The 144,179-nt window shown below is 41.3% G+C and overlaps 1 protein-coding gene across 1 annotated transcript; it reads left to right on the top strand.

Moving 5' to 3' along the window:
- Positions 1–25,189: 25,189 nt before the first annotated feature.
- COL12A1 (collagen type XII alpha 1 chain) lies at positions 25,190–143,369 on the top strand. The gene is made up of 66 exons (XM_068985253.1): positions 25,190–25,261; positions 28,191–28,298; positions 35,277–35,393; positions 37,173–37,316; positions 37,761–37,820; positions 40,064–40,327; positions 40,522–40,686; positions 41,989–42,162; positions 44,252–44,542; positions 44,990–45,592; positions 47,924–48,196; positions 50,953–51,225; positions 53,301–53,573; positions 63,241–63,513; positions 69,469–69,735; positions 70,187–70,379; positions 71,787–71,908; positions 73,607–73,756; positions 73,838–73,957; positions 74,055–74,219; positions 74,812–74,958; positions 77,632–77,771; positions 78,306–78,435; positions 80,300–80,442; positions 80,832–80,961; positions 82,812–82,948; positions 84,022–84,151; positions 86,656–86,795; positions 87,006–87,138; positions 87,246–87,272; positions 87,606–87,748; positions 90,280–90,409; positions 91,395–91,534; positions 91,934–92,063; positions 93,472–93,614; positions 94,908–95,037; positions 95,338–95,480; positions 97,417–97,546; positions 100,026–100,145; positions 101,215–101,361; positions 103,090–103,206; positions 103,338–103,484; positions 103,984–104,058; positions 105,876–106,015; positions 107,647–107,770; positions 107,935–108,078; positions 109,527–109,691; positions 110,989–111,027; positions 111,124–111,262; positions 113,805–113,947; positions 114,239–114,348; positions 119,566–119,715; positions 121,600–121,677; positions 123,018–123,104; positions 124,511–124,564; positions 125,639–125,734; positions 126,980–127,033; positions 127,376–127,429; positions 131,559–131,612; positions 133,184–133,255; positions 137,454–137,489; positions 137,586–137,652; positions 138,750–138,938; positions 139,885–139,953; positions 140,728–140,898; positions 143,082–143,369. The coding sequence occupies exons 2-66, from the start codon at positions 28,226–28,228 to the stop codon at positions 143,255–143,257; spliced, it is 9,363 nt and encodes a 3,120-aa protein (XP_068841354.1). The 5' UTR covers positions 25,190–25,261; positions 28,191–28,225; the 3' UTR covers positions 143,258–143,369.
- The last annotated feature ends 810 nt before the right edge of the window (positions 143,370–144,179 follow it).

Genomic DNA, 144,179 nt, shown 5'->3' with positions numbered 1-144,179 from the left:
TTGGGCTTCCCTGACATAGGAGACCCTCTCCCACTGCTAGCTGACTCTCTTTGCGTTGTCTCCTCCTTCGGAGACCACAGTGGGTGAGAGGAAGTAAGGTCTCCACGTTTCCTAGTTTGAAACTCTGGGGGTGAGTGGCTTTGTCTTAGTGGCATTGATTTTGGCTTTGTCAGGATAACTAGGAGCTGACTAGACAAGCTGGTCCCTTTTCAAAAGGTCTGCAATCTCTCACTTGAAATAGTCCGTCCTGTGAGAGGGGGTATGTGGCACTCGAGTGGGAACTACCCACAGGCAGCTGAGGCTGTCGACATGACTGCGAAAAGGAGGCTGTGTGGAATCGGGCCAGCTAAGGTGGTTTAGTGGGGTAGGTGGCAGAAGGGCCAGCCTTTTAGGTGGTCTTTAGTTATGTCTGGGCTTCCCAGGTGGCACTAGTGATAAAGAACCTGCCTGCCAGTGCATGAGACATCAGATGCTGCTGCTAAGTTGCTTCAGTCGTGTCCGACTCTGTGCGACCCCATAGATGGAAGCCCACCAGGCTCCCCTGTCCCTGGGATTCTGCAGGCAAGAACACTGAAGTGGGTTGCCATTTCCTGCTCCAATGCATGAAAGTGAAAAGTGACAGTGAAGTTGCTCAGTCGTGTCCAACTCTTAGCGACCCCTTGGACTGCAGCCTACCAGGCTCCTCCAGCCATGGGATTTTCCAGGCCAGAGTACTGGAGTGGGTTGCCATTGAGACATCAGATACATGGATTCAATCCCTGGGTTGGGAAGGTTCCCTGGAGAAGGGCGTGGCAACCAACTCCAATGTTCTTGCCTGGAGAATCCCATTGACAGAGGAGGCTGGCAGGCTACAGTGCATAGGGTTTCAGAGTTGGACTCAACAGGAGCAACTTAGCGCACTCCCTCTTCGTTACCCCACCAGAGCTGTGACAGTCTTCCTGTCACCGGGTGGAACCTCTGATCCCTTCCCTTGACTGGGAGCAGTCCTGCGGCTGCCTTGGGGAATACACAGCTGAAGTGATGCCGTGCAAGGGCTCAGGCTAGGGTGGGAAAGGCTGTGCCACTTGTGACAGCTTCTCTTGGGACACTCTCTTGTGGAGCCGCAGCTGCCCAGTTAACTGCCCACCTGAGGTCAGCATGTGTGTGTGTGCACGTGGTGGGGGGTGGTTCCCAGAGAGGACAAGAGAGACGTGTCCAGGGAGCCCCAGCCCAGGTAGAGAGGTGGGTGCAGAAGTTCAGGATGACCCCAGACGGGCCACTGCCCAGCTGCAGTCACAGAGGGACTCCAGTCAGTGAGCAAAGGAAACGATTACTATTGTTTCAAGACTTTGAGACGCGATTTGGCCTTTTTACATGGCCATGTAAAAAGTGTTTACACTGTTGAACACATTGAAAGAATGATGCCCCCAATCTCTAGTTCCCTCATGAAAATTCTGGTGAAATGGGCAGTGACTCGCCTCCTGCTAAAGTGGATGGTGCCCTTGCGAGGAAATGTATTTAAAAGCGCTCCAGTCTAGCACGTGTCCATCTCTGCTGTGTATCTGTGTACAAAAAAGTGGAACGAATTCTGTCGCCCCTTACCAGGACAGGCCTCAGGGAGGTTGGGACTGAAATGGGGCAAAGCAACTTTCCCTCCATCTTTCTGAGTTCTTGGCTGAGACTCCATAAGAAAAGACGGATTAACAGAGAAAAACAAGCAGAAGTTTATTAGCACATAACCCTCACGTGTGGATGGGAGACCTGTGGGGGAAAACGAGTGACTCCTTGTGGTTGTTTAGAATTAAGATTAAACACTATCTTACTGGGCTTCCCTAGTATTCGGATGGTAAAGAATCTGCCTGCAATGTAGTAGACCCAAGTTCAGTTCCTGGGTCAGGAAGAGTCCCTCGAGAAGGGAATGCGAACCCACTCCAGTACTCTTGCCTGGAGAATTCCATGGACAGAGGAGCCTGGCAGGCTACAGGCCATAGAGTCACAAAGAGTCGGACATGACTGAGTGACTAACACTTTGTTAAACGCCATCTTACTGGGGAAGGAGGAGGGGTGCAGACCGCTTAGAAGAGGGCAAGTGGTTTTTAGGGGAGACGTGAGGGCCTTAGAAGAGTAAGTGGGCGGTGTGATGCTTGGTGACCGAGTTTGTCTGGAGGTGGTGGGTCTTCCAGTCCTTTATCTGTGATAAGCGTCAGTCTTCCCAGGCTGAGGAAACTCCCAGAGTGGATTTCTGGCATTGGAGTTCCTTCTGGAGAATCTCTCTTTAGACACATTAGGAGAGTTCAGAGAAAGCCTCTCCCTGCATTTGTGGCTTTTCAAGCACCTCCAGTTCAAAGCAGTCACCATACAGGAGCAGCGTCTGTTGGGCTGACAGGTCTTGAGTTCCCAGCGTCATGTTTTGGGGTGACAGACTCTGCTCTTTTAGCACTATGAGGTGGAAGAGGTCAACTTCTGGGCACAGCTTTGCCCCTTGATACAAAGGTGCAGGAGGGCAAGGGTCTCCCTCTAACCCCCCGGGTGCGCTTGCGTGGTGAGGTAATGCCTGGAGCCCCGCCCGGGCAACCACGAGACGACAGGACCCAACTCCTGCCCGGCACAGGGCACAGGCGGGAAACCACTGGGCCTGTCTTCATTGTGCTGCTCAATTCACCAACCTGGAACTGCAGGCCGCTGAGCTTCTTGTTAGATAATCAGTGTCCTTAATGCTTAAACCTCTGTTTGCAAGAGTTCCTCTTATTTGGAGCCAAAACCGTAATTGATGCAGTTGACATTTGTGGCTTCTGAGGAATGAGTAATTTAAAAATTGTTTTCTAAATTTAAAATCCTTTAGTGTATCTCCCAAGAGGTTGCCTGCTTCCAAAAGTCACAAAAGAAAGCTGAAAGGAGAACTAGCGCTTAATAAAAGCAGGGCCTATTTTGCTGATCTTTTTCTCCCCTCCCTCAGGACACTGACTCTGCTTTCGCGAGTAGAAGCAAATAAGTCATAAATCTGTTTTTGTTCCTTCAGTTTCTGCAAATTTCCTTGTGTAGAAAATAATTTGAAATCCAAAAGTGAAGTATGGCATGCTAGGTCAGATTGTTACTTTTAGAGTTTTGTAGTCGAAAGCTGTCAGGGGTTGAAATAAATTCCGTCCCTGTCTGGTTTTAGCATTCTAGGATGGCCAGCTATTGTAGGCTGAACGGTGTCTCCCCCAATTCATATGTTACCACCCTAACCCCTGGCATTGCAGAATGTGACTCTATTTTGGAAACAGAGCCTTCAAGAGGTAATTAAGTTCGAGCGGGATGGTTAGGGTGGGCCCTGATCCAAAACGGCTGGTGTCCTAATAAGAAGAGGCGATTGGGGCCCAGACTCACGAAAAACCACCATGTGGACACACAGAGAGAAAGCAGCCTCTGGAAGCCAGGGAGAGATGGGCTTCCCGCCTCTAGAACCATGAGGAAATAACTTTCCATTGTTTCAATTGTCTAGGCTGTGGTATTTTGTTATGAAAGCCCCAGCAAACGAATACAACTGACACATGACATGTGATGCATGTTAATTTGAGTTATAGTTTTTTCATCCCTTCATTTCATCACTCATAAATTAAGCGGTGAAAACGCTGCAGTTTAAGAGATATTTCTAAGGAGGTTAAAGCACTGTGGTATACCTACTGCCACTTTTGTTGAAGGGCATACATTTTTAAAAGTTAATAGACCGTCAGGTTCATCCCATCTGCCCTGCATTTCAAATAGATGTTTACCCATTATGGTTTGAAAGTGGCATTAAATTATTAGGCTGCTAAGTTTGTCCATAGGTCTCAGTCTAACCTCAGAAACAATAAGAGACTTGGGAAAGCAGAAAGTGTGGTGAGAGAGGGGTTTTTCAAGGAAGATTTTCATGGAGCCACTTCTCTTATAGTGAGATCTCTGTGAAGGAGGAGAGACAGAATGGAATCTGAATCATTGATTTTAGACTGTGCATTGCTGTGAGACAAAGATGTTTGAAACATTGCTAATGCTTTCAGTTTATTAGTGAATAAAGAAGCCTTCAGTTCAGTTCAGTTCAGTCGCTCAGTCGTGTCCAACTCTTCATGACCCCATGAATCGCAGCACGCCAGGCCTCCCTGTCCATCACCAACTCCCGGAGTTCACTCAGACTCACGTCCATCGAGTCTGTGATGCCATCCAGCCATCCCATCCTCTGTCATCCCCTTCTCCTCCTGCCCCCAATCCCTCCCAACATCACACTCTTTTCCAATGAGTCAACTCTTCACATGAGGTGGCCAAAGTACTGGAGTTTCAGCTTTAGCATCATTCCTTCCAAAGAAATCCCAGGGCTGATCTCCTTCAGAATGGACCGGTTGGATCTCCTTGCAGTCCAAGGGACTCTGAAGAGTCTTCTCCAACACCACAGTTCAAAAGCATCAATTCTTCGGCGCTCAGCCTTCTTCACAGTCCAACTCTCACATCCATACATGACCACAGGAAAAACCATAGCCTTGACTAGACGGACCTTAGTTGGCAAAGTAATGTCTCTGCCGTTCCCGAAAGATAAATTAGTTTCTTAAAGAAGATGATCTGAGATCTGTTGGACTGACTCCTTTTTAAGGCCATTTGGAGGCAAAGTTGTTTCCTTCTTATAATAATTCATGTGATTAGTCTTTGGCCCAATTATAAATTCAGTCCTCAAAACAGTTTGTCTATAAGTAAATTGTGATGATGTTTTCTATTTAATTTCCTAAAGAAGGAAAGATAATGGAAATGTTCTTGCTAGTTTTTGTTATTACATTGCGATTAATGGAAACATGTAGTTATTCCTCCCTTCCAACCTCCCTCCTCCCAGGTTGCCAGTCATGTTGATGCTGTGGAAATTACCCAGGATGCTTTCTAATAAAATAAAAATAATAGAGCAGCAATCTTATCTAGGTTTTCTCAGGTCTATCTTGCAAAATTAGCCATCAGGAAAAATCTACCAAAATAGAACACTTGGGTGTACAACAAAATGGCACTTCTTGACCTGTGGTTCCCAGAAAGAGATATACAGAAATCTGAACATTTTTTAGTATTTTCTTGCCCAGTTTTCAGTGACATTCTAGCACTTACTCTGCCAAGCACTGTCCTTAGTGCTTTGTAATCTGTGAAGCTCCAGGTAATGCTAGGTGAAAAAGCAAATAGTGCCAATCAGGAGAAAATTTTGACAATTAAATTCTAGAGTCCATGTTTTAAAATGCATTATCTCTGTGAGCCCAGTATTCTGAGGGATAAGGGGAATCTCCTTTTTGATTCAGGGACCACTGGTTATCCTGCAATACCCTTCCTTTTCATTTCTAGCAGCTGGCTCACGACTTCTTGGAATAAAGACTACATTTCTCATCATCCCTTCCCACTAGGCATGGCCATGTGACTACATCCTGACCAGTGGAATAGATCTGGGAGTATTTGGGGGTAACAAGCAGTAACCTGCTTTATGAGACTATGTATATGCTTTACTTACATCATTCAGTTCAGTTCAATTGCTCAGTCATGTCTGACTCTTTGTGACCCCATGGACTGCAGCACACCAGGCCTCCCTGTCCATCACCAGCTCCCAGAGCTTGCTCAAACTCATGTCCATCGAGTCGGTGATGCCATCCAACCGTCTTACCCTCTGGCATCCCCTTCTCCTCCCACCTTCAATCTTTCCCAGCATCAGGGTCTTTTCCAAAGAGTCAGTTCTTCGCATCAGGTGGCCAAAGTATTGGAGTTTCAGCTTCAACATCAGTCCTTCCAATGAATATTCAAGACTGATTTCCTTTCAGATGGACTGGTTGGATCTCCTTGCAGCAGTCCAAGGGACTCTCAAGAGTCTTCTCCAGCACCACAGTTCAAAAGCATCAGTTGTTTGGTGCTCAGGTTTCTTTATGGTCCAACTCTCACATCCATACCTGACTACTGGAAAAACCATAGCTTTGACGAGACAGACCTTTGTTGGCCAAGTAATGTCTCTGCTTTTTACCTTATGTCATTAGATTCTACTGTTTTTGTTGCCTCTTAACACACAGTGCTAAACGAGTCCTGTGTGTCCCACAGCGATGCAGCATGGCAATCAACTAGGTTTTTGTGCAACTTAACTTTTTATTTAAATGAAAACAATAGGAAGATGAAAGTCAAAGTCAAGCTGTTAAAGCCACAAACTGGAGTAAACGGGACAGAAAGTGGTAAAGTAGTGGATATTAGAAATGGAACAATCAATCCTTGTGCTGATCCTTGAGTCAGTGAGGAATTGACAGGTCATGATGCTAAAGCTAAGGACCCTTATTCTTACTGTGGCACGGCCCTGTTTATTTATGAACTTGGTTTTCTGGATGCTCAAGATCATCTACCACTTCCTCGGAAAGAACAAGTCACATTTCAATATATCTCACTGCCATGGAATTTTTTTTCTGGCATGTTGTCTGAATTATCTCCTATTCATTCATTACATTATTCATTTTGGCAGTTTTCAAAAGTGGAGCTGATCCATGAAAACTTTCTGTCTCTCTCTATTTTTGTATTTTTACTTCCTTAGCTAAGGATGTCCTCTTCTGTCATCTGGCTGACTAACTCCTGCACTGTCTTGGTGCCATCATTTTCAGAAATCTGATTTAGACACCCTTCTGTGTCCTTCGGCTTGCCTGGTGGTTCAGAAGTAAGGAATCCGCCTGCAATGCAGGAGACTTGGGTTCCATCCCTGGATCAGGAAGATCTCCTGGAGAAGGAAATGGCAACCCACTCCAGTATTCTTGCCTGGAAAATCCCATGGACAGAGGAGCCTGGCAGGTTAGAGTCCATGGGGTCTCTAAGAGTCAGACAAGACTCAGAGGCTTAACAATACTGTCTGTGTGCTCCAGCCTGCTTTGCGAGTCTCCACCAAGGCACTTATTGCTCAGTGTCATGCTCTCCTCCACTGGACTATAAACTCCCTAAAGTCATTGACTAGGTCTTCTTATATTCCTAGGTCCCAGCAAGCACATAACTTAGAGCAAATATGCACTATATTCTTTTTTTAAACATATTTTTCTCAGATCTGAAATTCAAAAAAATCTCAACCACCACTTCCTGACTAGGATATATGACATTTCTATCACTCCCCCAAAGTTCTGTTTGTTTCTTTGTAGTCAATCCCCCACCCCTACCTGCTTGGAAATCTCTGTTCTGAGATCTGTCTCTATAGTTTTACTAGTACTATGCTGTCATACAAATGAAATCATATGTAGCTTGTATTCCTTTGTGTCTGACATTTTACATTGGGCTAATGAGTTTGAGATCCATCCATGCTGCCAACAGTAGTTTATTCGTTTTTGTATCTAAGTCATATCTCTTCCATGCATGGTCTAACTGTCTTTATCCACCAGATGATACTATAGTTGTTTTCAGTTTTTATTGTTGTGGATAATACACCTATTGACATTCACACACCAGTCTTTATGTAGACATATATTTCCATTTCTTTTGGGTAAGTACATAGGATAAGGATTTCTGGGCCATATGGTAACTGTGTGTTTAACTTTCTAGTAATAAATGCTGACTTTTCCCGAGGCACTTGTACCAATTTACATGTCTACCAGCAGTATATGCAGTGTTCATTTCTCTAGCACTTTGGAAATAACTCTTGTAAGTGTACTTGTACTAGATTTTTGGTTTTAGAGTTGTAAGATTTTACTGAGTTTTGAAAAAAAAAAAGTGTCAAAGTGGATGGATAGATGTGCTGAGGTCTAAATTTTTTGGTTGCCAGGGGAGAAAGATATTGAAGAAGACCAATCCCTCCCCCAATAATTCCTCCACTGTTTTGGTTAGCAATACTTGAAATTCCTTCTTTGCAGTGTCATTTTTCCTCCTCAATTTTTCATTAGAATTCGGCCTTCAGGAAGCTGATCTGACAGGATCACCCCATCAGGGTTTATCAGGATCACTTTCCAAAGGCTTAGCAAGAGTTGAGTGGTGAGAGCCATTCCCAGAATGGAGAGTCTGAGTCTGGACAAGAGACCAACGTGGGGAGTGCGATGATGGCATGAGGGAGACAGAGCAAACCACCAAGAGCCAGGCTGCAAGGAGGCCGGGCTGGAAGCCTGTTTCCCTCTCTCGCAGCTGTGGCAGATTCGGAGTCAAGAACTGGTTGTGCCACTTTCTAGTCAGGTGGCTTTCAGCAAATCATGTCATCTCCCTGGTAGCTCGGTTGGTAAAGAATCCGCCTGCAGTGCAGGAGACCCCGGTTTGACTCCTGGGTCAGGAAGATCCACTGGAGAAGGGATAGGCTACCCACTCCAGTATCCTTGGGCTTCTCTTGTGGCTCAGCTGGTAGAGAATCTGCCTGCAATGTGGGAGACCAGGGTTTGATCCCTGAGTTGAGAAGACCCCTTGGAGAAGGCAAAGGCTACCCACTCCAGTATTCTGGCCTGGAGAATCCCATGGACTATACAGTCCATGGGGTCGCAAAGAGTTGGACAGGACTGAGTGACTTTCACTTATTTAAACATTAGATTTATTATTATTATTTTTCCATGTGCATGGCATGACTGTTGTTGTGGGCACTGCACTGAGATGTAAGGGTGAGTGTGATGTCTGCTTCATGGGTGTCTTTTATTTGGTCAGTTTTGAACCTGCTTGCCCTCCTTTAATTCTCTTCTGTTGAATCTTCTTTTGACTTTTACCCCTTGCCTACCATATCCATGGTGCTTCATTTCAGATTCATTGACTCTCTTTTCCTGACCCCACTGAAATATCCTACACATTTAGGAAACAACCAGCAGCCCTTGCATAAATTTGCTTTGACTTGAGCCCATCTCAGACCCAGAGAACAAAACTGTGAGGTTTGAGATACGACTGGAGTGTGCCCTTCAGTTTCACGGTCCATGATCAAAGAATACTCCAGTTACGTTTCAGTCAACCTGTGGTGGGATTCAGATTGATTTGAAATGCTTGAAGGCAGCGTCTTAATTTCTGAGGGGATACAGGTATCCTTCTGTGACTTTTCTGTTGCTTCTAAGGCAAACACAAGTTTTTTTATTTTTTAAACAAAAGACGCTAAGTCATAGTCATTTATAAAATGCCTACATTTTCCTGGAAATTTTCCTATATTCCCTTTCTATTTATAACTGCATTTGTTTTGCCTTTTTGTGTGTTCCAGAATAATGTTTATAAAAGCAATGTCGTGTAATCCTTTCAATGCCCTCTATGATAGGAAAGATGAAATGAAGTTTTAATGGAGTAAATGACTCGCTGGGGAAAACACATGTCTGTGCAGTGATGTCACCAGTGATGATTCCACGGCCTCATTGTTCTCTGGGGACCTGCTGTTTCCATAGACCGTCTAGCTCACAGGATGCTTTTGCTCTCAAGTAAAGCCAATTCTCCAAATTATGCTAAGTGTGCGGGCCAAAACTTAGTAGGAGTTAAGGAATTTCTGAAGACAATAGTGCAAAGGAGATTCCTCTGTACTTGGCAGCTAGTTCTCCAGACTGAGTGGAACAAGTCCAAATTTTGAATATAGTCTTGTTAAATTTGATATCAGTAACCAGGACTATTTGATGCTTTGGATAGGGCTTGGCCTAGCTTACTTATTGGCTACCCAGTGGCCAGTGCTGATGACCACAGGTGGTAGATATTTACCACTGAATTGCTGTCTATCAGTGGTCAGCCCCCCATCCCATTATCTATTTTCTCTTTCTTCCATAATAATAGAACCTCAGAGGCGTGAAGTTGCTCAGTTGTGTATGACTCTCTGCGATCCCATTGACTATAGTCTACCAGGCTCCTCCGTCCATGGCATTTTCTAGGCAAGAGTACTGGAATGGGTTGCCATTTCCTTCTCCAGGGTATCTTCCTGACCTGAGGATTGAACCCAGGTCTCTCGCATTGCAGGCAGACACTTTACCCTCTGAGCCACCAGGGAAGCCCCTCAGAGTTTTATTCCTTTTTTTTTTTTTTTTTTTTGCCAAGCCAGGTGGCATGTGGGATCTTAGTTTCCCCACCAGGGATCAAACCCAAGCCATCTGCTGTTGAGTCTTAACCACTGGACCTTCAAACCTTTCCCAGTAGAACCTCAGAGTTTTAAATGGGTACCTGGATGACCAGAATAAACTACACCATCAAGCCTTGCTTGCAGCTTGATGTGACCGAGGGACTAAGTTCTGGCCAATGAGATAAAATCACAATCATCAAAGAGCAGCTTATGGGAATCTTCCTCAGAAGACTGCACAGACCACCTTGTGACTCCTTCTCCCACTTTTTATTGCCCTTTGTCTTTACCTCCTGGCTAAAATGTGTGTTTCATGTCTTGTATGTATTTATTTCGACACAGCGGACTCATCTGTGGTGTCATAAGATGAGAGGAACCCAGGTATCTGAAACTTCATAGAGCCAAATCCACATCTCAACCGTGGACTGCCGACCTCTTACTTTCATGAGTGTTTTAATCCCTGTTATTTCTGTTCTCTTTGCCAGCAGCAACCCCGCCCTCCCCCCATGCAATAGAGGGCCAGCTGTAAAGAGACTCACAGACATAGAAAACAAGTTATTGGTCACAAAAGGTGAAGGGGTTGGGGAAGGGACAAATTAGGAGGTTGCAACTAACAGTTTCATAAAATAAGGACCTACTGTAGAGCATTGGGAACTATACGTAATATTTTGTAATACCTTATAAAGAAGGAGAGTCTAAATAATACATATATGTCAGTTATACAAAATATATATGTATTATATATACATCAGTTCAGTTCAGTCACTCAGTCGTGTCCGACTCTTTGCGACCCCATGAATCGCAGCACCCCAGGCCTCCCTGTCCATCACCAACTCCTGGAGTTCACCCAAACTCATGTGCATCAAGTCGGTGATGCCATCCAGCCATCTCATCCTCTGTCGTCCCCTTCTCCTCCTGCGCCCAATCCCTCCCAGCATCAGGGTCTTTTCCAATGAGTCAACTCTTCCCATGAAGTGGCCAAAGTACTAGAGTTTCAGCCTCAGCATCAGTCCTTCCAATGAACACCCAGGACTGGTCTCCTTTCTAAAACCAGCTTGAACATCTGGAACTTCATGGTTAATGTATTGCTGAAGCCTGGCTTGGAGAATTTTGAGCATTACTTTACTAGCGTGCGAGATGTGTGCAATTGTGCGGTAGTTTGAGCATTCTTTTGCATTGCTTTTCTTTGGGATTGGAATGAAAACGGACCTTTTCCAGTCCTGTGGCCACTGCTGAGTTTTCCAAATTTGCTGGCATATTGAGTGCAGCACTTTCACAGCATCATCTTTCAGGATTTGAAATAGTTCAACTGGAATTCCATCAGCTCCACTAGCTTTGTTCGTAGTGATGCTTTCTAAGGCCCACTTGACTTCACATTCCAGGATGTCTGGCTCTAGGTTAGTGATCACACCATAGTTATTATCTGGGTTGTGAAGATCTTTTTGTACAGTTCTGTGTATTCTTGCCACCTCCTCTTAATATCTTCTGCTTCTGTTAGGTCCAGACCATTTCTGTCCTTTATCGAGCCCATCTTTGCATGAAATGTTCCCTTGGTATCTCTAATTTTCTTGAAGAGATCTCTAGTCTTTCCCATTCTGTTGTTTTCCTCCATTCCTTTGCATTGATCGCTGAGGAAGGCTTTCTTATCTCTCCTTGCTATTCTTTGGATCTTTGCATTCAAATGGGAATATCTTTCCTTTTCTCCTTTGCTTTTCGCTTCTCTTCTTTTCACAGCTATATGTAAGGCCTCCTCAGACAACCATTTTGCTTTTTTGCATTTCTTTTCCATGGGGATGGTTTTGATCCCTGTCTCCTGTACAATGTCACAAACTTCCGTCCATAGTTTATCAGGCACTGTGTCTATCAGATCTAGTTCCTTAAATCTATTTCTCACTTCCACTGTGTAATCATAAGGGATTTGATCTAGGGCATACCTGGGTGGTCTAGTGGCTTTCCCTACTTTCTTCAATTTAAGTCTGAATTTGGCAATAAGGAGACCAGTATATATAATAACATACGGGGCTTCCCTGATGGCTCAGATGGTAAAGAATCCACCTACAATGCAAGAGATCCAGGTTCCATTCCTGGGTCAGAAAGATCCCCAGGAGAAAGGAATGGCTACCCACTCTGGTATTCTTGCCTGGAGAATTCCATGGACAGAGGAGCCAGGCTGGCTACAGTCCATGGAGTCACAGAGAGTTGGGCACATGGACGGAGGAGCCTGGAAGGCTGCAGTCCAAGGGGTCGCTAAGAGTCGGACACGACTGAGCAACTTCACTGTCACTTTTCACTTTCATGCATTGGAGAAGGAAATGGCAACCCACTCCAGTGTTCTTGTCTGGAGAATCCCAGGGATGGGGGAGCCTGGTGGGCTGCCGTCTATGGGGTCACCCAGAGTCAGACACGACTGAAGCGACTTAGCAGCAGCAGAGTGACTCACACACACATAACAACACACACACACATATATATATAACTGAATTGCTGTGCTGTACACTTGAACCTAACATGATGTTATAAATCAGCCACACATCAATTAAAAAAAAATTTTTTTTAAGTGGGTGTGGCAATGTTCTCAAGGATTCCCAGAAGAGGATCCTCGCAGGAAGAAAGCAGACGTTGGCTGTCACGGGGCACGAGTCACCGCCCTGGGCCTGTCTGTTCACCTGCACTCAGAACACACACAGACTGCTCAGGCGCTGAGCAGCATGTCTGCAGCAAGGAGGGAGCTACCGCCCCTGTCGCTCCGGGAGCAGACTCGCGGCCCCAGGCGTCTGATCTCCTTCAGCTGGACCGCTGAGCACTGGGTGGGCCAGGCACATCTCATGGCAGATGTCACTGCCTATTTGTGGCAAGGTTTGTTTTGCTTTAACTTTAAAAGATTGCAGATGCAGATATGTTGTGATAGGTGGTGGGCAGCTTTCCACTGCTCTAGTCCAGCCTATTCTTGAGACAGTGAGGTGATGAGTCCCAACATGTTTTGCAAAATTAATGACATGCCCAAGAATAGGGTACCCAGAGGAATGGAAAGAAGACCAACCAGGCAGCTGACACCTGGATTCCAGTCCTGTCACCGCTGATCCTCTGGGATGAGCATAACCTTGAGTCAGCTGCTTAGCCTCTGTGGTTCCCAGGCTTTGCACGTGTGAAATGAGGGAGTGGGTTGCAGGATTTCTAAGATCCCTTTGCTCGCATCACTCTGTGATAATCCCACCGTCATCTGGGTCCACTGTACAGTTTCATGTGTGTGCGTGTGTGTGTGTGTGTTAGTCAGTTGTGTGCGACTCTTTGTGACCCCACGGACTGTAGCTGGCCAGGCTCCTTTGTCCATGGAATTCTCCAGGCGAGAATACTGGAGTGGCTTGCCATTCCCTTCTCCATACAGTTTTATGGGTTTCTCTGCTGCTGCTCTGCTGCTAAGTCGCTTCAGTTGTGTCCGACTCTGTGCGACCCCAGAGACGGCAGCCCACTAGGCTCCCCCGCCCCTGGGATTCTCCAGGCAAGACCACTGGAGTGGGCTGCCATTTCCTTCTCCAATGCATCAAAGGAAAAGTGAAAGTGAAGTCGCTCAGTCATGTCCGACTCTGTGTGACCCCATGGACTGCAGCCCACCAGGCTCCTCCGTCCATGGGATTTTCCAGGCGAGAGTGCTGGAGTGGGTTGCCATCGCCTTCTCCAAACTATTCAGTTAATCTGTTGAGTACATTATTTATCTTTTAAAACTGACGTATAGTGAATTTACAATGTTGTGTTAATTACCGATGGACAGCAAAGTGACTGAGTTGTACAGCTACATACAAAAACTTCTTTCTCATACTCCCTTCCATCATGGTTTAGCACAGGAAATGGCCTATAGTTCCCTATGCTCTACAGTAGGACCGTGTTGCTTCTGCGCTCCATACACACCCGCTCGCCGCTGGGGCTGCTCCCAAGCTTCCGATCCGTCCCTCTGCCGCCCCTCCCCCTTGGCAACCGCAAGTCTATTCTCTAGGCCCCATATTGTTTCTGTTTCCCAGCTAGTTTCATTTGTGTCGTATTTTAGACCATCCAGTATGAAAACAGGAACGAAAAAAATGTTACCAATAGTTCCATCGGAAGAAATAAAACGCAGATTCTCACCTTTGGACATTTACTTTAGCATCGGCATCAGCAAGAACAAGAGATCAATAACATCTTGAATATCCTTCAGCAAATGATGTTGGACGATGTTTTTGTCTGATTTAGACTTTGGAGCCACTGACAGATTCTCTGCAGCTGTGACGTGGAGCGGGGGCTTGTGGAGACTTGTGAAGCTGGTAGGCTGGGTCTGATTCGATGCCCCACTTTCCAGCTCTGGCCCATCAATGTTTCCTCCATTTGCTGGTTTCATCATGACACTTTTTCTAACTGCTACTTTCAACACTGAACCCAAATTTAAACATCCCCATGGGCCTTGGTGGCTCAGACGGTAAAGAATATGCCTGCAATGCAGGAGACCCAGGTTCGATCCCTGGGGCAGGAAGATCTCCTAGAGAAGGGAAAGACTACCCACTCCAGTTTTCTTGCCTGGAGAATTCCACGGACAGAGGAGCCTACCCTCTGTCAAACATGACTGAGCAGCTAATACTTTCACTTTCTTGTGAGTGGTTAGTCCTCCTTACCTGCCAGTTCTAGGTGATGACTCTCTATCTTCTGCTGCCCTTTGAGTGCCCAGTATTTCCTTAACACGAAGGGGGCGTGGCTTAGACAGTCATGTGTAAACTCTCATTGACCATCGGAATTACCCAGGTAGTTTCAAAAACATGCAGATGCCCAGACCCTAGTCTGGATCAGTTAACTGGCGTAAGGGTGGTGTTCAGACATCAGTACAGAGATGGACAGAAATTGGTCGGTCTCTAAGAGTGATTAATTCGTGCAGGCAGACTTGAGACCTATTGGGTGACCCCCCGGGGCCACCTCCAGCCACGTGGTGGCCATGCAGTGTGGCAGCAGTGGAAGGAGTATGGCTGAGCCAACCACTGAGTCCACGCCGTGACCACCTTGTGAAAGCCCATGATCCGTGTGCCAAGATCCTCACCTCAGCTTCCAACACTGAAACAGTATTGGACCCTGCTCGGAAATGCAAAACCAGACATGGAAACTTCATTTTCATAGCTCGTAATCAAAATGGTAAGAGTCCAAGACTTCATTTCAGAAACATGTTAATAAAAACACATGCATGCAATCCGAAATCCTCAGTGTTTTAATTACATCCCTGTTTCGGACACAAGTCTTCAGCGTTCTAACACCGGAATCTTTTATTTTGGGTGCAATTTGTGGTTTTGCTCCAAAGCTGCTACCAGAAAAGAAAACCCCAGAATTGCAAAAAAAAGAAGCCACTCAATAAATAAAACTATAGTTTCTTTTTTAAAGGCAAAGCTAGGCCATATGTGAGTTTGAAGTGATTATTTTCTCGATTTAAACAAGAAGTGAAAACTTCACTTTTGGCTTGATGAGTCCAATACTCAGGCAGCAGATAGACAGGGGGAGGATGGAGAAATTGTTCCAGCATTTTCCAGATGCTTTTGTGTCACAAGCAGTATTCTGCGTTTACCCACTCATGAACAAGCTTGCAGGAGGCCAAGGCCCAACAATGCTGTTCTTTTCCTTTTGAATGACTGCCTGTCTCAGAGTGCAAATGTGACTCCTAGTTTTTCACAGTTTGCAAAATCCTGAAAAAAAGAGAGAAGGATACACCTCTATCTTTAAAAAAAAAAAGGATTCATGTTTGTATCTGAGATACTGTGCTGTGCTGTGTAGAGTTGCTCAGTCATGCCCCACTCTTTATGACCCAATGGACTGTAGCCCACCAGGCTCCTCTGTCCATGGGGATTCTCCAGGCCAGAATACTGAAATGGGTTGCCATGTCCCCCTCCAGGGGATCTTCCCAACACAGGGATCAAACCCAGGTCTCCCACATTACAGGCTGATTCTTTACCATCTGAGCCACCAGGGAAGCTCAAAAATACTGGAATGGGTAGCCTATCCTTTCTCTAGGGGAACTTCCTGACCCAGGAATTGAACCAGGGTCTCCTTCACTTCAGGGAGATTCTTTACCAGCTGAGCTACCAGAGAAATCCTTTTAATCTTATTAATACAATAGAAAGTTACCTGCTGCTGCTGCTAAGTCACTCCAGTCGTGTCCAACTCTGTGCGACCCCATAGACGGCAGCCCACCAGGCTCCCCCGTCCCTGGGATTCTCCAGGCAAGACCACTGGAGTGGGTTGCCATTTCCTTCTCCAATACATGAAAGTGAAAAGTGAAAGTGAAGTCGCTCAGTCGTGTCTGACTCTTAGCGACCCCATGGACTGCAGCCCACCAGGCTCCTCCGTCCATGGGATTTTCCAGGCAAGAGTACTGGAATGGGGTGCCATTGCCTTCTCTGAGAAAGTTACCAATAAACTTTATTAGGAAAAAACCTACAAGGATTTTGATTATATAGAAGGCACATCTAAGCCATGTGTCCTGTTCTCCTGAAGCTAGCTTTTCTGCCTCACTTCCCTAATTTTCCCAGGTATCATCGTTTTTCCAGTCATCTGATTTTGCCTGGAGGAACTGCTTTTCCCATCCTTACTTCCTCCAGCCAGTCGTCTTCCTCTTTGCCCACCACTGCTGTGAGCACCGTGATGGAGACCCTCTGCTTCTCCTACCTGGCCTCTAACATGGACCCTCCTCCTCCAACTGGTCTCCTGGCTTGAGGCTGTCTTCCCAGCAAGTTACCATAAGCTCCATTGCCAGATTAAGCTTTTTTTATAACACATTTTTTCTTTAACAAGCATTGATTTTCATATAATAGAAAAGACCATAAGCTTAGATGTCAGAGAACTGAATTTAGATCCTGGGGTTCCAAAATTGACTAGCAAATCACTCGACTCTTCTGAGCCTCAATTTCTCATCTGCAACATGGAGAGAAAACTCGGGTTTCGGGAAGTAATATGTACAAAATGTTTTGTGCATTGTCTGGAATACGCTCTGTAAACGATTACATTTAAAGGATTAAATGCAGAATCACAGCTGCTTCCAAGTTCCACTGCTATTCCAAATTGCGTTCACACACTTTGTGCTAAAACAACTCAGCTTTATTTATTGCCCAAGTCGTTTTCTGACCTTGCCTCATTTTTCAGCTTCTCATTTTGAATCTGGTGCTAGGAAGGCTCAGTTCTAGTCCTTTAAAGTCTCCTCCTCCAGAAATTCTTCAGAGACTGTCTTGACACAGTGCTTTCTCCCTTCCATGAACTCCCAAGAGTTCTTACTGCTGAGACATTTCTCCGTGGGTCTCTCCTGTGTCTTGCGTGTCTTTTGAGCAGAGGCACCAGGAGGAGGACTGCTTTTGTTCCAGATGAGGAACACCCTTCTAGGGTGTTTGTACACTAGCAGCTTTGGAAGAGCAAAGGGCAAGTTTGTTTACTGTCCAGTATAACAAATATAATGTCTCTTTTCAAGGCAAAAGTCAAACAGGCTTACTGTCCTTGCAAAAGTCTTGGGTTCCCCATGCTCAGATTTGGGTTCTGCAATGCAGTTACTGTGAATGTGAGGTCGCTGGCTCTCCTTGCATCACCCAGTGGGAACCGGAGCTTAGGGAACCTTGCGAAGCACGCTATTCTGGTTACTGCTGTTGCTGTGAGTAATATATTCCTTTGTCTGGTTCCTTGGGTTTTCTGCCAGCATGCATGAAACTGCAGCTGGGTAACTTGTTAGCCTGCAAGTAAGATAAAACTCCAGACCCTTCACATTTCTTGACAACTATTGTCATTGTTATTGTTACTTTTAGTATTAGAAAAAGTATCCTAAATACTTTTTCATAACAATCCACTCTTTCCTCCCCATTTTTCTTGTCTTTGGTTTGTGGAAAGATTGATTTATAGAGAAACTGGTTTGCGCAAAAAAATTTCTTTTCTTGTGGAATATTCTGAATCATGGATTGAGCTGATTGTTTCCTGTGATGTCAATTATCTTGTTTCTCTGTACTATGTATTTCTACCCAAAATATTTTTCATATTGGTCTTTTAGCTTCCAATTACAGAATCTCCAGACCTCTCTTGAAGCATTTGACTCTTGGTTATGTTTGTTTCTAGTCTCTGTTACTACATTAAATTTTTTGTTTTATTTATGGACAAGACTTCTTTTGATTTGTCTTAAGGAAAAAATTCTCCCACCCTTCCTAGGGAACATCATGGCTAGAGCAACAGCAATTGCTGAGTGAAAGTTCACGGTAAAATGAGTGAAGGATGCGTCTGATCCGACAGGGCTTCTAGAGCGACACAGTGGTAAAGAACCTTCCTGCCAGTGCAGGAGACGCAGGGGACTCAGGTTCGATCCTTGGGTTGGGACTATCCTATGGAGGAGGAAATGGCAACCCAGTCCGGTATTCTTGCCTAAAATGGACAGAGGGGCCTGGAGGTCTCCAGTCCATGCGGTTGCAGAGTGGCACGGGTCTCAGGGCCTGAGCACACGCTCACTGATCAGACAATAGCCGCCTTTCCCCCTCTCTCCACCAGAGGGCGCATTCCACAGCAGGAGCATCCCAAATCTGAGCTCTTGGCTTTGAATACCTGGTGTCTGTGCACCATACATTTAGCTAAGTGAATTAGTAGGTGTATAAAATGTATTATCAAGTGGAGCCTTCGTCTGGCTACACTTCTTTCTACACAGGAGCTCCAACTGAACCTGAAGTTGCTCAGTCGTGTCTGACTCTGTGACCCCCTCGACCATAGCCTACCAGGCTCCTCTGACCATGGGATTTTCCAGCTAAGAGTACTGGAGTGGGTTGCCATTTCCTTCTCCAGGGGATCTTCCTGACCTAGGGATCCCACATTGCAGGCAGACGACTTTACTGTCTGGGCCACCAGGGAAGCGAGGCCAATGAAACCTCTCTTTCGACTGTGATTTTGTTAGGGGAAGCACACTAGTTGAAATTGCCCACTCTCGCCAGGCACCATAGTAACCATCTGCATGAGCTGTTTTAGGACAAGAGGTCTTGGTAAGGAACATGGAACTAATAAGCCACCACCAACCGGGAGAGTTCAGGAAAGGTCAAAAAAGTGACACCACATGTCCAGCTGCCTCCCAGAATCCTCCTCCCTGGCATCCATCTTGGCTGAACAAGGTGTGCACCACCAACCAAGAAGGACTCTGAGTCAGAATGATTGGCTAAAGACAACCCGGAATCTAATCCCATCACCCTAAAACCCGAGACTGTGAGCCACGTGGCGAGCAGATCTCATGGGTTCCTTTACCCTGATGCTCTCCACCCAGGTGCCCCTTCCAAGTAAAATCTCTTGCTTTGTCAGCACATGTGTCTCCTCCGACAACTCATTTCCGAGTGTTGTAGAGCCCACTTTTGGGCGCTGGAAGGGGTCCCCCTTCCTGCAACAATCTCATTATCACTGCATGTCACTCTACTGTGCAGTGCATTTGAAGGCCAAGACCAAATCTTGAGCATTGGGTTCCTATGATTTTTCACACTTTTCCACTAATCTGAAAGTATATGTCAAGCACACAGTCCTCACTGCTGACACACAGTTCAGTGACCTGGCTAGAAGTTCTGGACCTTCTGTCACTTGGACAGTTGCAAGCTAAATAGATTCCCGTCCCTTGAGGTCTAAAGATGACTCAAACAGTGTTGAGTCCTATGGAAATGAAAAAGGAAGTGGGAGAACGTTGCTTTCTGAACGCTTAAGAAAATGTATTGTCTTCCATCTTTTACACTTTGTTTAAGGAGTTTAGAGCTAACCAAATAATCCACTTCCCGCAGCACTTGACTTTCATTAAAGCTAAAGGGTTCATCCCAAACAGACACTGTATCTGGATACACTGTTTTTTTGGTTTCACAGCTTTCCATGCAACGCAACTTTTTGAGGTCATGTGACACTGACCTTGTGACATTGAATATAATGAATAAGATGAGTTACTGTTTTCTGCTCCAGAGTTGCTCATCCTCTGACGGAGGTGGCGGGGCAGGGTGGGGGTGGGGGTTCTGTAATGAAAGTGAGAAGCAGCACCAAGCCTGTGGGCTCCCCTGAAACAGTCCTTTGTGAGGAAGCAAAGCCTTTCAGGACAGCACGAAGACATGGCTTCCTTCGTCCTTCCTTCAGGAATGCCTTTGGTTTCTGATCCTTCAGCTTTCCTTCTGCCTGGTATGGGTCTGCCTGCTGCTTTGCGCTATTGTTTTTTCTTTTGCATAATGTTCACCACGTAAGGGAGAGGATCTGGGTAAGACCCCCAGGCCATTGGGTCTGAGGCCATTACCTGCGGGATCCTTACCCAGATCCAGCGATTGGTGTATCCCTTTAAGTCACTGCAAATTTCCATTGTTATGGCCCCACTGAACACGTATCGTTAGTACAGGTGAACTGTCGGTGTGAAACCTGGCTTTGTGTTAAAGCCTCAGTCCTGAGAGGAAGCGCTGCCTTTAGGACTGTTTTAGCAGGCCTTTGTTAGACAGTGAACCTCTCCAGTTACCGGTGCCTCCTGCCTTTGTCTTCCAAAGCACCTGCCTGGGGAAGAACAACGGCTTAATGAAGTGAAAGTTCTCTATGAGATCAACTATTCAGTAACTCTCTCAACTTATGCCCACAGCTTTAGGCACACAGAGACTCAGTTGATATACTGCTGCTTTGCAATTTTAATGTTAAAACATTTTGGAGGCAAAATCTCTTGGGAGGTCCACACAAGGATGTTTCAAGTGCCCCAGGTATTGCCTGATAGAGTTTTGAGGGGGAAGCCTCTGTGTAGTTATCTTGTATCCACTACTGTGAGCTTGCCTCTATAGACACATGCAAGGTGCTGCTTGATGTGATTCAACTTGCCTGCTGCTGCTGCTAAGTCGCTTCAGTCTTGTCCGACTCTGCGACCCCATAGACGGCAGCCCACCAGGCTCGCCCGTCCCTGGGATTCTCCGGGCAAGAACGCTGGAGTGGGTTGCCATTTCCTTCTCCAATGCATGAAAGTGAAAAGTGAAAGTGAAGTCACTCAGTCGCGACCCCATGGACTGCAGCCCACCAGGCTCCTCTGTCCATGGGATTTTCCAGGCAAGAGTACTGGAATGGGGTGCCATTGCCTTCTCTGCAACTTGCCTAGAGAACCCCAATCTAAGGGAGAGGATTCGGATACCTTTTTTTTAGAATCCATGCAGGTGCCTCCTCTCTTTACACCCTTTGCGATTGTGGTGGCTTATTCATTAAGTTCTATCCAACTTTTGTGACCCCATGGACTGCAGCCTGCCAGGCTCCTCCGTCTATGGGATTTTCCAGGCAAGAATAGTGGAGTGAGTTGCCATTTTCTTCTCCAGGGGTCTTCCTACCCAGAGATAGAACCCGTGTCTCCTTCATTGCAGGCTTATTCGTTACAGACTGATCCACCAGGGAAGCTCTTTCCCAAAGGAATTGCAAGGGCTTTCTTCACCAAGACCCTTAAAGGCTCACTCTGGGGACAGCTTGCACACAGCTTAAGAACTGGAGCATCCGTGCTGGCTGAGCCCAGGTCTCTCCTTCCCACGAAGGAAGTCATCAAGAACTTGCGAGGGAGACAACTCTAGCCTACCGCCGGGAACGCCGGCTGTGCTGACCTCAAGCAAATCACCGAGGAGGCCGCTTTTGTCCTTTTATAAATTAAGAATGGAGCTGTACTCTGCTCTTCTTCCTGAAATTAGCACCTCCTCTTTTGCCTTCCCCTGACCTGAACCTCTCAGCAGCTTGGGAGGCAAGAATTTCTAAAGACGATTACTTCATGGGCGCACAGAAAATTTATGTCACCTCCACAGACGTTCCTCCGTCCTGTGGCTTCGCTTCTCAGTCAGTCCTGGGAGTCTGATCCATGGATGACACATTTTCCCAAAACTCGCCGATACCCGTCAACTGGCAGCCTGTATGCGTCTACGTTCTGGAATTTAGACGTCAGGGACCGCGCTGACCGCTAGACGGCGCTGTCGGCCAAGAAATCTGAAGCTTGGGACCCGCCAGGAACCCAGGAGTCGAAGGGAGAAGAGGTGGGAGCAGTGGATGGGAAGAGTGAGGTGAGGAAGATTCCGGGATGCAGCTCGAGGAATAAAAGCCAGGGGAAAAAAGAAGAAGAAGAAAAAAGCAAGCACGATAAATCCAACCGGCGCTGCCTCAGTTGATAAATGTCATTCAGTTCAGTTCAGTTCAGTCGCTCAGTTGCGTCCGGCTCTTTGCGACCCCATGAATCGAACGCCAGGCCTCCCTGTCCATCACCAACTCCCGGAGTTTACTCAAACTCATGTCCATCGAGTCGGTGATGCCATCCAGCCATCTCATCCATAAATATCATTAATTTATTTCAAAAACTAACAGGTTCCAAGGCGGGTATTAAAAGCTGGACGCACTACTGAAGGGGAAGATGGTTTACAAGTTTTTTGTTTGTTTTTTAACATTTGTCGGCTCACCATACTGGGAGCCCAGCAAAAGGGCACCCTGGGGCCAAACAGTGCAGACCGCCCGCGGGGATCAACCCTCCCCCTTCTCCCCAAGAGCGCCTTTGGATACATTTGAATTGCACTCGTGTCCCCAGGAGTGCGTGGGCTTGGATTAGTTTATGGATGCGCGTTTGTGCACTTCCCGACCCGGGTGTCCCCAACCTTCTCCTCAACGGGAGAGAGGACTTTTGCAGCCGGTGGTTTACATTACCTATACTTCTTTGCAGCAACTGTTCTCGAGTGTATTAAACCTAAATTTGGGAACGAGACTGCTTTGAGCCAGCGAGGAGTGCCTTGAGGGTCCCCAGCCGCCGCGGACGCCCCTTCCACAGACCCTGCCGCCTCCAGCCTCCAGAAGGGGAAGCCCGCCTCTGCGCTCCGCTCCCCGGCTCGATCCCCGGGCTGCTAGATGCATTTGCAGCTCTGAGTCAAATCAACAGCGGAGAACTCTTTTGTTTAATCCCCAAATATCAACACCTAGGTTAAGTAGCTTCCTAGGCAACCTCGCCATCACAACTTTAAGAAGGTACGCAAGGAAAAAGAGTGCGCTCGCGTGCACACACGCGCGCGCGCGCGCGCGCGCACACACACACACACACACACACACACGCATTCCACCCGGGCGAAATGAAAACGCCAGCCAGCCTGGGCTGACTTGCAAGGCAGCAGTTTTCCTTTTCTAGACAGAGGTGTGGACTTCCCAGGGGCATCCCCGGCGGTCCAGGCCACCGGCAGCACCGCTGGGTGCCTGGAGCCCTGGGTGCCGGGGCTTGTCTGCTTCCCCGCTCTGTCCCCAAGGCTGCCACCCGCCTAGGAGCGGAGTGAGACAGAGTGAGGGTAAGGGCTGCTTCCCTGGCGATCACCGCGCACTGGGGTGTTCACGCCTGGGGCGCTGGAGGTTTGTGCCAGACACTTGGGCTGTGAGAGTTTGAAGGGGAAGAGGCCTGCGCACTGTGCATGTGTGGGCTCTTTGTGTGAGCTCCCAGCTGGACTTCCAGTGGGCTGTGTGTGTTCGGGGAATGTGCAGAGGTGGCGATTCCCATTTTCCTCCATCCCCGCGCCCCCCTCCCGTCTCGCCTCGCCCCAGTCTTCTCTGTGGCTTCCTCTAGAGCAGCCTGTGCGTGGGGCGGAGTGCCGGGGACCGCTCGCCCTGAGAGTTCTTGCCATTCTGAAGGCAAGTTCGGAGGCTATCGAGCCCGGTTGGGCGGGGGTGGGGGTCGGGGGAGACAAATTTACAGATGTCAGATCAAACAGGGAGAAGAGGTTATATTGGCCACTCAGCCTCCTCCTCTACTGCGGGCGGTGAATTCAGGGACAGCGCTGCGGCGTTCCCCTCCGCGCTCTCGTCTCCATCCCCGGTAGCTTAAATGAGGCAGACTAACCCCTCGGCTCCAAGAGGCCAAAAGGCGCAGGGCTTGCGCTGAGCACACTGACGTGTGTAACTCGAACGTTTCTCGAAGCGCTTTTCGGATGCCACAGTGTTAAGAGTGTCTCACCTCCTCCCGTGCGTCTAATACGGTTTGGCAGCCCTCAGTGCCAGGCGCCCCGCTCGGGGCCAAGAGGTGGCGCAGAGCGGGGGAGGGGGCGGCCAAACCTGGAGAAGGCGCTGGCAGAACACGAGCCCCCATGTGGCCGCCAGCTCCCAGCAGTAGGGGTTAGGGGGGGAAACTCACTTCCCTCCGTCTCCTTGACCCCGCGGGGTTTGAAAGGCAGAGCTTTTTTTCCGAAGCCTCGACTCGGAATCAAGTTTTGTTCTGGCTCAAGTGAGACATTTCGACGGTGGATGGAACTTGTTCCCGAGCCGGCTTCCAGTTCGGAGGATCCCTAGGTTTCATAGCATTCCTTCGCCCTCTCTTTTGGCTCAAATGAAGCCTCCCAGTTCCGTCCCGGAGCACCGGAGGGGGGAGAGAGAGACAGGACTGGGAAAGCCATCCCACCGCTGAGCCCGGCGCAGGCGGCCATCCGGGTTTCCAATCGCCCGAGATTGAAAAAGACAGAAGGCGCGCCGCGTGCACAGACAGTTAGTTAATGGAAACGCTGTAAATCGGTTTTAAGTGCACCCCAGGACGGATGGGGAGAAAGGTGCGGGTGGCGACGATGGGGGATGGGGCTAACAGTGGGGTGGGGTCGGTCGCATTCTTGCAGTTCTATACAGGAGAGTCGCTACTTCCCTCCCCCCTCCTTCTTAATTTAGAAAAACAAATTTATTAAAGAAAGTCGCCCGGAGAGGGAAACCCGAGCTCCCCAGCCCGCCCCAAGCGGAGGAGTGAGCGGATTCCCTTGGCAGTGAACCCGGCCGCGGCTGTCGTTCCCCCCCGCCCCTCCCTGCTTCCTCTGCTTCGCCCCTGCCCCCTCCCCTTCTCCCCTCCCCGCCGGGGCGCTGCTACTACGGCGATCGCCACCTCACGCCGAAGGAATGCTCGAAGTATGCACACGTTCCCAAAAGTAGACCTCCTTCACCGCCGGAGGAGCATACATCACCCCGTGGCAGCCGTCCACCTTCTCAGGCGTTTCGTAACCGAGTAAACTGAGAGCTGGGAACAGCCCTCTATTAAGGAGCCCGCGGCGCGGAGCCTCTTCCCACTCGACCGAGGCGAGCCGACCCAGACGCGTCCGCGCGCCGGCAGCCGCGGTCCCGGGCCGTCTCCGCCTGTCCGGCCGCGCTCGCCGCTCCGCCCGGGCTCCGCCGCCTCCGGCTCCCCGGTGGCCCTGCGGCCGCTCCACCTCTCCGCGGCCGCCAGGTGCGCCCGGAGCGCAGCGCCCACCGCCCGGGCGTGCGCGGGGGGTCACACCGAGCGCCGGCTTCCGCGACGCCGGGAAGCCTCTGTCGCCGCCGCTACCTCGGTCACCACCGCCTCAGGTCGGTCTGGCTGCTAGCCTCCCCGCCTCGCCTCGTCCCTTCCAAAGGTATCTGGGGAAACTCGCTTCGAGCCCCTTCCTCGCTCGGCTCTGAGCCATTCAGGAGCCCGAGCGGGGGCCGTTGGAACGTGCGCCTGGGCTACTCGGAGATTTTTTTTTTTTTGGGTTCATGTGTAACATGAAGGGGGAAAGAAATGTAGTTTTTTTCTCAAGAGAGGATGCCGGGCGGGTGTGCGTGAGTAAAGCACCCCTTCACTGTTCCAGCTGGAGGAGGCATTTCGTCTATAGATGCTTGGTTGAAATTGACGAGGGGTGCGCGGGGTCCTGGAGCCGCTGGCCTCGCGGCTGCCGGCGCGCAGGGAAGATGACGCCCGGGGCGGAATTCTTTAGAGGGCCCGCCGACCCTTCGTCGAGGCTGCGCTGGTGCGTTTGGCATCTGGAGACAGATTCCCGGGCTGGTGTTCTAGCTCCTTCCTCCGCGTTTCAAAGCATCCCGCCGTTGGGGGTGGGTGGGGGTTAGTTCAGCTCTCGGGGACTTGGCTTTGGCCCGACGTTACCCAGCTTCTCCCCCAGGCTAGACGGGGTGGCCCTCCTCAGGGTCGTGGAAACTTTGCGCGAGTTTCCATCCTCTATCCTAGACAGTGTAGGAGTCGCAGAGGGGTTTAAGGAGCGGGGAGTGTAGCCAGGGAGCAGAAGAGGTGCACCGCGTCAGGCACCCTTAGGGGCCGCAGGTGGTCCTTGCGGGGCTTGCCGGGGACCCCTTTCCCTTTCCCTCAACCCGGATTCTGTGGCCTTCTAAAGCGTGCTGGCGCGCCGGGGAGGGATGGGGCAAGAAAGGAAATGAGCGCTAAACTTGGTGGTCCTTGGGTAACTAATGTCGAGGATTCAGTGGGTTAGGTCGGCGGTAGGTGACGCGCAGGCAATCTGGAGGGACCCCTCGGGGTGGGGGTGGGGGTGCAATTGCCTTTTTAAACTTGGCAATAATTGGGCTCTTCCAGCGGAGTGGGGGGAAGGGACTAGTTGGCCCAAGGAGATGAATCCAAGTTTCCAGCCCCCCGCCCCCGCCCGCCCGACTCGTTTTCATTCATGAGTATGTGAAATGGCCCCGCTGCCACGTAGGGGCGGCCGATTTCAGACTTTTTGTGTCTGAGAATGCTCAATGAAGTGTTGCTAAACATTCAGATAAATGTTTGGGCTAAACGCAGAGAGAACTTTTCTTTCTTTCTTCTTCTTTTTAAACATGGGTGTAATGCCTGGCTGGCTGGCTGTCTGAACTGACTTTATGTTCAGATACCGCGACGAGATAGGATCCATTGTGCCGCTGAGTTAAGACAGCCGATAAGTGGCGCTCTAGATCCGCAATAGCCCTGCCACAACTTTACAGCGAGTTCAGCGGTTTAAAAAAAAAAAAATCTGCACACAGTTTTTCGGTGGGTCGATTGTCAGCCTTTAACTTTTCGCGAGCACGACTGCCAACTGAGTTGGAAATTATTATAGCGAAGTTAAGGCCAGATGATGGGAACAATGGACCGGTCTCACCTCTTGCCTTTTACTGATGTAGAAGAGGGTTAGACATGTCAAACAGTTAAGTAGGAAGAAAGAAATTGCTAGAGTCCTTGAATCTCCAGAGCAGCGGGAAAATTTTAATCTTGGCTTATAAAAGGGAGCTCCGGGCAATCTGGCAAGCCTGTTCATCAGACATTTAAAATGCAATTTACACTCGGGCCCAGGAAAGCTGCCCTGATACATCATGCCAATAATTTGGAAAGACACGGTTGGAGCTTGTCAGTTTCTTTTCTCAAAGAGGGCTCAACCTTTGGCTTCTTTTTGGGTTCCCAAGCATGACTTCGTTTTTCAAGAGGCCTGGTCTGTTGCCTTACAATAATTTATGTATCTCAGAATCAACTCTCTTTTTATGTTTGCCTCTGGCAGTCTCCCACTTTTAAATTCATCACTGGTAGCTTTTGTTCCTGAGTTGGACCTTAGAATAGTTCAGATTTCTTTCTACCAACATGGAATAGGCACCTACTTACTATGTGTTACTTGCCACAAAAGGTGATTAAGTTTCCTTGTCTTGAAGGAATTAATAGCCTAGTTACAGAATCAGGACAAATCAGAATAGGATATATTCTCCTCTGGAGCATGTAAACCTGTAATCTTCTGGAATAAATGAACAGTTAAGTGAGAAGAGTAATTATTACTGAGAATTTTATTTAAAAAAATCTTGGGAAAACAGACAAGAGTGCTTTGTCCCTTCGATTGCCTTTCCCTTTTATTATGTATTTCAGAGTTGTTTTTTCCTCATCTTGAGTGAAAGATTTATCAGATGTGAAGACAACGCAGCTAGCAGGAGGGTCAAGTTTCTCTTGGGCTGTACATGTTTCTGTATAATCCATTTCAGACCTTCAAGGGCTGGATATTTGTAGGCAGAACAAAATGAAGGAAAAAAGAGAGTAAAAGAGGTTTATTATACTTTTCCAAATTACCCTGAGACCACTAAAGTACAGTTACCTAAAGAGTTCCGCAGCTAGGAAAAAAAAAAAAAACCTGGCCAAATAAAAACCCCAGCTGGAAGAGACATTTAGTTGACTTAGGGATAAGATGATCTCTGAATTAGCCATCACCCAGGCAGGATGAAGTCATGTGGGGCCTGGTAAGGCCCTTCACCGGGGATGCTAAGCAGGTCCGGCCTCCAGGCAAACAGGACCCTCTTTAAACTTCAACTCGCTCTTAGTGCCCTGATTGAACTGCTGCAGACGAACTTGACTTCTTCCACTGCTCCACAATAGGGCCTATTCTTTGCCCGGCTGGGCCCTGTGGTTATTAAGGCAGAGGGGGTCGGGTCCTGGCCCGGGTCCAGGCTCCAGTTCTAACCTGGTTCCAGGCCCGCCCGGACCCGGTTCTGATGCGGTCACTGTTTCCTCCGGCAGATCCCTTCATGTGGCTGTGAGCCCCGAGGCGGAGCATGCGGACCAGGCTTCCCCCAGCGCTCGCCGCCCTGGGCGCGGCCCTACTCCTGTCTTCCATCGAGGCAGAAGGTAAAAGGCTTTTCCCTCCTTCTCCCCGTGACAAGGTAGAAGTCTAGAAAGGAAAGAAAAAAGCAAACCTTTCTTGCCCTGTTGCTCCGTCTGTTTCCCCTGCACTTCGTGTGTTTTCTCCCGGGGTTTCTCTGCTCCGGAGAAACGCCCCCTTCTCTGAGGTTCGTCCACCTCCCAGCTCTCAGGTCCAGCTCTTTCCCGTCTTCCGCTTCCTCTGTTCCGTACAGTGCTGTGTGCTCTCCTTGCGCTTGTCTCTGCGGTGTGCTGTCCACACCGCCACCGCCGCTGCCGCCTTCGGAGCGAGGACCAGCCGTCCGGGAGGGGGCGACGGCTGCACCCGGCTCTACGGACCGGACGCCCCGAGGGTGGTACCCAGGAGCCCCGGAGCGCCCGGCGCGCTCGCTCGTGCGCGTGGCTGGGGGAGCCCCTGGCTCGGGGCCGCGGCCTCGGTGACAGCACCGAATAAAAGACTCCAACAGCGTCGGCTCTGCGCCTCTGTGTGTTTTGTGGGGAGTCCGGTCGGCGAGGCGGGCGGTGCGGGCACGTGAGCAGGCAGATCGCCCCGGGAGTGGGTGGTCGGTAGCGATCCGGGACCCGGGGTGTGTTGGCAGTGGCCGGGTTGGTGGGGGTGGGGTGGCTGCTGTCCCTGTTTGGTTCGCTGCGCCCGGGGACGCCTGGCCCAAGCCCAGCCCCAGCCCCTCGCGCACAGGTTGGGTCTGGGCCAAGGTTCTCAACCCAAGGAGCTGGTGGGAGCCTGGCCAACCCGGCATCACCTCCCCCAACCCTCCTTCTCCCAGCATCATCCCTGGGCGCTCAGTCTTCTGAGCCTCAGAGATGGGCTCAGGGCCCAAGGGTCTGGAAAAGCTCTATAGGCTCCACCCCTTAGAAAATGAGGGACTTTTGTTAGGTTTTCAGCCTTATTTCATCCTTACTGTTGTGTGCATTTGATGCCTTCGTTTGTCAGGATTGGTGGAACAAGCCCTTTCTGGATATTAACCCAGTAGAGGCTCCTGTGTTTCCTCTGTTATCATGGGAGATCTGACACACTAGATTTATTGTTCTGCAAGGTAAATGGGGTACTACCATAAAAGACAACTTAAAAATATGCTCTCTCTCTCTCTCTCTCTTTTTTTTTTTTCTTTCCCCAGTAAAGAAATGCTCCTGATGGAGTTGAGGGAGAAAAGCAATATTTCTGGGTGGGGCAGTGTGGAAGTTGGGGGTGGGGTTCAGAGGGTGAGGCTTATTTAGAGGTTGTGGTGAAGTAGAAGGGTTTCAAGACAACACTGAGATTTTCCAAAAACTTTCTGTTGTGTTCGATTCTCTGGTTCAAGACCGCAAGGACAAAAAATTAAGATTAGGAAAAGCAGAGTCTTCAAAATGTACAGCATGTTCATAAAAGTAAGGGAAACTTGCTGGCTCTGCTTATCTGATGAATATTTCATGAATGTAGAGGCTTTTCAGAGTGGCTTCTGTGAAGTAATATTCAGATGAGAGTGCTTTTAATGTTCCTTTCTATGTCGTTATTAGGAAGGAATTTCACTGGAGGAACTTGTGGAAGCCCCACTCAAGATATTTTTAGATAATTCACTAAAGTGGCCTATTTATTGCTCATTAAGAAAATAGTTATTTGAAAATCAGAAAGAGTTGTGAATTCTTAGGACAAGAATTGGATTGGAAATGATGTAAGTGGAAAAAAATCAGTTCTCAATTGGATAATAGATAGTTAGCAAAGTGCAGTTGAAAAGAACATTTTGCTATCTACATTACTGATTATTTCCGTATTTCTCATAATTTATCTTTTAAGTTTGTATTTATTTCCACATGGTATAGCTCTTTCTTTTGCTTTCTTAAGCTGTTTCTCTTCTTGTCTCTCACCTGCTTAGGTCAGCATTTAATAATGATATTTTAATAAGATTTTTTATTTGAAGGGGACCTCATTCTCCGGTTTGGCACTGCCAAATAGAAATATATTGTGAGCCACAAATGCAAGCCACACATGCAACTTAAAATATTCTGATTGTGACATTAAAAAGGGAAAAAGAAACAGGAGAAATTAGTCTTTGCAACATATTTCACTTAACCTAATATATCCACTGTGTTGCCATTTTAACATGTAATCAAATAAAAATTATTAGTGAGATATTTTGCATTTTTTGTATTTAGTCTTTGAAACTGGGTGTGTATTTTACACTTGCAGTGCATTTCATCCAGACTGGCCACATTTCAAGTGCTTGATAGCCACATGCGGCTTGTGGCTCCAGTGTTGGACAGGACTGGTCCAATGTTAATTACCAACTAAGTGGCCCCAGGAGGCTGGGAAGGGCTAACAAAATTTGTAGCCAAGGCGTTTCTGGGGACAATGGGCTGCAAACAGAAGTTCTCTGAATCATTTCTGTTGATACATTTCAAAACTTCAACTGGCAGCCCTGCTTCTTGAGATGTCATTTTGACCTTAATTCTAAAGTAGCCATTGTAACTTTTCTTTCCCTTTTCCAACTTGTACTCTTGTCTTCATACTATTTTCCAGTCAATTTCTACTTAATTTTTTTTTATGTGTGGAAAGTTCCATACCTTTAATTAAAAGATTTTGGCATTCACTTTTTGCATTTATCCTTTTTTTTTTTTAAATATAGGGAGTACCACCTTTGTCATGTTATTTTATTCTACTTACTTATACAAGAAACTTTATTTTTCATAATTAGTATTTTCTCCCATAGAAATAAGAGTGAAATGATTTTTTCTTTTATTTATTTATTTTTGATTTTTTCTTTTAATACTTTTTAGCTGCAGCATAGACTTTATTAACCTTATAACTTGGCCAGCTCTCTGTAAGATCTAAAATGTGTGAGTTATTTTTGGTTCCTGTATCATACTGTATATTAATTGCCATTTAGGAAATTTAACACTTAACATTTAAAGGTCAATGGCCAGTGTTCCCTGAGAATTAGACACCTTTCTAATTAATCTAAATTTGAGGTGATTGTATGTTTTATGAAAAACAGTTATAATTTTAGTAACTCTGATTTGTAGTTCATAATATATAATGAAATATTGGGTATTTTTAATTCATAACTGAGTAGAGGCTATAAGCTTTAATTATCTTGTGTCTAGGTTAAGAGGCAAGTTAATGCATATTTCTATAATCCTGTGTCTAACTTGCAGCAGAAATTTCAAACTAGATGGGAATGTATAGTTATCTATTCTAGTTTTTCTCATTCTCCAAATGAGAAAATGAGGACCAGAGAGGCTGAACGGCTCAGTTAATGAACGTGATGCCTGGGGGCAAGGCACAGGCAAGACCCAGGTCTAGTCCAGGGCCGTGCTAGCCTGCGCCCATTGCGCTGGTTTCTTGCTTGGCCGTGGGTCAACCCAGTCAGTGTAATGAAAGAATGCATTTTGTAATCTGCACAGAATAATTTATTACTTGTCTGAAACATGAACTTTTCAACTGCTTATTTTTGGTATCTTATAAACACAGATGAAATAAATATCTGTATCATGGCAAAGGTCATTTAATTTATACTAGCTTTGGACAGAAAATAAAAATTAGTGCCTATTGAATATAGTCAAACTACACTTTGCTCGCTTCTCAAAGTTTCTACCATTAAAGTAGTACCCTTCTCAGTATTGCTATCACAAAAATCAGACTAAAGGTCTTACTGGTTCATCAAGATGATGTTTTAGCAGTTTGTTCTTGGTTTTCCTTATCTTTGATACACTTCATACACTTACCAAATCTTATTAAACCAATCTCCTCCCACCTGGCCATCCACCCTTGCACTGTTTTAAACTCTTGGACATATCTTTCTTTTGAGTGCCATAATGAATAACCATGTTTTGTAAAAACTATATATCAAGATAGACACTTTGGTTTTAAAAGTGCTTAAACAAGTTGTAAAGTTAATATACCAAACTTCATCTGTATCTGAATTGGAGATGTCTAAATAGCACATATTTATTGCTGATGAGGCATGAAATAAAGGTTTTTCATAGAGTGAGTAAAATACTTATGTATATTTTAATAGCCAAATTCATATCAATATTGGTTTCTAAAGTTAATCTTTCATGCAAATATTTTGTATCTAATAAGCCAGTATGGTAGAAAACTGTATGCTCTGGAGTCAGATTATGGGGGTCAAAGTTTGGCTGCTTATTTGCTGCTGTGTTAACCCTTCTGAATTTCACTGATTCATCTGTGAATCAGATAATAAGGCCACTCTCCTGGGTGGTCATGAGAGGAGAGAGAGACAATATATAAAGTGACCAACTCTGCCTGTCATAGAAAAGACACTCAGCAAAAGCTAGCTATTATTATCATTGCTAAAAAGTCCCAAATCCTGCCAATTTATGTGAAAAGACATATCAGAATGTAGCTTTGATAGCATAGCCTTTTGATAACAAAGAGCATTATTCATAAATATGAACTTAAACTGTTAGTGTTATGAATATTTAAAACTTTAGTTTCTTCACTATCAGTACTTAGTTTTATGAATATATTAATATACCTGATTTCTACCTTATTCATTTATAATTACACTTCTATTTATCTTCATTCCCGTTCATATTCTACACAACTAAGACTGTTTGCAATCACAATCCCTATGTGGGTAGTTTATTAGAACTCTTCTGGCATCTGCATTCACTGTTTATAATGATGCAAAGGCAGTTGTGAATTACTTTTATATAAAATAGAAGACTTTTGAAGTTAATGAAAATATATTTTGCATTGATTCAAGTCAACGGGGGTCCACACTCACACCTGCTTTATTATTTTTTTTTCATGAAAAAACAAACAAACAAAGTACATAGAATGGCAAGCCTAAAAGATTTTGCAAGTGGTAAAGGCGGCAAGAGGAAAAGTGCAAAGGGCTGTCTGTTGTACACATGCTGGTCAACCGTCCTTTATTACTTCTGATCCCCAAGTACCACATCTGATTTTCTATGAACACCTTAAAATCCAATTGTTAAAGACTTTTCCCAACAGTCAATTTTTCAGTTTTTCTGGAATCCTGGTCATTTGGAAATCAACAAGGTGGGCTGCTGCTGCCCTTCAGCAGTTTTAACCTAGTGTCTGCTGCTTCAGGTCAATTTCCTTGCAAGGTTGGTGGTACTGTTTTTCCATGTACTGATTTTTCAAAAGCATGCTCAGGCCAGTTGCGTCTGCCTTTGCATTAAATTTGTCCTGAGCCATTGCTACTGAAATAATATTTTATAATGATATTCTTAATACCTGTTGTCCTATTAACATCTGTTGCATGCTTGTTATACTAAGTGATGGCTACCGGGAAACCTCGCAATACGGTTACAGACAGCAGAATGTTGAATAATTAAACTATGCATGTAGATTAATAGTCTAATCTCACTGCCTGTGTATGGACAGTAGGAAAATAACATCCATTCCATGACTAGTGTATACAGTAGAAATAAAAAGCCATCTCCTACAGCTGGAAACAGCAGTTCCTTAAAGCAAATGTTTGCTTAATTTGTATAATTTCCATTAAAATGTGCTATTAATATTACATAAATCCCTAACCCCAGTTAAATTCTATGACTCATGTCTCCAAGCTACTACTACAGTTCAATTGACCTTTAGGAAAACCTGAAAGGCGATTGTAATCTCTCAAAACAGAAAATTCTGACTCACAAGGAATACGTTCACTCTTAAAACGCAGAAGAATATGGCAGAAAGTCATTTTATTGTGTTGACCTGCTTCGAGAGTCATCATTTTGATGCATCGACCATGCACTGACAGTGAGTCAGTACAATGCTGCATGATGAGGCATGAACCCTGCAGGGAGAATATCATTATAAAATACTTCTGGACCGTCTTTGTGTAATGACTACTGTACATGGAGGCTTTCGTTCGTTGTGGGAAACTAAAAACCAGCCAACATTTCATTGACATGTGCATGATGCTGAACAGTTTTGTATGTAAACTATTGCTTTCTGTACTTTTCAATTATTCCTGTCATTGACTTCTCCAAGATTTATGCGGTCATGTCTTCAGATTGCTTTACTAGTTTCTTTAAGTTCTGTAAATAAATGTCCATAAGTATACATTGATGTTGTCTTTTCATAATTAACCATTGTTTTTGTAAAAGGACCATACTGGCATTTTAACTTAAAATGCCACTTCTAGTATGGAATATACCTGCTGCAAAGGAAAATAAGTGTTGGTTTACACCTTGCAAACATACAGAAAATTGGTGTAAACAGGCAGAATATTAATTTTATAAACACCTGTATATCATTCTTATATATTTATAAATGATTGACATTCCTTATGACTATTTTTGAGTATTGGTCCATTTGAATACAAATATACATTTAAATGTATATTTCCTTGTGAAACGCAACAGTGCTAAATTTCCCAACAGTGTTTCTTCCTTTTTATTAAAATACATTTCTCGTCTCTGCCACAGACTGAGAATTATCAAACAAAAATTAATAACAAGGCAATGATGCAGAGAATGAACCAAAATATCATTGATTCTTTCCATATTATGAAAAAAAAGTATTTTGTCAGTGTTCTAACTTAACTTCTGTGGTTGTAAGCAGGTTGTGATTTGGCATGCTTATTCAAAATCCACTCAGCATGTATTGAAATTTCCTTAATTGTTATGTGAATTGTTTGCATATGTGGTTATTATATGTGATTTCATTGTACCTGTATGTACTTGTATCCAAATTTGTTTCTATTATGCTTGATTTTGCTGGCCATTCTTGGATGACCTAGCAACTCAAGAATCCAAAGCGTTTTGTGCTGTCTTCTGTAATATGTATACTCTCTGATGTTTTGTCATACCGTGTCAGCTTTTAATTTTATTCTTGTCCAACAAGATATCTTTTATATTTGTTGGAAACAAATTTATGCAAAGACAATTTTAGTAAGCTTTGCTCAACAAAATTCTTTATTAATTAAATTGACCATTTTGTGACATTGGAAAGTGTAACATACCAACTCTCTCTTTTTGCAGTTGAACCTCCTTCAGACTTGAATTTTAAAATTATAGATGAAAATACTGTTCATATGTCATGGGCAATACCACCTGATCCAATTGTGGGTTTCAAAATAACAGTGGACCCTACAACGGGTAAGTTTTGGGATGTTGAGGTTTTCGGACAGACATCCAAGATGATATAATCTGATCCTTCCCCCATTTTCTGCTTCATTATGAGGAAACCAAGATTTAGAAAACCAGAGGGGTTTACCTAATGTCACAAGATATTTGGTGGACTCAGGTCTCCAGATTTCCAGCTCAGAACCCACTATTATATTTTTATAGTGTTAGCTTTATTAACTTGGTTTGCTGTGTAAAGCTGTTAGACTTTATCCCCTGATCGGAATATTGCTGGTAATCTTTGATTTTATAAAATAGAACGATCACTGCTTGACATTCTTCTTGAATCACTTAATCTGTCCAACACTTCAGTGACAAGTGATGAAGTGAGGTGTTTTTCTTTGCCCAGTGTCCTGCGTACTTCAGTGCTCAGGACACAGTCTTCTGGGATAGTGGTGAGCTGCCATGATGGAAGACAAGGATTTACTGGGTAAATTCTGTATCCTAAGGCTGAGAGTCAGTATCCTTGATGTTGTTTGAGTAGGGAGAACCAATCTCTCTTGACTGACTTTTATTTCTAACATGGAATGGGAATAAAACCATTTTTATGAGCACTGGCCAAGTGGTAGGGAGGGGTCTTGATTGGCTGATGGAAGAGATAGATAATGTCAACATAACTTATCACCAGAGCTGTGTTTGCATACTTATGGCCTTTAAAAATGCCAATGATTTTAAATGCTGATTTATCAGGGGATTGAGAAACTGTTATCTGTTTTCAATATGATCCAAGAGCTTAAAAAGGGGTCAGGCATTTACTTTTTCTTCCTTGAATCTTCTCTTCCCAAATATATTTACAGTTAACTGTTTCATTGATTCCAAAGCCAAAAAGCAGTTGAAAAAGAGTTCATCTGGTTTCCAGATGTTGGAAATGACTGGCTGTAGAAATGAACACTGAGACCATCCATACCCACAGAGCCCTGGGGTCTTATTTTTCCATGGTGGGCCCTGGTTGGTTCTGCAATGCTCCACATATTAACCTGGAACATTTCTCAGGGTTCTGTCATGCTTGTTGCTTTTCTTGATTATGTTTTGATGAAAATTAATATGGTTAAGAATTTTAAAAGTCATTTAGTCTCTAACAACTACTGTTTCCTGTTGAATTGAGCATTAACATAATCTAAAAGGAAATACATAATTGTCAGCATGTAAGGAAATGCTCAGTACACTGTACTTTGAAATATTTGATAGTTAAGTCAGATCAGAGGACCATGGTTACCCTTTAGAGTATGCCTCACCCCTCACTGGAATATGGAGGATACATCTCTCCTATAAAAGTGAATGCTGTTTCCCAGTAGACATTCATTTTAGCCAATGGGGTTTGTTGTCTTTGAGTTGATTTTTAGCCTTTCATTTTCTTTTGGTACTCTCTGATACATAATTTAAAATTAAATTATTTTCTGCTCTATATCTCACTTATAAAAATTTTGTTATCTACCATTAGTATTCAAACACAATGAAAGATTGTTTTTGATATTCTGATATATCTTTAATCTAGAGGCATACTTGAGTCCTCAAACAAATATGGAATATGATTGTAACAGGTAAAGGCAAGGCCAGTTCATTTATTGAATTTCTAGAATTCAAAGTGTTAGTTTTGGAGGACAGTAAAAACAATAATGCTTGGGTATTCTGAGAAAAATGTGTATTTTGAATTTTCAGGTTTTGAGTATATCTGGGAATTACATTATATTGTATTATGTTATATGTGAAAAAAGTTTTGTTGCATTGATATTTTCCTTTCTATATTTCCAGATGGGCCCACTAAAGAATTTACCCTTTCAGCTAGTACCACTGAAACGTTATTAACAGAGCTTATACCTGAAATAGAGTATGTGGTGACAATCACTTCATATGATGAAGTAGAAGAAAGTGTACCAGTTATAGGCCAATTAACAAGTAAGCGCACATATAAAGTACTTTTATACCTTATATTTTGCAGAAGGTTTCTCCAACTTTCAAATTTAATTTGTTGTTATGCAGAGTTAATTTACATCAGCACTAAATATTCTTGCTCTGATCCTAGTTATTAGTAGATGTGAATAATTTACTCACATTTATAAGCTTGGACTCTGCAAGCAGCAGGAATGTTATGAACGAAAACTATTAAAAAGCATTAGACTTTGCCAAGCTACAGAGTTAATATCTTTTTTTGAAATATATCTAAAGCCTCACTGAAAATAATTCATTTGCAAGGGAATGCTTATTTGGCTGTATTCTCTGACAAGCTGGGAATACACCATACACTTGAAAGACAATGGTGAAAGACAATATACTTATTTTCTTCTTCGGAAGTATTTGTATGGGTTCATTTCCCCTTGTAATAATCAAGTTTTGACTCAGTTCAAACAGGTGGCCCGACAAAGCCAGGGGAGAAGAAACCCGGAAAAACAGAGATACAAAGTAAGCATTTTCCTTAATATTTGTATGTGGTTTTGCAGAAGTAAGTTATACATGTAATATATAAAGGAGATGTTCCAATTGGATCCATAGTTTGATCTCACTCCTATATTAATTTCTATAAGTTTTATCCACAAGTATAGGCAGTATAATAGTAATGTATGCCTAAGTGCTTATAACACCTCCGTTCTTACTTTCTAACCATTCTAGGTACTCAATATTCTTTTTACTGGGGGCGTATTAAATTTGTGTATGTTCAGGTTTCCCTACGGTATTCTGGCAGTAGGTGAAAAACAAAGCTCATCACTGGACTTAAATTGTAGAAACAGATGGTAGCTTAGGGACACATGGGAGATGGACCACAAGGGAGATGCCCTCGTGGTGTCTTTAGCAATTCCATTTCCATGAAAATCGCTGTATATATTCTGGTCATCTCTAGGGTGTTTACGTGGGCTTACTTGGTGTGACTGTAAACATTTCCAGAGTCTCTGTAGGATGTCTCTGATGAATTGATGCATTTGTAATCAAATGAAAGCAATTTTATGGTCTGGTTTTGTGGTTTCTAGGCCCTTTTTGTCCTACACTGCTCTGACTTACTGGGATGAAGCCTTAAGTGGTTGGACTTCTAATTTTGCCACCTTATAAGTGGGATTTATGACTCATGATAACAATAAAAATATTGTGAACACAAAGTTCCCTTTATCTGGAATTTTCCCCTCCAAATCACTGTTTATAATTCTTTCTAATGTCTAATAATCTGAAGTGAAGTTTATAGCATGCAGTTACAATGCAAATATTTTCCCTGAATCATCAATATTTATTCTAAAGCAAAGTATTATTCCAAACATTGACTTTCAGTAAACTTATGCTGGCCCATTAAATAGTATGCAAAAATTATTTAGGCAGGCAACTTGTATTGGCTTGCAAATTTTTCCAGGACCCTTTCCTTCTTTTCTGAGCCAAATACTTCTCTTGTTATCCACCAACTGACTGCAGGGACAAAAATACCTTCAGAAAATTTACTCCGTTTTGCCTTACGAATACAGATTTTCATAAAAACCAACCTGTTTCCTACTCACCAACTGACCACAGAAAGAAGAAAAAATATGTTTGATTACAAACACCAGTTGTTGTATTTTGGGGGATTTAAAGATACCACATGTGTTTTTACTTTTGAATTAAAATAGTTTCCCTGCCTTTTCTTTAGTGAAAGTAGATTTAGTTGTGAAATTTAAATTCATTGATGATTAGGACAAGATATTATGAGTATTTGCATTATATTTATGATAGTTGTTACTTCTGTTAAGATTTCATTAACCCTCTGGACTAATCAGCTGCCAGCTTTAGACCATTACATTGTAAAGTGCAGGAGAATGTTAAAAGATTTGCTTTTTCCTTTGGCTCTATTGCATTTGCTTAAATGGCACAGCAGTTGTTCTGTAATTTTAAAAAATATTTATTTGACTGCACCAGATCTTAGTTGCGGCATGTGCGATCTAGTCCTGATCAGAGATGGAACCCAGGCCCCTGCGCTGGTAATGCAGAGTCTTAGCCACTGGAGCACCTGGGAAGTTCCTGTTTTGTATTTATTGATCTAAAAGTACCAAGAAGGAAAACACTTTGCTTATATTTCTTTTGTATGTCTCCTAGATATTTTATGTAATTTTTACTTGGAGAAAAGAGTGAGGATATAGTTACAAAAATAGATAAGTCAATGGCACAAATGCTTGGGTCATAGGCTCTTGGAGAATCAGTCATATATCTTTTCATCTTGTCTTGCACAATGTCTTCTATGACAATTTAAAGACATAGCTGCAGAAATGCATCTTCACGAAGGTACTGAAAATACTTCTGTGTGTGTGTGTTAAGTTGCTTCAGTAGTGTCTGACTCTCTGTGACCCAAGGGACTGTAGCCTGCCAGACCAGCCAAGAATACTGAAGTGGGTTGCCATGCCCTTCTCCAGGGGATCTTCCCAACCCAGGGCTTGAACCCATGTCTCTTATTCTCCTGCTTTGGCAGGCAGGTTCTTTACCACTAGCGCCATCTGGGAACCTGCCCGAAAATTTGTGCCAATAAAATGTTGTGTTCTTTTGTGCATGTCACTTGTGGGGGAAGAACGATATGAAATGTTCTAAAGAACAAAATGATTTTAGGAGCCAACATTTTTGCAATGTTAGTTTGTATTCCTTAATGCTAGATAGATTTAATAGCGTGTCATTTAAAAATTGTATCACATATATTTCAGAATGTTCTGTCAGTGCCTGGACCGATTTAGTTTTCCTTGTGGATGGCTCATGGAGTGTGGGAAGAAACAATTTTAAGTACATCTTAGACTTCATTGCTGCTCTCGTGTCTGCTTTTGACATTGGGGAAGAGAAGACAAGGGTTGGAGTTGTTCAGTACAGCTCTGACACCAGGACAGAATTTAACTTAAATCAGTACTACCAACAGGAAGAGCTGCTTGCTGCAATTAAAAAGATCCCATACAAAGGTGGCAACACGATGACAGGTATTTATTATAATTATTATTTTTTTTTACAAATTTTGGTATTGTTTAAGATAAATGAAGTGTCTGTTTGGGAAAGGAATGATGGGATGCACAAATGATCATATGTTAAATAATTTTGAAAGTAATCTTGTAGTTTTTATTTTAGTAAAATTGTATAGTGTGGAGTGACTCGACGTATCTCTTTTTTATTTCAGGGGAAGCCATTGATTACTTAATTAAAAATACCTTCACGGAATCTGCTGGGGCAAGAGTTGGCTTTCCCAAAGTGGCGATTATTATTACAGATGGCAAGTCCCAGGATGAAGTAGAAATTCCAGCAAGAGAGCTTCGAAATATTGGGGTTGAAGTTTTCTCTTTGGGTAGGTCACATTTGGTGAAGTGTTTTTCTTTTAGAACCACTTTACTACTTCATGCTCAGAAGACGAAGGCTTGATTCCTCAAAGAGGATCCTTCCTCAAGGAAGGAAAGCAAGGTTTGCCGCACCTTATAGTGCAGTGTTACTCCAAATCATTTTGGAGTAAAATTTTGCTTGTCTATCTCTTTCATGTAGCTCCTCCCTTTTTTAAAAAACTTTTTTATTGGTGTAGTTTCAGGTGGATAGTAAAGGGATTCAGCCATACATGTACATGTATCCATTCTCCCCCAAATTTCCCTCCCATCCAGTCTGCCATATAACTGAGCAGAGTTCCATGTACCATACAGGAGGTCCCCATGTCCCCCCTTTTTAAAAGAGGCATTAGAGCTGTGTATGTATTAAGTAAGGCGATATTCACATTCCTTGTCAACCCTCTGCTTTTCAAAGAATTCTGAGCCACTGGTTCTCATAAAGGTCCTCCTTGTATTATCATTAAGTGTTTTATATGTGTTTCCTCTATTATGTAACACTTGAAGAATTCAGAGAGCTCCAGCTCATTCAGGACTCTGGAAGAAAAAAGTATTATCTACACAGATGGCAGCAGGGATGAATGATGGCGTGGTTGGCATGAGAGCCTACTCTGTTTTACCAACCACTCATTTGCCTCTGTGGCCACATTATATGAAATGAGAAAATGTCATTCAACTGTTTTTGTCCTTTCAACAGTTGCACATTCGTTAGGAAACAAAGCAATTCAGTTTATGACTGAATAAGGAGTCGAAAATGTCTTCACTTGGGAAAGACTAAGAAAGCAAAGAACTTCCTTGATGTGACCCATTTCCCTTTCCAAAGATCCTGTGTGTATGTGTTAGTGGCCCAGTCGGGTCCTACTCTTTGTGACTCAGTGGACTGTAGCCCACCAGGCTCCTCTGACCATGGGATTCTGTGAGCAAGAATACCGCAGTGGGTTGTCATTCCCTTCTCCAGGGGACCTTCCCGACCCAGGATCAAGCCTGGGTCTCCTGCATTGCAGGTGGATTCTTTAATGTTTGAGCCACTTTTGAAGGGAAGCCCCTTCAAATATCCTACTCCCATTTTTTAAAACTTTATTTTGTATTGGGGTATTGCTGATTAACAATGTTGTGATAGTTTCAGGCGAATAGTAAAGGGATTCAACCATATACTTACGTGTATCCATTCTCCCCCAAACTCCCCTTCCATCCAGGCTGCCATATAACACTGAGCAGAGTTCCATGGACCATACAGGAGGTCCCCATTGGTTATCCATGTCCCTTCTTTTTTAAAGGCATTAAAGCTGCAGATGCAAAAGAACTCAAACAAATTGCCTCCACACCTTCACTCAATCATGTGTTCAACGTGGCCAACTTCGATGCAATTGTGGATATTCAGAATGAAATCATCTCCCAGGTGTGCTCAGGTGTGGATGAACAGCTTGGTGAACTGGTCAGTGGAGAAGAAGGTGAGTGAATTGTTGGGCGTTCCCATGTGTTCACCTTTTCCATTATTTGAGAACATTTATGGTTTTACAAACAGGGGGACATTTAGCTTAGTACTCTGCAACTTAAACTCATCACAGCGCTGTTTCTATTCAGTGGCAAAGAGTTTTCTGTCACCATAAACTGTGTAGCGTTTTCAAAGCTCTTAAGACTATTTCAAAGAGCAGTCAGTTTGATCCTCCCACTTTTGCAAAATGTTCCCATTTATCAGCAATTGCTTTTAAATACATGGGAGAGAGAAAAAAACATTTCATAAACATCCTTTGGGGCGTCAAAAAAATCAGTTTCCACGATTGTTCTCCTCTCAGTCTGAGAATTGACAACTGCTTAAAGATAAGTTCTAAATAACTCCATCTTCAATCATGTAGAATCTTTCATCTCCAAACCCCAAGCGTTTTGGCAGTGTTCATGGGCTGTAATCCAGTTTCAGAGCGCCTTCTTATTACCTCACGGGCTCTGAATCTCTTTCTTTGTTTTACTGCCTAGTGTCTGATTTTTTGCTCGGCACTGTTACAAAATGCACCCCCGTCTGACTTTCCCCTGGTCATCTTCTCTTACTCAGCCTTTTAAAACATTTGAGTTTTCACCCTCACTAGGGTGCATGTTCGAGGTTAGGCCACCTTTGGTTCTGCCCCTGTTTGCACTCTCCCTGCAGGGTACACGGGCTTCATCCCAGGTGTCCACAGTCTTAACTTTGGGGTCTCCTCTGCTGCTGGCGATTGCCTGCGACTTCTGTCCCCTAGGCTGCCAGTTGGTGCATCCATTCCTGTCCTCCCATTATTTCTCATTTCTGTAGGCATCGCTTTTATGGACTATGTCTGATAGCCTTTCAGAGAAGACAGTGTGTAACCTTGTGCATGTTCTATCATCCAGTGTCTCAGGCTGACTTACAGAAACGTAGAACCATATCTTCTGGGAAATAGATTCCATCGACAGATCTAAAACTTCGAAGATTTGGTCTGAAATAGCTTGCGATGCTTTGTTATTAGCTAAGTACATGACTATGTTCTACATCGACTAAGGACAGAACATTTTTAGATGATCAGTATTTGCTTATCAATCTGCATGTTATACACCGTGGTTTCACCTGTTTGGTGGCATTCTGAACATAGCTGAGCTTTTTTCTTCTAAACCTTTGATGAAGTGGAAATACAATTATTTAAAATTATAAGAACCTGTCATTTAAGAACGGCTGACTTATCTTTCTTGGCATATTATAAAGTATCTTTAAAATATTATATTATTATGTTTAAAGTTTTATGAAAAGGGAAAAAATTATTTCTAAAGTACTGAGTAAGCCATTGATTTAGCAAATATTTATCAAGTCCTCCTTTGGCACCTGAATAAAGGCCATGACATGCAGGCTTGCTTAGTCGCTTCAGTTGTGTCCGACTCTTTGTGACCCCATGGACTGTAGCCCTCCAGGCTCCTCATGTCATGGGATTCTCCAGGCAAGAATACTGGAGTGGGTTGTCCTGCCCTCCTCCAGGGTAAGGGCCCATGAATGTAATACCAAAACCAAAATGGAAAATCTTGGTCCCAGAAATGAATTAGGCATCTGATGTCCTATTATTAATTTTTTCAAGGATTTCTTTGCTCTAAACTTCTCATCTCCTGGATTAAAATTCAGGTACTGAATCTCTGGTTTGGTGGGTACAAGTGGAAGTGGGTGTCTGTGACTGGAAACTTTTTCTGATACATGCACGTGACGTGTGTGTGCTAAGTTGCTACAGCCGTGTCTGACTCTTTGCAACCCTATGGACTGTAGCCCGCCAGGCTGCTCTATCCATGGGATTCTCCAGGCAAGAATACTGGAGTGGGTTGCGATGCCCTCCTCCAGGGGATCTTCCCAACCCAGGGATTGAAGCTGCGTCTCTTAAGATCCTGCATTGGCAGGTGGGTTCTTTTACTACTCGTGCCACCTGGGAAGCCCTTTTCCTGATACGATCATGATTAATTTGAATAAGGAAAACTGAGGTGTAACAGTAAAGACCTCATTAATGGGGTTGCATCTCACTGTTTTTAATCACCCTTCTGCTTGTTGTTTCATAGTTGTTGAACCTCCTTCAAATTTGATTGCCACGGAAGTCTCGTCGAAATACGTTAAGCTAAGCTGGAGTCCATCTCCTAGCGCAGTGACTGGCTATAAAGTTCTCCTTATACCCATGACCACGGGAAGCCGACAGCATGCTCTGAGTGTGGGGCCTCAGACGACCACGCTCAGCGTCCGTGACCTCTCAGCAGACACAGAATACCAGATCAGTGTTTCTGCCATGAAGGGATTGACATCCAGTGAACCTGTTTCAATAATGGAGAAGACTCAACCAATGAAAGTTCAAGTGGGTGAGTTAATAGGGTTTGAAATATGTGGAGGCCCATTTGGTAGTAGACCTTTCTGGTTCAGACTTACTTTTAAACAAAGCAGTTGTGATAAGTTTCCTTTAGAGAAGCCTGCTTACTAAGAAAACCAGATGTCTTTGGCTCTCTATGTGCATGGGTTCCATATCCACAGATTCAGCCACCTATGTTGTCTGACATGGGTCGAACCCGCAGATGCAGAAATCTGCGAATCTGGAGGGCCAACCTCCTTGTGCTGTTTTATAGAGTGGGCTTGAGCATCCACAGAGTTTGGAATGAAAAAGGAGGTTCTGGAACCACTCCCACCCCTAGGATGCAGAGAAACTGCTGTATTTATATTCTTATGATTAAGTCATATTTGTTTATAAATTTGTTTATTTCCTATGATTAATTGATGCTTGAACTTTAATGGGCTTTCTTTCTTTTTTACAGAATGCTCACGTGGTGTGGATATAAAAGCCGATATTGTGTTTTTGGTTGATGGTTCCTATAGCATTGGGATTGCAAACTTTGTTAAAGTTAGGGCCTTTTTGGAAGTTCTCGTAAAAAGTTTTGAAATTTCACCAAATAGGGTACAGATAAGTCTTGTCCAGTACAGCCGGGATCCTCATACTGAATTCACATTGAAAAAATTCACCAAAGTTGAAGATATAATTGAAGCAATAAACACTTTCCCTTACCGAGGAGGGTCTACCAACACTGGGAAAGCAATGACTTATGTCAGAGAGAAAATATTTGTGCCGAGCAAGGGTTCAAGAAGCAATGTCCCGAAGGTCATGATTCTTATCACAGATGGAAAATCTTCAGATGCTTTTAGAGACCCGGCTATAAAACTGAGGAATTCAGATGTTGAAATCTTTGCCGTTGGTGTGAAGGATGCTGTTCGCTCAGAGCTGGAAGCCATTGCCTCTCCTCCTGCAGAGACCCATGTGTTCACAGTGGAAGATTTTGATGCTTTTCAGAGGATATCTTTTGAACTCACACAGTCTATCTGCCTTAGAATTGAGCAAGAATTGGCAGCCATAAAGAAAAAAGGTTAGTAGGCTCTGTAAAGTAAAAGTTATCCCTTCATGAACAAAGCATTTTTGGTTCTAAAATAGAGGATAATCTGCTTTGTCAATTCTATCTGTAGGAAAAGTAACTTTCCTGTATTATTGAAAACTACTGGGTTTAGCTCATTTACCTCTGATACATGGCTTTCTCCTGCTATGGGTCAGATGCTTATTGGCGGAAAAGCTGTTTATGTTAAGAGTCATGCAGGACTGGGAACCAGCTTTGCCACTCCCGTTTGTCATGTCCAGTTAAATAACTGTGAATGGAGTGTCTGGAGGGCTGAGCTAGTTCCTTTGAATCAGAGGTAACTGGAGTATAGTTGGATCTTTGAATTCTTTTTCCTGAACCATTTTTGGGCATCATTCCTCACAAATGAATTCCCTATTCTCTTCTCTTCATTTGCTCAAATTCTGTTTTTCAACATTTGATTAAAAGTCCCATCTCTTGCATCAAGCCTCATAACTGTTCTAATGCTCTAATGCTGATCACTTGTAGTCATTTGGCATTCAAATAGACTACATTTTTTTAATAACCTTACACTCTCTTTTCACTCCAGTTTCATTGTATGTCCCCCAAGGATAGGGAGTTTGCCTTAAACATTGTGTCTTCCTATGATTTGGTTTAATAAATATTCTTTTGTTCAGTTCAGTTCAGTTCAGTGGCTCAGTTGTGTCCGACTCTTTGCGACCCCATGAATCGCAGCACACCAGGCCTCCCTGTCCATCACCAACTCCTGGAGTTCACTCAGACTCACGTCCATCAAGTCAGTGATGCCATCCAGCCATCTCATCCTCTGTCGTCCCCTTCTCCTCCTGCCCCCAATCCCTCCCAGCATCAGGGTCTTTTCCAGTGAGTCAGCTCTTCACATGAGGTGGCCAAAGTACTGGAGCTTCAGCTTCAGCATCATTCCTTCCAAAGAAATCCCAGGGCTGATCTCCTTCAGAATGGACTGGTTGGATCTCCTTGCAGTCCAAGGGACTCGCAAGAGTCTTCTCCAACACCACAGTTCAAAAGCATCAATTCTTCGGCGCTCAGCCTTCTTCACAGTCCACCTCTCACATCCATACATGACTACTGGAAAAACCATAGCCTTGACTAGACGGACCTTTGTTGGCAAAGTAACATCTCTGCTTTTGAATATGCTATCTAGGTTGGTCATAACCTTTCTTCCAAGGAGTAAGCGTCTTTTAATTTCATGGCTGTAGTCACCATGTAGTGATTTTGGAGCCCCCCAAAATAAAGTCTGACACTGTTTCCACTGTTTCCCCATCTATTTCCCATGAAGTGATGGGACCAGATGCCATGATCTTCGTTTTCTGAATGTTGAGCTTTAGGCCAACTTTTTCACTCTCCTCTTTCACTTTCATCAAGAGGCTTTTTAGTTCCTCTTCACTTTCTGCCATGAGGGTGGTATCATCTGCATATCTGAGGTTATTGATATTTCTCCCGGCAATCTTGATTCCAGCTTGTGTTTCTTCCAGCCCAGCATTTCTCATGATGCACTCTGCATAGAAGTTAAATAAGCAGGGTGACAATATACAGGCTTGACGTACTCCTTTTCCTATTCGGAATCAGTCTGTTGTTCCATGTCCAGTTCTAACTGTTGCTTCCTGACCTGCATATAGGTTTCTCAAGAGGCAGGTCAGGTGGTCTGGTATTCCCATCTCTTTCAGAATTTTCCACAGTTGATTGTGATCCACACAGTCAAAGGCTTTGGCATAGTCAATAAAGCAGAAATAGATGTTTTTCTGGAACTCTTTTGCTTTTTTGATGATCCAGCGGATGTTGGCAATTTGATCTCTGGTTCCTCTGCCTTTTCTAAAACCAGCTTGAACATCTGGAAGTTCACAGTTCACGTTCTTTTGTTAGGAAAACATTTAAAATTATTACTTTGAAATATCTACTTATGGTATGACAGAAATATCCGTCAAACCATTTGCTTGATGGTTCATTTTAGATCTGATACTGTTTAAATATTCTAGTTGTAGGTATGACCATTCTGTTACTGCTTTGCCTTATGAAGCTGAAAACTCTAATTCAGTTTTTTTTAACTAGTTACTTTTACTTAAACAACATAACTTAGTGTTATGAATGATCAAGACAAATGCTCAAGACTGTGATCATTTGCAGGGCTGTGAGTGAGCGGCTTTCTCTCACTGGTCTTGTGTGGACTGCTCACTCAGTGCATTGGCCTCAGTGACCACTCTCCCAAAAGAACGGAAGCCATTTCAGAAATCGTGTAGCCGTTGGGTCCGTGTGTGCTTTGTAGATTTAAAAAAGATTTTAACTATGTTCTTCTTTTTCTCTTAACAGCTTATGTGCCTCCAAAGGATATTAATTTCTCTGAGGTGACTTCCAACAGTTTCAAAACCAGCTGGTCTCCTGCTGGAGAAAACGTTTTTTCGTACCACATCACCTACAAAGAAGCTGCTGGGGATGATGAAGTGACGTTGGTGGAGCCAGCCTCGAGCAGCAGTGTGGTCCTCAGCAACCTGAAACCAGAGACCCTGTACCTGGTCAATGTGACTGCAGAGTACGAGGATGGCTTCAGCATCCCCTTAGCTGGAGAGGAGACCACCGCAGAAGGTATGAGGAGGGTTCCGCACCGTTTCCCCCAAACTAGTGGTTTATCATAGAACAGAGTCACCATGGGAAATGACCATCTGCTTTATAGTTCAGCATTGTGAATGCCCTTGTAAGATTCAGTTCCTTTAAAATACAGCTACTCATAAATCTTTTTCAAAAGGGAAAAAACTTTTAAGTGAAAGATCCTATGTTTATTTTGATGCATTTGAGGTTGAGACGTAGAGAACCATTAATAATTATGGAATTAGCTCTTGAAATACTGCTTATCTAGCATTTTCTGTCCCATGTCAAATACTTCTGAGCTACCAAACCTCTGATGACAGATATATATTACCAGTTTTTTATCTTTTTAAAATTGTGGTAAGATATACCTGTAAGTAACATTATAGCGACCATTTTAACTCTTTTAAAGTGTACATTTCAGACGCAATTAGTACATTCATATTGTTGTGCTAACATTACCACATTCATCTCCAGAACATTTTTATCTTGAAAACCTGGAATTCTACCTGTTAAACAACAACTTATCATTCCCACTGCTACTCCTAAACAACTCCCCCTTTCTCCTCCGCAGCAGCCATTCTACTCTCTGTCTCTATGAATTTGATGACCCTAGGTTCCCATGTGACTAGAATCATACAGTATTTGTCGTTTTATGACTGGCTTCTTTCACTTGGTTTAGTGTCCTCAGGGTTCATCTGTGCTCGAAGCGTGTGTCAGAATGTCCTTTCCTCTATGATTGAATGATATTCCAGTGTATGTATAGACCAACTTTTCTTTATCCATTCACCCATCAGTAAGCACTTGGATTGCTTCCATCCTTTAGCTACTGTAGATAAACTGCTAAAAACCTAGCTGTACAAAGTGTACCAGATGTTTCAAGTGATACTTGTTTAGATGTGTCCACTTTACTGGAAAGAGTGGAATACTTTCTGATACATTTTTCTTCATCTGATATTGACAGTATTCTGAAGAACCTTGTTAGAAGACTAGCACCAGATATTTACTCTTTAAGATAAATACAGCGAATATGATAAGAGGTATCAGTTGTTCTCCATTTTTATTGGGTATAGAAAAGGCTGAAACAGCAGCATGAGGAATTTAAGATAGTTACAAACAAAGACGTGTTTGCTGACAGGGAAGGCATGTGCAGGCCTACTTGCTGATAAACGCTAGAGAATCTTTGAGTTTTTTGAATATGATTGATTTTTCTTTTGTGCATGGTTTAGGTATATTCCTTTCTGAAGGTTAGTAGATACACTAAATGGCCTAAGTTGTCTTGTCTTATGATTTTTGTGATGGTATAACCTAGCAGGCCACACTTAGCTATTTCTGACTTTCTGCTGATTTCTCTCTAATGTCAAATTGCGGTTTGACGAGCCTGGCCCTTTTTCTTCAGCACTTTGAGATGGAGATGGAACCTTGTCTCAAAAAGAAATTGAAATCTAAAGGGTTTTTGAGTACAGTCAACTATATTTGTGTACACTCTAATTTTTCCTCAGTCAGGTACTACAATAGAATTTGGTGATGCCTTTCCAGTTCTGTTGTTTGTAGTGAAATCTGAGATTTGAACTTTTTTCTGTATAAGGAAGTGTCTGACTTAATATCTTTATTAAACTAGCAGTTATTAAGCTTCTGCTATATGTCAGGTACTATGATAATTGTTTCCAAGGATTATCTATTTCACCACCTGAATAACCCTACAAATAGTCACGTTTTTGCTGTTGGCTAAGCTGAGACTCAAAATTACATCTTAATTAAATTTCAGAGCCAGTATTCAGATCCACCAGTTTTGTTTGCTTGGACTAATGTAGCCTTTCTCCTTGCCATATTAAATGAATCATGGATATAGGTCTGCCAAATTGCAAATTAATTTGCAATTTGCTTTGTTTTCTTGAGATATGCAATTCCTTTTCCTCGCTGGAGTGGTCTATTGATATGTTGGACATTTAGATAAACTTCTAATTGCATGCGAGGTCCATGCAGATATAGTGCACTGTGGTTTTACCCTAGTGGGTTTAGTTCATCTTTCCTGACCATGTTGTCCATATGAACAATTCACTTCTTAGACAAAAGGTCATTAAACCACAAAACCAAGTGATGTTCTCATTTGGACTTAATGAAAATTTCATTTAAGACGTAATGAAAATTTCATTTCATTTAAATTACATTGCAATTTAACTTCAAGATTTAGATTCAGCTAGTATGGTGCAGCAGCAGTATTCATTAAATACCTACAAATGTCTTTGGTTTAATACATGTGTGGTCTAATTATTCTCAAGTCAAATGATTGTGCAGATAAAAAAGTTAATGGTGTGACTGATTGGATAAGACAGTTTGTTCAAGTGGGTAAATATGGTAGACCTCAGTGTTAGTATTACTTTCCTGCTTTTTTGAGAAAATCTTTAAGAGTGAAAGTCTTGTTACTTGTACTTGAAAAAACAGATTGTCTTTATTTTTGATTTTATGTCAATATTAATTTGCAATTTTATTAGAGTATTTATGAATTTAAAGGTTTACTGATATATGCCTCTATCTGATTAAACAGTTGATAGTACTCAGTTTCTTTCTGGGTATTGTAGTGTGTTTGCCATTTCAGAATGTAGTTAATATCTGGCCAAATATGTTCAGGAACCAGGATGTTTGTCAAAAAATGCTCATGGATTTGCTTAGAGAAATGCTGTAATTTAGTGATCAAAAACTGGCTTTTTATTCTTCACATATAATACATCAACTTATTATTTTTTAAATTTTAGTGAAAGGAGCACCTCGAAACCTAAAGGTGACGGATGAGACTACGGATAGCTTTAAAATTACCTGGACTCAAGCTCCGGGGAGAGTCTTAAGGTACCGAATTATTTATAGACCTGTTGCTGGTGGAGAAAGCAAAGAAGTTACCACTCCAGCCAATCAGAGGAGGAGAACGCTGGAGAGCCTGACTCCAGACACAAAATATGAAGTATCTGTAATTCCTGAATATTTCTCAGGACCTGGGTCTCCGTTGACTGGAAATGCAGCCACTGAAGAAGGTAGAAGAAATATGCTCACTATCTGGTAACAACTGAAATCTTAGACTGGGAGAAGCTTTGCACAACTATTCAGACACTAGAAGCCATGAGATGCTTTGTCTCAATCGCTGGAGTATCTAAGAAGTTAGTCCTGTTAGATTTGGTTTACTCAAATATTTGACTTACTTGTGACCCCATTTATTGGGCTTTCCTGGTAGCTCTGATGGTAAAGAATCCGCCTGCAACATGGGAGACCTGGATTCGATCCCTGGGTTGGAAAGATCCCCTGGAGGAGGGTATGGCAACCCACTCCAGTGTTCTTGCCTGGAGAATCCCATGGACAGAGGGGCCTGGCAGGCTACAGTCCATGGGGTTTCAAAGAGGCAGACATCACTGAGCAGCTAAGCACAGCACAGACCTCATTTATTGGTATCAGCAGAAACTTGAGTTGTATGATATGGTCTAAATATTCTTTTAGAATAATATTATTAAATATTCTAATATAAATTGAAGAATGACTAGGGATTAAAAATCATATTATGCACCATTGAGATAGATTACCTGTTATTTCTTCAGGAAGATTTAAAACTACTCACCTGTTTTTATTTAAATGGAATGATTAGGCTTTCTGGACAGATTCTGATATTAGTTGCAAGTTATTAATATTTAATGTATCATTTCATGAATGCAAATTAAGGCATTCATATTTTTCATTTTATTCCTTGTCTTTAAAGTTTTAAAAACATAATAATAATTCCATGTCAGCAATAATGAGCAGTTATTAAGTACTTGGAGTAGGAAATGGCAACCCACTCCAGTATTCTTGCCTGGAAAATCCCACGGACAGAGGAGCCTGCTGGACTATAGGCCATGGTTCACAAGAGTGGGACTCAACTGAGAGACTAAACCAGCACCACCATTAAGCACCTATTTGCATCAGCGTCTATGCAAAGAGCTTTTCATGTATTAGCTCACTTAATCCCTGCAAAAGACCTAGAATATAGTGTTGCAAAAATGTTGGGGCTAAGGAAACTGAGTGTTGCTGATAAGCAGTGAATGTGAGTTTGTTGCCCTCCTGCAGACACTGATTGCTTCATGACTCCCATCCTGGTGCAGCCTAGCTAATTAGTCTCTCCTGCAAAGACCCTCTCCACCTGCCCTCTTCTTTTCTTCCACTGGAGAAGTCTCTACCCTTATTCTTTCCAGTTGGGGATCTAAGGTTCTTTGTACTGGGCACCAAAAAAAAAAAAAAAAAAAAAAAGACCCAGTGATGCTTCATCCTTCTGTTTTTTTGAGTTAAAGCTGGGGAATGTGTGCCTGGTGAGGAGAGTGACAGAGTTGGGAGCCTTGAGACCCTTCAGAGACCACATGGCCCCGTTACCAGGAAAGGGGTGAAAAGCCAGACATCGCAGTTGCAAAGCGATGGGCGGCCCCTGAGTGGAACCGAGGCTCATTTCCTCTCATATATATTTTTCTAGAGACAGCACTATTTATCATTTTTATCAATTAACATAATTCATGGGCATCACATTTAGATGTTCTTAGCTTTCCTCCAATAAAGTCTTTTAATTGACTGTGTCTTAGAGGAGTTAAAAATCTTCATTGTGTTACTAATCAGCATATATACATTTGATAGTGCTTTGTTCCAGTTTTAGATAAAATGTAGTTTTTTTACATGAAAGATTCTAACATGGAAGACTTTAACCTGTGTGACTACTGTACAGAAGAGAAATTGGATGGGTTTTGTTTTGTTTCTACTAACACATAGGGCCCGATTTAGAGACGCTTAAACTCTGTTGACTAGTCAGCAGTTACAATAGTCATAATCTCACCCGGGATATAAATTTGATTACATATCTATCTAATAGATAGATAGATAGATAGATAGATAGATAGATATGGGTTTCCCAGGTGGCACTACTGTAAAGAACCTGCGTGGCAGTGCAGGAGGTGTGAGAGACACGGGTTTGATCTCTGGGTGGGGAAGGTCTCCTGGAGGAGAGCATGGCAATTGATTATATATATATATAAAGCAGCAAAATGTTTTTAAGTCATTTTATTAAATAATGAGTTTTGATGTTGTTTCTTTAATGAAGTTAGAGGGAACCCAAGGGATTTACGAGTTTCTGACCCTACGACATCAACTATGAAACTGTCTTGGACGGGGGCACCAGGAAAGGTGAAACAGTATCTCATCACATACACACCGGTGGCAGGAGGTGACACTCAAGAGGTCACTGTGAAGGGAGACACAGCAAGTACCGTCCTGAGAGGATTAAACGAAGGGACGCAATATGCCTTATCTGTGACTGCCTTGTATGCCTCTGGAGCTGGAGATGCCCTTTTTGGAGAAGGGACAACACTTGAAGGTAATTACTGTCATATTTTATAGAAATCTCTGAGCTTGCTTGTGATTGCGCTTAGGAAGCTTAAAATGTTTTCAGAGAGTGAAATCTGAGTGTGTGCCATCGTCTCTCTTAAAAGGAATTTATATTAAAAAATAAGTAGTCATAAAACTGCTTCTTATTCAGAGATGTAGGCTACCAAAAAAATTAAATCTGATTGGGAAGCAGTGTACTGGGGAGCTGAGTGTGTAGTAAGGCTGTAGGAATGTGTCTGTTGTGCCATGGGTTGGTTAAATGGAGAATAGGTGTGTGACTCTCGGAGTGGACAGGGGGAAACATTAATGGAGCAAGAGGGTTTGGTGTGCCTGAGATAATGCGGTTGGTCTGTCACCCAGGAGCAGAAAAGAGCCCTTTTCTGACTAATAGCTTCTTCTCCTGCACCGTGCCTATCAGAATCAGTATCGGTTCAGTCGCTCAGTCATGTCCGACTCTGTGCGACCCCATGGATGGCAGCCCACCAGGCTCCCCTGTCCCTGGGATTCTCCAGGCAAGAACACTGGAGTGGGTTGCCATTTCCTTCTCCAATGCATGAAAGTGAAAAGTGAAAGGGAAGTCGCTCAGTTGTGTCCGACTGTCAGCGACCCCACGGACTGCAGCCCACCTGGCTTCTCCGTCCATGGGATTTTCCAGGCAAGAGTACTGGAGGGGGGTAGCCTCCCTGTGCATCACCAATTCCCGGAGTTTACTCAAACTCATGTCCATTGAGTTGGTGATGCCATCCAACCATCTCATTCTCTGTTGTCCCTTTCTCCTCCCACCTTCAATCTTTCCCAGAATCAGGGTGTTTTCCAATGAGTCAGTTCTTCGTATCAGGTGGCCAGAGTATTGGAGAGTCAGCTTCAGCATCAGTCCTTCCAATGAATATTCAGGACTGATTTCCTTTAGGATGGACTGGTTGGATCTCCTTGCAGTCCAAGGGACCCTCAAGAGTCTTCTCTGACTGTGCCTACAAGCATTTATAAAAGCTTGAGAAATATGAGAGTCCAAGTTACTGTTTGTTTTCTGAATGACTTCTCACATTCAGTTCTGTGTTAGAAGTTCAAAGTTAATGCAGTACTTAGTAAGAACCATCAACAAGACTGAATCCGTTTCCTTGGTTGTCTAGAGTTCATTGTCAGAGGGTTTCATATTTCTTAGGCTCTTTTAAACTGTAATGGAAGCTTAGATTTAACTCCACAGCCGGAAAGTAAGTCATACAAGAGAGAGAAAGCACAAATTTAACGTAACTACAATGAGAATGGATTGTAGTGTTGAAAAGCAGTATCAGTGCATGTTTAAAATGATGATGCATTTCCGTAGCTGGGGCCTAAATGGGAGGTTGGGTTTCCTTTTGTTATCACCACCTTTTCTATGCCTTATTTGAAATAATTGTAGGAAGAAAATAAATCTAAAGTATCTTTTGTTGTTGAGATCACAGTGATATTCGGGAAATATCCATATCAGATTTAGTGGGTCCAAGAGCTTGGAGGACGATAGATGTTGTAATTCACAAGGATGAGATCTGCAAGAGGCAGTTTTGATTAAAACTTTGACTTAGGTAAGAAATAAAAGCTAACTGAACAAAACAGTCTAATCAAAGTTCTGTCTCTAATAGTGATTAAGGGTTTAATCCAATACTCTGTGAAATTTATTATTAGAAGAGGGTTTAAATTAAAGTTTAAATCCCAGTGTGCAAAGTACTGACTATTCGAAGAGTCCTGGTTTGGCTACCATGTGACTTTGAAATAAGCTTTTAACCCCTCTGAACCTCAGTTTATCCATCTATAAAGAAGGGATGACCATTTTCCCCCCTTCCTCCCAGACTTACTGTGGAGATCAAATGGTAGAGTGTTACGTGAAATGCTTTGGGATCTGGAAAATATTCCACATATATGAAATTCATCAAGGGGAAACAACATTCAGTTTAGAACTGATATCTAAAGATACAGCTTTTGTAAGTATATCAAAGATGTTGACTGGTTACTCTAAAATTTTGAAAATAATAAGAGATGGAAATGGAAATTGCCTTAATTAGGGGGACACAGTCCAAACAATGGAAGCATGTGATCTTTATACCTGGAGCAACATTCAGCATTTCTGAGAAATTTGTCCTTTTTTTTTTTGACCTTTGAGTTCTCTTTCTCATGTGCTTTCTATAGGCTTTCAACATAGGTTGCTCCTCTAGGATTTTTAAAGGATCGGCTTTGAAGCTTTTGTTTTTTTATAGAATAGTTGTAGATTGTTTATATTTGCAAACATTTCTCCCTTATAAGGGATATTTTGGAAATAATAGTTTTACTTGTGCTTATACTTTTTAAACTTCTTATATGCTTTTGCATTTCTTACTTTATAAATACACTTACATTTTGTCAAAACGTTGCCTCTAAAGATTAATGCATTTTTACTAAGAATAACATATTATCAATTTTTAGAAAATAAAATGCACATTTTAACATCACAGCAAACATTCTATTGGGTAATGACTTTTCTAGGCCAAGTGTGTAGCTAAATTCTTTATAATTTTATGGGTTTGCACAGGAGGTATAGAAAATCTACAAATTTGAATGTGTGTGTTAGTGCGCACACCCACATATCTGGTCAGAAATAATCTCCAAGGGAGATACACAGATAGTAAAATAAATAAAAAAATTACTATTTCCCCTTCCCTAAGATGGAGGAAAGCTAGATGATTTGCAACTTCACTTTAAAAATATAGTTAATTCATAACTAGATTGTAATAGTAGATTTTTTTCCCATTGACACTAAATCTTTTCACTTTAGTGAAGGATAAGAGAATATGCTGCCAGCCTGATTTTGTTAACATATTTATCTCATTGCATGATGTGTGGTAAACTTATCAAGTATGTGAAAGCATAGTTGTGACTAAATTAAAATAATAGATATTTTTTGCTCATGGTTATTCCATTTCATTTTATTATATTAACTCAGCCAAATCCACATACCATAGACAGGAATAGGATATGATGGTAAATGCAGAGAATGGAAAGCCCAGAAACACAGCCAGCCAACTGCTCTTGAGGGTTGCTGTTTTTCTAATTTGTTTTTCTCTTGGGAGAGGAGGTGGTTAGAGCAGACCTTGAAGGGGTGTTTCTTCCATCCAGAGGCATGGCTCAGCCAGTCAGGGCATTCTGTGGCTTGAAAATTTTATAGATGGACTGAAGTGCATTCTATTCAATTAAAAAAGAATTAAAAAAATATTTAGCATGGGCTATAACCATCCCTAACTTGAATCTGTTTCCTAGTGCTTTCTTAAAATGCAGCCAATGATCAGAAAATTCCCCTGTCCCTGGAAGAGAGATTTATTAGCATTGGCGTTGGGGAGGTTCATGGTTGGCCCTAGTACTGTATGAAATAGAATCACAAAGGCCGAGTTTATTACTATTTCAGATCCAAACTTCAGAGGAATCTGAGCACAAGCTATTAGGTTTGATTTACATGTTTTTTTCTCCTGTTGTTGTTAAAGTAGATTTAATGTAATTACTAAAACACTGCTGTGCATGTAAATGAACTTCAAATCTTGAATTCTTAGTTGTCACTGCTACCGTTTACAGAGGGAAACCTGCTCTTTTAAACTAAGAAATGAATAATTCCCACTTTAATTCAGAGATTTACTGCAAATGAATGCAAATTTCAACGTTGGAATAATACAGTTCTTTTATTTTTGAATGTGTTTGTTAGCTGTGGAAAAGATGATTTTTCAGAATTTCTATTGTTTCAGTTGCCGTAGCAACCCTCTGGTGTCCTAAACATGAAAGGCTTCCTATACATCAAACCAAGCTAACTCAGCTGACATTTGGTTACCATGAGGTTTTTAGCACATCACAGGAATTCTTCTGCAAGATGTTGAGTAACATGGGGTGCCTCCAAGATGGAATAAATAAGGCCTCTGTGTTTTCCTAGATTTACTGCTGTCTCATAATTCGAAAAATCATTCATTCTGTGTATAACAATTCTGATGTTTCCAGGGAACTTTAGTCCAATCACCAAACAGTAATATCTTTCCCACAAATTGATGGCTTATCAGAGAAAAATCTAAACTATGTTGGAGAGGTGACAATTATGGCAGAAATCTCATCCAGGCTTTGAGGTTGAAGGGCAACTTGCTTTTTAAGAACTATGTGTTACTTAAAGTAAGTTAACTGATCAATAGTGAACTTTGTCCTTTGGAAAAGTCGTTGCTTGTAAATCAAGTGTATTTCCACATGAACATTATCCAGAGCAGGTCTTCCTTATTCTGCTGTGGAAAGTTGGATGACTTTGAGTTGAGCTCTATCGGAAAAGACAAATTGATTTAGAAGGGGGTTACACTACATTTTCAATTTAATTTCTATTTTTGAAAGTGGTATGTGAAACTCAATGAAAGCTGGCTGGAACAATCTATAAGATGAAAATAGAGTTTCATTTCATAATGATTAATTTTTCAGTTATCACTGGCTAATTTGTGTTATAATTATATTTGAATTGGATGATGGTCTGCTTTTCAGAAAGCAAATGGAAAAGGGCTAAGGAAATGTAGGAAAGTTACTTAAATGAGGCCTCAGTTCTTTGGCCTCGTGTGTGGAAAAAGTAGAATCAACCCCGTGTGGATCTTCAGATCATGAGAAATGCACCTGTCTAATTACTTGCCTCAGCAGCAGCACAGGGATGCCTGCACGCAGGCCCCAGCAATGTTGCCTTTTGATATATGTGACTGTGCTTTGTAATCCGATCAGAAATACTGAGTATCAAAATTTCAAAAACTGATGAATTTTGTTTGTTTAAATTTATGACAGAAAAGCTTTGTTATTTCTTATACTTACCCTAGTACTCTACTGGAGAGAGCAGAGTAGAAGGGAAAACTATTGAGAGGGATTCAGAGGAATAGAGATGAAGGCTTACCATCATTACAGAAGATGATGGTATGACTTGTTTGAAATGATTGCCAGCAATTCCATTCCCAGAGGTAAAAGTAACATGCAGAGTACAGGCATGTGGTTCAAAATGGCAGAAAACAAGTACAGTGAGATTATATGTATTGAAAACCACATCACTTATGTGAAAAACGTGAACAAACCCAAACATCATGAAACATGCATTTGTGAGTCTTGCAGGCAGACAGAGAGGAGGAGCCCAAGATGGGGGAGCCTTTGCTAGAGCAGAAGTGGGTCCATATTTAGGGACAGGTGGACTTCCCTGGTGGCTCAGATGGTAAAGCGTCTGTCTACAATGTGAGAGACCTGGGTTCGATCCCTGGGTTGGGAAGATTCCCTGGAGAAGGAAATCGCAACCCACTCCACTACTCTTGCCTTGAAAATCCCATGGATGGAGGAGCTCGGTGCAGGCTACTATCCATGGGGTCACAAAGAGTCAGGCACGACTGCGCGACTTCACTTTCACTTTCTGAGACAAGGTGGCAAGAAGTCTGCTGGAATTGGTTTCCACGCATGCCACTGTTTCTATGCCTTTCTCTTTTGAAGAACAGTAACCTTTGTGGTCTTTCCTGAGCTCAAACAGTATAGAATCCTCCTGCATGCAGGAGACCCAGGTCTGATCCCTGGGTCTAGAAGATCTTCTGGAGATGGGAATGGCAACCTGCTCCAGTATTCTGGCCTGGAGTACCCATGGACAGAGGAGCCTGGTGGGCTACAGTCCATGGGGTCACAGAGAGTCAGACACACTGAGTGACTAATACTAACCTTTGCTGGATAGAGGCTCTATATTTCTTATAGAGCTGGATAGAGGCTCTATATTTCTTATATACTGGTCTTATATTTCTTTCTTGTTCCTCTCTCTTTCCTCTTCCTTCCCAGGTATATTAGAAATAGACTTTTTCCCAAAACCAGTCCAAGCCAAATAATTTCTTTCAGTAGCTACTGATGTCTGAACTTCTGTAGTTTGAGAAAACCTGCAATTCAATATATTAAACTAAAGAAAAATGGCTGGCTGGGTAACACTAGAGTGGAATCTCATTCACAGGAAAATGTCATCAGTGCTTGAAGAAGCATTGAAAAGCCATTTCCTTTCGACACAGGATGGAGGGGAAGAGAGAATGGGGAGCATCCCACTCACGCAATGGGATGGAAAGGATGTGATGAGAATTTCTCGGTTCTCTGTGGGTCGGCCTTGGGCTTACACCACTACTACTGAAAGGGTGACTTGTGTGTGGCCATAGACCCGTGTGATATAGAGAAACCATCACACCATGCTACCCAGCGTCCCCATTTCCACCAGTTTTGACCAATTTCGCTTTCACCCCTCAGGGTTTTACTTCACCACACCTGTCTCTCATTTCTGAATGAAAGCAAGGGTGAGGGTTCCCTCCCACACTGACCAAACACAGCTTCCAAATAAATAAATGTCCCCTAAGTGAGAAAAGAGGCCAGAATCGTGGAGGAATCAGTATCACAGAGGAGGCTGAAACGATTTTTAGAAAGCATTAGGGCTCAGGCGCGTCTTCAGACTCCAGTTTAATTGATCTGGGATGGGTGGGTTTTTAGTCCTCCAGATGATTCCTGTATCTGACCAGGTCCAGTCCCGGTTTTACTCCTGAGGGCCCCAGGGCTCCAGGAGGTAGCGGCATGCTCATCCTGTTGCACACCTAGTCCCCAGGCCAGCGTGGCCCCTTGGCAGACTGCCAGTTACATCACAGGGTGCAATTCAACTGCTTTTTTTGGTGACTTAACATTTGGCCAAGCCAAGATTCTATTTTTAAAAACTTCAAGGGTTATAAGTCTGATAAAATATACTTATCACGAGAGCATCATAGTCTCAAGATTCTTGGATGTAATGCAACAGCTTGAAAACCCAACCCTCCTACTTTTTGGAGAAAAAAGGTGTTTCAATGTGTTTGACAACAGTGTACACTTAATATTTCAGTTCGGTTCAGTTCAGTCACTCAGTCATGTCTACTCTTTGCGACCCCATGGACTGCAGCATGCCAGGCTTCCCTGTCCATCACCAACTCCCAGAGCTTACTGAAACTAATGTCCATCGAGTCGGTGATGCCATCCAACCATCTCAACTTCTGTCGTCCCCTTTTCCTCCTGCCTTTAATCTTTCCCAGCATCAGGGTCTTTTCAGATGAGTCAGTTCTTTGCATCAGGTGGCCAAAGTATTGGAGTTTCAGCTTCAGCGTCAGTCCTTCCAATGAATATTCAGGACTGATTTCCTTTAGGATGGACTGGTTGGATCTCCTTATATTTAGGATTATTCTTATCAAACTGACTGACATATAAGAAACCCACTGAAGCAGTTTATATTTTCAATCTTGGCTTCTGGTTTGAGTGTCTCTTTTCTTTCTTTGGATTTCACATTTCTTTGTCACAAACATGGAATGTTGCAGTGCCAGTACCTACAAGTAATGCCTTTCTGTGCCAGGCAGAATTTATCATTTTTTTGAGGACCTTTTTCTTCTGTAATTGAGAATATAATTAATGTTCACTTAAATTAGTACTGTCATGCCATTAATGGGAACTCAGGAATATTTTTTAGTTAGTATTGTATTTGGATCTTAAAAAGTGTTTTTACAGATTCTTTCCAGGACATTGCCCAGTCTTACAGAAGTCTTAATTACAATTTTATTAATATTTTGTTCTAGCTTTCCAGGTCTTGAGGGTGTTAATGTAGTTGATTAAAATCCATGGGAATACATATCTAATGAGCTCTTTTTGTTTGTAGATCAGAAATATCTTTGTGAATGTATTTTTGCTTCAACCACAAATTTCATTCCTATTATTTTCTCACAGTGAAACCATTAGCCTGTGTTTGTGAGACTGATGTCTGTTGCCATGGAAATAAACAATGTCACAAATTCAGAACTATAGAAAGTAGGCAGAAAAATAGGCTGAGGAGCACAATCTTTGGGAAAACTAGAAACTGAAATTATTATTTGTAAATCTCTCTGGTATTAATTTGGAAGATTACCCCTATGTTGTAGCTAACTTTGTCTTATACTTTTGGGAAATGTTCTTAATGTAGCTTTTAAGCTTATTTAAATTCTGAATCCCTTTCAAGTACTTTCAAGTATTATTTCACAAAAGCTGTTGCTAACTGCAGCCTGGGAAATTTAAGAGAAGTACATATGAAAAAGTGATGTAGTATATATTAAGCAAACGAAATATGCTGCGTATTTAAAACTTAGAGATGAGTAGTTGGAATATCAACCATCAAAACAAAATACAAATCAAAAAAACAACAGGCAAGTCAAACCCAACCAACTCAGCCCAACCCAACCAACTCAGCCCAACCTAACCAAAGAAACAGTTTGTTTAATTCCTGTAAGTAGAAAAGATACAAAGATGTGTGACCTTAGTAGAAATACAATTAAAGAAGACCTTCAATTGAAGATGAGCCTCAGGAACTGAGGGAAAGAAGTCAGTATGTCCTTGAAAATAAATATTCTTGGTTGCAGTGAAATATGTAACTAATTTCCCTCCAGAGATGAGATGTCCTGTCAGCAGTTAAACTTATTTATAATAGAGTTAAAAATTTCCATTTGGTCTTGGGGTCTGGTAGTATGCCCAGCTTCCATTTTATTTTTTCCTCTATAATCTGACATATATGATAGGGTTTTGTCCACCAAGATTTCTTTGTCATTTATTGTCATCTTTATGTACTTGAAATTTAAATAATTATGAGTATTTTTGAGATACTAATTTTTACTCTGATTCAAGTAGAATAGCAGCCTTCAGCATTCTTGTAGCAGCACTGTATATCATTTTCTTGAATACACAATAATTACTGGTAAAATGTATGCTGGAGAGGCAGATAGTTTTATATTTATGTCATATTGTGGCATAAACCGTAGTAAAGGTAGCCAGTATAAAATGACTTGTATATTTATCTTACATTTAAATTATGGAAAGTTAGGGTTTTATTGGTAGACATCTGTGCCTCCTATTAAGTCGGGGTTTCCATATTTTTTCCACTTGAGTTGTGTTTTTATTTTGGATGAGAGAGCCAAAATTTAGTAGCAGACATTTTCGATCAGTTAGAGCAAGTGGTGTGTTTTATTTTGATGACTAATCATTTTTAGGTTTTCCAGAAGAATTGTTGGTTTTTATTTTTCTTAGGGTTAAGCTATAATTGAAATTTTGCATTTCTGGATTTTTAGCTTTTTGAACAAATAGACTGTGAAAAAAAGACTGTTGAAATTAAAATTTGAAAAAAAAAAGAAATTAAGATTTGCAAGTGATAGAAGATTGTTGAAGTAACTGGAAGTGGTACATTGAAACTGAGCTTATTTAAAGAAGATAAGAGAGGAAAAGATGATGGTGAGGAAATAGAGATCTTTGTGAACAATGGATGAAGGGAACTGAGTAAAACTGGGGGATTTAGATGCTTTTTTTTTTTTTCTCTTTGAAATTTTCTTTAGGCATTTACTTCTTTGTATTTGAATGTCATTCTTGTCCTAAAGGACACTTCAATCTGACTGGACATATGGGGGCAAGGGTGATAGGCAGGAATCAGGCATAATTATTCAGTTTAATCCCATCTTCTATTCCCCGGACAGAACAGGACAGACAGCTCAGAAAGAAGAAATGGGTAAGTCAGACCAACTGAGTCCAACAAGTCAGGGTGTCTGCCAGGATGAAGGAGTATTTACATATCTAATAGACATTAAAAAATTATCCCCCTTTCATTTCTCTTCTAGAGCGCGGTACCCCTGGAGATTTGATTACTAAAGATATCACGGACACATCGATTGGGGCTTATTGGACGTCAGCTCCAGGAATGGTTCGCGGTTACAGGGTCTCTTGGCAATCACTTTATGATGATATAGAGGCTGGAGAAAAGAGTCTTCCTGCCGATGTAATTCATACTGTGATAGAAAACCTGCAGCCAGAGACCAAATACAGAGTCTCCGTATTTGCAACTTACAGTAGTGGAGAAGGGGAGCCCTTGAGTGGAGAAGCCATCACTGAATGTAGGTAACATTCTGAGGGGGGTTGGCAGTGTGTTGGTGCTACCTAATAGCTATCAGCTCATGATAACCTCTTGCATTTTTTTCTTTATGCGACAGACGAGGACTAAAAACTTATGACCTTTAATGAATGTGCTTTAAAATCAAGTTCATTGTGTATCTAAACTTGTATCAAATTTTGAAATATCGAATCCCTGCCAACTACCTACACAGTTTACCCTTGAAAATGTGGGGGTTAATCTGAGTATAATTTATAGGCAACCATTCTTATCTGAGGTTCCTCTGCATCCCAGGATAAAACCAGCCTCAGATCATGTAGTCCTGCAGCATTTGATAGTGAAAAAAAAATCCATGTATAAGTGGACCTTCAAAGTTCAAACCTTCGTTGTTCAAGGATGAACTGTGTTTCTGTCTTTCTGTCTCTCTCGCTTCTTCTTTTCTGGTGGAAAGATCACCTAGATAAGAGACTCAACTAGTTAAGAGACTCAACTAGTAAAGAGACAGGAAGCTATGGAAACAGAATTCAGGGGCATTTATAACTACATGGCCTTGGGCAAGTTCTTGAAACTTCTTTGAGCTTCAGTTTCCTAATATGTAGAATGCAGCGTCAGATTGTGTTGAGCATTAAATAAAATAACAATGGGCAAAGCACCAAGCATAGCGCCTAGCCACTCAGAGAAGACTGATGTATAATGCAGCTGTTGAGACAATGTATGTTGTACAACCAGGACTAATCCTAAATTATTTTTACTATGTTTGGGGAGGCTAATTCAAGTCTACTCAGTTTTCTGATGGCTAAAATTTACCTTAATCTCATTAATATTCTTTCCTGTGAAAAATTTTGAATGACTTCTCATCATTTATTATCAGGTGGCTAGGGAGAAATGTGTCTGTATTTCATAATTGTCTTTCCTAAAAAGCAATTTATTTAAAATGGGCATTTCTAAGAATTTATAGGAAAGTTTATTCTTTTTGTTTGGGAGGATTTAGGAAAAGGGGAAAGAGTGGGGGTATTCTTGCACTTCTTTTTTTAGAAAGAAGTGGAGGAATTGGGTAAAATTTAGGCCACATATTGGGTGATTTTTCTGTCAAAAGAAGAGAGAGGAAAATGCCAAGGGCAATTTCAGTGAAGTCCTGTATCCTGATTTTAAGTTGTCCTTAAATTAAAATCTTTTGGTCTGAGTTCTCATTTGGATATGTCTGAGCGTAAGTCTGTGTCAAAATTAACAGATTAAAAAAAAATCAAACTCCTTATAGGAGATTAAAATACATGAAAAGGCATATGATTGGTTTCCATGATAGTGAATGAAATCTTGTGTCTGAATAGATTGACTGACATAGTTTAAGAACTTGGCGGCAGAAATTCATCTCTATTTCCGGCAGTTATTCATTTGTTGTAAAGAGAAGTCATGTTGTAAATTTAGGCCACATATGACACATCTAGCTAAATTTATATGTAGGTGTAAAGATACAATTCACATGGCTGAGAAATTATCAAAAAATCCATATTTAGAGGGAAACTTTTTCAAAAATTCTCCTCCATCCTTTCTCCTTCTGAAAAGATTGAATCCTCAGATATTTATTTGGGATTTAAAATCTCCACAAGGGACATGTTTTAGCTCAAAGCAAGTATGTTAGTAGAAATTCTAAATCAAATTTCTAAAAGCTGAGCATCTAAGACATTTTCAGTATTTCTTGGCTAATTGATTGATTTAAAGCTTAGTAAATGGAAAGGCCTCTTTCGAACCATGAGCAGAGTAGGTAGGAATGAAAGGCACATTTTCTAGAGGGTATAAGTCACCTGCTCAAACTGCTCAGCAAATTAGATCAAAGACAAGAACCCTTCTTGGTTCTGCTACCATTTTTAAAAATTTTTATTTGGAGGACAATTGCTTTACAATGTTGTGTTGGTTTCTGCCTTACAGCAACACGAATCAGCCCCAAGTGTATATACCTTGCCTCCCTCTGGAGCCTCCCTCCCCACCCCCCATCTGCTACCATTTTTAGCTGTGTTTTAGTTTGCTCTCTTTGTGGAAAGTAAGGTAGTTTCGAAAATACTTTGAGAAATCTGAGCCACATGTAGTGTCTTTGGCTGGTGGACAAGTCCAAAATGGTGTGTATAACTGGGCCATGCTCTTAGAGTATCTTATAAATTTCCAAGGGGGACATTTTGGAAATACTTTCTGCTTTCACCTGACGTTCAGAGACATGGTATGCAGACCGTCGATACAATGACAACCATGAATTGTGGCTAAAAAGCCAGCAGGTGGGAAACTCTACCGGCCCTCCAATTACGGCAGCTAATTTAGCCGAGGTACAGCGAGTTTTGGAGAGCATCCTGTGAAAGGCACTAAAACTTGAAAAGAACTTAGAATGGCAGTGTTACAGCATTTTATAGCATGTGGCAGACCAATGAATGGAGTGACAAATCTTGCCTTTTACTTATGGGAGGCCAACAAGGAAGGATTTCTTTTCCCTCCTTAAAATCCAGAGTTTCCCATTAAAGCTAGGATGAGATATGTCATACCTTATTTAACTTCAATTCCTTTATTTTAAAGAGTTAATTATAAAGCAGGAAAACAATTGAAATCCTTGAAGCATTTCAAAGTATGAAGTACAGTATTTGAAAGTTATTAACATATTTAAATTTGGGAATATTTTCAAGTTTGTGATCCCACTTTTTGGGGACATAGGCTTCATTTTAGACCAACACTCATAATATTTAAATGTCCATTTTTCTCAATCCTAAGTGGCATGAAATGGGTTTGAGAATTTTGTGTAAGGAAGAAATGTCTTGTTCTACTGAACAAGAGTTGAAGAGATGGAAACAAGAGGTCACTAAACATATTTAGCAGAACTTTTTCTAGAAAAGTGTTAGACACACATGGATTTACTAAACACTTGTGATAGATTGTTCTGTATACTATTCTTTCTCATATTCTTTCAAAAATCCTATGTAAGGTCTTCACATTTTTTTCTTTTTGGAAAATATGTATTTTTTGTTTTAATAGTTCACTTACCTAGAGAATAGTAATGGAGAACTGGAGATTAATTAAATACATTTTAATATTCCCGAAAGTAATGGAATTGGCTGAGATTTCTCTTACTTTCTTAGCCTAAAATTAAAAAAGTGCAACCAATATACTCTTGGTTGAAATTATATGTGCATCTTTCAGAGACATAATTCATAACCATATATTGATTTTCTTTACCTGTTTTGTCATTCTTAGCTTTGTCCTCTATACATAATGTATCTTTTGCTTATATGGCTGCTGTCAAGATTTTCTTTTTATGCTGATTTTAAGTAATTTGGTAATAATATGCCTGGGTGTAGTTTTTTCGTGTTTCTTGTGCTTAGAACTATTGAGATTGCTGGATCTGTGGGTTTATAATTTTATAAAGTTTGAAAATATTTAGGCCATTATTTCTAAAATATTTTATCTATTACTCTTTACTTTCTTCAGGCATTCTGGTTCCACATGTGTTAGCCTGGTTGCAGTTGTCACATGGCTCACTTCTGTGCTTTTCAGGTTTTCAGTCTTGCTTCTTTTATTATGTCTCAATTTGGGTAGTTTTTTTCTCATGTCATCTAGTTCGCTAGTATTTTTTTTTTTTTTTTGCAGTTTCTGATTTGAAGTTAATATCACCCTGTGTGTTTCTTGTGTCAGGCACTGTACTTTTCACTTCTGGAGGTCTGGTTTGAGTCTTTCTTGTATATTCTATATGTTTACCTAACATGCTTAATATTTCTTGTACCATCATTAACATATGGAATATGGTACATATAATAGTAATAATAGCTGTTTTGATGTCCCCTTTGAATAGTTCTGTCATATGTGTTATTTCCAGTTCTATTTCTGCTTGCAGAACTTGATTTCTGGTGAGAGCTCTCTTCCTGGTTTGCAGATGGCTGTGTTCTTCCTATGTCCTCACATAGCCTTTCCTCAGTCTGTGCATGTTAAGGGTAGGGAGGGGGGAGAGAGACAGAGAGAGGAAATGAGCTCTCTGGTGTCTCCTTGTCCTCTTATAAGGATTCCAGTTCCATCAGATTAGGGCCTTACCTGTAGAATCCCATTTAATCCTAATTACCTCCCTGCATGCTAAGTCACTTCCGTTGTGTCCAACTCTTTGCGACTGTAGCACTCCAGGCTTCTCTGTCCATGGGATTCTCCAGGCAAGAAATAATTGAGTGGGTTGCCATTTCCTCCTCCAATTACTTCCTAAAGGTCCAAATACTATCACATTGGAGATTAAGGCATTAACATATGAATATAGGGAGGCACAATCATTCAGTCCATGATACAGGTTATTATTTTTTTCTTTATTTGCATTTCTGGTAATCTTTATCAGAAGCCAGACTATGAACTTTACCATTTTGGATGTCAGATATTTTTATGTTCTTACAAATATCCTTTAAAGGTTTGTTCTGGGATGTAGTAAACTCACCTGGAAGCAGTTTAATATTTTTGAAGCTTTCACTAACATTGTGTTAAAGCTAGACCAGAGAAACCTTTAGTTTAGGGCTTTTTTTACTCCACTGCCGGGGCAGGAACTCCTTCTTAGTACTCTATATGATGTTCAGAGAATTTTGAGATTTCCTACTCTGAAGAGGGGGAATATTTCTGGCCCCACATGAACTCTAGGAACTTTTTTCTCTCTATTCCTTCTAGGTGGTTCTTTCTCTGTTTCTGAGTAGTTTCCTTATTCATATACACTGAGTAGTACTGGGTTGAAGACTCAAGTAGGACCTTTTGCAGATTTTTGGAGCTTTTTCTCCACCAAACTATCTCCAGGACTTTCTCTGTAAGTTCTAAGTGCCTTGGACTCCCCGAACTGACAAAAGTACCTCCTCACTTAAGGGAGACCACCAGGCTCCATCTGGGTTCCCCCTTCTGTACTGGTGCTGGAAACTCTCTCCAAGCAGTAAGTCAGGGCAATGATCAAGCTCCTTCTCATTTGTTCCTCTCAGGAATCATGACCCTATGCTGCCTGATGTCCAGTGTCTGAAAAATGCTGCTACGTCTGTGTGTGTGTGTGTGTATTTTTTAAAGCTTTCCTAGGTTTTTTTTTTTTTTTTTTTTAAATTCTTTCAGGTGGTCCTTGCCTGTTTGAACATGAAAATTTCTTTTAGAATCAAAAAATATTGTCTTCAGTGTTTCCTTCAGCTTTGTCCCTCTTTTTAGAAGATGCTTATGATTTTTGAATGCTGAGATTACTGAACTGAGTGAAATGATCCTGATTATAAGCTCTAATTATATATAAAAAGAGGACTGTATTGGCTATTTGTGGATGTTAGGTGACTAGTTTCTGATATAGTTATTAATAAGATATAATTTAATAAAGTTTGTTGTGTATTAGTCAAACCCTTCTTACATACAGTTTTTTCTAAAAACCACCCAGTGTATACTGGTTTATCTCCAGAGCCCGAGATATTTTTATGTGTCAGAGTTTCCTGTTCCATTGTGTTGATGGTCTTATGTGTTCACGGCAATCGCAAAGGATGGTGTTAACTATAGTCACTCTGGCTAGCACTGTACTTTTTTCTGAAAGGACTCAAGGAATATTTCTGACCCTGTATTTATGATTTTTCATATTCTGCACACTGTAATTTCTACAGGAATTCTTTACAGATGGAAATATAATAAAAATTCTAAAAACTCATCTCCGGAAATGGATGTTTTCTTTACTAAAGTCTCTGGAATGCAAATAGGAAATCCTTGCAATATGAACTTCCATTTTTTTAGTTATAAGCCAGATAAAGAGAAAACATGTCACTATAACCTCACTGAGATTAGGTTCACACACCATCCTGAATTTAAGCGAGATCGCAATGCAAAGTAAAGGAAGGGTGTACGTATTTAAGAAACCACACCTAGTGTCTTTCATACAAATGCGGTGGTGGACATAAGCATTTTCTTTCAGTGTGATATACACTGTAATCTTCTTTTCATCTCACAGTGTCTGAAGACTCGAAAACCTTGAAAGTGGATGAAGAAACAGAAAACACAATGAGAGTTACCTGGAAACCAGCACCTGGGAAAGTTGTCAACTACCGTGTCGTGTATCGCCCCCGCGGGGGTGGGAGGCAGATGGTTGCCAAAGTGTCACCCACAGTCACCTCAACAGTGTTAAAGCGACTTCAGCCCCAGACCACGTATGACATCACAGTTCTCCCAGTTTACAAGACAGGAGAAGGAAAGCTTAGGCAAGGATCAGGAACAACAGGTATGAAACCATAATAATTCTGGGGGGAGAGTGTAATATTTTAATGGGGGATTTTAATATATCTGCTTCATTTGTGAATATCGAAAATGAACTCTGTAATAAATTATGTTATAATAAAAAGTTGGATAAGATGCCTAATTAGCATATATGATTTTTACCAATCTGGTTCCTTGTAAAATGATTCTGCATATTAATGTTACTCTAATCTGAATTGTGAGTGCTATTTACACTCGCACTTGGCTCACACTCTAATATTCTTTTATTGGGCATTATAGTTTGTGCTTTCTGACTTAATATAAAGTAAATATTTATTTTGAAGTGTTTTGCTTGTGATGATTGCCATGTGTGCCGCTTAGCTATTTAGAATTCAACTTATTATTGTAGGGGTTAATAAAAAAAACTCCAGAGCCTAGGCTTTTGGATAATATTTTAGTATTTATTATCTCTACAGCGTCTCGATTTAAATCACCCAGAAACCTCAAAACATCTGATCCAACCATGTCAAGCTTCCGGGTGACTTGGGAGCCCGCACCTGGTGAGGTCAAGGGTTACAAGGTCACGTTTCATCCCACAGGAGATGACAGAAGACTGGGAGAGTTAGTGGTTGGACCGTATGACAACACAGTTGTTCTAGAGGAACTTAGGTAGGAGTGAACTCTATTTCATTTTTGTTAACAGACTGCATAACCGATGTAAATTGGTGGGCCTTCCACACATGATCACTTAATGTGTCTGTTGCCGGCAGAGTATTTAAAATCAGCCCAAGTTGCTTTCTCACTCTTGTTGAGGCTGAAGTTGAGGTTTGGGTTCAGACATTCAAATTTAGGCTTGAACAAGTGTACTATTTTAATGATGTTAGTTACTAGGAGATCAGGTGCTGCTCTTGCTGCTAAGTCGCTTCAGTCATGTCCGACTCTGTGCGCCCCCATAGACGGCAGCCACCAGGCTCCCCCGTCCCTGGGATTCTCCAGGCAAGAATGGTGTTTTTCTCCATACCACCCCGCTTTTAAAAAATTGACATCCACGTCACACTATTTCACCAAGAGCAGCTTGTCCCCAACCAGCCCCGTGGAAATGTGGGTGTTCCTGTGCTTCAGGAAAGGCCTAGGGGCTGACTCAGAGATGCCTGTGTACATCCCCTCCCAGGAGCGAGGGACGGAGTGGGCCTTTATGCTTGGGGTCAACTGTGAGGCTTGGGGAAGTGGGGGCTGATGGAAGGTCTTGCTGTAGGCTCTGTAGTGGAAAAGAAGGAGGTTTGACTTTGAACAGCAGCCTACATCCTTTATAGTGAACAAAACAGAGTGCTCTGCATTCATTGCCGGGTGGAAAGTTGACTTGTTTTGACTGTTCATTCAATGACACTGAAATCTGTTTGAATGCACAATAGTTACTTTTATCAGAACAGGGAGGATAAAATTGAATGAGCCTACTATGTGCCAGGGGGCTTCCCTGATGGCTCAAACGGTAAAGTATACACCTGCAATGCAGAAGACCCAGATTCGATCCCTGGGTGGGGAAGATCTTCTGGAGAAGGGGATGGCTACCCACTCGAGTACTCTTGCCTGGAGAACCCCATGCACAGAGGAGCCTGGTGGGCTGCTGTCCATGGGGTCAGAAAGAGTTGGACATGACTGAGCAACTTTCACACACTATGTGCTGGGCACTGTGCCAGGGCTTTATGTTTCCTTGCAAGTACAGCATTTTAAATTGTTTTCTTGAAGCCCATTACTTAGTAGTAAAAGTAAGAGCTTGATCCTTTCCTGACTTGCTCAGTAGGAAGGTGGGAATTCTACATTTGATGGAAAGGCAAGGTGGAAACTGGTGCCCTGAACCCCCAGTGTTCTCTAGAACGCTAGTTTCTCTAATACCTCACAGTGTGAGCTTAAACTGGAATGTGATGGAAATTATTTTTCTTCTCTTGCAATATTATGTATTATAACTTCCTCTGAGTGAAAGTTTGGAAATCAAGATGAATATTTATAACAAAACAAAACAAAAATGCTACCACTTGAGCCTATTATGCATACAGACTGTATATTTTAACTTTTCAGGGCAGGTACCACCTATAAAGTAAATGTTTTTGGAATGTTTGATGGAGGAGAAAGTTCACCACTTGTTGGACAAGAAATGACAACTCTTTCTGACACAACTGTAATGCCAATTTTATCCTCTGGTAAGAAATTGAATTGCATTCTCCTAAGAAAAGTCAGTACCATGCAACTTTTTCAAATGTAAATTGTTAGATTAATTATACCATGAAAATCAACCATTAAATTTTACATTAAAATTTATTTCAGTAATATATACTTAAAAAATTCTATAGACATCCAGCTAAGCACACTTTGCCAATACTTTTTTTAAGGCTTTCTTGTCAGCATTACATTAGTTACATAGTACTGTGTTATTTAAAGCTGAGTTTTTCAATGGGTAGATGATGTACATTTCTCTTTGTAAAGATTCAAATGCAGTTTTATTTTGCTAAAGTAATTGTAGAAAGGATTTATTTGGGCTGAGCATGTGGTATTTGATTATTGATACGTTAATAGGTAGGCAGCTGAGACTTGGGAAGCTAAATGGTAACATAAACCCCTTAGACTTTCTGCTGCTGCCACAACTACAGCTTTGATACACATGAAGCTAGATTTGAACATTCTTAGCAGTGAAGGTGGTGGGTAGAGTTTACTTCTAAATATTTATTTTCATCATTTGCTTATAAAGAGTAGGTCTTGGCAGAGCAGGAGGAGACTTGTAAAGGCGTAGGTACTTGGATAGTGTTGGGGAATCCTCACTCTGATGGACCATCCAGTATACCAGTGATGCTTTTGTAGTATAATGAGCATCACTGAGTTTTTCTCAGTTTTTTTTTTTAATAATATAAAGATCAGATGCTAACATGGCAAGTAGTTGAAAAATTCATAGCTGGTGACATACGCTCTTGGAAAAGAAAGCATTTGAAAATGTGGATGTGGATAAAATAAAGTCTCAGCTCTTGCTGTTTTACATTGATGTTCTATTTTTTCTCTTATGATGATATTAACTGACTTATATTTTTATTTTGTAGCTGGTGCACTGAGGATTTGGGATAATTCTCTCTTTCCAAAGCACCCTAGCTTTGTGTCAGTGTTTGTGCTTGTGGCCTCTGTAGCTCTCAATTTGTATACTTCTTTGCATCTTTTTTTCTAGAATGTCTTCCTTCTCTCTTGATTTTTTAAATGTGCAGATTTCACCATTTGCATTTACCTGATTCTTATATGTTGTAGATGATTAAGTTATTTAAAACTAAATAATAGGCATCAAAGTTTTAAACAATATATCTTTTACTTCCGAAGGGTCGAGAGTTCTGTGCCTAATCCTTAATAATATATGTATTACTGTGAGTTTTCATTAATTCAAAAGATACTTTTGGCTCACTGAACCTTTTTCTAGCTTGCACATTTTAAAGTTCATCTCATACTTGTCTGCTAATGACCACTGAAAATTGAGAAAAATGCAAAGTTTTTTTAAAATTATTATTTCCTTATAGTCAGAAGGCTGTACATTCCCTCGTATATTTCAGTGTTGGGGTTCATGAGCCTATTCAAATTTATAATGACAGTTTAAGTCTTCATGTTCTATGATTGTGTCAAAGATGAAGGAAAGATTTTCCACTGAAATGATTATTAGAGGGATGGATAGTTCCTGTGATTCTTATTTGAAGCTCTAAGTCATATGGACATGTTTTCAAAGTCTTGAACTCCCAATCACCTCGCTGAGCCACAGAACTGAGATTGTTAGGTGACCCTGGCCCCCGGGGGTGGCAGAAGTGTGCTGGGAGGTAACCTGACAAAGAATGTGCCCCTGACTCTGTGCTGTCTCGTGATTGCCGCATCAGGGATGGAGTGTCTCACCCGGGCTGAAGCAGACATCGTGCTCCTGGTGGATGGATCGTGGAGCATCGGCCGGGCGAACTTTAGAACTGTCAGGAGCTTCATTTCTCGTATCGTGGAAGTCTTTGAGATTGGCCCCAAAAGAGTACAGATTGGTAGGTCTCACAACATTGACGGCATTTAGATGTCTTCATCAGGTTCGCTTACATATGCTAATGCCAGTGATGTCCTTTCAGCCCTCGCTCAGTATAGTGGGGACCCCAGAACAGAGTGGCAGTTAAATGCTCACAAAGACAAGAAGAGCTTGCTGCAGGCCGTGGCGAACCTGCCTTACAAGGGAGGCAACACCCTCACAGGTGAGCCAAATGGTCCAGGGCGCTGTCAGCTCTCGCTTTCGTCCGAGCTCATGGCTGAATAATGATGTGACTGATTCTCTTTTAACAATCCCACTAGGGATGGCCTTGAATTTCATTCGCCAGCAGAGCTTCAAGACTCAGGCTGGCATGAGACCTCGAGCTCGTAAAATTGGAGTTCTTATCACTGATGGGAAATCCCAGGATGATGTTGAGGCACCTTCCAAAAAACTCAAGGATGAAGGCGTGGAACTGTTTGCTGTTGGTAAGTACGGATGAGAATAGCCACGTCTCCACGAGTGACAAATATTTTTGCCAAGGATAATTTTGTAGTTAAAAATATTTTCTGAAGCATGAAAAATACAGAGACACACTTTCCCTATCACATGATTGATTAAAATAATGTGCCAGGAAGTTCATCTATTTTCTTCTTTTCTCCTTACAATGGGATGAAACTACATGGCTTCTTGGAAGAGATAATAAATCAAGAGGACAACTGTACTATTAATAGGATTCAGGAAAATTCCTATTTGGTTTTCTACAGCATCATTTTTGTTTTTGAATCCACTATTTTATCATTATTTTTTTAACTTGATACTTTCCAGAAAAAAACACTAAACAAACTCTTTTTGGTGGGGAATTGGTGCTAGAAGCATTGAGAAGAAGCCAAACAAAATAACCTTCAGTTTGTATTATTTTTTGTTTCTATTTATGTAATCATTTTATTATTGGGGAAAATCTTATATACATTCTGGTTAACATGGAATGTATAAGGGTAGCCTATGAAATATTTGCTTCATTTCATGAATTTTTTTCTGAGACATGCTTTTAATTTGTGTATATCCATTTTCCCCAAGGTATTAAAAATGCTGATGAAGTTGAATTAAAGATGATTGCAACAGATCCTGATGATATCCACGCATACAACGTGGCAGATTTTGAGTCACTTTCTAGGATCGTGGATGACCTCACCAACAACTTGTGTAACAGTGTCAAAGGTCCAGGTAAGGTTAGCCCAGGTTCTCATCCTCAGAACTGTTGGTATTTTGGTCCAGATAATTCTTTGTAGAATGGAGGAAGTGGATTACTTTGTGCATTGTGAGATGTTTCGCAGCATCCCTGAACACTGACCACCAGATACCAGTGGTATCCCCTGAGTTATGACAACTAAAAATACCTTCAGAATGTGCTGAATGTCTGCTGGGGAGAACACTGCCCTCAGCTGAGAATCATTGATTTAGTCCTTGGATTTTCTCTGATGGCATCAAACTGTAAATGACTTCTAGTTTATTTGAGGATACATTTAGTTTAAATGTGGCTGTACCAAACACATGCTTCCTAGGTGTCTCAGTGGTAAAGAATCCTCCTGCCAATAAAGGAGATGCAGTTTTGATCCCTGGGGCGGGAAGATCCCCTGGAGAAGGAAGTGGCACCCCACTCTAGTATTCTTGCTGGGATAATCCCTTGAACAGAGGAGCCTGGCGGGCTATGGTCCATGTGGTCGCAAAGACTTGGACATGACTGAGCGACTGCAACCGTGTGCACCGCACACACAGACACATACACAAGTAAGATTAGGGAATAAATAGGTGCTTTCTCTCCTGGTGTATGTCTATTCTCTGGTAAAGCACCTTCACTCCATGTCACTACTAAGTTACTGTTAAATGCCCCAGCCAGAGATGGTCACATTTTATGCTTTGCACTTGTAACCTCTAAATATCAAGACAAATTACAGTGTTAGAGTGTGGAGTTTTAGAAAGGGTATCATCTCTCTTTACCACTGAAGAAATTGATTTAGAGAGATACAGTTACTTACTCAAAGTCAGATGGGTAAAGATGTTTTGAGAGGTCCTTGAAAAAAGGTAGCTATTGATAAGGAATTAAGATTTAGAAATAAAATTATAGAGGTGAATTTGTAGTGACAAGTGGTATAAAATGATTACTACCTGTGTAAATTGTAGGACAGACCATGGTAAATACTAAATTGAAGGTATTTTGAAAATTAATGATAAAATGATGGTTCTTATTGTATGAGAAAAAATTTTTAAGTAAATGTAGATTCTGGTAAAGACTGTCTTTCATTAATTTACTCTGGTTTTGGAAAGTTGGAATGAGTTTAACAAAGTGGTAGAAATGGTTCACGTGCTTTGGATACTAAGGATACATTTATTTGAATGTTCCTTCTTGAATTTCTCTCTTCAAAATTTTGCAGATTTTCTTTTTGGATTTTGAACAATAGACTGACCTTTTCCCAGGAGAAATAGACCAGCCAGGAAGCCAGAATCTGCAGGCGTCTGGCTTTGGATTAGCTGAGAGAGTCGTAGTTTTATTTAGTTGGAGAGAACTTTGAGTGGGGATGAAAACATCTTTTATCTGTTTTACTTTCTTTTTTTTTTACATCAGCTATGTAATAGTTGCATTCATTTAGTTTCCGAGACAGTAAAATTGCTTGATAATTTTGTAGGCTTGATTATGACCCAAGTACAATAAAGGTTAGGATACTAAGAATGGAAATGCTTTTTCCCAGCTTTGGCTGACAAAGAAAGTGGGCAGAGTTCATATGAGAATGATTTGCCATGCTCATGGAGTCACTGCATTAGCTTTTCTGTAATTATTATTTGGGATGTCTCTCTAATGGTCATATTGAGCCCAGTATTTCTATTTTCATTTATATTGATTCCAAATATTTTTCTATATTAGTCATTTCACCTACACTTATGAACAGAAAAAAAAAAAAACAAACCCAAATACAAGCAGTAGGATATTCCTAAATTTTAGAAGACTTGGTTGTTTCTCTCTTAGTAGATCCTGAAAGGGAATTAAAGATGAATAAGAAATCACTTCTGTCCTCACAGAGCATAACTTATAGTTAAGAAGATAAGACATGAATGTAAAGAATCAGCATGATAATGAAGGCAGTGAACTTGGGTGGTACCAATAGTGATAGGGGCGATAGAGTTGTCAGGACCCATGTGGTCATTTACTGATCCATGTAGAAGGTGGGAGAGCAGAGAGAGTATCCAAGGATGAGTCCAGAGGTTTTGAATCTAAGTGACCAATAAACTGTGATGCTGTCGGGATGAGGGGAGCAGCTTTTAAAGAGTGACAAGAGCTCAGATTTGAATTTCCTGAGGGTGAAGAATCGTCGGCCACCCATTCAGAGAGGACTTAAGGGCACTGGGCTGATTTCCTGGAGAAGACTCTTGAGAGTCCCTTGGACTGCAAGGAGATCAAACCAGTCCATCCTAAAGATCAAACTTGAATATTCATTGGAAGGACTGATGCTGAAGCTGAAGCTCCCATACTTCAGCCACCTGATGCAAAGAGCTGGCTCATTAGAAAAGACCTCTGATGCTGGGAAAGATTGAGGGAAGGAAGAGAAGCGGGCAGCCGAGGATGAGGTGGTTCGATAGCATCACCAACTCAATGGACATGAATTTGAGTGAACTCCAGGAGATAGTGGAGGACAGAGGAGCCTGGCATGCTATAGTCCATGGGGTTACAGAGTCAGATATGATTTAGCAACTGAACAAGAACAACAACTGTAGCTTCTTAGTATATGAAAGAATGTATATAAAAGCTTGAAATATGGAGAGGAACACCATTGCAACATAATTTAAATATCATCATCTTGCTATGATAATGAAAAAGTCTATGTACTTCATTTCCACGTGCAGGTGACTTAGAAGCACCTTCCAACCTAGTTCTTTCTGAGCGGACCCATCGGTCTATGAGAGTGAGCTGGACACCTCCTTCTGACAGCGTGGACAGGTACAAGGTGGAATACTACCCAGTGTCAGGAGGGAAACGGCAAGAAGTGAGTAGACAGTCCTTACAACCCACTCCTTCCTGTCCTGAGATTGGGTCCTCCTCCTTAGGGTTCTGGGAGGAATGCCAGGGGGAAGAAGGGGGCAGAACTGGGTCTATGGTGGTGTTCTCCATTTCTTGCAGGGCAAGCACTTCCATTTGGGCTTAGTTAGAGGGAAGAGCCTTTAGTTTCTTATGTTTTCCAAGAATTGCACATTATCAATACAATTTTTAATTAGGGGTTAAGAGAGTGTTTAATTTGTTCATGAGTTTATACCAAAATCATCAAGTAGAAAGAAAACATTGAGGACGTTCTAGTTTTTTGCACTCATCTCACAAATAAGGAAACAACAGCTGGGAGCATAAACTGTATGGATTATCCAAGATCTCACTGTAATCTGATAGTTTTCAAAAACAAAAGACAATGGCCTTATTAAAGAATATTTCCTAAGCTCATTGAAGTTAACTACTTCACAATTAACGGTAGAAAAGAGGGAACTGATTCTAACAGAAATTGTTATTATTTGTAAATTTTCCTCCCTAGTTTTATGTGAGCCGATTGGAAAGGAGCACGGTCCTGAAAGATCTGAAGCCTGAAACTGAATATGTCGTCAACGTGTATTCTGTAGTGGAAGATGAATACAGTGAGCCTCTGAAGGGCACAGAAAAAACATGTGAGTCAGATTAAAAAAAAAAGTTCATTGTTTAATTTGTTAAGGCATAGAGGTGACAGGCCATGTGGGATTTTTTTTTTTCATTTTCATTTAAAAAAATTATTGAAATATTGTTGATTTACAGAGTTGTGTTAGTTTCAAAGGTACAGCAAAGTGATTCAGTTATATGGGTACATTCTTTTTGTTCAGATTTTTTTTAGATTCTTATAGATTATTAAAAGATACTGAGTGTAGTTCTCTGTGCTATACAGTAGGGTCTTGTTGATTGTCTATTTCACATATAGTTGTTGTTGTTCAGTCGCTAAGTCGTGTCTGACTCTTTGTGACCCCATGGACTGCAGCACACCAGGCTTCCCTGTCCATCACCATCTGCTGGAGTTTGCCCAAACTCAAGTCCATTGAATCGGTGATGCCATCCAACCATCTCATCCTCTGTTGCCCTCTTCTCCTCCTGTCCTCCATCTTTTTCAATATCAGGTTTTTATTTTTTATAGTAGTGTGTATATTTTAACTCCAGCCTCCTCATTTATCTCTCCCCACCTCTGCCACTATCCCCCTTGGTAACCATAAGTTTGTTTTCTATGTCTGTGAGTCTATCTGTGTTTTGTAAATAAGTTCGTTTGTACCGTGTGTGATCTCTGTAAGCCTTCTGAATCATCCCTTTATTTGATATCTCTTCAACACACATTTACTGAATGTGTACTTTGTGCAGGTTCTCAATAAATACTGTGATTTTCTGCTTTTACTGGCTGCTCCTGCCATCTTGAGACCCACTGGGTATTCATGGCCAGGGTTTACCTTAGAGGGAAGGGTACCTTTCACGACTGTCCTCCTCTTAAGGGAAGGTACCATGTGGGGAGTGGGACTCAGAGTATCCAGAGGAGCAGCTGTGCAGGAATCATCTGGTTCAGTTCTGCATGAGGCCAGGTCTTCCAGCTGGCAGCGGGAGCTCCTTTTTTATTGACTTTTGGACTCTGGCCTTTACCAGAGAAGCTCTGATGGCTTTGGCTTTGAGTAGAGCTTTGAGGAAAGATATTCCTCACTCCTATTCCTGGTGGGGTTTCTGAGGCCATATGAAAATACTCTTTCCTTCTCCCATCTTCTTGGCTGACCTCCAGGAAGAAGGGAGGCCTCTTACAAGAAAGAGGAAGGAATGGGCGTAACTCCAAGGCGAGAACTGACTCCACTGACTCCTCAGTCCCTTAGGTCTTCATCTCTCATATTTCCCTTCATATTAGACCATTAGGTGGGAAATAATATATTTCATAATGGGCAGGATTCATCTCTTCAATTCCTTAAAACTTTAAAGTCCGTCTTTGGACAAAAAACTAGAAAGCTGTGTGGATATTAGTGAAGAGGACACTGTAAGCCCCTTACTGTGCCTCATGGGCTAATCTCTTTGAAGAATCCCCCGAGTTCCACTTACTAATAGACATCACTGTCACTTATTTTTTTTAAAGTAAAAGTGAAATGAAATACTAGGTTGGCTTTTTATGTATGAAATTCTATGATTGAAGAATGAAAATGGTCAACTTACAGACCTTCCAGAAAAAGGGACTGGAACCTCAGGAAGTTAGTCTCTGTTTTGGCTTTCGTATAGACACTAGAATGCCATTTTACATTTAAATGTTTTTTCTCTATGAAATAGTTATCACATGCAGCCCTAGTAGGTGTTGGCGGTAAACAGTGAGATTGGGTTTTTGAGGGGAGAGAGAGGGATTATATTAAATCTCACTGATTACTCACGGCAGCCCATTTTCTATTTACCGTATACTGATATCAGTAACTGCGTTGCACTTTACCACTGAGCCACTGGAAGCAGTTAACAAATGAGGAGAATGTGTCTGCGTTTTCATTTCAACAGTGCCAGTGCCTGTGGTCAGCCTGAACATTTACGATATTGGCTCAACCACCATGCACGTGCAGTGGCAGCCAGTCGGGGGCGCTACCGGCTACACCGTGACCTACGAACCAACCAATGCCACAGTTCCGACCAAGCCCAAAGAGGTGGGAGCCCTTTGTTTCATTTATTTATTTATTTAATTTTTTTTATTAAATTTTAAAATCTTTAATTCTTACATGTGTTCCCAAACATGAAACCCCCTCCCACCTCCCTCCCCATCTTCTTGAGCCTTCACTGTTGTCGAGTCCCCGTTAAGGGGCTCATTAGCTCATGTATAGCTTTACACTCAAAACAAAAACAGATTAGATTTGTGGCCTGTGACACATCTTAAAAAAAAAAAAATCAATATGAAAAGGGAAATGCCGTTCAGAGAAATGAGAAATAAAAGTTGTGTTCAAATCTAGTGGTCACAGCTTGGTGTGATTGGCTGTCCCTCATTAGCAGAAATGTTTCATTTGAATGTGTTGTTTCGCCCCGGCTCGTCCATCTGCAGATGCGCGTGGAGCCGACAGTGACTGACGTGCAGCTGAGTGACCTCTTCCCCAACACCGAGTACGCGGTTACAGTCCAGGCTGTCCTTCACGACCTCACCAGCGAACCCGTCACAGCAAGGGAAGTCACCTGTAAGATGTCGTTAGGTTTCCTTCTTCCCTCATTGCTGTGAACGTGGCTTGTTTGTTCAGCTTTTTCTTTTGCCCAATGATGCTAAGACTGATTTTGATTGTTCGTGCATAAGCTGTAGGGTTATTCTTTATGGCCAAAGTTGTTTCTAGACTTACAGCAGCATCTTAAATCGATTGTTAAGATTTGCATTTATTTGTCCATATTTAACATATCAGATTTTCAGATGGTATCTTACAACCAGTGGTGTCTTACAGTTGCTCTTGGTGAGGTGTCAGTCAGGGAACAGAGCATAAAATAAGGGTGCATCTTACAGCCCATGTTGTTGTTGACCATGAATATGGTGTCCACCCTTAGTGAGAAGGGGATGTTGGAGAAAAATACTAGATGTTCCAAGTTCTTGTTGAAGGAGAAACTGTGTCACATCTGAATCAGTCTGTTTATGTTAAGTAAATTAACTCAATCCCCAAACATATTGATCAACTGTGATGTTCCAGTCTTGTGCCTAGGTTTTGGGAATGTGCTGATAAATAATGTGGGGCAGGGTGGAGGACCCTGACTCCTTCATGGTTTGCACTTCTCTTGTGTGTGTTGTTCAGCCTCCTGTGTGTTTCTGGTTTGTTTCACTAGTATTTAGGTGCTTTTTCTTGAAAAGTGATAGTGATGGCACTTAGGACCCTGGTCTTACCCAGCCGGCAGTTTTGTTTCATGCTTCTTGAGGTGGGCATGCTGGGATTCTAAGCATGTTTTGGCTTTCATTTTGTGAGTCTCAGACGGCATTTCTAAGGAAATGAAGAAGTTGTAAGAAACCTTCAAGGAGGTACGGGGCTGAGATAGAAGCTTGAAGAGACAGAGAAGAGAAACGCTGCAAGCTAGGGCAGGATATAGTCACTGACCTCAAATAATCACCTTTTACATGTCAGACCCTATCTGTCTGGAGCTTGTGGTTTGTAGAAGTGGGGTGATGATGGGTGGAAAGAGTGGGGATCCACCCAGGCATGGAGACATATTTTGGAGGTGCTGAGTGAGGGGACCCAAGTCATAGTGGGATTAAAGACAGACATGGCTATAGATTTGGATATAGGGCTGGACTGCAGCAGTGGAGGGGGTGGAGGGCGCAGAAAGAGGCTGAGAGAGGAAAGCACTGAAAGGATGGAGGGGTAGGAGCATAGCGGTGGAGAGACAGATTCAGAAAGAGACATATGCAGACTTGAAATGAGAGACAAAGAAAGTTGGTCAAACAGGCAGCTAGAAAGAGTGAGATACGTCTCATGTGACAAGAGAAAGACTCCTTAGTTATCCTCCTCCTTGTCCTTTTTAAGGTAAAGATTTGTTTGACTTGGGGAAAATTTATTGTTGGATTTGCTCCTAACCATTTGGGCTTCTGTGGGTTTTTTCTTATGAACTTATTGGATGTGTAATTTTGAATCATCTTCATTCTTCACTCTTATAACCATTTGTTTTGCAATCACATGCTTCAGGAAGCATGACACTTTGATTTCAATCTCAACTGATTTAATATTTGTTAAAAAAACATAAACTACACATTTATGGCAAATTATGATTTATTATAGCTGAACAGCAAGTAAGAGTTTATTTAAATAGAATGGGAGAAAGTTAAATATAAATGAGAAAGAGTTGTTATTAAAATTTAAATTTATTCTATTTTTAAAAAGCCTTTTTAAGAATCCAGCTATATCTCGTAGAATCAAAGTGCTTTTATCATCATAACCAATTTGTTTAGTTACTTTGCCGCACACCGTTAAGTTTTCTCCAAGCGACTTCTTGAAAGCTTGTGTGGAAGCTGTAGAGCTTTGCGGTTGAGAGTAAATTCTGGCCCTAATTTATCCAGTGCCTCTGCCCACTCCTCGAGACCTGAAACTCAGAGACGTGACTCACAGCACCATGAACGTCTTATGGGAACCCGCACCTGGAAAAGTGCGCAAATACATTGTTCGCTACAAAACCCCAGAAGAGGAAGCCAAAGAGGTAGGTTGAGGTTGGAAGTGGTTTAGAAATATTTGTTTTCCTAGTAGTTTAGCAGAAGAATCTAAACAGGTATAGTATGTTTTGAATACTTGTCACTTTATGAACATAGTGTTGAAAACTTGTCATATTAACAAAGCACTGTTTGAATATTGATAATATATTAGACTGTTTTGCATTTAGTTTAGAAATGTTTTGCTGTGTGATATTAATCCTAAAACATCATCCCTTAGTAGATAAAGGGTTACAGAATCTAGACGGTATTTCGCTCTCCGCCTGATGCCTAATATGATGCTCTGCATTCTATGAATGACTAACAAAATGTCATAATGATGTTCCTAAAAATGAAAGGTAGCAAGGGGATTCAGGGAAGAAGAGGGGGAGTTTGTCAAGGAATAGGGAGGTAGGACAGTCGAACGGGACAGAGGGAAAGTATGAATATAGTGTCAGAAGGGTGTCTCTTTGGCTTTGAACGTTTCTGAATTGACGTTGGGATGAAAACCTATTTCCATGACAACCTGCTTCAGAGTGGGAGCAAATTGAGGGGCTTCACCAGCAAATGGGTTTAAAATGTATGTTCCCCTGAAGGGACACTAATGTAAGAACCTCAGAGGCAGTTTTGGAAGCTAGAAATAGTTTCTGTAAGCACCCAGTTGCAGACTGTGCTGGTCTTCTGAACTGCATGCAAGCTAATTTAGACCTGTGCACATATTCTTTTCATTCTGGGTTTCAATTTGCAGAAGCAGTACAATGACCAGTGGGTCTTACAAGCTAAGGAGAATTTTTCTGAAAGCCATGAGGCAGTGGCTCACAGGGAAATGGGGAGAAAGCGATTAGGTTGTTTGAATTCCTAGGCTGTCATCATTTACCAAACACAAGGCTCTAGTACATGCATCGTTTCCACTTTGGAAACTATAAATGGTCTTCGGTTCCTAGACTCTTAGGCAAATTGGAAAACTTTGCTGGTTTTTTTTTTTTGTACTGCAGTGCTTACGCTCTCGTGCTGAGTGACACAGCCAACAACAGAGAGATGTCAAAACTAACTTTGTAACAATAGTCCCACCGCTCTATTGCAGGTAGAGGTGGACAGGTCACGGGCCAGCACGCCGCTTAAAGACCTCTTCTCTCAAACCCTGTACACAGTCAGCGTGTCTGCTGTATATGAAGAGGGGGAGTCGCCCCCAGTGACTGCGCAAGAAACCACCCGTGAGTGGCGCTCGTGCTTTAATGATAATTGGGAAATAGCACTGCATGCATGTGTCACTGACTAACTGGTTATTTCACCTCTTAAAATTAAAATAATTTTTCTGATGGAAATATAGTTGATTCTTCATGTTGTGTTAGTTTCAGGTGTACAGCAAAGTGATTCAGTTTTATATGTACCCCTGTAATATATACTATAGATATATGTATATTCCATTCTGGAATCTTCTCCTTTATAGGTATTACAAAATGTTGAGGATAGTTCTCAGTGCATTTCTTAATGTTATTTTTACCAGAATTTAATACTATTTGGGATCAGGTGGTTTCTCACTTAGTCACTTCCCATCTTCTATCCTTAGGTTTATATTCCTTTTGTGATAATTTCTCTCCTGTTATTCTACCAGCTACTGTCACTAACTCATCTTCCATATACTTAACTGGTGTGTGTGTGTGTGTGGTGTGTGTGTGTGTGTGTGTGTGGTGTGTGTGTGTGTGTGTGGTGTGTGTGTGTGTGTGTGTGTGTGTGGTGTGTGTGTGTGTGTGTGTGTGTGTGTGTGTGTGTGTGTAGTGGGGTGGAGAGAAAGCATGCTACTTCCACAGTATTTAACTCAATTATTATTGCCCGTCGGTCTTTTTCTGTCTGTACCACTTCCCTCTGGCTCCCTCCTAATGAAGTCCGAGACATGTATTTTGCTCAACTTTGAACCTCCAGTTTCTAGCTCAGTGCTTAGCACGTCATTTTCTAGATAAATGGTGTTTAAGAAATTGAAGTCTAGAGCCAGCAGAATTCCCAAGAAATATAATATATTGGGAGCCACGTAGGTAATTCAAGATTTTCTAGTAGCCACATTAGAAAAGGTAAGGAGAAAAATGAAATTAACTTTAATAATGTGTTGCGTTCAACCCAGTGTATCCAAAATATTGGCATTTCAAAATTTACCAGTATAATAATTATTAGTGAGATATTTCACATTTTTTTGATAATAATTTTTTTTTAATCTGATGTGTCTTAATTTGGGGCTTCCCTGGTGGCTCAGTGGTAAAGAATCTGCCGCAGTGCTGGAGATGCAGGAGACGTGGGTTTGATCCCTGGGTCAGGAAAATCCCCTGGAGGAGGAACTGGCAACCCACTCCAATATTCATGCTTGGAGAATCCTTTGGATAGAGAAGTCGGGTGGGCTACAGTCCATAGAACTTTGAAGAGAAGGATACGACTGAGTAGCTGAGCATACACGCACACACGTGTCTTAATTTACGCTTTCAGTGCATCTCAACTCAGATGCCGCATTTCAAGTACTCAATAGCTACATGTGACTGTTGGCTCCCATGGTGGACAGCACAGGTCTAGAGAATTCAAACAACTTGCCCAGCCTCGCCCAGGAAGCTAGTGGTGGGATAAGTGCTGTGGTCCAAACTTTTCCAGCCTCTCTATCACCAGAGGATCAGAAACTTCTACAGTGCCCCGCTGTCTGTACACGATCAATGCATCTTGTCAAATATCACAGCCTCCTTAGCAACTTCAGTTGCCTTCTTGGAATCAATTCTTACCTGGAAAGGGTAGTGGCTGGAGATGAACATTTGCTCATAGGTGCACACTGGCATAAATAGAACAGGAATAGTAAAGGCAGGAAGAAAGACTAGTGAAAGCAGCTCATTTAACATACTAAACTAATACTTGTTTTTCATCTTTAAGATTTCCTAGGAACTTTTAGACACATTCAAAGTGCATCCTTCATGGTTGGTTTGGTCTGCAGTCATGCTTGTCAAAGTGGGAACAGTCTTTTTATCTCAATGGGCCTTTTCACTGTCATTATTAGAAACAAGTTTTTTGATAGCTCTGGCTTTTGTGTAGTTGGTTTTGGTTACCAGGAGATAGAGGAATAATTGACAACGAAAGCTCAGAATGGGTGGCAGACGTTCCCACTTGCTTGCACTGCAAGCTCGCTGGGGTGCCTGGTCAGTAGAAGAATCCTTAGTTGGGATTTCAGCCATCGTCGGCACTGCAGGGCTATTCCTGTCTCTGAACAGAGCTGATACAGTCAGCTTCATGTTGCGTGTCAGCTTAGTAATCTGTAGGAAAAGCTTATCTGTAGGTTACTTAGATCGTAAGTAACGATCTTCATGAACCATGAAGGTTCATGCTCTCTCTGATACTACAGGCTAAAGTTTGCTTTCTGTGTTGCTGCGGAAAAGAGTCCAGGGTTTTCCTTAGATTCTCAAAAACTGTGAAGGGCAAAACGATGAAGAACCACTATGGTAGAATAGTATGACTAAATGGTACCTTAAAAAAAACCAACATTTTAATAGACTTAAGTAATCTGTTATATCCATAAAATACTTGCAGTTCTCAGGGCTCTCTCCCATATTTACTTTCAAATAAACTGAATTTGTAAGATACTTGGTTCTAATGTTGTCAGCCAGTTTCCTCATGTCCGTTCAAGGCAGTTTTATTATACTGAGTTTGTAGATCACATCCAAAAATGTAGTCCTGCCTTCTCTCATGACAGACACTGTGCCAGCCCCAACAAACCTACAGATTACTGAAGTAACACCAGAGAGTTTCAGAGGGACTTGGGACCATGGAGCTTCTGATGTGTCTCTCTATAGAATCACCTGGGCGCCTTCAGGAAGTGCAGATAAGATGGAGGTAGTGTTAATTTTTTTTTTTTTTTAATATGTGACCTTTGTTGCCCGAAAAGCATCGTTTCCTACTAGTGACATTTGAGCCCATGGCATGCCTCAAAGCAGGAAGAACATCTGGCTAAATGATGTCAACCAACTGCCGTGGAGCGTGTGATGCACACGGTGACTTAATCTTGTGTTGGCTTGTTTTTATTTTTTTTCCTCTTTCCTTAAGACCATTCTAAATGGAGATGAGAATACGCTGGTGTTTGAAAACCTGAACCCCAACACTCTCTATGAAGTTTCTGTTACCGCCATTTATCCTGATGAGTCAGAAAGCGATGACCTGATTGGCAGTGAGCGTACACGTAGGTGTTTAACCTTCAGTAGGACAATTTTTTTTTTTTTAATTAACAGAATAGAGCTTTGGCTGAATTAGTAATATTTTGCCACCCTCTTTTTTTTTTTTTTTTAGCGCGTTTGATACCCTTAACAACACAAGGTAAGAACTTAATTTGCTGATTGTATGAGTGACCAAAGAATGAACAAATGAATGAATGAAAAGTACCACAAAATCCATTGCAAATAGGCCTTCTGCTTTTACAATGAATTGTCAGGTGTTGATTGGGACCTCTTTTAAACAGGTCTCTTTTGCTCTTTGCTACTATCTGTTGAGGAATCCTTTGAGACTCAGTGACCATCATTTGTTACGGGGTCAGATTTAAGTCTGAGTCTAGAGGTACACAACTCGGCTCATTTCCTTGGAGACAGTGCATATTTGTGGGGGAAGCATTCTTCAGTTTGTTTACTCTGTTTCTCAACAATCTTTTCTCAGCTCCAAAGAGTGGCCCACGAAACCTTCAGGTGTACAATGCAACATCCAACAGCTTGACTGTTAAGTGGGATCCTGCTAGTGGTCGTGTGCAGAAATATAGAATCACCTACCAGCCTTCAACAGGGGAAGGCAATGAACAAACGGTAATCTGTTTGGAAAAAAGATACTTGTTTACATTGTTTTTCTCCTCAAGCTCTCACTCCCAGTGTTTAGTAAGTCAGACTTACCATTTTGAGGGTTATGAAATTTATTCTATTAGTTGGAATTATTTGGCTTCATCCCTAATGGAGCCTCATAGCATCAGGCTTGTGCCTCAGTGTATTCATGTTTTCTTAAAAACTGTTAGGGCTGGGTTATCCATGAGGATATCTAGATTTTTGAGTCTATTTGTATTTTCATTTCTTACATCTCTGACTTGATCAAGTGTCGAGAGAGTTTGCTAATCTTCCATTATTCTGATTTTTCTGTTTTTTGCATGTCATGATGTATGTCTTAGTTGTGATGTTTCTTGATTTGGGTGCCTGTTCAGCCTAACTTATAATACTATTTATCACATTTGCATTGGTCTGAATTGAGGTTCCTGAGGAAGACAGTAGGACTGTAAACTTGGCCTTCATCTTCTTTATCTTCCCAGCCTTCCCTTATTTAACAGAGCCCTTGTCCATTCGCTTTGCTTACTTTGAACCTTCTCCAACTTTGTTTTATAAAAGGTGTGGCCCAAACTGCACACATTACCCTGGGTCAGGAAGCAGTGTGATTTTTATTTTGATAGAGTGATGCTTTCTGATTTATTTCAAATACTTCTTTTGGTGAGGTCTGGCATTTTGTTGACTTTTGTGGGACTGTACTCTTTCCTCACAAAGCCTTAGAGAGAGATGAGTTATTAACTTTTAATCATTCGACTCTGAGCTCCAGCAAATGGTCCATACCTGTTCCCAGTTTAGAGGTGTTAGGAGAGGTAGATGCTGGCAGTGGTTAAAGGTTTCTGAACCCACACAGTAAGTGGATTGTGCTGAACGTGTGCTGCTTGTGAGCTGCTCTATTGAGGTTTCCGTAGAACCTGACTTAGGGAGTGTGATACATTTGGCTTAAAAATTTCTTCGAGTTCATGATACTAAACTAAATACCAAGTGTCATCAAGTGGCTTTTATATAAAATAAGACATTTAATGGACTGATATTTTAATGGCAGAAACAGAACTTTCATTTGAGCTGGGCCAGATTTAGATAAAGCTTGTCCTTAGCATTTCTGTTCTTGGTGACACTGATCATCGAACTGCTGCCTCGAGTCTCTTTTCCTATCCCTCAGCTGTTTGTTGCAAGCAGGAGTGTCCTCAGCTTATCGTCTGTAAAGTATTAGCTGACAGTCCCTTAGAGTCTGTTATTCTTAGGGGTATTTGCCTTTTAATGCTGGCTCATAAAATAATCAAAGTAATGATTTACTGATGCTAGCATTATTTTGGAGAATTGGATTTAAGAAGGAGGCACACTCTTCTGTTTCCTCATGGGGCTAATTCTACTAAGTGCGTGCTTTCAGATTTGTTAAGTATCAAATATGTTGATAGTTTTCTCTCATAATCTCAGATACTGAATTTGTTAAAATTAGCCACTGTGGGCTTCCCTCGTGGCTCAGACAGTAAAGAATCCTCCTGCAGTGCAGGAGACCTGGGTTTGATCTGCAGGTTGGGAAGATCCCCTGGAGGAGGGCATGGGAACCCACTCCAGCATTATTGCTTGGAGAATCCCCATGGACAGAGGAACCTGGCGGGCTATACAGTCCATCGGGTTGCAAAAGTCGGACACGACTGAGCGACTGAGCAGCAGCAGTGGTTGAGTTTGCCCATGTGGAGGAGGAGTGCAGTGATTCCCTGAAGTTTTCTCTGAAACTCACACCACTTGAGTGGATGGGTGCTAAGTGGGGAACATCTGGACCGGCCCTGGCATATGCACTCATGGTGGGCAGCATGCCATTTTCATGCGATTTTAATTAGTCTGGCATAAGTATCTGAATTCGGTAGACTGTTAACAAATCATACAAATTTCCTTTCAACAAGATAACGAGATGGCCTTAAGCAATGACTCTGTAATCAGAGGACGCTGAGAAAGCTTCATACCGCAAGGCTGGAATCCTGGAGTGTGGCCTGGCAGAGGGTCCCGTCACGTAGTTTACACAGCTCATGCTGTTAGAGGGGTAGTTTTTGAGGGGGAAAACCGAAAGCTTTAGATCTTTTGCTGAATCATTTTAATGTGTTTCTAAAGCAAATAAGAAACATCTGTAAAAAAGGTTAAGAATAATACTGAATGGTGTGGCACCTCCACTATTGTGCAGCTCTTTGCTATCTTAAAGTTCCTTTGCAGCTTGCTTATGATTAATGCCTTTTTTGGGGAAGAGATCTGTGAAACATGTTTTGGATGAAATTTCACAGTGCTGGCAGCTAGCACGTTGAAATATCTTCTTAAGGTCACCAGGTTTAAGGCTTAAAATCCTTTTTATGATTGAAGGTGTATCTTTCACATTTAAAATTATACCTAAGATATATTTCCAACTTTCACTGTGGGACATGTTTCCAGATCTTGGCAAAGGTCTCTCTATAACTACCCTGTAGAAAGAGCTTTCTCTAGCAGGTTAGTGAGACGGAGAGACAAGGCTGACACTTACCCTTGTTTCGCTCAAGACCACGATAGGAGGACGGCAGAACAGTGTGCTGCTGCAGAAGCTGAAGCCTGACACTCCTTACACCATCACCGTGTCCTCCCTGTATCCAGACGGCGAAGGTGGTCGCATGACAGGAAGAGGCAAGACCAGTAAGTGAACCCAGAATCCTGTGGCTTTAAAAACAAGAAACTAACTCATTTATTTACTTTGGCTTTTCTGGGCCTTTGACGCTGTGCGGGCTTTTCTCTAGTTGCTGTGAGCAGGGGCTGCTCTCTATTGCTGTGCTCAGGCTTCTCACTGAGGTGGCTGCTCTCGTTGCGAAGCACCAGGCTCTGGGGCTCATGAGCTTCAGTAGTTGCCGCTTCTGGGGTCTAGAGCACAGGCTCAGCAGTTGCGATGTGTGTGTTGAATTGCTCCCTGGCGTGTAGGATCAGCGCTCGAACCCGTGTCTCCCCCATTGGCAGGCAGATTGTATGCCACTGGGCCACCAGAGAAACCCAGTTCTGTGGCTTTTTAAATAAGCTTGGTGGAAATGGAGTCATATCTTTCTCTGGAAACCCTGGGGTGACACAGAGCTTTGCTGATCTCTTAAAATGCACGTTGATAATGATCTCAATTGCTTTTAGTATCCTTGGAATTCTCTGTCTCTGTTCACGGAAAAAAGACATTTATAATTTTTCTCTCAGTCCAGTCGCTCAGTCGTGTCCGACTCTCTGCGACCCCATGGACTGCAGCACGCCAGGCCTCCCTGTCCATCACCAGCTCCGGGAGTTTACTCAGACTCATGCCCATTGGGTTGGTATTATTCTCTGCCGCTGCTGCTGCTGCTGCTAAGTTGCTTCAGTCGTGTCCGACTCTGTGCGAGCCCATAGACGGCAGCCCACCAGGCTCTCCCATCCCTGGAATTATGCTCTAGGATAAAGCAAATAAAAACTGCCTTGGAGCCAAAATATATCTGGAGAGATGAGACAGACATTCATTAGATGATCACAGACATTCTTTCATTTATTCCCTACTTCGACAAATATTTATGAGGTGCCTACTACAGGGGACCTGCTGTGTTCTAGGGTTCCTGGGAGACATCAGTGAACCTGTGTTTTGTGTGTGCTATGATGTGCTTTCTGTGCATTTCAGAACCTTTGAATACCGTGAGGAACCTCAGAGTGTACGACCCTTCCACCAGCAGCTTGAATGTTCGCTGGGACCATGCCGAGGGCAATCCTCGCCAGTACAAGCTCTTCTATGCACCCACGGCAGGGGGCCCGGAGGAACTGGTAATTATTTCCTGTAGGGAAGAATGTGTGTTTGTTTCAACTGCAGCCAAATGATTGCAAAGTAGGGCTAAAGAGTTAAAAATTTACCTTGGAGCCTAAGAAGTACATATTCATTTAGTAGAACTTGCCTGGGTGACTGGGGAGATTTGGGGACAGAGGATTGGAGCTGAGGGAAGTGATAATTCCCAGGAGTTCTAGGAGAAAGTCTAGGATGAGCGTAAGAAGTCTTCGCAAATAGTTAAAACAGTTCATCTGGGGGCGCATCATTCCATCCCAGTATTACAGAACTTGCTTCTTGATTTGGTCTTGACTTATTATTTTGAGTATTGTATCATTCGAAGCATTATTTCTTTTGCAAGTATTTCAAATCAGTGCTTTGCATTTTATTAAAATCTTTAGGTACCAATCCCTGGGAACACCAATTATGCCATTCTTAGGAATCTGCAGCCGGAGACCCAATACACCGTTACAGTGGTGCCTGTTTATTCTGAAGGTGACGGAGGACGCACATCAGATACTGGAAGGACACGTAAGTAAGAAGGCAGAAAATGTAGCTCTTTCATGATACACTTTGCTTTTCAATGTAAAGGCCATATAGGCACATTGAAGAATATTTGGAAAATTCATGATAGCATAAAAATATAAAAGTTACTCATAGTTCACCATCCAAATTCCACCGTTATTATTTCAGTGTATGAAACAGAAAAGTTATAATAGCATTCTTCTTCTGAAATGGTAATTTTAGAATTTATACATGTATATATAATCGTCCGTATTCTGTTTCACTGGCAAAAATTCATGAACTTTGCTTTGTGCTTTATAAATTTATGTGGAGCAGTATTTTGTAACTGGCTTTCACAGTGTCGATTTTTGAAATCTGTTCATCACATTATTTAATTGCACATTTCTCTGGTATGCTGATGAAGTGCCTTTTGGCGTTGAAAATCTGAGTGCTTTCATTTGCCATTAACATCTTGAGAAACCAGTTTATAGTGGTTTTACAATTCTTTGTAGTATTGCTTAAAGGCTTTGGGGCATACCTATAAATATTTCTTTGGCTTTAAAAATACACTTGCTGATGGCTGAAAGGGAGCAAGTTTGGATGACTTCTTTTGGAGAAAGATTAGTGGTCTGGAAAGATGATAATATTGGCTAAACTAGAGTTTGGGGTTAATACATGGATTTAATTTGAATGTTTTTCTAAGTCCTGGTTGAAGCAGTTAACTGAGAACTGAGTGTATCTTTTCTCCTTCCTTTTGCCTTTTATTTTAATCACAGAAGACATTCAGTATCGATTTGCTGAATGAGAAGGAATGAATGGGTGAAGATAGCTATTTGGAATTAGACGGCTTCATCCACGTTGCCAGGTTACCCTTAGAAGGCAGAGCTGTAAAATTATCTCTCTGTCCAGCACCTGTGTTGGGAAACTGATGCTTCTTTTCAGTTTCTTGTTCCTTGTCTGTCCTTTTATGGCCATGGTGCTCAGTGGCCTGATCGTGTCCTGTTCTTTGTGACCCCATGGACTGTAGCCCACCAGGCTCCTCTGCGCATGGAATTTTCCAGGCAAGAATACCGGAGTGTTTTGCCATTCCTTCGCCAGGGGATCTTCTTCCCAACCCAGGGATGGAACCCACGTGATTCTTTGCCACTGAGCTACCTGGGAAGCCCGTTTTATGGCCAACCCAGTACTGTTGCTTTTACTTGCTTGTTTTTATTGGCAACAACTTTGCTTCCATATAGACCGAAGACATAGTTGGCTAACTTGGACTACACTTGGATCTGAAACTTTTTAATCTGCTTTTGTGTGTGGATAGTTAGACGTTTAAGGAGGACAATATTTTATCCTATTGGAGAGTGGAAGTTCTGGAGAAGTGATAACAAAAACTCAACATAGATAAACAAGCATAAGAAATATGTGTTGGCTTTTCTTTCCTCAGTGGTGAGAGGGCTGGCAAGAAACGTCCAAGTGTACAATCCGACGCCAAACAGCCTGGACGTTCGTTGGGACTCGGCACCTGGCCCAGTTCAGCAGTATCGCATTGTGTACTCACCTCAGGATGGTACAAGACCCTCCGAATCTGTAAGTTATGCCTTGGAACTTGGCAAAAGAATGCTGCAGATTTCACTGCATCTCCAGCTGTAGTAGCTGCTGGCCCCGGACGATAAATCAGTTGGTGTGGCACTAGGTCTCCTGGAAACTTCCTTTCTTGATAAGCTTAGTCTCATGTTTGTGCCCTGGTTGGTTGCCTGTGAGAATGCAAGCCATAGACAAGCCTGCGTGTAATGCTTAAATGATGGCTTTTCATGAATTAAAGTATTACTTATAGGATTAGTTAGCAACAATGAATTTTCTTTTAAAAATGAAAATTAGCTATATAAGTAGTTAATGCAAATCATTGCTAGGCCTTGTTAATATGGGCTTTTGATATAACATATGCATGTCTTTGTTAAGAAAATACTTTGTTAAAGTTTGCCTCCATTGGCTCTTAACAGATTGCCCAGTCTATCTTCAATTCATAGCACTGTGCTATTTTTTTAAAGTAGATTAGTAGAGATCAGAAATTACTAATTTGCCCTCGAATATGGGCTTCCCAGGTGGTGCAGTTGGTAAAGAATTCACCTGGCAGTGCAGGAGACACAGAGACATGGGTTTGATCCCCGGGTCAGGAAAATCCTCTGGAGTGGGAAAGAGAAACCCACTTCAGTATTCTTTCCCGGAAAATTCCACGGGAAGAGGCTCTAGGTGGGCTGCAGTCCATGGGGTAGCCAAGAGTTGGACATAACTGAGCATGCATGCATTATCAGAATACCTATGGGAACGTAAACTTATAAACTAGTTTAATTTACAAGTCTTTACAAAATAAACAGTGATGATGAACAAAGATTAAACAAATGAGCAATGGCTGTGTTCTGTAAGAATGGCTGTGTGTGTGGAGTATATTCAGACAACTTTGTCCTTACCCATTGCATGGAGTTGCTATTTTAATAGAAAACCTCTGCCCCGCCAGCGCGCGCGCGCGTGTGTGTGTGGGGGGGTCCCTTCTCTTTTGTGTACCTAACATTCAGGACACTTTTGGATAACTGTCATGAGCCCTGGCTGTTGTATTTGAGAATCTTTTACAATAAACATAAATAGGAGATAATTGAAGTTAGTAAGGGTTCACTATGAACTAACTTTTTTTGGGGAGGAGATTTCTGAGGCTAAATTGCATTGAATGCTATGGCTTGGGCATATCTCACGAGGTAGCACAGAAGTTGGCTTCTGCTGTGTTGGGCTCTGCTTTTATTGTAAACGTTATTATGCTGACTAATGAAGGACTTGGTAAGCGTTTGGGTTGTCATCAGACAGAATCTGGCATGTCCTCCCCTCCAGATTGTGGTGCCAGGAAATACCCACACGGTGCACTTGGAGCGGCTGATTCCGGACACTCCCTATTCTGTGAACATCGTCGCGCTCTACTCGGATGCTGAAGGGAATCCCAGCCCTGCCCAGGGCCGCACATGTGAGGAGCAAATCCGTTCTCCACCGGGTTCTCTTGTGACTCAGGGTGGGAGGCCCGGGGTGGGCGCAGGTGGGGAGTGAGGGGTGCTGGAGGCTGCCTAAGTGAAGCCTGGATCGCTCTGAATACAGCATTTTCTATTCTGGTTTCACATGAGAACCATAGATGTGTACTTCATCATAAGGGAGTAAGCAACCTAGAGAGTGGTGAGGTACCTGCCCTGGGGACGTTTCTTTCACACCCCACACCCCACGTTCACTGTGATCACAGACTAGAAACTAGTTGTTGCATTTATGTTTTTAGTACCACGAAGTGGACCAAGAAATCTCAGAGTCTTTGGGGAGACCACCAACAGCCTCTCGGTAGCCTGGGATCACGCTGACGGGCCGGTTCAACAATACAGGATCATTTATTCTCCCACTGTTGGTGACCCGATTGATGAATATGTGAGTCTGATTCTCATTCACCTGAGCATTTTATTTTGTAGTGTCTTATCTGTTGAAGGCTGAACATCAGCTTTCCTCTTGAAGAAGTCCTGTGATCACAGTTGCACTCTTGTCTCTCGTGAGACGGTCACATTTTGTGTGACTTTCTCTGATGTGATATGGAGCGGCTGTCTGTGCCTAGCGTGGCCTCTCCGCCACCACAGGCTATCAGTGTCTTTGGGCTCATTTCTTTTGTAAAGACAGGTTGAAAGATTGTCTTATCTAATATAAATGCATATATTTTTATTCTATCAGGAATTTTCCAAATATTCAGGTAATGTGATTCTTTAAATCTTAACCTTGCTTTAAATATAATTTCTCCACAATATCTCCCTTCAATCATTGTTGTTTAGTTGCTGAGTCATGTGTGACTCTTTGCGACCACGTGGACTGTAGCCCACCAGGCTCCTCTGTCCTTGGGATTCTCCAGGCAAGAATACTGGAGCGGGTTGCCATTTCCTTCTCCAGAGGATCTTCCTGGTCAAGGGACCTAATGCATCTCCTACACTGGCAGGCAGGTTCTTTCTCCCTGAGCCAGCAGGCTAATCAAGCAGTCTTTTCTCAGCACTGAACATTTTTGGGTACACTTTGGTTTTGAGTATAAATACTCTCATACTAGTCTTAAACTTTTTGAGTGTCGTATTTTGTCACTCTAGAACTTGATTCAAGTTTCTTCAAGCTTCTTCTTAGTTCTCAGTATGTATATCTATCTATTACAGAGGGACGAACTCACTACTTTCCTTAAAGTTTAATGGTTAATTGATGTGGTAGGTTAATAGAATATAACACAGAATGTTGATTGTAAGGCAGTGAAGTCTGTGCTTTGTAGCCATTTTGTCACATGTATCTTCTTTGACTCAATGGACATGAGTTTGAGCAAACTCCGGGAGATAGTGAAGGACAGGGAAGCCTGGCATGCTGCAGTCCATGGGGTAGCAAAGAGTTGGACATGGCTTAGTGACTGAAAAACAGGAATTGTCTTTGATAGTTCTTCCTTCATGATCCCCATGTTGTAACATTTGTTATCTACTTGAACTTGAAATATTAAACTCGAATTCAAGCCCCTATTTTTATTAATCAGAAAGTCACATAACTGTCTTTAAGTTTCTGCTCAAGATGAGATAAGCAGTATTACCACACTTGGTTTGCTAAAGCAGAGAGGCTCATGCTTTAGTGTTTATTCAGCTTTGCCACTGACAAGCATGCAATTTCCTGTCTTTTTCTGAACACACTAAAAATGTAATTTCCCCCCACTTCACCATTTGGATTTAGGGGACACCATGCTGGAATTCACCATGCTGTTTTAAGTGATCCCTGTTGTTTGTAGAAGCAGAGCATAGGGTTGGAAGAGAGACTGAGAGCTCTGTCTGGTTCATTTCCTCTTCATGGGGGCAGTTGAATGCATCTTCCATTTCCTCTTTTTCCCCTAGTTAATATCAGCCAAGCTGATCCTCTTGAGGACAGAAGCTGAGGCTGCTTTTGCTTCCTGGGGCGCTCCCATGGCAGGCGTCACACCTGGCCTGTGGTGGGCACCGGGTGCGCGTGTGTGGAAGGAGCACCATAAAACCGACACAGAGAGATGAGTGAGAAAGCAGAGGGGCACAGCGATGCTTGGTCACATGTGTGCGAGATGCCGCCTTTCATTCTCAAGGCTTCCTTCCTTCCGGGAGGCTGAGCCGCAGGACAGGGACGTGGCTGATGTAGTATTTGAGCTGAGAGGTACCTGACTCTAAAACCATTCCCCTTGCTGTTTGGTGGCAGGGGAGACAGTTTGCCCCACCATGAACACTATACAACAAGAAGGAACCAGGAAGAAAACATTGCTGTTTATGGGAATACATATTGATCTGAAAATCCTCTAGCTGGTAATAACTTCATAATTTAACTTCCCCTGCAGACCACCGTCCCAGGCAGAAGAAACAATGTAATTCTCCAGCCCCTGCAGCCTGATACCCCATATAAAATTACTGTTATTCCTGTTTATGAAGATGGAGATGGTGCCCATTTGACTGGAAATGGAAGAACTGGTAAATGCCTTCTGCCTTTCATAATCTTTAAACTTGGTACTCTTTGAGTAGCTGCATCTCAGATACTATATTAATACTGCCTCAACATTTGTATCATATAGTGCATTTTGTCAAAATGATATAACAACAGAATGTGTTTTTAGCTTTTTAAAGGTCCACAAGAAAAAGGAAAATGAGACCCAAGCCTGCATACTTTTCTTTGCCTGAGACATCTTTATCCTTTGGAAAGCCACTGCCTAGTCACTGAAAAATATTTCAGTTTGTGTGTTATCAGTTATGCTGTGGCTGTTAATCAATTAAGTGTCAGCAAAAAATACCATGTCACCATTGAATTTGTCATAAAAAGCAAGATGATTAGTAGTCATCTTCTGCCTTTTCAAAGTTAGGTTTTTTTAAAAATATTTTTTTCTATTGTTCAGTTCAGTTCAGTTGCTCAGTCATGTCCGACTATTGCGACCCCATGGACTACAGCATGTCAGGCTTCCCTGTCCATCACCAACTAACTCCCAGAGTTTACTCAAACTTATGTCCATTGAGTCAGTGATGACATCCAGTCATCTCATACTCTGTCGTCCCCTTCTCCTCCCGCCCTCAATCTTTCCCAGCATCAGGGTCTTTTCCAATGAGTCAGTTCTTCACATCTGGTGACCAAAGTATTGGAGTTTCAGCTTCAGCATCCGTCCTTCCAATGAATATTCAGGACTGATCTCCTTCAGAATGGACTGGTTGGATCTCCTTGCAGTCCAAGGGACTCTCAAGAGTCTTCTTCAACACCAGAGTTCAAAAACATCATTTCTTCAGCGCTCAGCTTTCTTTATGGTCCTAAGTCATTTACGAAGAATTACCAGGGTTCAGTTGTCTTTTCTAGCCCACACGGGTGGCAGTTTCTTATGATTTAGATAACAAGTTCTCCAGTTCGGTAGCTGGAATGACCTGAGGATCCTTAGAAAGGCTTATGCCTTGGTACCAAGCACAGAGACACTGACGTAGTCGGTCTAGATGTGGCCTGGACCTGCTGAAGTTCTAGTGTGTAGCCAAAGCTGAAAGTCTCTGGCTGAGCTTGGAGGCAGGCTGGCCATCAGTCCGCTGGGTTCTGTTAACTGGGCGACATTGCTAAGACTTTTTTTCCACTTCATTCAGCAAAAATCCCCTTAAGTAACATGATTTCAGGGTCCTTGCTACGCTTAATTGCCCAGACTCTTTCTCTGCTTAAACAGTCTTGACAACATTACAGGATTTGGGAGAGGAAACATTTGAAAGCTCCCGAGAGAAAAGCAGGACCAGTGTTTCAGCTCAGTCTCTGGAGGCCAAGAATTTGTATTTCTTGACACTTGTCGTCTACAGAACTGAGTCAACAGAGACTCCGTTTAGTGACTCAAGATAATTTTAATTGAGCAATTTCCCCAATTTTCACTCCCTCCCTGAGGTTTCAGAATATATTTAGATACTTTTCTGGAGGAAATGCCATATTTCAGAATTTTGTGCTTAATCACAGAACATGAAAAAAATCTCCTAGATCTTGAGTTTTCTAGGACGGGCCAAAGCCACTTCTGGTTTCTGTTATTAAAACAGTTTTTAAAGTTGAAGTCCTTATGTGTGTAATGCTATGCATAATAACTCAGTGGCTGACTATCATGCTATTTCACAGCATTGCTCTTACTGGGAATGGAGTTAGCCTGAGCTCTGGAAGCCCGAGGATTTTCTCTAGGTCTTGCTGGTAGAGGTTATAACAGTGTTGGGAAAGAACCTTGTTTTAGTCAGTAGCTAGCTGTGTAATCTTGGACGAACCATAGTTTATTTTTGTGATAAGATGGTTGGGCTGCTGCTGCTGCTGCTAAGTCACTTCAGTCGTGTCCAACTCTGTGAGACCCCATAGATGGCAGCCCATCAGGCTCCGCCATCCCTGGGATTCTCCAGGCAAGAACACTGGAGTGGGTTGCCATTTCCTTCTCCAGTACATGAAAGTGAAAAGTGAAAGTGAAGTCGCTCAGTTGTTTCCGACTCTTTGTGACCCTATGGACTGCAGCCTACCAGGCTCCTCTGTCCATGGGATTTTCTAGGCAAGAGTACTGGAGTGGGTTGCCATTGCCTTCTCCAGATGGTTGGGCTAGACAGTCTCAAAATTGCTTTTTTTTTTTTCTCTAACAATCTTTGATCTATAACATTCAAAAACTGGTATGAGATATATTTTAGTCTCTATGATTCTGCATCATATAACATACTGGTTCTGGAAATCACCACTTCCTGAGTCTGTTTGATTTGCTATCTGAATTTGAAAAATTTCCAAGCTTTCTGTTGAACATTTCAGTGCTTATTAATTGGTTTTTGAATCAGAACATTATGAGATATTATTAATATGCTCTCATGGGGCTGCATTGCCGATATTCATGGCCAATACTCATTAAGTTCTATGCTTAATGTTTGTTAGTCCTTGTTTGTCAATAAAAGGTCAGTAATGTGTGCCAATATTTGTTTTCAGTGGGATTACTTCCTCCTCAGAACATACACATCTCTGATGAATGGTATACCAGATTCAGGGTGTCCTGGGATCCTTCACCCTCTCCTGTTCTTGGATATAAAATTGTGTATAAGCCAGTGGGTAAGGAAACACCTTTGCTATCTTAGAAATGCATAGAGGGTTATTTGTGTATGAGGGTGTTTTTAATTGCATCCTCCATGATTAGATTCTCCTGATAGTTCAGTTATCACATCAAGTTCTCTCCTACCAAAGGTAACATTTCTGGAAATAGTATTTAAGCCAGTGGTTTAAAGTATCATTGTTACTATGGGTTTAGATGTTATTCCCATTAATTTGCATGACTAAGATATCTGATCTGGTTCATGAAATTCCACAAATTGAAATTGTGTTCAGACAACCTATATGTTATTATGCTTGTGAAATAATGGGTGCTTAATTAATATAAACTGTATTTCTGTATTTTTCCCATTCTGTCAAGGTATTATTTCATTTGCGGCATGTGCATTTTAGTTTATTCACAACAGGCTTGCTTTTCAACTTCCCACTGACACTTTCAACTAAATGGATGTCCTCTCTATTAAATTATTTGCCATCTTTGTTTCCATGTTCTATCTATATGTTTAGCAAAATGGAAGAAATATACTCTTTGTCCTAAATTTGCTGAGGTATCTTCCATGTACCCAGGAAGGGTGTGAACCAGAAAAAGGAAAAGGAGAGAAGGCAAGTGTCAGTGAGCTGTGCAAGAAACAAAGAGAGAACTTCAAAGTGGAGGAATGGGATGTAAGACAGATGTTTTAAAATCATCTCCACAACAGAAAAATGTTAATTGAGTACCTAGTGTATACAGAGTACTATGCTGGCAAAATGAGACGTTAGAGAAGAAGCTTGACAGTCTAGAGTAGTTGGCTGTGTGATGATTTATTCTTTAAAGGAACATTAATTGCACACATGCTGCATTCATTAGCACACATGCTAGGTATTGTGCAACGCTTTGAGAATAACAAGAAAAGGATTGTGTCTGCCTACAGTTTTGTATTCACCATATAAAGTGGCATGTATTACAGGGAGCAAGTGCATAAGGGCTATGAAATCAATAGTGTTCATACTATCGTTTAAGTCATTTGATTTTAAGAAAAAATTGAGACTAGGGATAACATATTTCTCTGTATTTTTGTGATTGTAATAAAAGGTTCCAATGAGCCCATGGAAGTCTTTGTTGGAGAAATGACATCATACACATTACACAATCTCAACCCCAGCACCACCTATGATGTGAATGTCTATGCTCAGTATGATTCTGGACTCAGTGTTCCTCTGACCGACCAAGGCACTACATGTGAGTCACATAGCTTTCTGTGGTTGTAAGAAAAAGTGTAGTATAACTGATCAGGCCAGTCTGTTTTAATTTTCTTTCTTAACATATGCATGTTTCCTCAGCATTGAGTAGGTAACCCTTTTGTGTCCAGCTAAACAAATACTTAGGCCATATAATCAAAATTACAAAAAGTGTGTGTTGAGATATGTTTATTTCATATAAAATACATTTAAAAATTTGAAAGATAAAAATTTTGGAATTGTTATTTCATCCATGAATAATATGTAAGATCATAGAGTTGAGAACTATGTGGTTTTTCCTGACATTTGATGTTAAACGCGGACTTCCCAGTTGGTTCAGTGGTAAAGAATTCACCTGGCAAGGCAGGAGATGGAAGAGACGCAGTTCAGTCCCTGGGTTGGGAAGATCCCCTGGAGTAGGAAAAGGCAATGCATTCCAGTATCGTTGCTTGGGAAATTCCATGGACAGAGGAGCCTGGTCGACTATAGCCCATGTGGTCTCAAAGTCACGACTGAGTGACTGAGTAAACACATGCATAGTTGAAAGTTTTCATGTAAATGTCATGGTTACTGATTCAGCCCACAGATAGATTTTGTTATCATCAAATGCTTCAGTGACTATTAAAGAACTTAGCAGATAGAATTTCAGAAAAAATTCTCGTTATTTTTCATGAGATCTTGGACATTCATTGTGTTGAGAGGGGCTACAGACAGACCTCGTTTTATTGCCCTTGGCTTTATTGCACTTTGCAGATGCTGCATTTTCTATAAATTGAAGTTTTGTGGCAACCTGGCATGGAACAAGTCTACTGGTGCCATTTTTCCATCAGCATTTGCTCACTTCATGTCTCTGTGTCACATTTGGTAGTTCTTGAAATATTTCAACCTTTCTCATTATTATGTTTGTTATGGTGATCTGAGATCAGTGATCTTTGGTGTTACTATTGCAAAAAAGATTACAATTAGCTGAAGGCTCAGATGATGGTTAACATTTTTAGCAATCAAGTATTTTTAATGAAGGTATGAACATTACTTTTTTTTTTTGTTTGAACATTACTTTTTTTATACAAAAAGCTGCTGCTGCTGTTGCTGAGTCGCTTCAGTTGTGTCTGACTCTGCACAACCCCATAGACGGCAGCCCACCAGGCTCCCCTGTCCCTGGGATTCTCCAGGCAAGAACACTGGAGTGCATTGCCATTTCCTTCTCCAATACATGAAAGTGAAAAGTGAAAGTGAAGTCGCTCAGTCGTGTCCAACTCAGTGACCCCATAGACTGCAGCCTACCAGCCTCCTCCGTCCATGAGATTTTCCAGGCAAGAGTACTGGAGTGGGTGGCCATTGCCTTCTCCATACAAAAAGCTACTTCACACAATATAGTATGGTATAGTGTAAACATAACTTTTGTATGCTCTGGAAAGTCAAAATATTCATGTCACTTGTTTATTGAACCAATATTTGCTTTATTCTGGTGGTCTGGAACTGATGTGGAATTTGCTTCTCTTGAAAATCAGTGATAAAAAGGGAGATCCATTTTGACTGTACCATATTCTCATGTTTGTTTCATGTATATTTCTTAATAAGGAAACAGTGTGAACAATGTGAGACTTTAGGCATTACATTTTTCAGCCACAATGAAAGTTTAAAAAATGTGCTAGGATTAAAAGTTTGCTTTTTGTCTTTGTTTAGGAAGTAAGTCTATTTCTTCCTGCCCTTTTTTTTTTTTTTTTAGTGTATTTGAATGTGACGGATCTGAAAACTTACCAAGTCGGGTGGGATACATTCTGTGTCAGATGGTTGGCTCACCGAGCAGCCACTTCCTACAGACTAAAACTAAGCCCCGCAGATGGTATGTGTGCAAAAAAAATACCTGGAGCACATAGTAGTCACATTTTAAACTTTAGTAAAGATGTTATTTTGCTTATTAAAAAAAAAATGATGCATCAACATGCCTTTAAATATAACTATTGTCCTAACCAGGAACCAGAGGACAGGAAATCACAGTGCGTGGATCAGAAACCAGTCACTGCTTCACTGACCTGTCACCAGAAACTGATTATGGAGTCACTGTCTTTGTGCAGACACCAAACCTTGAGGGACCAGGTGTCTCAGTCAAAGAACGTACTAGTAAGTGCTTGGGTAATCTGGGGAGTCTCCGTAAGGCTTCAGAATAGGATGCTCTGGGTGTGGGACGCTGAAGTGACTCCTGCGTGACCACTTCTCCTTGCGAACAGCAATAGTGAGGTGATGGCAGGTCCTTGAGGTGGGGTCTGTGGTCGGCTCAGTACCTTTATCTGCAGCAATCCTGTGTTGCCCCTGTTAGGCTTGGTGTAATAAGGAAAAAGACCTCAAAAAGGGAGCTGGCTCTAGCAGACTGTGAGAGGGTGAATATGTGTTGCATTAGTGACCTTTGCCCATTCTCCCTCTGATTCTGGGCTTCAGTTCCTGCTGCAGTCAATACTGAGTGTCTGCCAATGGTACCAAATTTGGATGAAATAGAATTCCCAGCATCAGTGCCAGGGAGACTTAATTTGTTGTCGAGGGCTTAGATGGCTCTTAAGATTTATTTTCTGTGATATGAAATATGCACTTGTTGTGGTTTTCTAATTATTGGTTTAAATTCTAGCCTTAAAACCAACAGAAGCCCCGACAGAGCCACCCACACCCCCTCCTCCTCCTACAATTCCACCAGCCCGGGAAGGTAAGTGATACTGTCAGTCGATGCATTCAGCTGGTGGGGACTGAGCTCCTTCTTACTTATGTACCTCATTTACAGCTGACATAGGATATTTCTGATTTATTATTCCTGCCGAAGCGTTTTTAGATCAAAGGCAGAGATTACCAGTCATTCACTCTTCCCCTGCTCCAGACACATTTTAGTGTGACTAAAATCAATCACAAACCACTGCAGCTCTTCAGTGGAACTCTGTTTCCTCAGTTTGCAGACGAATGTCTAGTGATGCCTTAAATAATCCATAGTCACATGGTGGGCATTCTTTCTTCTGCCTGTTGGCATCAACAAGCACTAGGAACTTTGGGGCTAAATCTGCAATGTAACTCCTGTGGCCTTTGACTTTGGAATTCCTGGCTTCTCACTTGAGAGGCCCTGGATTACACAAAGCTGAAAAACTTCCATTCACCAAAGCTGGAGACATAATTGTCACTTGCAGAGAACTGGTAAAAAGACATATACTGAGCTATTCCTACTGGTCTCTGTAATTTGGGGCAATGCTCAGCATTTCATCAAATTAAGTTTTAGGTGACAGAGGATGAGATGGTTGGATGAGTCACGGACATGAGTTTGAACAAGCTCCAGTAGGTACTGAGGGACAGGAAAGCTGGCATGCTGCAGTCCGTGGGGTTGCAGAGTCGGACACGACTAAGCGACTGAATAACAAATTAACTACTGGTTTATTCTTTTCCTGCGTTCTGTTTCCAGCATTTAACTGAAAGCATTTCAGACTTTAAAGTTTTTTTTTTTAATCTTGGAAGACTTAGAAGGCTATGATTTTATCTTAGCCTTTTTGATATGATTTTATCTTATGATTTTATCAAGTCTATTAAAGAAGTAAAATTAAAAGTGTAATATTATAGGATAAAATAGTAATGAGTGTCTTTAAATTAAACTTTTGAAAAGAATTCAGTAAATAATTTTGGCTTTAAGATATGCATGCTAAGGTCTTAATAGACGTTATATTTTATTTTAGAGCAGTTAAATTTTAGAGCAGTTTTAGGTTCACATCAAATTTGAACTGAAAGTACATGTAGGTCCCAGACATGCCCTGCCTCCTCCCATCCAAACCTCCCCCAACTCTCAGCATCCCCTTGCTGCCAGAGTGGGATGTTAGTTACATCCTGTGAACCTATATTGGCACATCATTATCATCCAATGTCCATATTTACTTTAGGATTCATTCTTGGTGTTAAATATCCTGCACATTAAGTTTTTGTCACTAAAATGCTGTTAAATTCTTATTTTTGGAATTTTTTTAAGCCTTCAAGTCTGAAGATTTAAAGAGGTTTATTTTATTCCTCCCCTTTCCTCCTTCCATACAATTCTAGTGGCTTCATTTAAAATTTAAAAGACACCTTATCTACATGCATGATTATGTATAGAATCTCCAAACCCACTGATGACTCAAGTTCTGTGAATAGTTGTTTTTAATTTGATTTCCTCCACATTTATTGTTTGAAGCTTCTTGAAGAATTCTATATGGAGGGAGCATGTGTTTGCAGAGTGAATGCGAGCAGATGGAGTAATTCCAGAGCAGAGATTGAGAGCACCTCTCAAACTTTGCTGTGCACTCGAATTATCTGGCACTTTGTTACTGCCGATTCTGATTCAAGAAGTCTGGGGTGGGGCCCAGGACTCCATTCCTATCAAGCTCCCACGTGATGCTGTTGCTGCTGGAACCACAGAAGAGTAGAGCGTGTTAGACTACATTTCTCAGTTTTGTAACTTCACTTGAATGAACGAATTTATGAGACTTTGGGCTTCTTTTGTGTTTTCTCCCCCAGTGTGCAAAGGGGCCAAAGCAGATATTGTATTCCTGACCGATGCTTCCTGGAGTATTGGGGATGATAATTTTAACAAAGTTGTAAAATTCATTTTCAATACCGTGGGAGGCTTTGATGAAATCAGTCCTGCTGGGATTCAGGTGGGTGTCATTTCAAAGGTTATTCATCTGTAATGTCTTGCCATTTCCTCCAGACTTCTTAAGTACACTTTTCAGTAAAAACTCCATTTTTACTTTATTTTCTATTTTCTTTATACATATACTTTTGGGAAGGGCTTGGGTGTAAATGATAAAATGAATAGAAAAAATAAGTATTCCTCTAGATATTCTTTTGGCTAGATGATGTTCTTGTCGAAGAATTGAGGGAATTCTAACTCTAACTTGCTGCTTAAAACTTCTGACAAGGACCCTTTTTCACAAAAAACCACTTTGTATTCTGGAAGTTAAATGCATTGTAACTGTCCTACCCTGTTAACTCAGAAGATCCAGGGATTATTAGTGACTGGTGGGGTGTAGAACCCTGTTGTCCCCTCTGCCATGACACTCAGGGCCAGTGACTCTGTTACTTATAATTCAGATTCTGCAACCTTGAAGACCTACTTCAGTTCCACCCTTACTGGAGAAGTTTCCTGGATAGTTTTAGGCGTTCCAGACTCCTGAAGGGTTCTGTTTGTATTGCTCTTGTGGCTCATACCACTTTATATTGTCATTATTTGTGTGTTTCTCTTCTGTCTAAATCATTGACTCCCAAAGGCAAGAGACTGTATTGTTTTATTATTTTTTTAATTTTGTTCTTTCCTTCCACACTTCTCTTGGTGAGTTTTCTTCTTTATTTTGGCTGTTTGTACCTCTTCATTGTGACATCTTAGAGATATTATGAAAATGAGAGCTTTTGACATAAACCGCAAATAATTCTGCAAACAAATTATGTCTTCTTTTATGGAATATATTAAATTTCAAATCCCCAAATAATCCTGTGGATTTTATTCCAACCCAAGATGAGTAAAATGTCAGGCTAGTTATGTCCTTAATTTAATGTGTCAGCAACTAAGCCATTTTAAAAATCCTTTTAGAAATTAATATTTCTGATAAAATATAAGAATAAAAAAGCTACCATATTTTATTAGCTTCCATGTGCCAGCTACTTAGTATATATAATTCTTCTTCCTTAAAATGACTGTAGAAAGTAAGTATAATTATTTCCATTTTGCTGATAAAAAAACGAAGACCCAGAAATGTTGGGAATTTGCCCAATGTCATAAAGCTATTAATCAGCAGAGTTTTGATCCCATTGATCCTGTGTATAAAGCCTATAATCTTTCTACTAAATCACACTGCCCCTGAGTTTGTGATGAGTGATGATTATTGTCACACATGTGCCATTTTTGTGTTATCATGAAGAATAGATGTAGTCAGCAGAAATGAGAAACAATTGCTTAGCCAACATTTGAGCTCAAGATGGTATGTTCTCATTTTTAATCCTGGAACCTCACTGCTCTCTAGCTTCACGCATCCCTTCTTACATCCTGGACAATAAATACGGTGCATGTACTTTATCCGATATCAATTACTGATACTTTCACGAAGATCAGAAATTCGAGAATTTAGTGAGACAATGGTAAGTCAGTGTTATATTAGCTATAAAGTGTTTATAATATTTCATCAGGTCTAATACACTTCTCTTTCCCATTCTACAACTAGAGGAATCATTTGAAAACTGAAACATAAAAAGAGCAGACTTACCCTCACCACCAAACTGCCTTCCTCTTCAGGTCTCATTTGTGCAGTACAGTGACGAGGTCAAGTCTGAGTTTAAGCTGAACACATACAACGACAAGGCCCTGGCCCTTGGGGCCCTCCAGAACATTCGGTACAGAGGAGGAAACACAAGAACAGGTACGTTCATCAGCATGTACTTAGACTTTCACTCTCCAAAGCCTTTGGAGTGACGGGCTGAGTATAACTCTAACATTCAAATTCTTATCCATTGGGTGTGACTAAGGGCATTTGGATAGTTTTCACTGATAAAACACGAACATGTTCCATGCCACATTCTACAGGCAAGGCTCTGACCTTTATCAAGGAGAAGGTGTTGACCTGGGAGAGCGGCATGAGGAAGAATGTCCCCAAGGTGCTGGTTGTGGTCACGGATGGTCGGTCGCAGGATGAGGTCAAGAAGGCGGCTTTGGTCATCCAGCAGTCAGGTAAACACAGGCATACATTTGATGCCCAGGGATTGCCCTCATTTATTTTACAGTTTCAAACATCCAGAAATGCTTGCAAAAGACCAAAATTATGGATTTTACTTTATTGTTTCTCTTTGAGTCTATCCTCCTCCACATCCTTCTAATGTTAGTTTACATTTAATCATGGAACAGTTGGATAATTGCTCAGCAACGACATGGTGTATTCTTTGTTTAAGACATGCATGCCTCATGGTCTGTCCCCCGTAGTGGTTGGAACACTACAGACAGCAGTGATGGGATGATCCTCACCAGGCTTCCTGCTGTAGCAGAAATAAATCTTGATGCTGGTTGAACCCACTCTAAGGAGAGACATAGGTTTAGCATGACCTGGTAGACTCATGCCCCAAACAGATTGCTGGAAGGTTTACTGCAAAGGAGCGGAGAGGCGTCTGGGGAGACGTCACTGGTGTAGATCCTGGCAATCAAACATTCTGAAAGCCTGTAGCAAGGATGTTACACTGCCCTTCAAATTAGTTATGTCAGATGATTAGAAATGAAACTAGATCTTTATAGTACCTGCGTTAACAACCTCACTCCTTCAGGCAGGGTCCAAGGTGGACATATTTTAGAAAGAATGCTATGCATGATTTACTGTGGTCTAAATTGTAAAGTACTTCATTATATGGAGTTTGTCATCTGCACATGTATGGGTCTTTGGCTAAAAGTCTGAGTCATGATTAGTACTAAGTCATACTGTCTTCTTACAATAGAGATCATTCTTTGCACTGATGTTTTTATAAATTATTTCCATTGTGGTTAGGCACTTTGAACAGATTTCTTCATGTGTTGGGCTCCTCGCTGATTTAACTTTGGGGTTATGAATGATTGCTCCTCAAGTTATCTTGTTTCTAGCTAATTATGTAACCAGTTCTTTATATAGCCTATTTTTTCTGCTGTCGAAATAAACTTTGTTTATTTGTGTTAGCCTAAATAAATGAAAGTTTATTGCCAGGGGGAGTTGTAGATTTCATTTTGAAAGTGGCCAAAGTGCTGACTTTGAGTCTGAGTTTATTGAGTAAATTAGTTTCAGGAATTCAGTTTAAAATGGGCCTATTGGTTTCTGAGTCAAATCGGCTTAAAATGCTAATGTTGCCTAAGACGTCTGCAGAATTAATGGGTATTTTAGGATGTGTGGAAGAAAATGAGTGCCACATTAAGCCATTTTGTTATTAAAATGTTCACCTTTTAATTGTTAAGATTTTATTTTAGGAAATTCAATTAACTGAATTTTATAAGCCAAAAAATAGGAAAAAAATGTAAATTAAGGAGACTGTATGTCAATTGAAAGAACTTGATGCATAAGCTGAGAAAGTTTGGCATCATTTCTGATGAGATCTTATTCTGAATTGTTTAGACAATAAAAGATGGACAAAAGTTTGTGTAATTCTATAAACATTGCTCTGCAGGGTTCAGTGTCTTTGTAGTTGGTGTGGCTGATGTCGACTACAATGAACTTGCCAACATAGCTAGCAAACCAAGCGAACGGCACGTGTTCATTGTGGATGACTTTGAATCTTTTGAGAAGATAGAGGACAACCTCATCACATTTGTGTGTGAAACTGCCACTTCAAGTAAGTCATGGTCCATATGGATCCATAGTCTCACTTGTTTTGAAAAATGACTATTGAGTAGACCATTCCTTATCCTAACCAAGATCAAGTCTGTGCATAAATAGATCCTGGGAAACCACTTGAGAACCTGATGAATCACTGTTCCTATTGAGATCATGCTAACTCTGAGCTTGTCAGAGGTCCATTTTTAGTCTTGAAGATGCAATATTCCTTGTATGGAAATAAAATGTTTGTATATATCCTTTTCCCACCATCTCAATGCCTGTGACATTTGAGAAAATGAATCTTCAACTTAGAAATGCATTTATAGAAGCATTTCTGTGAGGTGAAGGTTTTCCCTGTTAGTAATCAATTGGTATTTGTTCTGTCAACATCTGTGCTTCAAGAGAGCCAGGAAAAAACAGCCTTATGTGCGTGTGCCCCGTAGAAATGCATTTGGTTCTCATTTGTTTCTTTGGGTATATTCATGGTATACCGAGACCTCCAGTTTAACTTTTAAGATGCAGTGAAGGACAAAAGATTTAAATCCATTTGTCTTCCTCCCCATTCATGAACTCTGATTTTTGGAGTATTAGATTAAGGAAATAGTTGAATGGCTCATCTAAACCCCTAATCCCAGGTAGAGCTGTGCTTTTTAAGTGTTGTTTTTTTCCCTATGAAACATTATATTAGAATCTCAGAACTCTGGTTAGAGGCAGCGGAAGTAAACAAATGTTAATGGCTTATTGTAAAAATTAACGCTGAAGCTCAGAATGGAGCTGCACTACTGAAATGAGCAGCGAGCAGCGGCTGCTCCATCCATTCCAGGAAGTCTTGCATACAGCCTTCCCTGTTCCAGCTCTGGGCCCCAGATTGAGACCCCCTGCACACCTGCCCCTGGACGGTTCAGTGATGAGCACGAGCCTCCAGTGTTTGGCCAAGAAGAGGATTGGCTGGCAACAAATTCCTCCTGCCCTTCCTTGCACAAATTTAAAGTTCCCTGGGTGAAAAGTTCTTTAATCCATTGAAAAAAATATATAAATTTCCCCCTTTAATTCTGTCTTACCATTCTTAAGAACATTGTAACATTCCAGGTGGACTGGAGACTGTCCAGAAAACATGGTTACACTGCTCAATAGTATAATTTCTCCTACAAGTTGAAAATCTACACAAAACCACTTAGAAAAAGTTTGATTGTTATGGTCTATAAATGAATGAACAGTTTTGTGACTTGCTGTACTTATGCAGGTGCTTTCTGCGCATGTGTAATTTTAGTATTCCTTGGTGAATTGTACTTAAACAACACTGTACGTTGCAGGTTGCCCTCTCATTTATTTGGATGGCTACACCTCACCAGGTAAGCGTTCCTACTCTTGGGCTAATTTATTTCAGGATTTAAGCAATAAGATAATTCAAATAACTTCATTTCAATATTTTCTGTTCTGATGTGAAGGTTTTAAGATGCTTGAAGCATACAATCTGACAGAAAAGAATTTTGCTTCTGTGCAAGGAGTCTCCCTGGAGTCAGGCTCTTTCCCCAGCTACTCATCTTACAGGCTTCAGAAGAATGCCTTTGTGAACCAGCCTACAGTGTGAGTCTGACAACAGGAGGGTCTCTTTCTTACCATGGGCCAGAGGATTTTGTGAGGTTGTTAGAATCTTTGCTGACTTCTTAGCACTCTGGTATTTTAGAATTGTTGGAAAAGTCTTATGGATAACCTGATTTGGTTTCCTTAAGTACAACTGGGTTGTGTGTGTGTATGTGTGTGTGTGTGATGTGTATGTTCAGTTGCTCAGTTGTGTCCAACTCTTTGCGACCCCATGGACTGTAGCCCCCTAGGCTCCTCTGTCCTTGGCATTCTCCTGGCATGAATACTGGAGTGGATCCTTCCTCCAGGGGATTTTCCTGACCCAAGGATTGAACCCGTGTCTCCTGCATTGCAGACAGATTCTTTACCACTGAGCCATCAGGGAAACCCCACAGCTGAGTTAAGGGTCTCTTATCAGGTGACATGGGAGACTAGTACTCAAGCCTGCTACTCTGAGAATCTCATCCTGTATCTGCCACGTGATGGATTACTAAGTCCTTTTGAATTTAAGGCTAGGACTGTAGGTATGCTTCTTCTAAGGGAGATTATTTAAGCAGGGAGGCACTTTCTCCTCTTGAACATTTCTCCGTGGGTCCAGAAGGGCAGGATGGAATCAGTGCAGAATGGGAACAGGCATTCTTCCTAGAGTTTCTGACTCCAGAAGATGAAAGACTGCAACAGTCTGTCTCTGATCTGTGATCTGACAGGCGGCAGTTAGTTTTTATTGGCTGGTGCTCCGGGGACCTGTTGGGCAGCTCTAGATGTTGTTATTTAACTTGATGAAAGTTTGTACCTGGTTCTGATAACCAAAATATGTGTTTGGCACCTTCTGGAGGGGAAAGAACACCAAGAAATAAAGTTTTCAGACACTTAGGACAGGGTCAGATGATGATGCCTGAAATTTGAAATGCTCTGGGAAAGCTGACGGAAAATTCAGACTAAAACCAAGGCTAATTTCTTGTAAGGAAGCACAGTTGTATTGTTGTAGTGTGACCACACTGTGAGTTCTTAACTCTTTTATGGTTAACCACACTAGTTTGCAGTTTTAGGTTTTGCGGTAAACTGAAATACCCAGTGTTTAACTCTGTCACCTCAAGCTATGATTCCTACATTTTCATATAAGACAGCCCACTGTCCTCTTAAGATTCAGATCTTGTGGCTGAAAGAGGCATAAAATGCAATTAAATACTTCTTTATTTTTTCATAATCATTCATTACCTGAAAAAGGAGAAAAATGGGCTAAATGACTGATGACTTTATATGGAGACGATATTTTTTTTAATGTGGAATATTGAGAAGATTCCATGGACAGAGGAGCCTGGTGGCCTATAGTCCATGGGTTGGCAAAGAGTTAGATATGACTGAGCAACTCTCACTTCACTTTACTTCATCATGAAGATGGCTTTTGAACATGCAGAAGACATTGTGTCAGCTTGCCCAGAACATACGCTTTAAGAAGGAGGGCATTACAGAGTGTGGAGCAGAGTCCCTCCCTGTGCAGATAGGAGGAGAATCTAAAAAAGAGAGGCTCTATGTATTTGTATAGCTGATTCACTTTGCTGTACAGCAGAAGCAATGCAACATTGCAAATCAAGTTTATGTCAATAAAAGCCCAAACAAACAAACAAACATAGGACAGTGTTATATTCCAGAAGTGCCGGCTGTGGCACACTGAGGCTCAAAACCCCAAGAGCCATTCTGTGCTCTTTGTCAAATCTGTGGAGCAGTTGCTTTTCTGTCCATGGGCCGATTATCAAGGCCCTTTTCCTATCTTTACGAAGAAAGTGTTTTAAAGAGGTCTCAGGCGAAAATCCATTAATTCTGTTTCAGAGGTTCCCTTAGAACAATGATTGACTCAAGTCTAGAAGGACACATGGGTCCACATTTTATGTTTGATAGCCTTAGAGCCAAGAAACTTGAATCATATCCGTTTATCAACACTAAACATTTGCACATGTATGTGGCCGTCACATGTATTATTGGTTTTGTTTCTGGGAACGTGTGACCTTCTGGAGCTTATTTGATTTATTTGATTTTAAGGGAGGACTTTGGAAGTATATAGGGAGGGAGAAATTGAAACCTTGAGCCATCTTACTTATGATCTCATATCCCTGATGTTGGAAATTGAATATATTTAGTGAGATTTATGCACTTTAAATTACATCCATAGATACAATGTTTATCACTCTAAAATCATGATATAGTTTTATAATCATCTATGTATCTAGAAAAATGATTTATTAACTGTAGGATGAAAGACCATTTGGCAGTTTCCCAGACTTTTTGACTTTATCAGATTATAAATCAACTATTACTGCTTACATAATGGGTCTTTAGTGTTTGCTATTTTGAGGTCTCATCCTTAAATTTTTCCCCTTTTAATAATGTATTATTAAAAAGACTATTGTAATATAACTGGATTATTATAAATGGCTTCTAATACTAGTCATGAAAAGATTCTAGCCCAAAAATTTTAAATATCATCTATTTCTGATGAGAAATCCTTACTAATTAGTTAATTAATTAATTTTGCTTTATCCAACAGAGAACTACATCCCAATGGACTCCCTCCTTCATATACCATTATATTACTATTCAGACTCCTCCCAGAAACTCCCAGCGACCCTTTTGCAATTTGGCAGATCACAGACAGAGACTATAAACCACAAGTTGGGGTGATTGCAGATCGTAAGGATTTTTATCTTCTCTTAGGGCCCATGCATGCATATTTTTGATTATGTTTTCCTTCTCTTTAAGAACCTTCTGGATGTATATATATATACATATACATATCTATTTCCTTGATTATGCTTTTATGTTTAAAGTCTTAAAAAAGTATGTCAGTAAATACTTGAATTACATTTTATCTTAACTGAATTATTAATGTTTTAGAGATCTCTTCAACAAGAATTAATTGTTAATACTTCAGTATAGAATCTCCATGCATTTGATTTAATAACAATTATGTGTTGATTACAGCTTCTAGCAAGACATTATCATTCTTTAACAAGGATACAAGAGGTGAGGTGCAGACTGTTACATTTGACACAGATGAAGTGAAGGCATTATTTTACGGAAGTTTTCATAAGGTAAAAACGTAAGATTATCGGTTATTTATAAAAGAAGTATGTGGACTTAAAACTTAAACTAATTTATTATTTATTAAAATGTATGTTAAACTGGTGGAAACATAGATATGTCTTTTAAAAACAATATCTTTGATTTCAGAGGATTTGATTAATTTTCAAAGAAGAAAATTAAAAATGGTATTTCTACTAATCTATTAATGAGATTAACTACTGTTGACATTTCAATATATATTCAATGCAAATGTTTTTTTAGAATATGAGTTGTATAGTATATACAATATTGTATGCCCATTTTTCTACCTTTTATTTTGAACCTTTATGTAATTTTGTTTCAAAAGCTTAATTTTTGTGGATTGTATTTAGTTGATATTATTTTTTCTTTTATAGAGCATAGTAACCTGCTCCTGCTTGCTCATTTATTGAAAAGTTACAAACATGTCAGTCCAGAAGTTATCACTATCTACCAACATAATTAAGATAACTGTTTATGAGATTAACTTCTGCATGAACATATTTACAACTTCTCTGAAATATTTTATTAAAACTTCTAAGATAAATTCTTAGGGGACTATCTATTCTTGATCATCTTAATTTTTTAATTTTAAGATCCAAGGGTAATACAGACTTGCTGTCAGTTAATTGACAGATAAGAGTACTGACATTGGCAGAATCGGAAGTGAACAGTCTTGGTTATGAGTGGACTTTTAAATGGAATTTTTGCATCAATTGGATCAAATGAACAGGAGGAAGACTATTTGCTGCACAAGCTTTAAAATTTCCCCAGTATGAGGCTCAGAAAGTTAGTCCCCATATGTAGGAAACAAATATTTCCAATTCAATCTGATTTCTCAAGTGAAAATTAAGAACTTGCCTATAAATAGGTAGATTGAGCTGAATTTCTTGCTGATTCTCTTCCTAAGAATCTTGGTTTCTTCCCAGAATGTTTTCTTATTTATGAATCAGATTCTTGGTGAAGACAGCAAGGGACTCGCCTCATGGGATTTGCAGAGGCCTCAGGGTGCACATTGCTGTCGCTTAGTCACTCAGTCGTGTCCAATTCTGTGGGGACCCCACAGACTGTAGCCTGCCAGGCTCTTCTGTCTGTGGAATTTTCCAGGCAAGAACACTGGAGTGGATTGCCATTTCCTTCTCCAGGGGAGCTTCCTGACACGGATTGAACCCATGTCTCCTGCACTGGCAGGTGGATTCTTCACCACTGAGCCACCCGGGAAGCCCAATGAGCACATTAGTGATAAGCCCCCCCCAAACAAAACAAAACAATACGAACAAACCAACCAATGGTGGAGAAACAGAGCTCTCTGAGTATAAAGGCATATTTGCTCAACAAGTTACAGACTTTACTGGTAAAGTGCAGGAAAATAAATGCCTTATTGGGAAAGAAGATTCTAGTTTGACAAATTTTTCCTAGCTTCAACTGCATCTTGTCCAATAATAGATGCTGAATCTGGCAAAGTTCTTATGAACTTTTTTTGGATCATTGATTTGCCTATTAAACTTACATTTGAGTAACTTGCTAAAGAGGACTATTTTATTTTTCTTCCATACCCACTGAAGATATTGGAAACTCAGCCTGCTATTAACCACTTGACAATCATTTAGGAAATATTATTATTTTTTTTAACTTTTTATTTTGTACTGGGGTATAGCTGATTAACAATGTTGTGATAATTTCAGGTGAACAGAAAACTGACTCAGCCATACGTATACATATATCCATTCTCCCCCAAACTATTCCCCCTGTCTAGGCTAGGAACTATTATTTTTTAATTCCCAACTTTCATTGAATGTTTCATTTTACTTGACAGCAATAAGGCAGTATTTTTGAAGAGATCTATAGTGATAGTCATTAATTACTACATATCAATTGTTTTTTACTACATAGAATTGTTTTTTGACCCTCCCGTCTTAATTTGCCTTTATAGAGAGGTATTTGTGTTCTTAGGTTTTATGTAATGCCTCGTCTCTCTTTTTCTCATAAACTCTTTTCTTTTCAAATTCTCTCCCTTCTTTTTTCATAGCGTCTTTCTATTTTTTAGTTCCTCCTCCACTTTTTCACTATGCTTTCTTCCCCCTCCTTCCTTCCTCCACCCCATTCTGATAACCTACTCTCATTTATCACATCCATTCAAGTACCAAGTTCAGTCTCTACTGGATACTGATCCAAGGACTTCGAACACCCTTCTTTCATTTCCCACGTAATTTGGGAACTGAAGTTCTTCACTCCTTGAGATAAGAACAAATAGTTCTCTGAGAGAAGCAGCAAATTAGTGAAAATAACATGCAGGAGGCTCTTGGGAGAGAGGGGATAGACTAAAAGAGCTTATGTGGGGAAGGGCAACTGCTGCTTCTGGAGGATTCTCTTGAAAAATTCTATGTCTTCATCTTATTGTAACAGATGATGTAGATTCGACTGAGAAAATTGTAATAAGACAAAAAGGTAGAATAGATGAAAAATAAGGGATGGCAGACCTTGGGAAGGATGATGAGTTGACAAGAGTGTTCCTGCTTTGTTCTACTGGTCTGTGACCAACACGCTTCCCCCTTGGGAAATAGTCCCTAATTACTTGGGACACTGGTGCCCAGATGAAGAGCCAATCTGAAATGTAATTATGCATGTGTTTAAAATGCAATAAAACACACTGAAGAGATCATAGCAAAATATATTTTTAGCATGTGTTTCTTTTTGGCTCACATTGAGTGACAAGTGTATTTGGAATAATTTTGTTTCAAAATTTCAAAGCTTTGATTTTGAAATGGTTTTTCTGGATACTATGATTTTTCAAATAGCTTTTGAATATTAGCCTCTGAGATTGTTCATATAAGATCTGATAAATAAGTTTCAATTCTTCAGTTCAGTTCAGTTCAGTTCAGTTGCTCAGTTGTGTCTGACTTTTGGCGACCCCATGAATTGCAGCACGCCAGGACTCCCTGTCCATCACCAACTCTCGGAGTTCACTCAGACTCATGTCCATTGAGTCAGTGATGCCATCCAGCCATCTCATCCTCTGTCGACCTCTTCTCCTCCTGCCCCCAGTCCCTCCTAGCATCAGAGTCTTTTCCAATGAGTCAACTCTTCGCATGAGGTGGCCAAAGTACTGGAGTTTCAGCTTCAGCATCATTCCCTCCAAAGAAATCCCAGTTCTTACTAGATAATAAATACCTTGGGAATGTCTGTATGGTATTCATCTTGAATTCAATATTAGATGATTGCCCTGGGGTATTTAAATATTATTTTTAGTAAGTCATATATCACTTTTAAATAAAAGCAATATGTAATTCATAGTACTTATAGATGCACCAAATTAATGTTTTGGTGGTGATTCTATGTGGAAAAAATATCTACTGTTAAAAAAAATTCTCTGGAGACTGTCCTTATGCTTATTTACTCTAAAGCAGTTAATGGAATTTCTGTTCCTTAACTTGGAGCCAAACTTTTTAAAGTAATCATCATGGGCTTACTTGGGTATTTGGGCTGTGATAAGTAGAAACTATGGGCATAACTATAAAGCCAAACATTGCCTGCAGCCATTCTTTACATTACTGAAATATAGATGTTTTATTATTTATCTGTACTAATAGATTTCTTAAGATTCTGAATATCTTCAATATCCAACAACAATAAATCAACATAACTTTGCTTTCTTATGAGGAAATTGAATCTTGAATTTGATTTCCAGAGCTGATTCTTTATAACAGATACGACCTAGCTCTTTCCTGTGTTAGGTGTCTACATGGTGTGTAAGATCTTTTTGGCAAGGACTGTTGTTGTTGTTCAGTTGCCCAGTCATGTCTGACTCTTTGCAACCCCATGGACTGCAGCGTGCCAGGCCTCCCTGTCCCTTTATCATCTCCTGAAGTTTCCCAAGTTCATGTCCATCGCATTGGTGATGCCATCCAGCCATCTCATCTGATGCCCTCTTCTCCTTCTGCCCTCAATCTTTCTCAGCATCAGGGACTTTTCCAATGAGTTGGCAGGGATTCTGGACTAAGAAATTAAAAACTGGATTTAGCAAAATCACTGGAAGACATTGGAGGCTCCTTTGTTCTGAGTATAACAATTTATTAATGATTTATTAACTTGTAATAGTTCACTTTCTATAATTTATTTTTTAATAGTTATTATAAAATATTGACTATGTTCCCCACTTTGTATAGTATATATTTGTAGCTTATTTTATACAAACTGCTATGTACCTCTTAATCCCCTACCGTTTTGCCCCCCTGCCCTGCCACAGGTAACCACAAGTTTGTTCTCTGTATCTGTCAGTCTGTTTTTTTTTTGAAAAGCTCTCTATAGTTTAAAGAGTCATCTCATCTACTATATTATCTCTGGCCATCTCAGGAAGAATACATAGTGGGGAAAATAAGAAATTATACTGATGTATAATAGCAGGAGGAAACTGAGACTCAGAGAGGTTAAGTAGTTCATTTAATTTGATGTTGTTAAATTAAATGGCATTGACACTGCAGCCTGGTTCTTGAATTTTTAGTCCAAGGTTCTTGATTTGGGATGAGAATAGCTTTCAGTTCAGTCGCTCAGTTGTGTCTGACTCTTTGTGACTCCATGGACTGCAGCATGCTAGGCCTCCCTGTCCATCACCAGCTCCCAGAGTTTATTTAAACTTATGTCCATTAGTGATGCCATCCAACCATCTCATCCTCTGTCATCCCCTTCTCCTTCCACCTTCAATCTTTCCCAGCATCAGGGTCTTTTCAAATGAGTCAGTTCTTCACATCAGGTGGCCAAACTCTTGGAGTTTTAGCTTCAGCATCAGTCGTTCCAATGAATATTCAGGACTGATTTCCTATAGGATGGACTGGTTGGATCTCCTTGCAGTCCAAGGGACTTGCAAGAGTCTTCTCCAACTTCACAGTTCAAAAGCATCAATTCTTCAGTGCTCAGCTCTCTTTATTGTCCAACTCTCATATCCATACATGGCTACTGGAAAAACCATAGCCATGACTAGACGGACCTTTGTTGGCAAAGTAATGCTTTTTAATAAGCTTTGCTAAAAAGCTCTGCTTTTTAATAAGCTGTCTAGGTTGGTCATAGCTATTCTTCCAAGGAGCATACATCTTTTAATTTCCTAAATAGCTTTAAGTACACATTTTTTTAACGTGTGATCTGATATATGTAGAAGTCAGCCATATGGTTCTGGGTAGAAATTTTGTAATGGAAACGAATGATCTTTTTAGGTTCATATCGTAGTGACCCCGAAAAGTGTTAAGATTTACATCGACTGCTATGAGATTGTAGAGAAGGATATCAAGGAAGCTGGAAATATCACCACTGATGGTTATGAAATTCTTGGAAAACTGCTTAAAGGGGAGAGGAAGTCAGCCACAGTAAGTAACACAGTTTTATTTTTCTTGGTACCTTGTACGAAGATAGAGATGACATTTTTCAAAGTAATTGGTACTTTTTCTTTTCCCTCGATGATGTTTTTAATCGTTTTATATCTTGGTTTGATTGAAACACTGGAAGTTACACTGAGGTAATACGCTACTGACAAAACATGATAATGTGCTTTACTGCTAGAAGCAAATTAAGATGTCAGGGCACCGGAGAACATCATGTAGTTGACTTGAAACTGAATCAAACTGGAGAGCACAGCACAAGTGGTTGCCAGGAGAATCAGTGAAATGTAAACGAATTCATTTTCTTGCTCTTTAAAAGTAGGGACTGTTGACACAGCTTTGTGCATTCAGGACATTTTGCATTTGTGGACTCTGGCAGTGACCGTCACAGAGCTATGCTCCCTCACAGAGGGGTCAGGCCAGCCGCCTCACAACTGTCATTGGCTTAAGTTGGAGGCGGGGGCTTGGCAAACCTTTTACAATGCTGTTTAGTAATAAACTGTTAAAACCTGAGGTTTTCACTGCACCAGGCTAAGTTCATAATAAATGTTGATTAATAATAACATTGTTCTGAAAGCAAGACTACTATTTTTGGCTTCTATTGTTTTTTAAGATAATTTTACTTGTTTATTTCTGGCTGTGCTTGGTCCTCATTGCTATTAGGCTTTTCCCTTGTTGTGACAAGTGGGGGCTACTCTCTGCTTGCGGCGTCTGGCTTCCCGTCGCCGCGGCTCCTCTTGCGGTAGACCACGGGCTCTGGGGCACGTGCTGCTCTACTTGCATCCTGTGGGCTCAGAGATTGTGACTCCCAGGCTCTCGGGCACAGGCTCGATAGTTGCGGTGCATGGGGTTAGTTGCTACATGGAATGTGGGATCTTCCCAGATCAGGGATTGAACCTGTGTCTCCTGCATTGGCAGATGGATTCTTTACTGCTGAGCCACCAGAGAAGCCCTTCTATTATGTTTTAAAATTGCTTTTATTGAGCTTAGTTTTCTTTCACGGACAGAATTTTCTTCTCTATTCAGAAGTGAAAATTTTAGCCGTCAATGTAGAACTTGAACTTGCAAACACTCTTAGCTTTCACCATGTAAAGTTGAAGTTAAGTTGCTCAGTCATGTCCAACTCTTTGTGACCTCATGGACTGTAGGCTCCTCCAGGTTGCAGGCAGATGCTTTACCCTCAGAGCCACGAGGGAAGAACTAGTTAGTACAAATAATATAATTGCAATTAAAATAATTTATTGAATATTGGGTTTAATATTTAAATAGAATAAGTTTATAAAAGAAAGAATGACTATATCTAAGTGACCTTTTCTTTTTTGTCCAAAGAATTCTGTTTTTTAAGTGTAGAAAGATAGAAAATATATGTATATTGAAATAGTTAAGCTGAAGGTAAACATGAAATTATTAGTTAACCCCTAGGTAAGAATTTATAAGAAGCAGAGCATCAATTTAAGAATAAATGAGGAATCTTTTAAAATGTTACTTTTTTTTTAAACAGAGGTAGACTCTTAAAAGTTGATTTAAATGTGTGTAGTCTTCAAATTAAAATTCTGAATTAAATGCACTCATCATTTTTAAGGATATAAAGAAATCAATGTTCTCTTAAAAAAAAAAACCTCAATGAGACACTTCATTTTAGCCAAGGAAGTGAATCAGAAGTGGGATTATCACATATGCATTTTGCTTTACTGTCCCTTTCTCTGAGGCATAGGATTTTTTTGTTCTTAGGAGGTAAGGATCACATTGCTTTCATTGCCTGGACCCTCTAGAGAGTCTGCGTGAGAAGTTAGCAGAGGTTAAAATGTGGAAATGTTAATATGAAATGTTTTTCACGCATCTCTAGCTCATGTTACTGTTGCTTGTTTACAGTTCCAAATCCAGAATTTTGATATTGTCTGCAGTCCGGTGTGGACCAGTAGAGACAGATGCTGTGATATTCCCTCCAGAGTAAGTGAAACAGAATGGAATTTGTCATGGTTTTATGAGTCTTCGAGGAATAAGAAATGTGGATGAGGATGGCCTGGGAGAGGAAGTAGCCCTCAGCAGCTGCATGTTCAGGATGGAGCCAGGGACACACATGGTGTGCGTGCTCATTAACGACCGCAGCTCAGGCTGGGGACCCCCCCTCCCCAAAAGCCAATAATGTAGCGGACCACATCTGGAAATTCTCCCTAACAGCCAAAGTGGTTAGGCATAGTCAGAAAAGTCCTGCTTTAATCAGCATGTCTGATAAACCCATTTACTGCAGAGTCCTCCTATTGCTTGTAAAATGCCAGCATTTTACAATAAATGCTTATTAAATCCTTTACAGAATCAGCCATCACACCTCTCTGGATGTCTAAGTAGAAATGCTCTCCTCGAGTGATGGCCTTCCCCCATATTATCTGTGTAGGTGGTGATGGTTACAAAGTTGCATGCTGAAGATGGATTTGAAGTTCTAGGCAAACAGTGAGATGCACACACCCACAAAATAAGTGTGCATTATTTCCTCAACAAATACTTACTGAACACCTGTTATAAGCCAGGCACTATCCTGTGTGCTGGAGTTACAGCAGTGGAAAGGAATACTCTAGTGAAAGGCAGAGGAAGAGGAGGAGTTAATAAGTAGGTATATACCATGTTATCGAGTGAAAAGTCATAGAAAACAAACCAGGGTACAAGGACAGGTAGCCAGGTGAGTACCCTCAGCCCTCAGGGATAAGGTGAGATTTAAGCAGAGACCTGAGTGAAGTGAGGGGACAAGCAATGTGGATAATGGAGAAAGAGCATTCCAGCCAGAGGTGACTGTAAGTGTAAAGGCCCTAAGGCCACAAGGTGCCCTGAACATCTGAGAAGCAAGAAGTGGATGAGAGGGGCTGGGGCAGAGTGAAGGAGAGGGGAGGTGGTGGGCAGTGGAGGGGGCAAGGTGGTGGGGTGCTGTTTTGCAGACCGTGTAAGGCCTGTAGGCTGTGGAAGGGATTTTAAATTTTATTCTGAATGAAATGGGCATCCATATCTGAAACACTCAGCATTTCTCTAATACCAGACTAGAGAGAATTGGATTAAATTACCAGGGGTCCTGATGATGGTTTTGTAAACATATCTTATGTGAGATTTCCTAAAGCAAAACTTTTAAAGACATAAAGGGGCATAGCAAGATTGGGCATAAGGCTTTGTAATCATAATTAAAAATTATTCCTTTAAGTTGGGAAAGAGATTTCCTTGTGTGTATAAGATAAGTGTGTGTGGCAGATAAGAGGCTATGTTTACTTTCAATTCAGAGATAAATATTCTTTTCCAAATTTCAGAGAGATGAAGCAAAATGCCCAGCTCTTCCGAATGCTTGCACATGTACACAGGACAGCGTTGGACCTCCGGGACCCCCCGGCCCTGCAGTAAGGAGACTGAAATAGTCCTTCTAGTACTTCCAGTTAAATCTTTGGCATAATCATCCTTTGGTCAGTGTGTTGCGCATAAAATGCTTCTAGCCACTGGTGTGTTGTTGGACAGAACAAGATGAATTTCAGACCATTTTCACAGCACATCTTGAGATCTGAACTGGAGTAAATCCAGAATAAAATCTGAAAGCATTTGAACACATTTCTCTACTCACATGAGAATGAATGATATGGGCTAGCATTCAAGAGCTTTTCAAGACATGGATTTGGGTTTCTCTCTTTAATTACATGATTTTGAAAATTCCTTACATCTCCTGAAAGCTTCTTGTACCTATGTTATGGAGCAATGATTGAGAAGCTGACTCAAAAAAACTTTAGAGCCTAGGATATGTGTATGTTATTAGCAAGCATATCATAGAATAACATATAGAGGATAATTATGTATGTGATGATATCATAAACTCTGGGTGAAAGTGTTGGGGTTAGGAATAACCTGAGTGAGAAGACTGACCAGGTCTTTCCATGGGGGGAGGGGAGACCAATAAAATTCAATGCAAAACACTGAAGAGTATAGTGTTAGATCTTGTTGACCCGGGCTGGTTTTTCAGAATGAAAGTGGTACCACTAAGCTTTATTGACCTCTTTTAAGAACATGGGTTAAGTAACATAGAAACAGCTTAAAGGGCCTCAGAATACCAGATTTTACTATACATGGTTGTTAACAAATAATGTAAATTGATTTTAGGTTAATTACAAACCAGCTCCTCATATATGGAATCAAAATATATCTGGAATTAACATCATTTATTTTCTTTAATTAATAGTGACTTACCTGATTTATATTTATAATCATAAAATTATACCTTGGATGTGACTTCGATGTTTTTGAGAAGTAGGAATTTTTTTCCTAATTGTAAGATAATGTTGTTGGATATCAGTATCATGTTTATTTCCTCTTTGTTCAGTGAACAGGTCTCTGAATTCTTGTTACTAAATTACATGTTCTGAGATTCTGAGAGAGTCTTCTTATTGCATATTATTTTCCCTGAAGAATATACTCATATAATTCCAAAATAGATTTTTTTCCCTTAGAAATGCTTAAATATTGTATTTAAAGTAATGCTTTTTTTTTTTAGTAAACCTCAAATTTTCAAATCAACTTCAAAATTTGCTAACAATTAAGGGAAGATCAGAATATAAAAATGAAATCCTTAAAAAGGTTTTGAAATTCTCCTTTCCCACACATTTGTATGATAGAAGGTATTTACTTCCATATTTCATAAATAGCTGTAGAAGTATTGGTTGTCTGGAGTATGCACTGCTTCTTAAAGCAATTTTTATGTATCAGCTTCTTCCTTGTTTCCTATGTTTACCCTAAAATCTGCTCTTACCATGTATTTTAGGGAGGACCTGGTGCTAAAGGTCCGAGAGGTGAAAGAGGTGTCAGTGGGGCAATTGTAAGTATATTTTAGAGTTCATTTACGTTTTCACCTATATGTTGAAGTCTCTTTATTCAAATTTCTGCTCACCGAGTAATGTGCCCTTGAACAAGCTGATTCAAGTTTAGTGAGCCTTAGGCAATATAATGATCTCTGTCTTGCCTCAGGATATCAGCACGGTAGATTAGATTAGTCAGATAAAGGGATGTGCAGGGAATGTCACTGAAGTGGGAATTGCTCATGCGAGACCTCTAGAAGCACCTAAGGGCTCTGCTCTCATATGGGGGAGCAGAGGGGTGTCCTGGCCATCAGCTGGAAGACCCCCTCCAAGGAGCAGAGTCCCACCAGAGGGAGCTGGGGAGGGTTCCTCTCTCTCAGAGAAAGAGCCGAGCCCGTGACATCTGCCTTCGCTGGGGGTCACTGGCCTCTTCTACCGGTTCAAAGCTGTCTCCGAAAGACAACTCCAGCATCTTGGGGGGATGTATTATGAAGGTGATGTGTAGTTTTTGTCATACCATCATTAAGCTAACTCAGGAAAGTGAGGCTGGGGTGCTGACCCAGGTCTGTCTAACTCCGGGTTTGTCCTTTTCTACCTGGACACCCTGCAAAGAAGCTCCTGCATAGAGTCAACATATCTGTTCTTTCCTTGCCTGATGTAGACATATGTTAGTCCCAGAAATCAGCCCAAGTCTAAGAGGCATCAGGACCAGCTTAAAAGAAATCAAATCTAGTGAATCTCGAGGTTTGATCTCTGAGTGAATCTAGGACTATAGATATATGAATATATTTGATGTATTTTACTTTTTAAGAAACCTGTTCCCATGTGAAAATAGGTTGGGAAATTTAAGTGCTCTTGTGAATTTATTGTACTTTCCAGTTCTTTCAGTGAGTAGTCAAAGGAAGAAAGGGATGACATTAACAAATACTTTTATATTGGGTTGGCCAAAAGCTTCGTTTGGGCTTTCTTGTCAACCCAATAGATGGGGCGATTTCTAAAACGTTTGCAGATTCTGACTGGTATCTTAGAGCTGTGAAGACAGCCCTGGAAGGGTAGTCTATGACTCTGTGCTTGTTTCTCTGTTCTGTATGTAGGGCCCCCCTGGTCCTCGTGGAGATACAGGTCCTCCTGGGCCCCAGGGTCCTCCAGGCCCTCAGGGACCCAATGGCCTGTCTATTCCCGGTGAACAAGTAAGCACAAAGGCTTTCTGTATGAAATGAGGATGGTGGATTAATGCTGAATTTAACTGGAACATTTTCTACTCTATTTTGCCAAATTCAAGTGTTTTTTCAGAAAACTCAACAAGTTTAGTCATTGAGATGACTTCCTGTGACTGTAATTTCAGATATGTAAATAGCATATGTAATAATACGTAACTATGTAGGAAAAATGGTTGCTACTTCTTTGACCTTTAAAAATTATTTTAATAAGTAATGCAAATATCCTTTAATATCCTGAAAGCTTTGAAATGGCTTTGAGTCTGTGGCAGGCCCTAAGGTTCTGTCTGATATTTATGACTTATTTATCTAGGTCATTACTTCAGTAAAAATTTGTTTTATTCCAAATGTCAATCTGAACTTAGGAGAAGTGTCTTACCCTTTAAGGCTGGTGTTTCATTTAACTACTTTTTTCTATAAGATAAAACAAATACAGCATATGAATAAGAATCCAGATAATTACATAGTTTTAAATTTAAGTCTAAACTCCCTTTAAAGAAAGGTCTTTTTTGGCATTTAGAGAAAAAATAATCTATATCAGATATAGTTAGAAATGAAACATTTGAAGGAACTGGATTTTTCTTTTCACTCAAAAGGGTTGAATGCAGGACTTCCCTGGGGGTCTAGTGGTTAAGACTGAGAGCTTCACTGCAGGGGGCACAGATTCAATCTCTGGTCAGGGAACTAAGACCCTGTGTACCTCTCAGTGCAGCTGTGAAAAAGGAACAGGATTGAATGCATCTACTTTTAGCTTCGTACATCCACAGGGGAGTTTGGAGAGTTTTATTTCTATTTATTTTCTTATTACTACTATTAAATTATCAGCTTTAATTCAGATTTGCCTATTAACAAGTGTCTTCTAGCATGTTATACAGAACAAAATTATGTTACATTTCATTGACTCTCCATTACAGTTAGCACCAAATTAAATATGTTAAATAATAAAAATAGTTTCCCCTTCAACTTGGGTTCTTTTAAAAAAGGCATATTATCCCATGATTATATAAAATGATCCCGTAACACGATAAATGGAAATTATAACAGCATTTGTAGTTTAAAAAGTGAGCATCAGTCCCCAAAATAATTTATTCATCTCCCTCCACAAATATGCTTCATTGGATTTATGAAGTGATAGAGATTTCAGGAATGACTCATGTCTTCCCTTTTCACTTAATTTCTGTAAAATGCTGAGACCTGTTTTCCCACTGCTTGCTTCAGGGTCGCCAGGGAATGAAGGGCGATGCTGGAGAGCCAGGACTTCCAGGCCGGACTGTGAGTTGCTCTTCACCTTGCCTTTTCTTGACTCGTCAAGTGTTCTTTGCAAAGTTGCCCTTGTAGTGCCTCAGAAGGTGAACCAAGGTTAAGCCGCAGAGCAGAAGCCTGGCCATTTTCCATTCCGTCGCCTGGTCTGAGGCTTCAGACTGGGGCTGTGCAGTCAGGTCTGGGCTTGTTGACTGAGCTAGCGTCTCGCTCTCAGGCTGGCTCTGCGCTCGGTACTGAGTTTCTGTTCCTTCTCAGAGTCCCCTGACTTTTCTTCCAGGGAAAGGACACAAATTCCTTTCCTCACACAAGAAGTTCATTACAGTGTTTTCTTGCTTGTTTCCTTTCGTGTAGGGAACTCCAGGATTACCTGGCCCACCAGGACCAATGGGCCCTCCAGGAGACAGAGTAAGTTTTCTTGTGTGGCTTCTAATGATGCTGGACATGATTATTGCCTATTAATTAACCGCCCCCCATCCCAGAGTTCAGTTGGTGTGGTTGGAAATACAGAGTTCACATGTCTCATAGGAGGCAGAAAGGCTAGTATCAGTGGACCAACTGACACCAGGGCAATCTCAAGGTCTATGAAACAAAACGGTGGGACTTTAAATGAGTCTTTAGAATTTTGGAAATTTTAAAAAATTCAGCATGCTCTGAAAACCAACAACTTTTGGTTCATTGGAAAGAGATTCAAGAATCCTAGAAAACTGCATTAAATCTGAAAATTAAAAATTTTTTATGAGGCATCTTTTATGTAACTCTAAAAATAGTCTAGATTCCAGTGGCACTTTGTATGTGGTCAGGGACATCTGTTCTATGCCTTTAGAACTCAGGTACCATCTGCAGGCCTCTGTGATGGATAGCAACTGGAACTTAGTAGGAATTTTGCTTATTTATGGCAGATCTCAGGTCTGTTGTTGAGTAATGAGGAAATCAGTGCAGGAGACCCAGTTTTTTCTAGGACAAGTAGGTGAGAAGCACAGTGAGTTCTGTGCTCTGTTTAATGTTACAGAAACATTTGGTTTCATAGGAGACCACAGATGCTTTAATAGAAGGTTTTAGAGCTGCTTAGAACCAAGGCACTAATGACTTCAGCACCTTCTGGTTTAGACAGCAGTCTGAGTGTTGTCTGTATTCTGACTAATCAAGTCAAAACAGAAGACTAGCAGCAGGCTCTGAGAGGGCCAGGGCTATAATAGTTGTCACTTACGCATTGATTTGTTAACCTTAACACCTCCAAGACACCATGGGGCAGAAGAGTTGGGTCAATCAGATGGAGCAAAGTTATGCCCAGATAATACCAAATGTTGGATGATTTGCCAATGAAATTTATTTGTTCCAATGCCTACTCTTGAATTTATGAGAAAATGAGGTCAAAGAGAAAACTGTTCTCTGGGAACCTGGGACCCGCTGGTACTTATACATATTTCCCGACTCTTTTGAGACTGGCACTCTAGTTTTATTTGAATTCTTGTCTTATAATAAAGGACCACAATGATATTGCAAGGGTGACCAGTCTGTATATGCAATTAGTCAACAAAACCAAAAATATCACAGTCAGGAAGTAATAACGGATATTGAATATAGTTCAATGTCCTGTGATAAACCATGATAAGAAAGAATGTGAAAAAGAATATATATGTATAACTGAGTCACCTTGCTGTATAACAGAAGTTAAATACAACATTATAGATCAAATATACTCCAATTAAAAAGAAAACAGAAGTAATGATGGGCTGCCTCCCTTGCCACCGCTACTGCAGAGGCCGTGTTGGGTTGGCACGTGCTTCAGCATGGGTTCCATGCAGACTTGCTGGGTGGTCAGTGCCCACCCCATCAACACGCTCCTTCTGAGCTGGTGGTCAGGCAGCCATCCCCACCATCCCTGCTTCCCTGAAAAGTGAAGGGCTGGGAAGGACTGTGTTTCACTCTCACATTTTAATCTGTGAATCCAGCTTTGTGGTGAGGCAACCCAGGACCCTCATGTTGAGAGTGAGGAAAGTTTTCAGGAAATTATTCATCTTTTTTCCACCACAGCCTTGTACCTACAACTGTTTCCTGTCACTAATGCTGAGAGTAGGAGTCACAGCTGATGGAACATAAATGGTTTTGGAAAGTTAGACGTTGGGTGCAGGCATCTCAGCCAAAAGAGAAAGAAAGGGAGACAGAGAGAGGAAGGAAGGAATGAAGAAAGAAAGGAAGGAAGGAAGAAACTTGAACCCTGGGGTGGGAGAGAAGAGAATAAAAGCTCAGGAGAGCACGCCCAAGACCATGGTGATGAAGGAAGATGTCCTACCAAGATGGAGTTGGTAGAAGCAAGAGGTTTGGGTTGCCTTCAGCACAGATCGATTTTCAAATGAGCCACAGTTCTGGGGATGTTAGAAAGTAGCAAGACAAGTACATGTTCAGGCAAGTCATACACGTGCATCTGTGAAAGCGACCACAGGTCCTTTCGGCCACCCGCCTATGGAGGGAAACAGCAATAACTGCTGCAGCTTTGAAAATGGAAAGTAAAAAAAATAAAATTTGCAGCACAAAGTTCTGCAGATGGCCCAGTGGTAGCCCTTCTGAGGTCACCAGAATAGAATCCGCCTCATCCCAATTTAGGTATATGTTACTTCTAAGAGAAAATGGCTGGTTAGACCTAACTATCTGCTCATGAATGAGTGGATAAAGAAGATGTGATATTTTTATATATGAATATATGTTTAATATATATAATAGAATATTATTCTGTCTTAAAAGAAGAGGGACATGCTATCGTTTCCCAAAACATGGATAAACCTTGAACCTGGAGGACATACCACCTGAAATAAGCAAAGCACAGAAAGAGAAATACTGCATGATCTCACTTCTGTATGAAATTTCAGAAAAGCTGAACTCCTGGAAGCAGGTGGCTGCCAGGGGCTGAAAAAGGGAGACATGGGGAGATATTAGGCAAAGGATACAGAGTTTCAGTTATGCCAGATAAGTTCTGGAGATCTAATATACACTATGATGACTATAGTTAATACTATATTGTATTCTTGAAATTTGCTAATAGAGTGTATCTTAAATAGTCTCACCACATAAAAAATGATAGCTCTGTGAGGTGATAGATGTGTTACTTTGTGGTAATCAATACACAATGTCTACATGTATCAAAACATCACGTGTACACCATAAATATATATGATTTTGTCAATTATAGCTCAGTAAAGCAAGGAAAAAAGAGAAAATGGTTGATCAGGAAATTCTTAGGATGACTGAAGGAGGATTATTCATAGACATGATACTTACCTTAAAAAATGAAAGCAAAAGAGTGCTTTCTACAGTGGTTGGAGGACATTTAGATGACATTCAACTGTCCAAACCATACTCAGAGCATTTTTGCTTCTTAAGTGGCTCCCAGGAGTGGTGTTGATGTTACATCAGATGAACTTAGAGTCTGTTTTTTGTTAAGCAGGCCTAGATCTTCCAGAAAACAGTCTGAAATGTTTATCTCTATAAGTTTCTGAATTTTTTTGAAGGGACAGACTATTTCTAATGCAATTTTAAAGAAATAATTTAAACTTCCTCTTTTGTAAAATCAATGGCAGTGTGGATACTTAATGCACGCAGTGATCCAAATGTTCTTGACTTTTTGCTAGGATCCAAGAATATGCATAAAATTATCACTTATTCTCAAAGGAGGCAAAATTTTCCTTTGACAGAGGAATGCAGCAACCATAAAAAACTGCCTGACTCAGAAATCCTCGGCTGGATTTCAGAGGTCTGCACTTGGGATGAATACTAAGCGGGCAGCGAGTGACTCATTCCAGGCAGAGGTCGTCTGGCACTGTGCAAGCTGCACAGAGATGCCCACTACTCCTGGGTAGATCTCTCCTCTCAACCCGATCTGGTATGGGTCTAGCCTGTATGTGAGATGAGGAGAGATGGACCACTAAAGAATTAAGTGAGGACTGAGGATTTCCTTTCTTTTTGAGTGGTGGAGTTAAGGTGGTTTTGCCTCTTTCTTGGAGAGGAGGAGAGAAATCACCCAGGAGTGAAGCAACAGTGGTCCTGTCCTGGCTGGCTGGAAACAAGGAAGGGAGTTTTCTAACCAGGTGGTTGGCCTCTCCTGCATCTTCTCTGACGTCACCTGGTTTCTTCAGCAACATTCCCTTCATCCTATTTTGGTCCTTCCCAGGCCAGTTTGTGGACGTTGACTTTTCAGTAGAAAGGGCTGGTCTTCCTGTAGGTTTCTTTATACTCTTATAAAAGAAAAGTTAGTGTCTTCATAATAGGAAACTGCCTTCTTTGGAGAAGACTAGTTTGATTCTTAAAATGATTTTATTTGTAACCCTATAAATGACTGAGTTTAGAACTGAATTATTCAGTAAAAGGCATAACTTAAATGGAAAGCATTTTTTTTTTTGCATATTTGTCTTTGTATTGAAAAGTTACCTGCAGTTGGGTTAAATCCCTCACCTGTCACTTTTATCATCCTGTTAAGTTTCTTTCCATTTTGCTTGGTCATTATTTCACTAATCCACACTTAATTTCATTTTTACAATAGGGCTTTACGGGAAAAGATGGAGCAATGGGACCCAGGGGTCCTCCTGGACCACCGGTAAGAATGGAATGCGTGACACTCATCTCCCTGTCCTGACCCCCTACTCCCACTTGCTAGGTAAACACTCAGTAACCTGACCTTTGAGCCATGTTCCATTTGTGCTGTGGACCACACTGTTGAGGGACCTGCTTGTTTTTATTCTCCTAAATCAAAATCGGCTAGAGAAAACAGATGTGTTAAAATAGAGAGTCTTTCTGTTTAATCAAGTTATACTTGAAAAACAGAAAAATATCCCTAACTGGTTAGTGCCCTAGTTCCTTCCATGTGTAGTGTACATTAAGTGGTGGGTTTTATGATCCTGCTGGTCATTTCCTCTTCTAGAATTATAAGAGGCTGTAGCTTATGATATTTGAATTTTAAGGATATTAATTGCTGAACAGCTGTAAGTCATTCAGAGGATGTAATTCTTTACTGAATAGGTTTTCTAATTAAGATCTTTGGGAAAAATACTGAAGCCAGTGACTCTGAAAGAAGTATCTGTATACTTGCATCCAGGTGAGATTGCAATTACATTGTTGGAGATAATGGATGCTCTTCATGGCTTCTGGCTGGATATGAATGATTTATGTTTAATATATATGTTCTCAAGTAGAGTTGAAAATGTATAGTAAACTTTCGCTTAAAGTATTACTACAGAGATTAAAATTTATATGATTGATGAATAGAAGATTGTTTTACAGAAATCTGATGATTCCATTTTAAGGAAATTTTAGCTTTAGAAGATAATGTATTGTCTAGCAATATTATCCCATAGACGGAGGAGCCTGGTAGGCTGCAGTCCATGAGGTCGCTAAGAGTCGGACATGACTGAGCAACTTCACTTTCACACATTGAAGAAGGAAATGGCAACCCACTCCAGTGTTCTTGCCTGGAGAATCCCAGGGACGGGGGAGCCTGGTGGGCTGCCGTCTATGAGGTCGCACAGAGTCGGACACAACTGAAGTGACTTAGCAGCAGCAGCAGCAGCAGCAGCAGCAGCAGCAATATTATAAACATTTTACTAAAATATGTGTGAAAGTCGCTCAGTCGTGTATGACTCTTTGCCACCCCACAGACTAAACTATGGCTAAAGTTTCTTGAAGATGTGCTAAAAGAGAGAAATTCTTATGGTTTTGATGGGGTTAAGGGTGCTGATATGATAGAAGAGAAGTACGCTTTATTTGAATGCACCAAAGAAAAAGTGAGTTTCTAGGCTGAGCTACAACTTCCTGGAGATAAGGGGAGCTCCACCACATGGTGCTCAGATACCTTCTCAATTTCTTCCCCAAACAAAGTTTTCACTCCTGTCTTTTGATGTGTTTTCTATTTTGATAACAGAAATAAATGAAAAGAAATTGCTTTCGGTAAATTCATTTAGTAGCCAATTTACTAGGATCTCAGTCTGTGAATGGTGAAACTGATTAAAAGGAACTTTTGGTATTTTTTTCCTCCATGTTATCTTAAATTTAATTTTATTCTTTATTTTAATATGCTGAAAGCTTTCAAAACCCGCCATGCTTTGTTAGTTTACTTTACATGGGACTCCTCTTTCATGGTAACCTTTTGTCTGCTCTGCCTGTGTGTTGCAGGGAAGTCCAGGCTCTCCAGGAGTCACAGGACCAAGTGGGAAACCAGGAAAGCCCGGAGATCACGGCCGACCAGTAAGTGGATGGCTTGCATGCCTAGTCATTCCACTGTGAGTGATGAAGAGACTGCAAAACTGTGGCATATTTATGTTATCTCTGCTGTAATACGTTTGAAGCATTTGTTGAAACTATGCTAAACCCATGGATTTAACTTGGTACTAGTTCTAAAATTTTCTCTCCAAGTTATAACATTCTGGGATGAAAATTGTGGTCATAGGGTTTCTTTAAAAGGAGAATGGGATTATGAGCCAAGACACATATTTCTGCACTGTATAAACACTCAGAGCTGGGTCAGCAGAATCATTCTTTTTATTTAGGAGCGGTATGCAGCTTAAGACAGAAAAACACATGATGCTCCACGGCGCCCCTGTGGATGCTCTGCAAGTTAACCCTTTGTGAGCGTTCTGTGGCCATGCCACCTGCTCTCCTCTTCTGTGGAGGATGCTAGAGCCTTAGCCCCAGAATGAAAAGGATTTATCTAATCCATTGTCTTACTTTTTTACACTGCCCTGCTCCAACTCATATCCAGTTTAACTTTCTTTTTATCAGATGTTTTGGTTAAAATAATAGTTGAGCTGGTATAATGCATATCTTCCATTTTCAAATTTGTAACTCCAAAACTGAATGCTTTCTAGGTGGCGCTAGTGGTAAAGAGTCTGCCTGTCAATGCAAGAGACAGGAGTTTGATCCCTGGGTCGGGAAGATCCCCTAGAGTAGGAAATGGTAATCCCCTCCAGTTTTCTTGCCTGGAAAATTCCATGGACAGAGGAGCCTGGTGGGCTACAGTCCATGGGATCACAAAGAGTCAGGCATGACAGAGCGACTGAGCACATATTTGTAATGACTTTTGGGCTCCATATTCTTCCTTACAAGCTCTTCCCTATTAATGTCTATGAAGAATAAATTTATTTTAAGCAGTTTTTTTCTGAGTAGAATTCTGAAATATAAAAATTTATTTCGAAGATCATGAAGTCCGATATTAGTAATAACACACCTATCAGAGCTGTTCTCTGAATGGAACTTTACTCTTAAGTATTGTTCAAGTTAAAAAAAAAAAAGTATAAACCCAAGTTAAAATAAAAAAGTTTAATGTCAAACTAATTTAGGGTAGATCTTTATGTGACATGCCATGCTTTCTACGTTTACATAAAATTAAGCAAGCAGCATAAAGATGAAAGGCCTCCTGATATGCCTCATACACTGTGTATACTCTAGCACATGACCGTATTACTCTCTTTTTATTAATGAATCATAGCAGAAACTTCACAAGAGTGGTTAAAAGTACACAGAACTTTTCAACCCATTCAGAATTCTGTTTCTTTTTATGATGACCAAAATAGAGTCTAACATAAGAATATCACTAATGTAATTGATGGCTGCAGCTAGAAACCTGAAAGAAAGTTCTACTTTCTTTACTTGAAATGAGATCCCAAGATACTGGCAATAAAGATGAGTTCTAAATCATATATACTAGACCAATCTCAGAGAGGCAGTAAATTAAAAACAAAACAAAACAACAGATGGGAACAGAGTAGCAGTTAATGCAAAAAAGATTCCCTGAAATTTACAAAAGGCTCCAAGCTAAATAATGTTTCCACGAGAGTCCAGCACTTTTGGTAAAGGGTGAGTCAAGCTCCAGTTTTTCTTATAACTACAATTTGGTGACACTTATCTGGACGTTATCTACCCCATTTTCCTCCTTTCAGTTCAGTTCAGTTCAGTCGCTCAGTCATGTCCGACTCTTTGCGACCCCATGAATCACAGCACACCAGGCCCTCCCTGTCCATCACCATCTCCCGGAGTTCACTCAGACTCATGTCCGTCGAGTCCATGATGCCATCCACCCATCTCATCCTAGGTCGTCCCCTTCTCCTCCTGCCCCCAATCCCTCCCAGCATCAGAGTCTTTTCCAATGAGTCAACTCTTCGCATGAGGTGGCCAAAGTACTGGAGCTTCAGCTTTAGCATCATTCCTTCCAAGGAAATCCCAGGGCTGATCTCCTTCAGAATGGACTGGTTGGATCTCCTTGCAGTCCAAGGGACTCTCAAGAGTCTTCTCCAACACCACAGTTCAAAAGCATCAATTCTTCGGCGCTCAGCCTTCTTCACAGTCCAACTCTCACATCCATACATGACTACTGGAAAAACCATAGCCTTGACTAGACGGACCTTAGTTGGCAAAGTAATGTCTCTGCTTTTGAATATACTATCTAGGTTGGTCATAACTTTTCTTCCAAAGAGTAAGTGTCTTTTAATTTCATCGCTGTAATCACCATCTGCAGTGATTTTGGAGCCCCCAAAAATAAAGTCTGACACTGTTTCTACTGTTTCCCCATCTATTTCCCATGAAGTGATGGGACCGGATGCCATGATCTTCATTTTCTGAATGTTGAGCTTTAGGCCTTTTTCACTCTCCACTTGCACTTTCATCAAGAGGCTAAAGTGGTAAATGGCCCCTCCTTTTCTTCTCTCTTCTATTTACGTTTAGTTTCTTAAACCAAAACTAGCAGTTGCATGTATAAAGGTCTTAGCAGGGAACTTAGCTCAGTCACTGTTAGCTTGTCATTAGTGCTTGTATGCAGAGTTGTCCTCCTGTTAACATATAAAACCTGATGTTGTATAGTGGATATTTCCAAGAACTGCTGATGGAATATTTTTATTTGTTTACTCAACACCCTTTGGTTTGGTGCCTAACTGTGCTAGCTGGCATTCTAGGGTCTGGATAAAACCATAAACAGGGCGAAGTCCTTGCCCTCATGGAGATCCTAGTGGGAGATATAGACCAAAAATGTAAATACATAGTATAGTTTCTGGTGATGATGAGTGATATGAAAAAAAGAGACACAGAGTAAGGTTTTAGGGGCTCATTATGGTGGTGTGAACGGGCTATTTCAGATGCAGCGGTCAGCGAGCCTGTCCAAGCAGGTGCAGCGAGGCTGGAGCATCTGTGGGAACATTATTCCAGGTGTGGGGAAAGATGAACAAAGGCTGAGGGAGGGTGAGTGTGGCATGTGGATGGAACAGCAGAGAGATCCGAGCACCTGAAGCGAAGGAAGTGAGGAGAGGCGAGGTCAGCCAGCTGGGCAGAGGCCATCATGTGGTCTACCCAGACCACACTTATTCTAAGTGTGATAAGAAGCCCTTGGAGCCAAGAATGACTTGGGCCGATTTTCCTCTTAAAAGTAACACTCTGGCTTCTCTGTGGAGAACAGACTCGAAAGGGGCAAAAGTGGGAGAAAGGAAGACCAGTTGGATGGATGTTGAGGAGTTGAGGCAAAAGTCTTGGAGACGGTAAGATGCAGTTTGGGATGTTATCTGAACATTAGATTTGTCAGTGGTGTGGGTATTCCTTTCAGGGGGTAGCCTGGAGAAACACAGAAAGACAAAAACTTCTTGCATTAGAAGGAAGACTTTTTCCAAGATGTTCTCATGGCCGGTGAGAGGCCTGACAGAGGAAAGGGGGTAGCAGAGGATGAGATGGTTGGATGGCATCACTGACTCAATGGACGTGAATTTGAGCAACCTCCGGGAGATACTGAAGGACAGGGAAGCCTGGTGTTTGCAGTCCACAGGGTCACAGAGACTTGGACACAACTTAGCAACTGAACAACAACAACAAATTCTGTAGTTGTGTTTGGATGTGGGACCACCATTTGGATTAAGTTCTTTAATAAGTGAGGCATATAGCCCTTTCATATTCAATGCACAAAATCACTAGAAGAAGTTAGAGACGCTGTTTAGTTAGGGAACTGATGGATGGTCTTACTATTACAAAGTCTTCTGGGTTCTTACTAGAACTGAACCAAGATTAACCTACAATAGCCAGTTGAGCTCCCCAGCCATACTGACATGATAAAAGGGTAGAATGGTAGCAAGGGCAATGTGACATGTATTTCAGTTCCAGATCTCTATTGTGAATGGGCATCATAAAATGAAGACGCAATACATAACTTCTAAACGTGATCATAAAATTCACATCTCAGCACTGTTTTGGAGGACACGTGCTTCTGAGAGAGGGAGAGAGAGAGAGACAGGGAGACAGATTAGATTCCTTTTTACAGACAAGCAAAATGCAAGTACCTTCAGTGTGAACATGATGTGTGATTTTGCTAATTTGTTAGAAAATAGACCTTGCTGTCTTTCATCATGTCCATTCATAAGTCATTTGAGACCGTGTTTGTCAGTTTGTAATATCTGAAATTCCTATATTTCAGGGTCCATCAGGATTGAAAGGAGAGAAAGGCGATAGAGTACGTATTTCTTAAAATTTGACTTACAAGTTTACTTTGTGTGTTAAACGTTGAACTCTGGAACTATGAGAATAATATGCTGCTTTACTTCACTAGGGAGACATTGCTTCCCAGAACATGATGCGAGCAGTCGCAAGACAAGTCTGTGAACAGTTGATAAGCGGTAAAATTTCTCTTCCTTTGAATATATGAGTGTTTAAGTTAATTGCAGGAAAATGCAGAGTATTTTCTAAGATACATACTTTCTAAGATAAATGTTTCTATTTCATTTTCACAACCTCTTTTTTTATACATTGTCAGTTTTGTATCCTGTTAGATAAAGCTGATGATATTTTAATGATTGTCATCAAGATAAAACAGTAACCCAAGGTAAAATAATAGCCAGTTATCTTTATATTCAGTCTGATACAAAATCACATTTTAAAAGGGCCTTTCAGTTTCAGTATTAGTGTTTTTTATTGGGTTTCCATTGAAGCAGCAATCATTGCATCTTTTAAGTTATGATGTTTGAGTTTTGCTAACTCTTAAGGAAGGAGGACCATGGAGATTAATTTGATCCTGAAAAGTCCACGTTGATGGGGAACTTTTTATTGCCTCCTTTTGATTCATGGGCTCTTTCTCCTTATTCCATGAAATTTATTAAGTGATAAGGCCTAGTGCCTGCAAACTGAGTGTGACCTCCAACTCAAGGCCCCCGTTTTCAGAAGTTTTAGGCCAGCTGTCTCCCAGGGTGGTTCCAAGGAGCCCCTGCTTCAGAGTCACTGATGCTGCGTGTGAGAAATGAGTTCCTTGCTCACCCTAAATCTGGTGAATCACTCTTTGGAGATGAGACCCAGAAATTTGTAGTGTTTGAAGTATCTCACAGGTGACTCCAGCTTACACTAAAGCCTGATTATCACTGCTGTAGGCACACACACACAAATGCTGTCATTTATTAATTTTAAAAAAGGTTCTCTTTAGAGTGACATCATCGGGCAAAACCTTGGGGCTTCATATCAGAACCACGTTAAACTTTCACAAGTCTTTTATGTTTAGAGTAATGCTGATGGCTTACTAGACAGTATTTGGTGTTCTTATCAGGGATCATTTTGTCTGGGATGACTGCAGTGTTTTATTTTAGGGTTGGGATTCTAATTAAAATGTTTGCTGGAGGGGGCAGGAACAGAGATGAATGTCACTAAACACTAAGAGAAATCTGTTTCATGTCCTCATCCCCTCCTTTCTGGGTTTCTGACTAATAAGTCTTATTTTAATTTTTAGGTCAGATGAATAGATTCAATCAGATGCTGAACCAGATTCCAAACGACTACCACTCAAATCGCAACCAGCCAGGCCCTCCAGGCCCCCCAGGCCCCCCCGGCAGTGCAGGAGCCAGAGGAGAACCAGGACCTGGGGGGCGGCCCGGCTTCCCAGGCACACCAGGGATGCAGGGGCCCCCGGGGGAACGAGGTAGGTATTCTCCGCTGCTGCCTAGGCATCAAGGAAGGAGTCTGGAAGTGTAGAAGCTGGGTCGAAAAGCACGTGGAAGGCTGAGCTTGGCAAACGACGCTGGTCTTGTTTGGACAGCCCCAGAAGAGCTATGCATCCCTGAACCTGTTTTTCTTTCTAGGCAGCTGCAGGCTATAGAGATCCTTATCTTAGAACACAGGAAGATTTTGTCAGGAGATCTTGGTCAAGACAATGCCATTTTCTGATTGTTGTTGTTAGCGAGCAAAATTGTTTCTTGGCAAAGGGAATCAGGCACTAAAACCTTATTAATTGTTTTGACTGGCAAGAGCTGGGCAGCACCTGAATGTAAGCAGCCTTAGGATTTTAAATCCAAATTCTTCTGGTTCCTTTACTCAGGGTCTGGAACTGGTCTTATGTGTTTATTTGGCTTTAATTTCATGGTAGATAAGTGTAATTGAAGGAAAAGAAGAAAAACAAGATTATCTGATTCCAGATGGTTCAGCATGCTGGGGACTGACTTTGTGAAAGTAGTGGTTAACATTTTGGGGAAAACCTAGATGCTTCTATAATTCTGATGGTTTAGATGCCATCCTCATAGGGTTACTGAAGCTAAGGTAACTTTGAGATGTCTTCAGTGGGTTCTAATTCTTTATTCAAGATTTCTGTTCTTAATTACTGTTTCTAAAATAATATATTCGACGTGTTTGTTTTCTTCAAATTATTTTTCCCCTGACTTGTAGCCAGATTTGTTTCTTGGCCATGAATCTGGAATTACACAAATGTCTAGAAAGAATTTTGGCTTAAAAAGTGGACTTCTGTGAAAAATTGGGTTCTGCTTTTACTAAGGGAAATGAATTACTTGAATCAAGTATTATCGGTTCCGATGTAAACTGCGTTTTTCCCAGATAATTTTCCCTCTGTGTTTTACAATTTTGTCCTTGCTTAGGTTTGCCGGGAGAGAAAGGCGAAAGGGGTATTGGATCTCCAGGACCTCGAGGGCTGCCTGGCCCCCCAGGTAGGTTTTGCTGGTACATCAGACAAGAGAACATGTAAGCACTGAGAGAGCACACAGCCCTCCTCAGAGGCACAAGCTCATCCTGTGAGCTGCAGGCAGGCTGATCATCATGGTATATATTTGGGCAAGAAGTTCCTCTTGATCCTGCTCATTTTTATGTTTTGTTAAAAAAAAAAGTTTCAGCACATTCTATTTAAGATTTACTCTTAACTTTAATATATGAGGGTCTGAGTTTTAGTGACAGAGGGATGCTGTTTTCTTTTTATGGGATTCCTATGTTTTTTTTTTTTTTCCCTACATGTTTTGTTTGGCCTCACAGCTGTTAAGGATGGTGTCATTTCCTGTTCCTTCCGCTGTTCTTCAAGATGCTAAATAGACTAAGAGACTATTGCTAATGGACTGAGGAAATATATCCTCATTAGAAATCCTGATACATCCCAATATTTCATTCACAGGCTTTTTATTGATGTTGTTCTATGCATTTTGTTTACTAGATTGAGAATAAATTGTTTTTTTTCACTATAAGGTCCATGAGACCCTTGCAACCATGGTCAGCCCTGGAGGTTAAATCTTTACATTTGTGTTAACCATGAGTAAGTATCAGTAGCTTCAGAAATAACATTGGTTCATACTGGTGATTTCTAAGGAAATATTTTCTTACCATATGCTAGAGAATCAGTTGGTCTTGGAGCAGTGGAGGTGCCAAAGTATTGCTGACCGCCTTAGGAGATGCAGTTAACAAGAGGGGTAATATTTGTCTTAAACCCACAACAGGCCCACAAGGAGAATCGAGAACGGGTCCGCCAGGGTCCACAGGTTCCAGAGGTCCTCCAGGTCCCCCTGGTCGTCCTGGAAACTCAGGTATCCGAGGCCCTCCAGGTCCTCCTGGATACTGTGACTCATCCCAGTGTGCCAGCATCCCATACAACGGACAAGGTTATCCAGGTATGTTGTTGCCATTATAGGGACCCAAATTCAACTGAATTTAAAAAACCTGTATGGAAATAAAGTTCCCTAGGATTGAAGGAAAGTTGATTTGAGGATTTCTTGAAGATAGCAACTCTTTCAGTTGTGTGTTTTGATTATGTAGTAATGGTCTCTCTCAAAAGAATCGATGTTAATTTTAATGACATTATTTCACTGATAGGAGTTGAATAATTATTTTCTCCTTCTTTCTATACTTTTGCATTTATCAAATCACAACATAACTTCTCTGTTTCTCCTGAGAGTTCAAAGAATGTTATTGATTTTTTTTTTTTGCCTAAAGGTTGGGAACAGGGATTTGTTGAGTACAACTGTAGAATGCTAAGAATATATATAAAATTTGTTTTGGGAATCTAATGTGTAGGCAGACTATTTGATAACATAGTGGAGGCAACTGAAAATATTTCACTATTTCACTTTGTCCATGGAATTAGTATTTTATAAACTCTGGGAACTAATTTTTCAAGAGTTGGTCATGAAATTCTAATATTTGACAATTTGACAATTACTGGAGGCAGAAGTCTCTTAAGCCTGAATTTGGGGAATATGGGGACAGAGGCAATATGCTGATCTAGAAATTAAAAAATTAATGCTGTGGGCAGTGGTCAGCAGTGCCCTTTTTCATCAGTGCACCCTCAAGCATCTTGCAAATTTTACAAATGATACTGCTGTTTGATATGGTTGGCTCCTAGCAAGTAGTGCATGAGTAGTTGAATATCTAAATATCTATATATCTATATATTTATGTGCATACTTACATATGACCAAAAATAATCATGACTCTTAAATTTATGCAAACCATTCACAAAATTGCAATTTCATTCTTTATAAAAGAAATTTGAATTACCTCTGCCTTCTGGTATGTATGAGTAGCTTGAAATATATGGATATATACATATATAATTTAACCATTACATACTTAAATGAATGTGTATAGATATTTTTTTTTTGCATAGTAATTCAACTTTTAAAAACCATCATCTTTGACCTGTTTCAGGTTCCGGCTAACAAATTTTCTAAGTCGCCAGTGCTGCTTACAGTTTGAATACATGAAAATCCTGTTTCTGAGATGTTTGCGCACGTGCTTATTAGAAAATGAGTCTGTATGGAAATCTCACCACAGATCTGGTTAACGAACCGGGTGGACATCATAAAGGAGGGTGGAGACTCTTTATACTAACTTGAATGAGACAAAAGCAGTGATGTTAGTTTATAAGCCTGATGCATTTCAGTAATAATGTAGAAAAATATTATTTAAAAAAAAAGTTCAAACACAGCTCATGAGGTGCCTCGGTTTTGAAAGAGGTGCATAATAAAACTACTAACCACGGAGATGATGCCATTTTGGGAAAAACAATTAACCTGGTTAAAGAGAAGTACCTTATGTAAATAATAAACTAATTATGGCTTGTAAATGATTTGTATGTGATACTGTCCACTAAAATCACTTAACAATTCTACAATCAGCTTCTGCCTGCCGCTTGCTCTCTGCCGGAATAACATCGAATTAGAATCTCCTCATCTCTTGCTTGTTAGCGATGTCTGATTACCTTATGTACATGTATTCTCATTTGGGTTTTTGTAATCGCCCTTTTCAAACCAAAATTTTAGAATCCCTTTTTTTCTTCCTGTTTCGCTGTCGTCACGGGTGGTCCTTACCCACCAGTTGTAACTCAGGCTGTGGGCCAGACAGCCACAGAAAACGTCATGTACTGTATATTACTTGGTGATAATTGATTTTCACCTCCAGAGTTCAGTTTTAAGGAGCTAATATAACTTCCCCATCACCTCCTCATCTTTCCCAGTGGTTCTCTGAACTGAGGAATTCGAAGTCATGAAGTTACTTGGGGATGCAAAAAAAAATCCTACCTAGGTTGGTCGACAGCTTTCTTTGGCACAGTCGCTGACCCTCCCCAGGTGTTTGTGCAATGATTGTATTTACTGCTGGACCTCTGAAGGTTACAAACAAGTGCCATTTCAGATCACCCAATTCTCTCTGCAAATGGAAGGAATCAGAACGTTGTAATTTCTCTGCTTTTATAGTCATGAGATTAAGACTGTAGTCCCCTCGGGTGATGGTTTAGCTTTTGGTGTGTGTGTATTCCTTCCAAATCATGCCGTAACTGTAATGTTGAATCGGACAGAGCCCTACGTGCCAGAGGGCGGGGCCTACTTGCCCGAGCGCGAGCCCTTCATCGTGCCGGTGGAGCCCGAGCGGACAGCGGACGAGTACGAGGACTACGGCGCCGACGAGCCCGCAGGCGAGCATCCTCCCCACGCGCGCTGGCGGCGCGCCCTGCCCCACCGCCCCCGGCAGTGACCCTGACCCCGCGCGCTTGCGCAGCGCGGCCGGGCTGCGGGGAGGTGTTCGGATTCCCATTTACAGGTCAGACGGAGCAGTGGACGTCTTACCTGCCACGTTTCTTCCGGCGTTGCTTCATCGGAGAGTACCCTTTCTGACTGTTAGCGAACCTTGTTCCTGCAGGAAGCCTAGCTCGCTGCCCGCGCAGTCTGTAGAAGTCTTTTGCCTTTGCCCTTGAAGTTGCTTGCAAGATCCTTTGTTCACAAAAGCTGCGGGGAGAGAACCTGCCCTGTGCCTTAATTAGGTAGCTCAGCAGGCAGCCTCAGTGAAACTCTTAAGCAGTTAAGTCCTGGAACCCAGAGCGACGGTGTATTTCGAGAGGGCAGTTTATCTTTTCCAATAACTTACCTGCAATTCAGTTACACCCCCACCCAAGCAGTTTCCCTCGTAAAACCAAAAAAGAGGGAAAAGTCACTCCGTTGCAACTGTTTATCTTCCTCTTCTACTCTCTGTCATACATTAGGGCATAGAATGCTCTTATACATCTCTTTTTAAAAACCACAAACCTTAAGCCATGTAGCTGAAGTTATTGTATCAACTGGATACAGTTCCATATTGCCTTAAACCTCCTTGTTTTAGACACGCTAACATTTATGCTAAATTGCAGATTATTCTGCAGAGATGGAATTGCATGTTTGTGTTGTATATTTAGTATGAACTTTTTTTTTTTCCAGAACATAATGTTAGTTATCGAAAGCAGTTGGAAAATGTTTGCAAGACTATGAACATAGAATTGCTGCTTTTATATTTTAACTGCAGATTGTGAATTTCACTGCCTTATATTATTTATTTCTGAAACAAAAGAGGCATTTTTCAATAAAACTACTGAAAATTTGACATGGTATGTTTTTTCTTTAATGTCCTTTGGGACTATTCAGGC

The sequence above is a fragment of the Capricornis sumatraensis genome, chromosome 13, assembly GCF_032405125.1.
Source record: "Capricornis sumatraensis isolate serow.1 chromosome 13, serow.2, whole genome shotgun sequence".
In the NCBI taxonomy this organism is placed as follows: Eukaryota; Metazoa; Chordata; class Mammalia; order Artiodactyla; family Bovidae; genus Capricornis; species Capricornis sumatraensis.
Note: the sequence above shows the minus strand (reverse complement) of the source record. Positions and strands in the feature narration are given on the sequence as shown.

Coding starts and splice junctions, on each gene's coding strand:
- COL12A1 (XM_068985253.1), top strand. CDS start 28,226: ATGCGGACCAGGCTTCCCCCAGCGCTCGCCGCCCTGGGCGCGGCCCTA. Junction 87,139..87,245: donor GATTGGCAGTGAGCGTACAC/GTAGGTGTTTAA, acceptor TTTTTTTTTTAG/CGCGTTTGATACCCTTAACA. Junction 111,263..113,804: donor TTTGTGAACCAGCCTACAGT/GTGAGTCTGACA, acceptor TTTATCCAACAG/AGAACTACATCCCAATGGAC.